We start from the raw sequence: 121,896 nt of genomic DNA, 5'->3' as shown, positions 1-121,896 counted from the left end.
TCAATTCACAGGAAAGCAAGATAAGAGAAAGTTGAGTAGGAAGGCGGAGTCAGAGAGCGAGACAGACACTGAGGGGGAGGTGAAACCGTTCAAGGCAAGGGCAGAGAGAGAGTACGGGAGGTATGAGGAGAGGAGCGAGAAGGGGAGACAACTAGGAGAGAATAAACAGGATGAGATTACAGGGGCCAGAAAGAAAAGGTCAGGCCGTACTAAAGGCAGGTTAGGTGAGGACTCAAAGTCGGGGTCGGACGATAGTGACACAGTGAGAAGGACAAAAACTAGGCAGAAAAAAGGAAATTCATATAGAGGACGGGTGGTACTCACGGGGAAAGCAGTAGGGAGATGGACTGACTCAGACAAAGACCCCGACGCAGACAGTAGTGGAGATTGGAGTAAGGGAGACGCAGATGTATACCCTCTGCCGCGTTCGCCCCCACCAGAACAAGAACTACTTGAATTGAGAGTACTAAAGAAGTACTTAAAGAGTTACATGTAAAATTGGATTTTCCTGTTTGCTTAGTAAAATTAGAAATATTTATATTAGAAAATCTTATGGCCCTTAGTAGCTAGTCACAGTGTTTGTCTAATTTGGGTTTTGGGAAACTGTTCATTTGATATAAAATCTAACATGGATATGGTTGAGTGGAATACATCTTACCATTTTGATTTGGTTTTGATAAGAAAGAACTAATTTGTTGGGGTGGATAGTGACTATGATAATGTGACTGTTCAGTCTTCTTGTTTGATATTTGATTTTAAGTAATCTTGCTAGTTCTATGTATGAGGGAATAAGTAGGTAAAAAGGAGCAGGGAGCACATGTATGTTATTCCTTACATGAGTACTAAGTTTTGATATGTTTTAATTGATACTGAGAAAGTAATTCTGAATTTCATGTTTTATGACAGGATTACAGTGTCTTTTCTATGTCAGTGCTTAGGAGAAACTGACACTATGCAACATTTGGTGGAGTAATTAAATGTTAAATAATAGATAATAGTTATGTTATTTGAGCTTCAAGATGGTATGAAATGTTTTGATTGGCAATAACGTTTTTAATCATTTGTTTTAAACAATATTTAATTTGATTGTAGTTCTCAGACAAAACAATCAGATGTATTTATGTACAGTCTATATGAAACCTATAATGTGAACAATTCAATTGAGAAACCAACTGAAATCTTTGAGGGGGAAAAATAAAAAATACAAAACTCACAATAACCTGGTTGCATAAGTGTGCACACCCTTAAACTAATACTTTGTTGAACCACCTTTTGATTTTATTACAGCACTCAGTCTTTTTGGGTAGGAGTCTGTTAGCATGGCACATCTTGACAAGGCAATATTTGCCCACTCTTCTTTGCAAAAGCTCTCCAAATCAGTCAGATTGCGAGGACATCTCCTCTTCAGATCACCCCACAGACGTTCAATTGGATTCAGGTCTGGGCTCTGCCTGGGCCCTTCCAAAACAGGAATCTTCTTCCGGTGAGGCCATGCTTTTGAGGATTTGGATCTGTGCTTTTTTCCCACGTGCTTTTGTGGATCTTGATGTTTGTTTTTTCAAACTTCAGCCAGGCTTGGATGTTTTTCTTTGTAAGAAAAGGCTTCCGTCTTGCCACTCTACCCCATAGCCCATTCATATGAAGAATATGGCAGATTGTTGTCACATGTAGCACACAGCCAGTAGTTGCCAGAAATTCCTGCAGTTCCTTGAATGTTGCTGTAGGGCTCTTGGAAGCCTCCCTGACCAGTTTTCTTCCAGTGTTTTCATCAATTTTGGAGGAACTCTGTTGTGCCATATTTTATCAACTTGATGATAACTGTCTTCAGTGTGTCCCATCGTATATTTAATGCTTGTGAAATTATTTTGTACCCTTCTCCTGACTGATATCTTTCAACATTGAGATCCCTCTGATGCTTTGGAAGCTCTCTGCGGACCATGGCTTTTGCTCTGAGATGCAACTAAGAAAATGTCAGGAAAATCCTACTAGAACAGCTTAACTTTATTTGTGATTTATTTGTCAGGCATGTAATGACTTCTATTTAACATGAATTTGAATGTGATTGGTTAATTCGGAACACAGCCACATCCCCAGTTATAAGCACACTTATGCAACCAGGTTATTGTAGGTTTTTATTTAAAATGTTTCCCCCCTTGAATATTTCAGTTTGTTTTTCAATTGAATTGTTCACATTATAGGTCACATTAAAAGTGGAAAAAGGTCTCAGTCTTTTACATCACAAGAACCTGGGATTTTAACATGGGTGTATAGACTTTTTATATCCACTGTATATCCGTTGTCAGAGCATGTTGCTATTGCTAGCTTGTTATTTTATTTGTAGAGCATGAATGAAAAGTAAACTATTTCACTGGTAATTTGCTTATTTAGAGACTCAATAAAGTATAAATAAATGTTCAGGTAGGACACCTCTGGCCAGAGTGGGGTTATTGCACCAGTTTGATGCTGGGAGACTGAATGGACTTTATTTAAAATGGACCAAATTGACATTCTCTATGTATCTTGCATGTTCTTTGGCAGGCATAGTGGCACATATCGACATGAAATAATATATTTTGGGTCTTTTATAAAGAAATGTAATTCTGGTAGTTCTCTATGTGTTTTGTTTTGTATTGCTATTTTATATGAATGTCCCTGGTGAGAACTACATATGATGCAAACACCACATATGATGCAAACACCACATATGTTGTTAGATCACCACATATGATGTTAGATCACCACATATGATGCAAACAACACATATGATGTTAGAACACCACATATGTTGCAAACAACACATATGATGTTAGATCACCACATATGATGCAAACACCACATATGATGTTAGATCACCATATATGATGCAAACACCACATATGATGTTAGATCACCATATATGATGCAAACACCACATATGATGTTAGATCACCACATGTGATACAAACACCACATATGTTGTTAGATCACCACATATGATGTTAGATCACCAAATATGATGCAAATAACATATGATGTTAGATCACCAAATATGATGCAAACAACACATATGATGTTAGATCACCACATATGATGCAAACACCTCATATGATGTTAGAACACCACATATGTTGCAAACAACACACATGATGTTAGATCACCCCACATATGATGCAAACACCACATATTATGTAGGGTTTCACCCCACATATGATGCAAACACCACATATTTTGTTAGATAACCACATATGATGCAAAGACCACATATGATGTGCAGTCGGGAGGGCACAGCCCGCTTTGCATACACCATGTCAACAAACACAGGAGGGCATTGACGGTGGCCGTAACACCCCCCCCATAAACACAAACTCCAAGTTTGAGTGATACACACAAAAATACATCATATATATATATATATATGCCAACTTTTACGGCAACCTGGACAACGCGTCAGCCACTACGTTTTCCGAACCTCTCTTGTGGCGGACATCCAAGTTGTAGTCTTGCACAATCAGCGCCCAACGCATTAAACGCTGATTGTGGTTGTACATACGGGAGAGAAAGACCAGTGGGTTATGATCAGTGTAAACAACACCCGGCAAAGAGCTAGATCCAACATACACCTCAAAGTGCTGTAAGGCCAACAACAAAGCAAGTGTTTCTTTTTCAATTGTTGAATAGTTGAGCTGGTGTTTGTCAAGTTTTCTAGAATAATAGCACACCGGGTGATCCACTCCCTCAGCATCTTCCTGCAACAGAACAGCGCCAGCACCCACTCCGCTGGCATCCACCTCCAGTTTGAGCAAAAAGCTCTGTAGTAACCTGCCATCCCAAGAAACAAACGCAGCGCTTTACGCGTGGTGGGAACAGGACAGAATGAAATGACACTGATTTTGGCTTCCACAGGGCGCACCTGTCCCTGCCCTACCTGTCTACCCAAATAGATGACGGTAGCTTTCCTTGCTTTAGGATGCGGATGTGCTTGTCCCACGTATCTGTGTACACAATTACATTATCCAAATACGCATTACAATTATTCACCCCAGATAACACAGTATTCACTAAACGCTGAAATGTAGCGGGTGCATTGCACATGCCGAATGCCATGACCTTATACTGTCCGAAGTGGTCGGGAGTAACAAATGCCGAAATAACAGCAGCACGATCAGTTAAGGGTACCTGCCAGTACCCTTTTAACAGGTCCAGTTTGCTCACAAACTTGGCACTCCCTAAATTATCAACGCAGTCTTCCATCATCGGTAACGGATACGAGTTGCGCACTGTAACAGCGTTCACCCTACGAAAATCAGTAATGAACCGAGGTGAGCCGTCTGGCTTAGTTTCAACAAGACAAGGCAAACTCCCTGGACTAGAACTGGGTTAAGCGAACCCATGCTTAAGAAGCACTTCCCCTTTCATTAACTCACGTTTAAATAGATTCGCCCGGTATGGATGTTGTTTTATTAGACGTGGATCTGTCAGCTCAATATCATGTTGAATTACTGTTGTTGTGGACGGCACATCTCTAAACACACATTTATTTTGTTCGACAAGCTTGATTACATCCTGGCGATGTTCAGCAGGTAAATGTTGTAGTAGCGATGGTAATTCTGCTATCACTTCTGAGTTTGGGAGTCGAGTGCCCAACAGGACTGGATGACGCGGCCGCAAATCATCACAGTGGGAGGCGCAGGACCAGTCACGATCAGAGCGGCACTCCTGGGAGGAGGCTCTGATTTGTCCACAGGACAGGTTTTATCACTTTCCCTGACTTGGTACAATTTAAGCATGTTAATGTGACAGACGCGCATTTTCCTCCTTCGCTCGGGAGTGTTGAGAACATAGTCTGTGTCACTGAGACTTTCACCAGGACAGAAACGGTCATAGCGACGCTTCATTACTTCTTGTGTGTATTAGCAATATGTTGCCGCTCATGGAAGTAGCTTACATAATCTAATAAGTTTTCGGTTGGTGGAGAGTGCCTGCCTCAAGTGGAGGAGTTTAAGTATATAGGTGTCTTGTTCACGAGTGAGGGAAGGATGGAACGGGAGATTGACAGACGGATCGGTGCAGCTTCTGCAGTAATGCAGTCGATGTATCGGTCTGTCGTGGTGAAGAAAGAGCTGAGCCGCAAGGCGAAGCTCTCGATTTACCGGTCAATCTACGTTCCTACTCTCACCTATGGTCATGAGCTTTGGGTCATGACCGAAAGGACAAGATCCCGGATACAGGCGGCCGAAATGAGCTTTCTCCGCAGGGTGGCCGGGCGATCCCTTAGAGATAGGGTGAGAAGCTCGGTCACCCGGGAGGAGCTCAGAGTAGAGCCGCTGCTCCTCCACATCGAGAGGGGTCAGCTAAGGTGGCTTGGGCATCTTTTTCGGATGCCTCCGGAACGCCTTCCTGGGAAGGTGTTCCGGTCCCGTCCCACCGGGAGGAGACCCCGGGGAAGACCTAGGGCACGCTGGAGGGACTATGTCTCCCGGCTGGCCTGGGAACGCCTCGGTGTCCCCCCGGAAGAGCTAGAGGAAGTGTCTGGGGAGAGGGAAGTCTGGGCATCCCTGCTTAGACTGCTGCCCCCGCGACCCGGCCCCGGATAAGCGGAAGAAGATGGTATGGTATGGTATGGTTGGGGAAGATTTGAGCGAGATAAACTGGTCATGTAAGGTTTTGAGCGGGCCACGGGGGAATGCCCAAACACGAGCTGAGCAGGACTGAAACCCAAAGACTCCTGAAAGGCTTCCTGCGCTGCAAACAAAACAAACGGAACCCCTTCATCCCAATCAAGGCCGTTTTCCAAACAGTAATTACGAAGCATGGACTTCAAGGTCTGATGCCAACGCTCCAGAGCCCCCTGAGACTCAGGATGATAGGCAGAAGAGACCACATGTTTAACATTCAGCATGTCGATTACCTATTTGAAGAGTTTTGTTTGAAAATCTGTACCCTGATCTGACAGGATTACACGAGGAAGGCCAAACATAGAAATTAATTCGGTGAGGGATTTTACCACTGTTTTGGCTGTAATGTTACGAAGTGGGATAGCTTCAGGGAAACGAGTCGCCGCGCACATAATGGTGAGGAGATATTGGTTTCTGCTTTTTGTGCGGGGTAACAGGCCAACCCAGTCAATTAACACCCGATCAAAAGGTTCTTCCATTACAGGAATAGGGTGCAGAGGAGCAAAAACAAATGTTTTGAAGCAGGCACCCAACTCTTCGCAGTTATGAATCTCAGTTTTTGTACTGTGGTCTGTTTTAATCAGGCCAATGCCTTTAGGTTGGGAGAACCGTGACAATTGTTCTTTGCGTTTTAAAGCCGGACAGGCAGCAATGAGATGACCACTGAGATGACAGTAGTAACATTCCTTTTCTTTTCCCGCGCCCGGTGTTTTGTGAACGGAGGGAGGCAAAACAGGGGCTCGACGTGACCTGTCGGGGGGGGAGCAAAAGCAGTTTAGTGAATCAACACATACTCATCAGCCAATGTTGCTGCAGCAGTTAAGGTTGTTGCCTTCTGCTCATTCAAGTAGACAACAATACGCTCTGGGAGACACTTTTTGAAATCCTCAACTAGAAGTAATTCCCTCAGGGATTTGAAGTCCTCAGCAGAACAAGCAGCGGACCACTTATCAAATAACACACCCTTCTCTCTGGCACACTCAGTATAGGTCTGGTTCTGTGCCTTTTTATGATTCCTAAATTTCTGACGATATGCCTCAGGGACTAATTCATAAATGCGCAGAATAGCAGACTTCACAGACTCATAGTTTAAACTCTCTTCTAAAGAGAGAGCTGCCATGGCTTCCTGAGCTTTTCCATGGAGCTTACACTGGAGCAAAAGAGACCAAACGTCCGCCGACCACTGTAGAGCAACTGCTATGCACTCAAATACACTAAAGTAGGAGTCAACCTCCGATTCACGGAACAAAGGCACTAAAGTAACGTGCTTGCTTATATCAAAAGCCATGGTAATCGGACCGGCAGAACTTCGAGTGAAGGGGTTGGAGTGACGTACCTGGAGCAGTAGCAGGCAGGCTTTCTGCCCCCTGGGAGCTTTCAAGCTCGAGCTTCCGTAGCCTTACGGCCGTATCAGCCTCTACTTCCAGCTTCCTCATTTCAAGCTGAAGCTGCATGTGCTGTTTGCGTTCCCGTTCCTGAGCCTCAAGCTGGAGACGAGCCAGGCGAACCTTTACACGGGCCTCGTCTCTGGAATGAGCACTGCTTTCTGGGGATGGATCATAACGTGGCAGTATGACGTGTGTTTTTAGCCCTCCACCTACCTCGCCGTCCACCCTGGAGACTGCTGGTGGCTTAAGGGTTTGCACACCCTCTGTCTCTGCTGAGACAGCCACAGGAAGCGCCTTCCTCTATGCTAACACCGGTAACTCCACCACCCAGCTCTCCACCAGGTTAGCAATAATTAACGGTTTAAGATCTTTTTCAGCATAGTTTTGGTTACCAGAATCTGAAAGTGACTCGCTACAACAACTAGCTCATCTTTCTTACACATATTAAGTTGCTCAACAGTCGGATTGGTTAAGAATGCATGCAGGACAAAGCGCTTGGAAGCCATGACACCTAAACACCTAGATACCCAGACAGCTGCGCCAGACCAGACCGCTACTTATCGTTATCACCTACCCTCTTCCAATAAACGTCCTTTCAGCAGGATTCAAGTTTAGAATCCTGGACAAGCCCCCATCTTATGTTACGCCCCGTAGCTAGGGGGTATCAAAGCATAACATAAAACCAGTTGGAATGAGGTAATAGAAAGGATATTTATTATGGAATCAGGCAAATAATGACAAACAGCGCTCAGCAAAGGATAAGATCAAAAACAGAATATAACAAAAAGGAGAACTTCAAAAGGAAGAATGTTTCTAAAGCTAAAAGGAAACAAAAGATTAAACAAAACACCTACTTAACTGGAACACTTGGTAAAAACACAAAAATACAGGTCTCACAGCACCCCTGAACCTGATGAGACTAACACACCACAAAGTGACTAACTGCAAGAAGGGTATCAGTTTTTAATGCTTACTCCTAGGCCCACATCCTCGCAGTCACAAACAAGTCTGGTTTGGCCACCCTCTTCAGCTGCAAACGAGTGGCCTCTTTAAGCTGGAAGCAGACACCTGACTCCTCCTGATTGGCCGGCCAGTGGGGAGCACGGCACACCAATCAGCAGCTTCTTCCTCTAGGTACTAGGCGGGTCCTTCCTGGTCCATCCAATCACCAGCAGTCGGGAGGGCACAGCCCGCTTTGCATACACCATGTCAACAAACACAGGAGGGCATTGACGGCGGCCGTAACAATGTTAGATCACCACATATGATGCAAACACCACATATGATGTTATAAATTCATAATCATTTTTCAACAAAAAAATACTAATGTTTTAACTAAGGAAGAGTTCAGACATAATTTTTTGGTGGAATAACCCTGATGTTTTCATACGTCTTGGCATGCTCTCTACCAGTCTGTCACATTGCTGTTGGGTGAATTTATGCCACTCCTGGTGCAAAAATTCAAATAGCTCGCCTTTGTTTGATGGCTTATGACCATCCATCTTTCTCTTGATCAAATTCCAGAGGTTTTCAATGGGGTTCAGGTCTGGAGATTGGGCTGGCCATGACAGGGTCTTGATCTGGTGGTCTGTCATCCACACCTTGATTGACCTGGCTGTGTGGCATGTAGCATTGTCCTGCTGGAAAAAAACATTTCTCAGAGTTGGGGAACATTGTCAGAGCAGAAGGAAGCAGGTGTTCGTCCAGGATAACCTTGTACTTGGCTTGATTCATGTGTCCTTCACAAAGACAAATCTACTCGATTCCAGCCTTGCTGAAGCATCCCCAGATCATCACTGATCCTCCACCACATTTCACAGTAGGTGCAAAACACTGTGGCTTGTAGGCCTCTCCAGGTCTCTGTCTAACCATTAAACAACCAGGTGTTGGGCAAAGCTAAAATTTGACTAATCAGAGAAGATGACCTTACTCTATTCCTCTGCCGTCCAATCCTTGTGATCTTCTCGCAAACATCAGCCTGGCTCTTCATTGCTTCTCATTGATAAAGGGCTTTTTTCTAGCTTTGCATGACTTCAGCCCTGCCCATAGGGGTCTGTTTCGAACAGTCCTCGCTGTGCACTTCAGTTTCCCATTCTTTTTGTAGGTCACTTGATGTCCTACGGTTGTTGAGTGAGTTGTCAAATTAGTTCACTGTCATCTCGGTCAGTGGACAGTCGTTTCTGCTTTCTACCAGTCTGTAGCTTTGTTTTCCCCAATATCTCTAGCTTGACTTTGTTCTTATGTCTTACATTTTCAGGCTGGAAGCAACCTGACGCTCACTGTATCCCTCTGCAAGTAAAGCCAGAATTGAACCTTTCATTTCCTCACTCAAAGCTTTTTTTTTAACTCTGGAATGGAATGGTTGCCATACATGTAGAGATGCTGATTTAAGAAAAATTATGAGTGGTCTCTTAATTTTTTCAGAGCTGTATATTACCAATTCTCCAAGGGTATGCAAACTTCTGAGCACAAATGTAGGTTCTGAACTCTGCAGACCGGGAACACCCCACAGGGGCGGCAATTTTGGAGATGCTCTGACTTTCAGTGATGGTTTTATTTAGAAAAAGAAAATCAGTTAGCGCTGCTAGCGTAATATCCTGCTGCTAGAAGAATGGTAATTAAGCCTGGTATGGCCATCACTAATGCCATTGTTTGCCAATGACAGTTTGATATAGTGACTGAACGTCAAAGAAGGATTGACAAAACTGAGTTTATTGCTTTATTTGGAAGAAAAGTTGATACTTAGTGCAGAAATCATAATGGACTGGACCCCAGATATCAACAACACAGAACACCACAGTGTGGTGTTGAAGACACAGAGGAAACTCAAGTCACTCCAGTACTGCAGTTTATGGTTTAAGTAGGATTTCTTCCATCCTCTGGTTGAAATATCACTGAATAGTGTCAGCGAGAGGTTCACACAGGTGGACCAATTTGTTTGTTTGAATTTTCATTGTTTGAGGAACTTGGAACAGATGCTGGGGGACATTGAGAGCCAGGACTTGGTCCTTGAAGTGAGGGCATCTGTTGTTGTTTTTCCAGTTCACATTTCTTCTCCAGCAGAAATGTTGGACTACGCTGTCCATAGCAGGAACACAAACTGAGTGTGAAACTACTTGGGGTGCCACCCTGTGACACCTTTTCAACAAAATGCCCATGCGTCTTATTCACACGATTCTAGCTATGTTAATGTTGGCCCCAAAAAAACTCTCATGGAGGGATACATTTCATTTTTTTTGCTGCTGACTGGCACATGGGACCCCAGAACCAGTACGCTAATGCAGAAGACATGCTAACTTTAGACTTGGAAAATGTCAAGGTTTAGATTCAAAGAGTGCATACTGTAAAGTATTAAATTATAATAAAAAGCAATTTTATGATTATTTCATTTTATATTTTAAGTATATTTCTTCTTAGCCTGGAACTAGATATGTTTGAGCTTTTGCCCACTCCATTGCTCCATTAGGAGTTGACAAAAGAGAAGACAAATACTGCTTTTGTTGGCAGTCAGGCTAACAAAAGTCCTTAAATTTGAAAACAACAATGAAGATTCATCAAAACCAATTGCTTGCCAGACTTGATGCTTTATTACAGAATTTATGACAGAACTATTAAGCAGCAAAGCAAAGTTTACGCAGGGTTAACTTAGGATGTTGCTGATTCAAATCACATCCTTCTTACACTGTGCCTAACCAAACCAAGGTGAACTGTGCTGGCCTGGTTCTTCGTCCATCATTGCAAGAAACCTGTTGGGAAGGGTTAAAATATGTGGACAAGCACAGCAAGGTTTAGGTTAGCTCAAGTGTGCAAATAATATAATTGTTATTTTAGGTTGAAAGGGCGGTGTTCATTAGACTTAAAACGTTTTGAAATTGAATGTTTTTTCATTAAAAAGATTTGTTCCATTTTGGACAAAACATGTTTTAGTCTAGTTTAGCACTTAATGAAATCTACCCAACTTTCTATAACATTCCATACCATTTACAAGGCCTGGAATTTTCTGACTACACAAAAGGTTCTTACATTAATAACAATAATTATCTGCCCAAAATGAAAACACAAACAAAAAGGGAACTCCTCGTTAAATACTCTCATCTTGTTTTTCTTTAAATAGAAAATGTCAATTTTTTCTCTTCTCTCATAATACTAAAAAAAGTATAAAGAAGATACACTGTAAAAAAAAAGCACTTGGGAATCCACTTTTAAAATCCACAAAAAGCTTATATTCATTGGGGTGGTCTCAAATCCACCCATTTCTCTCCCATAGCCATCACCACTCTGAAGGAGATAATAGAGAAGAGAAAAATCCAGCCCCTTCATCTTTTAGAATAATGTTTCACATTCCATCACAACCATTTTACCTTTTATGTGAAGCATGGAAATACTTGCATGTATATTGTAGTCACTTTCTTTCTGAATTGAGACTTTTATAGGTGTTGTCCACTGAGAGGCAGCAGAGTTCTAGCGATCAGAATAATTTTTGTCTTTCCACACAAGCTTCCGGAGCCATGGAGAAAGATGAGACGAAACATGACAAGAACACACAGAGACAGACCGTCCTGTTCACTATTCCACCAATCCATTATATAACTAATGTAAATGCCAACTAGCTAAGTACTGAAGGTGCAGCACCAGATTATGTCCGTGTAGCAAAATTTATTATCAAGCAGTCATGGTATCCCTACTCTCTCCTGTCCCTCTTCAAAGAAGCCCCTAGACAATGACCCAAGGTCAGTTCCAGAGTATTTTTTCCAGTCAGGATAACGGTCACGATCGCATGTTGGCAATCTGATCTGAGATCTAAGGGCAACCTCTCCCCAGACGCTTGAGACATACTCCTAATCCGCCCATAATCGCTGAAGTACTCGTCGTTCATTTCCTCTCATCGTTATCCACTTCCTGAATTCAGACGCGGGAGCTGATGTAGAGAGAGCGTAGTCGGCGAGCCAGGGTTGTCTCCAGTTCCTCCAGCGGTGAATCTATCCTGGGGGCATACTTCTTGGGCCCCGATCCAGTCCCAGTCGCCCAGCGGGTCACTGGGTTCCCCAGGAGCAGGGAGCGGAAGGACTCTCTCTCCAGGAGACATGCCATGTGCTGCAGGAAAAAGCTTTCGCAGAACAAACTTAGTTCTGACGCACCGTGGGCCTGACAGAGAAAGAGAGAGAGAGAGGGAGAGAGAGAGAGAGAGAGAGGGAGAGAGAGAGGGAGAGAGAGAGAGAGAGGGAGAGACACACACACACAATATGGTTCGATTCACTCAAAACAATTATTTTACAATTTGCAGGAGCTATTTTTCCCAAGGTACTTTTTAAAAAACCACATGCAAATATTATAGAATCACTGTTATTTCCCTAAATAGAGGGTTAGTGTAAGAGATACTTGTCATGTGAGACTCCAAAAACATAACGGCCCCTGATCTCTCTAATCTCTAATCTCTAATCCTCACCTTGGCCATCCTGTAGATGCTGACCGCATTGTCCAAGTTGATGCTCTGGGAGCAGATAATCTCACAGTGTCTCTGTAGCGCCCCCAGCTGGAAGGTGCTGGCCGCTGACAGCAGCTGAGGAACACCAACCACAGCAGATTAGTGAAAGCTATATGTCAAGTTTTTAGGGTTGCAATCCTTTCAGTATTTTTTGTCTGACAAAACAAGCATGCTGGAATGTTTTAGGCAAGAAAATAACAGAATAATTAAAATGAACGAGTCTTACTATAATGGTGAACTAGGTCTATATACTTGAACGTGAAAACCGTCTCAGAGAATTATTTAGGGTTTCATCATTGGAGGAAACCTTGCAAGGTCTTCAAGTCAACTCTTTTCAATTGTTCCTCAAACTGATATTAATAAAATCCAAAAGTTGGTTTGATCTGTGTCAATCCAGAACTCTGGATTTTGCTACATAATCCCACTCTTCCTTGAAAATGTGAGGTGACAGCAGATGACATTAACATGATTTGGAATGTGATTGGTTAAATATAAACCTACATACTGTAATATCAACATTATAATGACTGTGCACAATGATGCCTGCAAGTATTTATACATTTGCAGACAGAAGATCAGTTTGTTTATCACTTAAATATTGTTACAAGATATTTTTAGATGTGAAAACAGGTCTGACATGATTTGTCTTTATTTCAGCCTTTACATACAGTACAGGCCAAATGTTTGGACACACCTTCTCATTCAATGCATTTATTTTCATGACTATTTACATTGTAGATTCTCACTGAAGGCATCAAAACTATGAATGAGCACGTGGAATTATGTACTAATACACAAAAAAGTGTGAAATAACTGAAAACATGTCTTATATTCTAGTTTCTTCAAAGTAGCCACCCTTTGCTCTGCTTACTGCTTTGCACACTCTTGGCATTCTCTTGATGAGCTTCAAGAGGTGGTCACCTGAAATGGTTTTACAGCAGTCTTGAAGGAGTTCCCAGAGATGCTTAGCACTTGTTGGCCCTTTAGCCTTCACTCTGGGGTCCAGCTCACCCCAAACCTTCTCAATTGGGTTCAGGTCCGGTGACTGTGGAGGCCAGGCCATCTGGCGCAGCACTCCATCACTCTCCTTCTTGGTCAAATAGCCCTTACACAGCCTGGAGGTGTGTTTGGGATCATTGTCCTGTTGAAAAATAAATGATGGTCCAACTAAACGCAAACCGGATGGGATGGCATGTCGCTACAGGATGCTGTGGTAGCCATGCTGGTTCAGCATGCCTTCAATTTTGAATAAATCCCGAACAGTGTCACCAGCAAAGCACCCCCACACCATCACACCTCCTCCTCCATTCTTCACGGTGGGAACCAGGCATGTAGAATCCAGTGGCGGCTGCTGGTCTTTCAAAGAGGGGAAGCTCATTTTCGGCCTACATTATAACCCTCTGATGGTCTTCATTTGTAGTGACACTCAGGGTCTTTGGGGTCTTTTGGACCCCAGACAATAATGTTTAATTTTGTAACAGAACAATATATATATTTTTTTTAACATTTTTTTTTCGCCAAACAAATATCAAGAAATATTGAAGTCAATGGACGCTCGGCTTGAAACAGGGAAATGCACTGTGACGCTGCGGGATTGTATGAGAATAAAATCGAGTCAGCCGACCTGTAGCATTTTTTGTCAATACATTTTTTACACAATAGTACATATTTGACCATAGTTTTTTGACATTATAGGGGAAGCCGAGCTTCCCTTGCAGTCTTAAAGAAATCCCCACTGGTAGAATCCATCTGTTCACCTTTTCTGCATCACACAAAGACACAGCGGTTGGAACCAAAGATCTCAAATTTAGACTCATCAGACCAAAGCACATATTTCCATTGGTCTAATGTCCATTCCTTGTGTTTCTTGGCCCAAACAAATCTCTTCTGCTTGTTGCCTCTTCTTAGCAGTGGTTTCCTAGCAGCTACTTGACCATGAAGGCCTGATTTGCACAGTCTCCTCTTAACAGTTGTTCTAGAGATGTGTCTGCTGCTAGAACTCTGCGTGGCATTCAGCTGATCTCTAATCTGAGCTGCTGTTAACCTGCGATTTCTGAGGCTGGTGACTCGCATTAACTTATCCTCAGCAGCAGAGGTGACTCTTGGTCTTACTTTCCTGGGGCGGTCCTCATGTGAGTCAGTTTCGTTGTAGCGCTTGATGGTTTTTGCGACTGCACTTGGGGACACATTCAAAGTTTTCACAATTTTCCGGACTGACTGACCTTCATTTGTTAAAGTAATGATGGCCACTCGTTTCTCTTTACCTAGCTGATTGGTTCTTGCCATAATATGAATTCTAACAGTTGTTCAATAGGGCTGTCGGCAGTGTATCAACCTGAGTTCTGCACAACACAACTGATGGTCCCAACCCCATTAATAAGGGGAAAAAATTCCACTAATTAACCCTGACACTGTAACGAGGACGCGAGTGGAGGACACCCGCCATCCCCCCCGACGTGGTATTCGGCGTGCGTTGTCGCCGGTCTTCTAGCCACGCCGCTCCTCCTCCCACGGCACTGTCATGTCTTGTTATTGCACACACCTGGTGTTCATTCCCTCATTAAGTTGCCTATATTAGTTCCTGTGTTTCTGGGTGTCTTTGTGTGGTATTGTTCTATGTCTTTCTATTGTGGAGAGAGGCACGTTCGTTTGAGCGTTTTGATCGCCGTATTATAGCGTGCCTTTGTGTTTGATTTATTTGAAAATACAGTTTGTTTATCGCCTCCCTGCGTTTGGCTCCAAGTTTTTCTACACACTCCACTACACCTGCTCCGTGACAGACACACCTGTGAAGTGAAACCCATTTCAGGTGACTACCTCATGAAGTTCATTGAGAGAACACCAAGGGTTTGCAGCGCTATCAAAAAAGCAAAGGGTGGCTACTTTTGCTTTTTTGATAGCATCTAAGAATCTAAAATATAAGACATGTTTTCACACTTTTTGTTAAGTACATAATTCCATATGTGTTCATTCATAGTTTTGATGCCTTCAGTGAGAATCTACAATGTAAATAGTCATGAAAATAAAGAAAACGCATTGAATGAGAAGGTGTGTCCAAACGTTTGGCCTGTACTGTATATAAAAGCAGAATTTTCTAAAAGGGTGTGTAGACAATTGATATTCGCTGTACCTTTGAATAAGTTAGAAATATGACTGGGATGAGTGAAAAGGTATGTGCAATGGAAAGGACGCATGCAGGACCAATTAGTGTTTGAATTCTTACCTCCAACAAGTCAGACAAATTGGTCTTCAGTGACTCAGTCCCTCCGCAATACAGGTATGACATCATCATCTGGAGAATGACAAAAATGTTTTGTCAGATCATCCAAAATGCAATATTGCACATACCGCAGTATTATCATATATGATTCAAAATTATTTGTTCATGGATAGGGGAGGGAATAAAGATAGGGAAAAACATTCGTTGCTTGAGCTCCTGTCCAATATTATCTTAGAACCATTGCAGAGTTCCTGCACTAAATGTAGTACCTGCAGGCAAAATTTGTACTCTCACCCCTTTCTGTTAAAGCCAAGCACTTAAAAGCAAGTTTCAAATATATCAGGTCCTGGCTTTGAGGATGTCCCTAGCCATCTCTGCACTGGTCTCGGGGTCATAGTCAGGACCGGACAGAGAATGGATGCCTCTAGGCATCTCTGTGTTTTGTGTCAGGTGTCCCCAATTACAGGCATCTGGCCTGCGTTGCCTCTAATTGGGGATCCTATTTAGGTTGCTGTTTTTTTGTTCCTTGGGATGTGGGTTATTGCAGGCCTTTTTACTTGCCTATCTATTGTTGTTGAGGCAGTATACATACCCCCAGATGCTAATGCTAAGCTAGCAATGAAAGAATAGCAGGCAGCCATTAGCAGACAGAACACCCAGATGGTGTTTTGGTGATTGCAGGGTATTTCAAATATTCAAATCTGAAAAAGTTTTTTCCCAAATTCCAGAATATCTCCTGCCCTACCAAAGGAGACAATACACTAGACCATATGTATTAAACAAGGTGTACACAAACATTCCCGGATGCTTACAAAGTCATTCCCCTCCCCCACCTGGGTCAATCTGGCCACCTTTCAATACTTCTCTCCAAGTATTTACCCCTCATCAAACATGTGAAACCATCAGTGAGGACAGTCAAAGTGCGGCCAGAAGGGTCAGACTCACTTCTATAGCATCAGCTTCAACACACACCCTGGAGTTTGTTTGCCACTCAAGCCACCCTTGACTCCCATACAGACATTGAAAAATATGCTTCCTCTGTTCTGGATTACATCAACATCTACACCAACAATGTCACCACCCATAAACTAATAAAGAGTTTCCTAAACCAGAAGCCGTGGATGAACAGAGAGATCCGACAACTGCTTAAGTCATGCAACGCTGCTTTCATTCCCGACAATATGTAGAGGTCTACAACTTATCCAACGCCAATCTAAAAAGGGGCATCAAGATGGCTAAAAATGACCACAAACTGCAGATTGAGGAACACTTCCACAGCAACTCCAAAACCTGACGCATGAGTTGAACAGGTTCCACGCACACTTCGACAGGGACAACAAAGAGCCAGCCATTATGCAGCATTTAACATTTAAAATATCTGATAATAACCGTTACATCCCATCAGTTAACGTTAAAAAACAGTCTCTGGCAGAGTGTCAGGACTGACACTTTCCCCAGTGCCATAGCTGCAAGTAAAATGTAGAAGGCCGGGATGTTTATAGGCGTTTACTTCCTTGAAGGTGTGTGAGGTGAAGGCCAATGACAAGTTTGGTTTGGCTTCATGTTGCCTACACTGAACGGTCCAGAAACGAAAATATACGCAAGGAACTTGAGCATAAGACAAAAGAGGGTACATTCAGCATTTGATGGCGAGAGCTGAAGTTTGTGTGAACATTGATGCAGAGTTGGCTACCTTTCGATGTAAGTAGGTTACATCGCCTCATTCAGCTACCTGGCTAGATAGTCAAGGAAATCTATCGCATCGCATCATCTTCCGCTTAATCCGGGGCCGGGTCGCGGGGGCAGCAGTCTAAGCAGGGATGCCCAGACTTCCCTCTCCCCAGACACTTCCTCCAGCTCTTCCGGGGGGACACCGAGGCGTTCCCAGGCCAGCTGGGAGACATAGTCCCTCCAGCGTGTCCTAGGTCTTCCCCGGGGTCTCTTCCCGGTGGGACGGGACCGGAACACCTTCCCAGGAAGGCGTTCCGGACGCATCCGAAACAGATGCCCAAGCCACCTCAGCTGACCCCTCTCGATGTGGAGGAGCAGCGGCTCTACTCTGAGCTCCTCCCGGGTGACCGAGCTTCTCACCCTATCTCTAAGGGATCGCCCAGCCACCCTGCGGAGAAAGCTCATTTCGGCCGCCTGTATCCGGGATCTTGTCCTTTCGGTCATGACCCAAAGCTCATGACCATAGGTGAGAGTAGGAATGTAGATTGACCGGTAAATCGAGAGCTTCGCCTTACGGCTCAGCTCTTTCTTCACCACGACAGACCGATACATCGACCGCATTACTGCAGAAGCTGCACCGATCCGTCTGTCAATCTCCCGTTCCATCCTTCCCTCACTCGTGAACAGGACCCCTAGATACTTAAACTCCTCCACTTGAGGCAGGCACTCTCCACCAACCTGAAGTGGGCAAGCCACCCTTTTCCGACTGATGACCATGGCCTCGGATTTGGAGGTACTGATTTTCATCCCCACCGCTTCACACTCGGCTGCAAACCGTCCAAGTGCATGCCGAAGGTCCTGGCTTGAAGGGGCCAACACGACAACATCATCCGCAAAGAGCAGAGACGAAATCGTGTGGTCCCCAAACCTGACACCCTCCGGCCCCTGGCTGCGCCTAGAAATTCTGTCCATAAAAATTACGAACAGAACCGGTGACAAAGGGCAGCCCTGCCGGAGTCCAACATGCACAGGGAACAAGTCTGACTTACTGCCGGCAATGCGGACCAAGCTCCTGCTTCGGTCGTACAGGGACCTGACAGCCCTTAGCAAAGGACCCAGGACCCCATATTCCCGAAGCACTCTCCACAGGATGCCACGAGGGACACAGTCGAATGCCTTCTCCAAATCCACAAAACACATGTGGACTGGTTGGGCAAACTCCCATGAACCCTCCATCACCCTGTAGAGGGTATAGAGCTGGTCCAGTGTTCCGCGGCCTGGACGAAAACCACACTGTTCCTCCTGAATCCGAGGTTCTACTATCGGCCGTATTCTCCTCTCCAGAACCCTGGCATAGACTTTCCCGGGGAGGCTGAGAAGTGTGATCCCCCTATAGTTGGAACACACCCTCCGGTCCCCCTTCTTATAAAGAGGGACCACCACCCCGGTCTGCCATCCCAGAGGCACTGTCCCCGACTGCCACGCGATGTTGCACAGGCGTGTCAGCCAAGACAGCCCCACAACATCCAGAGTCTTGAGGTACTCAGGGCGGATCTCATCCACCCCCGGTGCCTTGCCACCGAGGAGTTTCTTAACCACCTCGGTGACTTCAGCCCGGGTGATGGACGAGTCCACCTCTGAGCCCTCATCCTCTGCTTCCTCAATGGAAGACGTGACGGCGGGATTGAGGAGATCCTCGAAGTATTCCTTCCACCGCCCGACGACATCCTCAGTTGAGGTCAACAGCTGCCCACCTCTACTGTAAACAGCGTTGGTAGGGCACTGTTTCCCTCTCCTGAGGCGCCGGATGGTTTGCCAGAATCTCTTCGAGGCCAGCCGATAGTCCTTCTCCATGGCCTCACCGAACTCCTCCCAGGCCCGAGTTTTTGCCTCCACAACCACCCGGGCTGCAGCCCGCTTGGCCTGTCGGTACCCGTCAGCTGCGTCAGGAGTTCCACAAGCCAACCAGGCCTGATAGGACTCCTTCTTCAGCTTGACGGCATCCCTTACTTCCGGTGTCCACCACCGGGTTCGGGGATTGCCGCCTCGACAGGCACCGGAGACCTTACGGCCACAGCTCCGAGCGGCCGCTTCGACAATGGCGGTGGAGAACATGGTCCACTCGGACTCAATATCTCCAACCTCCCTCGGGATCCAGTCGAAGCTCTGCCGGAGGTGGGAGTTAAAGATCTCTCTGACAGGAGACTCGGCCAGACGTTCCCAGCAGACCCTTACAGTACGCTTGGGCCTGCCAAGTCTGTCCAGCTTTCTCCCCCGCCATCGGATCCAACTCACCACCAGGTGGTGATCAGTTGACAGCTCCGCCCCTCTCTTCACCCGAGTGTCCAAGACATACGGCCGCAGGTCAGATGAGACGACAACAAAGTCGATCATCGACCTGCGGCCTAGGGTGTCCTGGTGCCACGTACACTGATGGACACCCTTATGCTTGAACATGGTGTTCGTTATGGACAAACTGTGACTAGCACAGAAGTCCAATAACTGAACACCACTCGGGTTCAGATCAGGGGGGCCGTTCCTCCCAATCACGCCCCTCCAGGTGTCACTGTCGTTGCCCACGTGGGCGTTGAAGTCCCCCAGTAGAACAATAGAGTCCCCAGTCGGAGCACTTTCCAGCACCCCTTCCAGCACCCCTCCCAGAGACTCCAAGAAGGTCGGGTACTCTGCACTGCCGTAGGCACAAACAACAGTGAGAGACCTATCCCCGACCCGTAGGCGCAGGGAAACGACCCTCTCGTTCACCGGGGTAAACTCCAACACATGGCGGCAGATCTGGGGAGCTATAAGCAAACCCACACCAGCCCGCCGCCTCTCACCATGGGCAACTCCAGAGTGGTGAAGAGTCCATCCTCTCTCAAGGAGTGTGGTTCCAGAGCCCAAGCCGTGCGTAGAGGTGATCCCGACTACCTCTAATCGGAACCTCTCAACCTCACGCACTAGCTCAGGCTCCTTCCCCGCCAGCGAGGTGACATTCCACGTCCCTAGAGCTAGTTTCCGTGTCCAGAGATCGGGTTGTCTAGGCCCCTGCCTTCGACTGCCGCTCGATCCTCTTCGCACCGGCCCCTTATGGTCCCTCCTGTGGGTGGTGAGCCCACGGGAGGGCGGCCCCACGTCCTATGTGCAAGTTATTTGATGATCACGGGAAAACAACAATACCTCCTGTTCTCCACTCATTACCTGTATTAACTGCACCTGTTTGAACTTGTTACCTGTATAAAAGACACCTGCCACACACTCAATCAAACAGACTCCAACCTCTCCACAATGGCCAAGACCAGAGAGCTGTGTAAGGACATCTGCCTCCACTCGCAGTGTTTGGAGGAAGAAGAAGGATGAGTACAACCCCAAGAACACCATCCCAACTGTGACGCATGGAAGTGGAAACATCATTCTTTGGGGATGCTTTTCTGCAAAGGGGACAGGGCGACTGCACCGTATTGAGGGGAGGATGTATGGGGCCAAGTATCGCAAGAACTTGGCAGACAACCTCCTTCCCTCAGTAAGAGCATTGAAGATGGGTCGTGGCTGGGTCTTCCAGCATGACGACCCGAAACACACAGCCAGGGCAACTAAGGAGTGGCTCCTTAAGAAGCATCTCAAGGTCCTGGAATCTCCAGACCAAGTCTCCAGACCTGAACCCAATAGAAAATCTTTGGAGGGAGCTGAAAGTCCGTATTATCCCAGCGACAGACCCAAAACCTGAAGGAGTCTGTATGGAGGAGTGGGCGAAAATCCCTGCTGCGGTGTGTGCAAACCTGGTCAAGAACTACAGGAAACGTATGATCTTTGTAATTGCAAACAAAGGTTTCTGTATCAAATATTATGTTCTGCTTTTCTGATGTATCAAATACTTATGTCATGCAATAAAATGCAAATTAATTACTTAAAAATCATACAATGAGATTCTCTGGATTTTTGTTTTAGATACCGTCACTCACAGTTGAAAAGTACCTATGATAAAAATTACAGACTTCTACATGCTTTATAAGTGGGAAAACCTGCAAAATTGGCAGTGTATCAAATACTTGTTCTCCCCACTTTATCTGCTTCTCTCTCTGCTCATTGTCCTTTGCCTCATACATCTCCATACATCTCTTCATCCTGCCTGCGACTACTTCCACCATCTGTCACAACCGTTACAAAATTGCTCAATCTAAATGCAGGCTGAGATAAAGATAGTTTCTAGTCAATCTGGGTCTATGGGGAAATAACTAAACATATAACTAAATCTCTACATGATACAAAACAGAGAGTTGGGAATTAAAGCAAGATCTCTGTGGTGTAAGCTCATTGAGATACCTGGAAGACGTTGTACTTGAAGTCACTGATCTCAATGTCTTTTTTTCCATCTTGACCTGATGAAGCCAGCAAAGACTTGAACCTGAGCATCACAGAGAAAGTTTAGACAATGGTCATCAATGTGAACACCCTGGTTGTCATTCATTTTATCGGTATCCCCCCCCTTCACCCCATATTCAGTATGAACGCTACACTCATTTCTGAGAATACTATTGAGGGTTGCAAGGCCACAATCATCAATTCATCTATATGAGGCAGTTATTGGTAGGACTTTTTCAAACAAAAATGTATTTGAGTATATACACAGTAGCAGTTTATTTTTATTTATTTTTTAATATAAGAGTGGGCCTTAATAAATATTGTAAACTGAAACAAAAAAAGTATTATAGCAGATTGAGTTAATTTTGTTCTGTGTGCACTGGCATTTTTGTCCCTCTGTCCAGAACATTACTTTCAAACCTCAGCTCTGTACACCCATTACTCCACTCACTTGTCAGAAGCAGTGATCAGCAGAACTCTGTGGGCATAGAAAGGTTTCCCCTCCACCATAAACGTCACATCTGACATCTCCCGATTATTTAGAAAGTGAGGGTCTGGGGAATCAAGGAAAAACAAATCAATTTCCACTGGAGTTGTCGGAAGTTTTGAACTAAATTCCATTACATATCTATTTAATTAATTACAATGATATGACAAGGACAAAACACATTAACAAATACTCTTAGTGTCAAATGACAGAGTTGCTAAAACCTAAAAAATAAAACAGATATTTAATCAGATAAAAAGTGATTGAAGTGACTACATTCAGAGGACATTTCTGGTGGAGCTAAGAGTGATGGCCATTCGAGGCTTCATTACCGTACTTCTAGCAGCAGGATATTATGCTAGCAGTGCTAACTCAGATTGTCTTTTTACTAATAAAAGCCATCATTGAAATATACAGCTCTGGAAAAAGTTAAGAGACCACTCCAAATTTTCCTTAAATCAGCATCTCTACATGTATGGCAGCCATTCCATCCAGTGTCTGTTAAATTCCAACACAGGCACACCTAATTTTAATGAATGAGGTACTGATTAGGTGATTACCTGAACCAAATCTAATTTAATGAGGAAAAGAATAAAAACCACTGCTGTGGTCATCACTATCCTGAAAAGGAGTGATATGCGACATACGCCCTGAATTGTAATAGGACCAGCTGGATGGCAAAAACAGTGCAAGTAGTACCTCAAAGGTAATTTGAATTAAACAATTACTATTCAGCATGACAAACGGGTTGAAAAGAAAAGCTTTGAGTGAGGAAAAGAAGGGTTCAATTTTGTCTTTACTGGCAGAGGGATATAGTGAGCTTCAGGTTGCTTCCATCCAGAAAAGAGTATGCAAAAGACCATAAGAATTGGACCGTAGAGGAATGGAGTAAGGTCATCTTCTTTGACGAGTCAAATTTTCAGCTTTGCCCAACATCTGGTCGTCTAATGGTTAGAAGGAAACCTGGAGAGGCCACAATGTCTCGCACCCACTGTGAAATTTGGTGGAGGATCTGTGATGATCTGGGGATGGTTCAGCAAGGCTGGAATCGGGCAGATTTGTCTTTGTGAAGGACACATGAATCAAGCCAAGTACAAGGTTATCTTGGAAGGACACCTGCTTCCATCTGCTCTGACAATGTTCCCCAACTCTGAGAATTGTTTTTTCCAGCAGGACAATGCTCCATGCCACACAGCCAGGTCAATCAAGGTGTGGATGGATGACCACCAGATCAAGACCCTGTCATGGCCAGCCCAATCTCCAGACCTGAACCCCATTGAAAACCTCTGGAATTTGATCAAGAGGAAGATGGATGGTCACAAGCCATCAAACAAAGCTGAGCTACTTGAATTTTTGCGCCAGGAGTGGTATAAAGTCACCCAACAGCAATGTCACAGACTGGTGGAGAGCATACCAAGACGCATGAAAGCTGTAATTAGAAATCAGGGTTATTCCACCAAATATTGATTTCTGAACTCTTCTTAAGTTAAAACATTAGTATTTTGTTGTTGAAAATGAATATGAATTTGTTTTCTTTGCATTATTTGAGGTCTGAAAACAATGCATTTATTTTGGTTATTTTGACCAGTTGTTGTTTTCTACAAATAAATACTCTAAATGACAATATTTTTATTTGGAATTTGGGTGTAATGTTGTCAGTAGTTTATAGAATAAAACAAAAATGTTCATTTTACTTAAACTCATACCTATGGATAGTAAAACCAGAGAAACTAATAATTTTGCAGTGGTCTCCTAATTTTTCCAGAGCTGTATAAAGCAATATATTTAACAATTTAATCGGTCACCAATTTGACATTTGGTCACCAATGTCTAAATTTTATGTTTAATGTCCGTTCCAATGTTGTTCTTATATGTTCTTTTTTACAGACTAGATTGTTAACTATATTGCCTTGTAAAAGATCAATGATTGCTTTTATTTTGAAAAAGAAAATCTGAGTGCTGCCAGCATAATATCCTGCTGCTAAAATAACGTTAATGAAGCCTCATTTGGCACTCACTAGGAGATAATATCCCTACACGGTGAGGCCTGTGCGAACAAATATAATTGTGACAGAATTCAGGGCGTATGTCGCATATCACTCCTTTTCAGGAGAGCCGTTTGTAAGAAGAAAAACGTTCTGGGACATTTAGCCTTTTTGCAGAAATGCCTTCTTGAAGATGTGAACTTTAATGAGACTTAATAACAAACTAGTATGCGAAGTGTAGATATGAATACAAATTTTAACTCAAACCCTTGTTTTACCAGTGGAAAATAAGGGGCTGGACATGCTGAGATACTGAGTTCTGATTGGTCTGACAAATCACCAGTTTCTGTCATAACGCCCATAGTTGTTCAGTAGAATTGAAAACCGGGGTTTTTCAAAAGTTGACAACTGAGATTGTGTTGCTACAGCTGTGAACCACATTGCTGCCCTTAATTTAGCTGGTGTTATCAACAAATCTCAGTGGGAAAAAGTTGTGAGATACTACTTTCTGCAGGACAATGATGCCTTGATTCAGAAGATGAATCGGACGACAGTGAGGAAATCCCAGACTTGGATGCTGTTTGAAACATTCAGGCAAAATTGAAGCAATGGTGTAGTGTGGTGCTGGGACGAAAACTTACAATGTGGTCTATACGCAAACCTTTGCATACAATAACCTCACAGCCGACTTCTGACTACTGACCTGCACTGCGCAGGCTAGATACCGAGCCATGGGGAGCTGAAAATAACTGTCAAAAGACCTGCGTAACAATGTAATAAAGTCTTGCAAATGCCAATATAACACCTTGACACACCTCACAGCATCTGGCATACTTGCAATTTGGAGTGACGAGACCAAAATAGAATTCAGGGCCTCATAGACAACTATTACAAAAGACTGCACACAGTCATTGATGCTAAATGGGGCAATACACAGTATTAAGAACTAAGGGTATGCAGAATTTTTTCATTGTTGCCATGTTTTGTTTTATGATTGTGCCATTCTGTTATGACCTCTTATGGGAATGTGAATCCCATAAGAAATAAAAGTGTGTTTTGCCTGCTCACTCGTGTTTTCTTTACAAATGGTACATACAGCTCAGGAAAAAATTAAGAGACCACTGCACCTTTTTCTTTCCTTTCCAAAAAAGTTGAAAAGGAAAGTTTTGAGCGAGGAACAAAAGCATTACATTTGCAGTGGTCTCTTAACGGAATCGATGATTAATGGAATCAACAGTATGATTCTGTTCCTCACTCAAAACCTTCCTTGTTGACTTTTTTGGAAAGGAAAGAAAGAAAGAATGAAAGAAAGAAAAAGCTGCATGGTCTCTTTATTTTTTCCAGAGCTGTATATTATCAATTCTCCAAGAGTATGCAAACTTTTGAGCACAACTGTATCTCCCCATAACTTTATCAAAACTGTAGTGTATTATATACTATTACAATACTCTGAGTCTTGACCTATATAAAATGCAATAAAAAGCCAAACTCAAATGTTGTGATAGGACACCGCTCCTAAATTCTGTCAAAATTAAAAAAAGAATAAATCTATTACCCAGCTGTGCTGAGAGGGTTGCCTTCATCTCCGGAATGACCGGTAATGGCGCCAAACCGAAGCAGTGACTAAAGATGGCCGCCAGCTGCTGGGTGATGGCCTCGTTCTGAGAGGGGAAAGAAAGGAAACTGGTAAGAATAGATTCAAAGTCTAGGTTTGGTCTTTCAGTATTTACCCATCTGGATTTCGCCTGTTAGATTGGGGGAGAAAGCATAGGAATAGAAGGAGCTGACAAATAGATTGTTTGAATGGGGACTCATGTTCTATTCATTTTATTTCAATGCACATTATCCCAGTTGAAAGGTACTGTATATTTCCCCAGTTTGCCTCGAGTGTCAGATGGACTGGGTTTACTGTTTTCAATCAAGTACTATGGAACCAAATTGGAGTGGTATCTAAACCCACGTCTTGGAGGTATATGAAGTGAGGTAGGACACCCTTACCTTGGTGGTGCGTAGGATGGTGAACATGAGGGGTAGACCCACAGAGACCAGCTCCTGGCAGTAGTCCTCCTCCCGGATGGAGGTGAACTCTCGGAGGAGCGACAGAGTGACTGAGGACCTGGACTGCTGCTGGGCCATGCGCAGGGACTCCAGCCACACATGCAGCTTCCATGGGACGCCTGGACAAATTAGATAACACTTTCCGTCATCCAGTTTCACTCCAAACCCATTCAGTGTAGGGTGAAACATCCTCACTCTTAAAAGCATAATGGCTTGCTGGCTGTGTTTTTTTTCCTATTTATATTTTTTTTCCTATTTTCCTATTTTCCTATTCAATCCCTCAGCAGCAAAGCATAATGTGATTTGCATACAGAAATATTGAGCATATTTTTGATTGATTTAATGTACAGTTTAGTCATTTTGCAGTTAATGTCAGCCAGAGCGATAGATTTGTTTTAACCGGTCGGCTCCGGAATTAGAACCAGCGACTTTTCATTACTGACGCAATATTTTGCTTTAGCTACCATTATGTTCCCATTTCATATCACTACATACCCAGTGCCCGTAGTTCCATGGTGACGTCCAGGTAGCCATGCTCAGCACTGTAATAGCTAGCCTCCTGCAGGGCCTTCATTCTGGCCTTGCACATCCGTGGAATGCCACCCTCGGACAAGCCCCCCGGGGCCAAGGGAGGCAGGCTGGGGAGAGGGGGAAGAGGGCAGGCATCCTCCTCTTCCACGCCCTCGGCCAAGATCTCTGCTAGGGAAAGGACGTCCCCCTTGACCTGCTGGCGCTGGGTGAGCAGCTTGCGCAACACGTTCCTGCGAAATAGAGAGGGGGAGGGAGAGAGATTTAGAGTGTGGGAGGCAGGTGTGGGCAAAGAGGGAGGGTGAGTGAAAAGGAACTGAAAAGATGTGATATTAGAAGGCTCTCAGGTTTAGATCCACTAACCTCAAAGTTTCATGAATAGCTCACATCAGGTCACATCATCTTTCACACGTATACAGACATCTGTAAATTAAGTCTGTATCCCGACCCCTTAAACACACAACCACGAGGAACTGGCGGAGTGCTCTTCTCAACATTTGGCCTCTGGCAGATGCTATGAATGGAATGTCCCTTACTCCCTAACACTCAAACTCCCTAACACACTTCCTCAGCCCCTAACTCAGTTAACCCTGTTAGTCCGGCGCAGGTCAACAAGACCCATATACTAACGTGCTAGTTTGATTAAAATCGGCTTCATCCAACTACCCACAAGCGCTTCCTTCCTGTACTTAAGGTGGTCAGAGCAACGTGATACGAGATTCCAAATCCACAGTGTCGCTTTGGTCATTCCTGGCCTGGTTATGCGCTATCCGCGGGTGCTGTTAAAGAGAACCTGCTTGGTTGGGGCCGCCATACCTGTGTCCGTGCGCAGCCGCGTGACTGAAGCAGTTCATGTCCTCGTAGAGGGATGATGTTAGAGCGTTGCCGCCATGGGCCTTGGACAGAGGGTCCGCCCCCCTGGCGAGGAGTAGGCTCACCATTTCGTAGTTCCCTGAGTTGAGGGATAGAAACGGTTAACACGGCGATAAGGACTCATGGAACTATGACCCTGGCGAAAGCAGCGAAAACGCTATTGAAATCCAACCAGGGCTAACAGAAGGTCCCACTTATGACAATTCGCAGACTGGTTCATGTATGCACAGAAATTTAAACACACACACACATCCTTGGATGGAGACTACAGACTGTCAGCAGCTGTGTGGTGTGTGGCGTGTTTGTCATTCTCCCTGTAGCTTATCATATATCTGTTTGTTTTCTCAGATATCTCACACAGGAATGTGAGGCCAGGGGCTTTAGACAAAATGCACATGTACAAACACACACAGACACAAACACACACAAAGCTAATGACTGTCGGTGGAGGGCTCACTCATAAACCCTGGCTCCTCCCAACCTAACGTCTTTCATTCTTTATTAATTCTCTGAATAAAGCAAAATTCATCCTCTTCACCAATGTTTCTGTAATTGTTGAGTAATAGGCCTAAAGAAATGTAACCAGTGGGATATTTATATAACAGCCATGACATCCATATTACCACCCTGTTTCCAAAAAAGCTGGGATGCTGCATAAAATGCAAATAAAAACAGAAAGCAATGATGGTGTAAATCAAGCATGCCTATAAGTTCTGATTTGGTATGAGTGTTGAACTAAGTTCAAGTGAAATGTATATGTTATATTCTTGAAAATATATATTTAATGTAGGAACCCCACATCAATAGGTTCAAAAATGAATTAAGCAACAACCACTTTACATTTTCACAACATCCCTCCCATTGTCAATGTCACAGTTCTCCTTTCATATTCCTACACCAATGTCTTTAAAGGCAGTCTGACATACAGTGCAGGCTGTAAGTACAGTAGGGAGAACAAGTATTTGATACACTGCCAATTTTGCAGGTTTTCCTACTTACAAAACATGTACAAGTCAAATTTTTTATCATAGGTACTCTTCAACTGTGAGTGACGGAATCTAAAACAAAAATCCAGAAATTCACATTGTATGATTTTTAAATAATTAATTTGCATTTTATTGCATGACATAAGCATTTGATACATCAGAAAAGCAGAACTTAATATTTGGTACAGAAACCTTTGTTTGCAATTACAGAGATCATACGTTTCCTGTAGTTCTTGACCAGGTTTGCAAACATTACAGCAGGGATTTTCGCCCACTCCTCCATACAGACCTAATCCAGATCCTTCAGGTTTCAGGGCTGTCGCTGGGCGATATATGGACTTTCAGCTCCCTCCAAAGATTTTCTATTGGGTTCAGGTCTGGAGACCTGGTCTGGAGACTCCAGGACCTTGAGATGCTTCTTAAGGAGCCACTCCTTAGTTGCCCTGGCTGTGTGTTTCGGGTCGTCATGCTGGAAGACCCAGCCACGACCCATCTTCAATGCTCTTACTGAGGGAAGGAGGTTGTCTGCCAAGATCTCGCGATACTTGGCCCCATACATCCTTGGCCCCAGTGCAGTCGTCCTGTCCCCTTTGCAGAAAAGCATTCCCAAAGAATGATGTTTCCACCTCCATGCTTCACGGTTCTTGGGGTTGTTCTCATCCTTCTTCTGCCTCAAAACACTGCAAGTGGAGGAAGATATCCTTACACAGCTCTCTGGTCTTGGCCATTGTGGAGAGGTTGGAGTCTGTTTGATTGAGTGTGTGGACAGGTGTCTTTTATACAGGTAACGAGTTCAAACAGGTGCATTTAATACAGGTAATGAGTGGAGAACAGGAGGGCTTCTTAAAGAAAACTAAGATAACTAAGATGCTAAAGTGTATGCTAAGCACTTTCATTTGAGGATATTTACATCCATAAACTGTGAACCGTGTTGGAATTATAGACTTTTTGTTATAAATTGCCATTCATTAAAATGTTTTAAATAACCATAAATAAAGCTGTCAAATGTAATACTTAGTTGCAAATCCTTTTCCATTCGATAACTGCCTGAATCCTGTGACTCACAGACAACCCCAGACCCGGGAATCTTCCCTGGTGATTCTCTGCCTGTACCGCAGCCATTTTCAGTTCCTGTTTGTTTTAGGGCATTTGTGCCTTCAGTCTTCTTTTCAGCAGGGAGAAACGCATAGTCAGTTGGAACATGGGTTATAACTTCTGTGTACAAGAATGTGTCTGTGTGTCAGCTGTGTGAATTGTTTGTGTAATTTTTTTTCTTGAAAATAAGTAAATCTGACATAGTGTGGACATTTTCAAAATATTAGTTTTTTAGGCATAGAGTTAGGTTTAGTTCTAGATTTATGGTTTTAGGTTTACGGTTTGGGTTTCATTTTAGGGTTAGGGTTATGTTTTGCAGGCTTTTACTGACAGTTTTATTTTTAATGGTACTTAATTTTTGATCCTCACAAAGACTGTTGAACCAAGTGTCGGCTATTCCCTCTCCTGACTGTGTGATGCTCACCTGCAGCGGAGGCCAGCTGGAGAGGTGTGTCAGCTGTGCTCCCCTGCCCGTTTCGCATGGCTGCCCCTTCCACGTTAGCGCCTGCATCCAACAGGAGCTGCCACCACAAACACACACACACTGTTAGACACAATGCTTCAGTGTACAGGTGGAGCACAAGGTCAAGAAAATGCCAATGCAGTTGATGGTATGTATTTCAGTGAAAATTCTGATAATCAGTTCATCTCATCTCATGATTACTAAAGAAAGGCAATTTCTGTGACAAATTAGGTGAAGGTGAGAAACAGGATTTGTGCTTGTCCTGATATCTGATTTGTCTACTTGGTAAACAAAATACAGCTCCGGAAAAAATTAAGAGACCACTGTACCTTTTTTTTCCTTTCCAAAAAAGTTGAAAAGGAAAGTTTTGAGGGAGGAACAGAAGCTTTCAATTTGCAGTGGTCTCTTCATTTTAACTATTCTGTTCCTCACTCAAAACTTTCCTTTCCAAATTTTTTGGAAAGGAAAGAAAAAGGTGCAGTGGTCTCTTAATTTTTTCCTGAGCTGTATTTTGTTTTTCTCAGGTTGACAATCTGCACCGGACTGTTCGACTGGAAGTATATACGCTGTGCAAGTTAACGACCGCCTATATTTTGTCATTCTTACCTGTGTCACAGAAATGTGTCCATGTAACACAGCGAAGGTAAGGGCTGCCCAGTGACGACTGTCTGGGTGGACAGAGGGGCACTTGGAAGAGCAGGGAGGCACCTGGGTGGAATAGAGATGAAGGGTTTAGGTATCCATGTCCCTTCATAGATTTTTACTGTGTTTCATACAAAAAAAGTATTCAGTGAGACCTCCAATTGTAGCATTCAGGTCGAGACAAATGCGTAATACAATCACTGCAACCTCTTTAAATCACAAGAGACCTTCTATAAAATAGAAGCTATTCATGCCCACTGCGTCCGGTGCATGTGTACTGATGCAGCATGGGTTCAAATCTGGCCCACTGCTCTTTTAGCAAAAACCCATGTCTGTATTATCTATAACGCATACAAATTTGAGATTGTATGTTGTTGTTTATCAACACAGGAAATAAAAAAGTAAGCTACGCTTTTATGTGCTCTTAGTGCTTTTATAAAATGTGTGTGAAAAGATTTAGTGCTGTGCTTGAGTGTGGTGTTAGGAGAAAAAAATCTAAGCTCTTTAGGAAAAGGACTTGAGAGTCCAATGGTCTCAACAGAAGAGAAAATGCCTTACTGCTACATCTAGGTTTGCCCCGGCGTCAATCAACATCTGGACCAGAGCCTCGTCTCCTGCTGAGCATGCATACATCAGAGGGGTCATACCCTGGAGAGGGGGTGGGGGGAGAGACAGATTAGAAATATAGTGTCAAAGTGTAGACCATTATTTAATGTCTCTATAACCTTTCCGGTTATTTTTGGGGGAGGATTCATAGAGCTGTAGAATGGCAGCACACTAGGTTTCTGGCTGCTATATTATGATGGACAGTAGGCGTTTCTCAATGTCAAGGAAGGATCCTTCGAAGCCAGAATTTGAAGGATGCTACGTCATCGACGTCCGTCGAAGGACCGTTCCAATGTCGAGGATCCTCCGAATCCTACCAAGGACTGAGTCCTTCGTTCGGAGAATTTCCCATAGACGGCGAAGGATGCATAAGTGCATCTTTCGCGGCCCCAAATCACCCACAATCCAATGCGCACAGCTTTTGCCTTGTAAAAATTAATTAAATGGCGGAACTAAGCGGGGAGTTGGAGCGGCATCGCTGACTGCGAAATAATAATTTAAATGTAAGTATCTTTAGTGTTTGCCGTACATTTGTTATCACCGTTAATGTGTTAAATCAATGTAAAGCTTAACGCTTTAATGCTGGTACAAATAGCTATCATAATTAGGTAGATATATATAACGTTAGCTAACTGAACCTATCTTTTAACATTAGTCTGTTAGCTCGCTTGCCGTCTTTTTTACCATTTGTGTTTGTAAAGTTTAATGTCTGGTGGCATTTTCATCGCTTTTTATAAGCCGTTAATGTCACGGCACGTCACGTTAGCAGATATTTTGAAAATGATGTGTTTATCAGTTGTAGCTTCAGGATGGTAGGTAACGCTGCACCTTGTTAACTTCACTAGCAACGTTAAATGAAAGCTAAAATGTATGTGTAGTGTCCCATGTTACAAGTATAATGTTCTGTAACGTTTCGTTATAGCATTCATAACTGTAAACATTTTTATTGTGTTTGATCTCTGTTAACAGGGACTAAGGAACAAACGTAGACTGTCACTGGGGATGGGAAAGCCAAAGACAAGCAGGGAGACAGATGTTGAATAGATTATTTGCTATATTTGAGATTGACATTCTAAAAATAAATGCATTAAATTAACTGGTTTGTCTGTGTAATTAATTTTTTGGGTGTGTATATTATATAAACTGTTGTTCAATGTGTATTTTTCCATCAAATTGTGATCTGCACATAGGAAACTTGTAGCTGAATAATTATTAAGATTGTACCTGTTTTAATAACTCTAAGTATACAAGCTCTAAAAAGACATTAACGAAACATATCTTTATTATAACATTTATTCAAACATGGCTATAAGCTGTACACAAGTATATTTAACATGAAGCGGCGATCAGACTCAGCTGCCGATGATGGGGATGCTTCCAGACTGTAGACAGAAGGAGAAAGCTTTAGGTTAGTCTAATTATCCAACCTGTTCTGGTAAGAAAACAATTGTATAAAGTATATTTACACATGCTGTAACATAATGGTAATTTCTTCATCATGGTCTTCTCTGACAACTGCTGACCATTTGACACACTTACACCTACCTTTACAGTGTTAGTGGGTGTTTATCAATGGTGTTATTATGACTTTTCCTATGTTGGTTGTAGCTTGTGCGTTTACAGTACTATTTAACCTTTCTCACTTGCAGTTTACTGCTTATCATACTGCCTATGGCAACCTTTATTAGCAGGTAGCGTTTACCTTGTTGTTCATGTTTTGCACCTCATTTGTCTGAAAGCTAGAAGCTACTGGACAATGAGCTAATGTTACATACATGCAGTAAACTACAAGTTAATGTAAACGGTTAGCTACTGAAAGTTTAATGTAAATAAGATTAATTAATGCAATTCTCCTTACCGGTAAGTGTTATGAAAACTACAAACATTAACTCCCACGAGTGTTTACTTTATTGACATGAAATTAATAACACAAAACGACCATAGCTTATATTATAGCTTATTAGTGTCGGTAACGTTACCTACCTTCGCACGTTGCGGGCAAAGTTGTCGACAGAGTATTCTCCTCCTGCAAGCAGACTGACGCTGATTCACCTCCTCCATCGCAACAAAAAATTGAACAGCACCGTTTACAGTTCCAACTCGATTTCGTCCAGTGTTTTGAAATGTAGCGCGGAAAAGAGGGCGAAACATTTTCAATGACGCAAGCACGCAATGACGTGCACTTGCTAGCCTATTGCATTGTACGTGTTCTTCGAATGCTAAGGAGGAGCCTGTCCTAGCCTCTGAAGGATCCTTCCTTGGAAGGACTAGTCCTACCAAGGAAGGATCCTTGACATTGAGAAACAGCTACTGTCTCCTGGACCAACAAACCTGTGTCATGCCATTGTTCATGTTTCCTTCTTTTGACTATTGCTGGGCTTATTCACATGTTTACAATCTTTAATGATACAGAATGGCGAATGTATAATTATTACCCCAAGGAATAGCAATATGTGCATTGCTACAATGTGTTGAGGAAAAATATTTACCAACTGTGGCACACTCAGTGGTTTAGCAACTGAAGCAGGAGGCAGTACCTGCAGCCCATTCAATTTGCACAGGTAGTCCAGCCCCCCCCCCCCCCCCAGTGACTTAAGCTCCATACCTGGTCGTCCATGCTGTTAACTCCATCAGGGCCCAGCAGTTCGATGGCCTGGCCAATCAGATCAGTGCGTCCGCAGTTGAGCATGCGGAAGCCAAGGTCCAGGTGAAACTTGTCTATAGCAGCCTTGGAGTCCAGACGTCTGAACGAACTGAAACAGCACTCTGGCCTGGGGGAGAAGAGGGGGGAGGGTGGAACAGAGGGAGGAGGGTGCAAAGAGAGTAAGGGAAAGAGAGAAGAAAGATGTAGGTGTTAAGTTAGTCAGAAGTCATCAAACCGCAAAATGCAACAGGGTGGAGCAGTTTCATTCTGGTACACAGTAAGCGTTTTTCTAGCGTAGACATATGGTGCCGATCTAACCGACGGTTTTAATGGGACAAAAGTAACAAAAAACTGATAATGCCAAATATAAGTGAGGGACATCACTTATAGCTTCTCTCCTCAGTCTGTTATCTACCTATCCCCCTCTGTGGAGTCTGAAGCAACCGAAAGCATCCGGTTTTCAGGGGAACAGCCATCTTTAACCCAGCGTGTTGTGCGTGTTGTGGCTTCACAAATGCTTTGCTGCATACTTCGGTTGTAACAAGTGGTTATTTCAGTCAAAGTTGCTCTTCTATCAGCTTGAATCAGTCGGCCCATTCTCCTCTGACCTTCGCCCACAGGACTGCTGTATACTGGATGTTTTTCCCTTTTCACCCCATTCTTTGTAAACCCTAGAAATGGTTGTGCGTGAAAATCCCAGTAACTGAGCAGATTGTGAAATACTCAGACCGGCCCGTCTGGCACCAACAACCATGCCACGCTCTTTCCCATTCTGACATTCAGTTTGGAGTTCAGGAGATTGTCTTGACCAGGACCAAACCCCTAAATGCATTGAAGCAACTGCCATGTGATTGGTTGATTAGATAATTGCATTAATGAGAAATTGAACAAGTGTTTCCAATAATCCTTTAGGTGAGTTTATGTGTTGGTTTATAGTGAAGCTGGCAGGAGTTCTGCTCTGGGATTAGGTCCATGTTATTGTTTGATTATAATCCAAAAGGAAAAACAGATTGTTTCAGAGCACTATCTCTGAGACACTTGGGACAGTCCACAGCTGCCCATTACCTTCTGGTGCAGCGCTCAGTAACTCCCTTTATTGCCACAACCAATCAAATTAGCAGGTCAGGAGTCATCTAGGAGGAAATGCGGACTATTGTGGACATGGAGGAGTCTGTTTCCAGAAGCAAACTTGTTGGAATTGTGGGAGAGAGAGTAAGGTGTGTGGCATCATTTGAGGCATGTTTATGATGTGATATGATATTATGTGGTTTAGCAGGTCCAAAATCACAGGCTGCTATCAACCTCTCCATGTTTTGCCCAATGGAAAGGCAACAGTGAGTAAGACTGCAAAGCAGGAGATTTCAGTATCAATGTATTTTTTCCAACCTATGTGGGTGTCCTGCAGGTCCCCTTTAGGCATAAGCAACATAAGCAGTCGTTTAGGGCCCCTAACACCTAGGCAGCCCCATACCGCTAGGGGAGGGGCCCTCAAATAAAATTTTGCTTAGGCCCCCCAAAAGGCTTGAGCCGGCCCTGATGCTCTGTCTTACTTCAGCTGCCTGGGTTCACAGTCCAGTCCTGGGAGGAGCTGTCTTGCTGTCTGCCTGACATCATCGCTGTCCACCAGTAGGCTGCGGCGGTGCTCGGCATGCACAATAGCCACTCGCATCCATTCCATCAGTGGTGGAAGCAGTAGAAAGGGCCTGAAAAGAAAGAAAACATTGTCATTAGTGCTTTATTCATTTGAAGTTGTTTTAATAGGATCCCACCAGCGTAAGGTCTGAGGATTTCATCCCAGGATCTAACAGCAGTCAGGGTACAGTTGGCTAGCACATAGAGGTCTGTGCCACCCTCCAAGGATAAGCCTCCCCAGACCATCACTGACCACTGCCAAACTGGTCATGCTTGGTGCATAACGTTCACCATGGTGTCCCATTGCTGGGCTGTGGGCACAAGTCCCACTAGAGGACGCTGGGCACTCGTGCCACCCTCATGCCGTAACGGCCCATCTCCTGGCATCTCCCTCATGCTCTTGAGACTGTACTGAGAGACACAGCAAACCTTCTTGCGACTGTACATATAGATGTGCCATCCTGGAGAAGCTGGACTACCTGTGCAAATTGAATGGGCTGCAGATACTGCCTCATGCTTCAGTTGTGACAAAGACACTTGCAAAATGCCAAATTAGAGAAGAATCAGTCAGGAAGGATGAAGTGAGAGCAACTGTCTGTGGCCACCACCTGTAATGCCATTCCCTTTCTGGGGTTGTGTTGCTGTTCCGTCTCCAGTGCACCTGTTGTCACTTTCATTTGCACCGAAACAGGTGACATTGATGCACAATTGCTTATGCTTTCTAACTGAACAGATTGATATCCCAGAAGTTTAATTGACTTGGTGCTATACTGTGAGGATTACATGTCTCCTTAATTGTTTTGAGCAGTGTATATAGCCTTATATGCTGAAACAAACCCCATAATGAGATATGTACTATATAACAATAAAATACATAATAATAAAGTACATAAGGTAGTTTGTGCATCATTTTACATCACAACTCCCCTATATCCTATTTAATGCATTTTGCTGCACCAAAAGGTACATCTTCTACCAAATATTTCGATGCATATCTGTTACATCCCCAAAGACAGACCAGACTGGGTGTGCTGATGTACATGGGCTTGCGCCAATTTTTTTGGACCAGCCCACTCCAGCGTTCAACCTGGAAAATGCGCCTATGCATGCAGTTTATAATCATTTATAGTGGATAGTATACTGGTTAGTATACTGTTTATAAAGAACTCCCGGTATATTTGTTTGTTTTCCAAAAACCAGAGCAAAAAATTATAATTAAAAGACAGAGCATCAGTGCAGACTTGTTAACTTGCCATATAGCCAGGCCAGATGCAGGATGCTAACATCAACATCCGTAGCGGGATTTCCAATGTGGAAAACAGAGTTCTGTCCTAAACACGAAGCGCAATACTTTATGCCAGAGCCCTAAGAGGATTAAGATGCTGTTTGGAAAACAAAATGGAACTAGATGGGAAACCAATCTGTCCCAAGCAATTTCCTGTTACGTGGTGTAGTTGTAAGGGAAAGAATTGGTGGTTTAACTCCAGTCGCCGGGGTTGTCAAAAAAAGTGAAGCTACCCAGACAGTTCAATGCATCTTACTCAACAAAGGGATGGTAAACTATCAAGCAAAACAAAAAAGGTAGGTAAATATAGTTATTATATAAAGTAATATTTTTTCCATTCCTCTGTCTTAGGCCTGATGTGTGCGTTTGTAGGTTTAGCAGGAGGAGTCCTACATGAGGGTGTGTGTTCGTTCCTGTGTATGTTCTGCTTGTCAGCAGTGTTATAAAAAGCCTAAGTGTCATTTCTAAACCCCAGAGAAATACACAAAGCCCCTTTCCACCCAACTTCACTTTAAACCTGTGTCCCAGTGCCCCCAAAACCCAACTCACCCCCAACATTTAAAATGATCTTACACTCTGTTCCTGTTCCACCTCCCATCATTAGCTCGCACCTATCAAGCACACACTCTCCACAACACCAACATTGATCACACCCCCTGTCCCTCCACATAATGTGAACACACTGGGCTTTTCTTCTCCCCCCCGTTTTCATCCTCCGCTACTCTATATTTTTGCTCTCTTTTCACTCTCTCCCTTTCCTCAATCTTTTCTATTTTCTCTCTTTTCTGTCTTCTTTTCTCTCCCTCTTTTCAGCCTCCTTTCTTTATTTTTATTTCTCTTTTCTATGTCTGACAAAAGAGGGAAAGGCGATGACAGAACCTAGTTAACATTACTAACAATGAAATGACAGAAGCTAACTAGCAATGCTAACAATGTTTTAGCACTCTAATGAGGCAAATGGGTGCCTCAGTCAGTCCAGGGAGGGCTCGTGACTAACACCACAGGTGTTCAGGTGCTCATTAGGCCTAATCACGCTCAACATGCAGTGCAAAGCCAGTGTTTGTGTGCACTTTCACGGTTGACGGTGTGTCTCTCTACAGTGCAAGCGCTTTATCTCTGAGGCGCTGCTTGGAGGAACATCACAGCAGGAGTGTTTGAGTCAATGCAGCCATTCCAGATAAGGAGGCCTCTGTTCAAACACTCATTAGTGACAATCGCCTTTCGGAGACGATGATACAACTGCTCCTCTATACTTCCCATTGTAAAGTAGCGCTCTGTGATTACTTGCAAAAACACAATGAGTCAAGCAACAATAAAATCGATCGTGAAATAGATGTGCTATTAGATAAAAGTGCTGCTGTGTTCATAAGGGACGGAGGAAATCAGGGGGAGGGGGCATAGAAACAGAGGTGAAACTGAGATACACAAATACAGTTTTTATAAAAAGTCTACACACCCCTGTTAAAATGCCAGGTTCTTGTGATGTAAAGAATGAGACAAAGATAAGTCATGTCAGAACTTTTTTCCACTTTTAATGTGACCTATAATGAGAACAATTCAATTGAAAAACAAACTGAAATCTACCAGGGGGAAAAATTTAAAATAAAAACCTTACAATAACCTGGTTGCATAAGTGTGCACACCCTCTAATAACTGGGGATGTGGCTGTGTTCAGAATTAACCAATCACATTCAAACTCATGTTAAATAGAAATCATTACACACCTGCCATCATTTAAAGTGACTCTGATTAATCACAAATGAAGTTCAGCTGTTCTAGTAGGATTTTCCTGACATTTTCTTAGTTGCATCTCAGAGCAAAAGCCATGGTCCGCAGAGAGCTTCCAAAGCATCAGAGGGATCTCATTGTTGAACGATATCAGTCAGGAGAAGGGTACAAAATAATTTACAAAGCATTAGATATTCCATGGAACACAGTGAAGACAGTCATCATCAAGTAGAGAAAATATGGCACAACAGAGACATTATCAAGAACTGGACGTCCCTCCAAATTTGATGAGAAGAAAACTGGTCAAGGAGGCTTCCAAGAGGCCTACAGGAACATTAAAGGAACTGCAGGAATTTCTGGCAAGTACTGGGTGTGTGCTACATGTGACAACAATCTCCCATATTCTTCATATGAATGGGCTATGCGGTAGGGTGGCAAGACGGAAGCCGTTTCTTACAAAAAAAACCATCCAAGCCTGGCTGAAGTTTGCAAAAACAAACATCAAGTCCCCCAAAAGCACATGGGAAAATGTGTTATGGTCTGATGAAACCAAGGTTGAACTTTTTGGCCCTAATTCCAAAAGGTATGTTTGCGCAAAAACAACACTGCACATCACCATACCCACAGTGAAGTATGGGGGTGGCATCATCATGCTTTGGGGCTGTTTTTCTTCAGCTGGAACCGGGGCCTTTGTCAGGTTGGAGGGAATTATGAACAGTTCCAAATACCAGGCCATTTTGGCACAAAACCTTCAGGCGTCCGTTAGAAAGATGAAGAGGAAGTTCACCTTTCAGCATGACAACGACCCAAAGCACACATCCAAATCCACAAAAGCATGGGTTCACCAGAAGAAGATTAATATTTTGGAATGGCCTAGCCAGAGCCCAGACCTGAATCCAATTGAACATCTGTGGGGTGATCTGAAGAGGGCTGTGCACAGGAGATGTCCTCGCAATCTAACAGATTTGAAGCTCTTTTGCAAAGAAGAGTGGGCAAATATTGCAATGTCAAGATGTGCCATGCTAATAGACTGCTACCCAAAAAGACTGAGTGTTGTAATAAAATAAAAAGGTGCTTCAACAAAGTATTAGTTTAAGGGTGTGCACACAAATGCAACCAGGTTATTGTGAGTTTTGTGAGTTTGTGAGTTTTCCCCCTCAAAGATTTTAGTTTGTTTCTCAATTGAATTGTTCACATTATAGGTTTCATATAGACTGTACATAAATACATCTGATTGTTTTGTCTCAGAACTACAATCAAATTAAATTTGTTTAACACAAATTATTAAAAACGTTATTGCCAATCAAAACATTTCATACCATCTTGAAGCTCAAATAACATAACTATTAACATTTAATTACTCCACCAAATGTAGCATGTTGCATACGTTATAGGTCACATTAAAGGTGGATAAAGTTCTGACATGATTTATCTTTGTCTCGTTCTTTTACATGACAAGAACCTGGCATTTTAACAGGGGTGTGTAGACTTTTTCTATCCACTCTAGGTCCCATTTATAGATTACGGTTTTTATGCTTAATTTCACAGTAAAGTGTTTTCCAATATAGCTGAGTTTTTCCTCAAGAGCATTGGGACAGATTCAAACCCATGCTACAGCAGTCGTGCACACAGAAGCAACCCTGTAATATGTAGAAGACCCACACACACAGCTAAAAACCAAGCCCATGCTGGTAATGTTCACATTTTACTAGCCTGCTGGGGTCCAAAAAGACCAACAAGGATTGTAAGACAAACTAAATATGACCTTCTGGGAGCCTTTCGTGATCTCAACAAGGAAAAAAGCTATTTCTGGCTAAGGCAAAGAAAAAAGTTTCATGATTACAGGTCTGGTTAGGGCTTAGTGGGTAGGTTTAGGTTTTAGGATAAAGTTAAGGTTAGGTGTTAGGGTTGATACGGTTTCAAATAGGAATAACTGTGTCTCTGCAAGGACAGAAATTCTTAAAATGTGTGTATAACTGTGCATGTGTTTCTATCACTAATTGCCACCAGACTAACTCTACTCAAGGCCACTTGAGTGCATACACTATAAAAGCACAGACGCACACCCCCCCGGCTCTCAGCCCAGTGCCTTTTCAATCAAGCATCCATCTCCAATACCAAACACTTTAATTGTTGACCCAAAAAGCTGTTACACCAATCAGAAGCAAGTCATACATTTCCAAGGGTGCTGTGTGAAAAGACCAGGGCCATGTTTTCCAAAGCACTAAGATGAACGTAAGATGCATGGAAGTGCCTCATTATTTTATCCGTTCGTTTCCCGAAAGCATTGTTACTTAAGTGGCACGTAACATCGCTCGTTCATTTACGAGTGCTCCAGACCACTCGTTAGTCCATCTTAACCGATCAGGCACTTCACTGTTTTTGTGAAATAGCCTCAACATGAGAGGAGGCGCTATATTAAAATGTATTCATGGCATAATTCCATTCCAAGCCACAAAGATGGCCTTCCACAGTTTATGACAAGAATTGTGTGGATGTGTTTCAGTGTGTGCTTATGCTTTTGTGTGTTTACACACCCTTCTCAGTGACTCAACTAAAAATTAATTGGAGCATGTATGTCTACAGGTTTGTTTACATCACGATACATTTTCCAAAATGTATCGAAGAAGACTTGATTATTTCGTTGTGTCAACTTGCAGATATCGATGGCTCGAGACAACACATTCCTGAGGTAGCGCACACCCCTTTTTCAATAGAGCCCCACTGGAGTCTTGCAAGTGTAAATACAATTGTGTCAGAAATGTATCAGAAATTCTCCCTGCGATTGACGGCCCAAATCATATGTGATACTTCGCAAACTGGCTGGTACAAATACAAAAGCTGTGAAATGATCAAGCAAACCAACAATACTCAATCTAGCATGTTATTCTTTCTCTCATAATGTAAATGAGACCTAGTGGGTAGTTGAAGTGCCTCAGGTTTTCTTTCCACCCCAATTTGTCAAAAACATGAGTAGTCTAATTTAAAATGGGAATATGTCCCATAAAACTAAGGTATACAACAGTGGACATGTCAGAGTTGTGGGTTCAGTTCCTTTGAGGGGGGCCAGTGTGTGCATTAATTTGTTGCAGAAAGAAGTGCCAGCTACATACGGTTAAAGGTCCCATGACATGCTACTTTTTGTAGGCTTTAATATAGGCCATAGTGGTCCCTAGTACTGTATCTGAAATCTTTTTTCAAAAATTCAGCCTTGCTGCAGAATTATAGCCACTACAATACAGTCACAGAATGAGCTTCCTTCAAACGGCCCGTATTGGTGTCTGTGACTTTAAATTTTAATGAGGATGAAAAAGGCGGGGCAAGGTGGTGGGTGGGCGGGGCATGGTGGTGGGTGGGCGTGGCCTTTACTATCTTGCGGCAAAGGTAACGTGCATGTTTACCGGTATGTCTGGATCATATTGCAATGGCACGAAGACACATTGAAGCATTTCAGTTTGACCCAGAATCCGATCCAGATGGAGAAGCAATGGATGAAGAAGTTGCAACTCAGCGCCTCCAGAAGGATGTTTCCGAATTTGTTAGTTAAAAATATTATGTCTATATGATACTTTGTTAGGATGTCTTATTATCAAGTAAGTTAAAGCTAAAGCTAATCTGCTTTTGCCTTTTCATGTTTCTCTGATTTGTGATGATTTTAAAGCTGTGTTAGCATCTATATCAGTAAATATTCTAGTTTAGAGAAGAGGATTTTTTTAAATGTAAAAATTCTCCCTTCATATCATGAAGTCACGTTACACAAGATATATAAAGCCTATATATTTATGTGCGTGCAGGAGTAAATAATTTTGTTGTGTAACATTATGTACATAGTCGTCGGTGAAATGTTTGCCACAGACATGCAAAACTTTGGGAAGCTGTGTCGGCGCTTTTCCGGAGAAAATGAAATCATTCCACTGGTTCTTCTGTGGCATGTACGAAGGAAGTAAAAAAAGGCTTCGTTGCTCATCTCTACATCCTATTACTGAGCAATTATTGTGTTTCCTTCGCTCAAAAGCCATGATGCCCCTCCTCGTCGCGTAGACAAATTGAAGTCGCGCTCACACACATGTGTGCCTCACACCTGGCTCTATTTAAATTCTTTCTCTGGGCGGGCAAAGCAGAAAAAGGGGAGTTACCATGGGAGTTAACAATTTCTCCTTGCGACGTCACAAAGAGACGGGTCCAGATCAGCCTGTTTGATTCTCCGTTTTCTCCAAGTCAGAGAAAGATAGAAAATGCTCAATTTACACCGAATGGAATTTTTAGAAAATTTGGGACCATATATAGGCTAGGTGAACTCATATTAAGGTTAAAAAACCTCACAAAATGAACATTTCATGTCAGGGGACCATTAAGAACACATTATTTCTTGGGATCATCTGCAAAACACATGTTCAATTATTTTCAGCTAAATGGGTAAAGTGTTCTACGGTGTGACCAAGTAAGTTAAATTAAATTTACACTCACCTAAAGGATTATTAGGAACACCATACTAATACTGTGTTTGACCCCCTTTCGCCTTCAGAACTGCCTTAATTCTACGTGACATTGATTCAACAAGGTGCTGAAAGCATTCTTTAGAAATGTTGGCCCATATTGATAGGATAGCATCTTGCAGCTGATGGAGATTGGTGGGATGCACATCCAGGGCACGAAGCTCCCGTTCCACCACATCCCAAAGATGCTCTGTTGGGTTGAGATCTGGTGACTGTGGGGGCCATTTCAGTACAGTGAACTCATTGTCATGTTCAAGAAACCAATTTGAAATGATTCGAGCTTTGTGACATGGTGCATTATCCAGCTGGAAGTAGCCATCGGAAGATGGGTACATGGTGGCCATAAAGGGATGGACATGGTCAGAAATAATGCTCAGGTAGGCCGTGGCATTTAAACGATGCCCAATTGGCACTAAGGGGCCTAAAGTGTGCCAAGAAAACATCCCCCACACCATTACACCACCACCAGCCTGCACAGTGGTAACAAGGCATGATGGATCCATGTTCTCATTCTGTTTACGCCAAATTCTGACTCTACCATCTGAAATCGAGACTCTTCAGACCAGGCAACATTCTTCCAGTCTTCAACTGTCCAATTTTGATGAGCTTGTGCAAATTGTAGCCTCTTTTTCCTATTTGTAGTGGAGATGAGTGGTACCCCGTGGGGTCTTCTGCTGTTGTAGCCCATCCGCCTCAAGGTTGTGCGTGTTGTGGCTTCACAAATGCTTTGCTGCATCCCTCGGTTGTAACAAGTGGTTATTTCAGTCAAAGTTGCTCTTCTATCAGCTTGAATCAGTCGGCCCATTCTCCTCTGACCTCTAGCATCAACAAGGCATTTTCGCCCACAGGACTGCCGCATACTGGATGTTTTTCCCTTTTCACACCATTCTTTGTAAACCCTAGAAATGGTTGTGCGTGAAAATCCCAGTAACTGAGCAGATTGTGAAATACTTAGACTGACCCGTCTGGCACCAACAACCATGCCACGCTCAAAATTGCTTAAATCACCTTTCTTTCCCATTCTGACATTCAGTTTGGAGTTCAGGAGTTTGTCTTGACCAGGACCACACCCCAAAATGCATTGAAGCAACTGCCATGTGATTGGTTGATTAGATATAATTGCATTAATGAGAAATTGAACAGGTGTTCCTAATAATCCTTTAGGTGAGTGTATATTTAAAAACAATGAGCATAAATCCTGTCTTCAATCTGTTAACAGATGTTTACATACTATTTCCCAAGTTTCTACATAATCTATTTTACAGCATAATCACATATATTTGTTTAGAGAAGAGTTATGTCCACAAAGGCAAAATTGTGAAAGACGTGAAGCACATTAAATGTGTCATTATCTGGATACCAGATGGAGGGTCGTTGCTAGACCAAGAAGTGAAGGAGCACATAACAATATCAGAGGGCGAGCAGATTTCTTTTTTTGTAAATAGTGGACTTCTTTCACCACTACAACATTAGTAAAAACCTATATATTTTTTTATTAATTAATATAATGTGAACACATTAGTGGAATTTTAGCTAATAGAAAATGCTGCACTAAAAGAAAATACTCTCTGCCGGACAGGATTTATATTTGTGAGATTTCCCATTGCCAAAAGACCAAAATTGTGCTTGTCATCTTCTGAGTTATTCTTAAACAGTTTTTTAAATATTTTCCTTTTAAGTTATTCAAAATGTTTTGCCACCATCATAAAATGTAAAAAACATGGTCAAGCACTACACATGTGCACACCAGAGACCGATACTTCATACAGATGAGCGGCTACTGCAGTTTGTTACCTGTGCATCAGATAGGGGCTTAAAGTCAAGCACCTACACGACCCCAGGCCCTACATCAAAGTCAGGCGCTCCACTCACGACAGTAACTAAATATTGTGAAGGCTACTCCACTTCACTGACCCGCTCTCCACCAAAACGGAAACCTCTCGTTCCTGAGGGCAGTGTAATAACCAGTGACAGATTTAGACCATGGGCTAACCATTGGTTTGTTGCCCTCTATCACAGACCTAGGTTCAGATTACCGTTACCCACACACACATATAACAATTAGCCTACCCGAATGACAACTATTTCAAACTGTATCAGTGCTGAGAGGCATTTTTTTTTTTTGCCAGAGCCAGTGTGTGTGTGTGTGTGTGTGTGTGTTTAGGGCTGGTCTGGAAAGCTCATTCTTCAAGATTGTGAGAGGAATCAGCGGTAAAAAATATTCCCCACCCATGTTTTGCTAAAAAGCTGATGAGTAAGGCAAAATAAATATAATTACTCTGAAATTCATAGTGCTATGGATGGAAGGATGAGGCTATAGGATGTTCACATGCAATTGCTTAAAATTGTTGAAGTAAACCAAGATCATATTTTGGGTTCTGAATGTTTACAACTGTTGAACTACACTCAGATGATATATGTCCAAAAATATACTGTTGCAACTTCAGATTGACTCTTTAAACTCTCATTGGCTGGTTGGCCTTAAAGACATTTAGTGGGATAACTTAGCAGTACTACCATATTAGTGAAAAGCTTTGGTGTGCCCGTGTATTCATACACGGGCACACCAAAGCTTTCACTCTGTTCCTCTCATAAGATGTGCTCAGCAGAGTTGGGGTCGACTCAGATGATTAATGTCTTTGGCCACACAGCTCCGGTCAGAGTGCAAGACAAAGGTTTTGTGGAGGTCCTTGGAAGAGGGGGACGAGGGAGAGAAAGAACCAGGGTAAGGGAGAATGAGAGAGAGAACACTGAGTGAGAATGAGAAAAAGAGCATTAGAGAGAGAATGAGAGACAGAGACAACAACAGAGAGAAAATGACTGAGTGAATCAAAAGGGGGGTCAGAGTATAATTATCACCAGATTTCACCTGTTTCATCCAGATCGTGATTGAGCGCGCGTGCACACACCTCGTGTCTGTTAACGTGTCTGTTCACCATTAACACACACACGCACATGTATGGTATGGCAGAAAGCTGGAGAAGTTGTGTCTCAGGATGCAACACAGACCCACAACTACACACCGCTCCTACTATTCCTATCATTGCAAAACACAAACACTCCCAGGCATGCATATAATCACTAGCATATGTCTCTGAAAAGAAACAAACGATAAACCCACCCAGATTGATAGACCTAAAACACTCTCAATGCAGAAGTGTGAGGCTACCAGGATGCCGGGCATTGCTCTTTAGTGGGTCATTAACCCTTGCACATGAGAAAGCAATTTCTGCTAACAGTTTAGATGCCCACACACACAGACACCCCAAAAACAGATATGTAACAGATTACAAAAACATTGTCTTTCAATTAATCAAATTTATTTATAAAGCCCTTTTTACATCAGCAGTTGTCACAAAGTGCTTTTACAAAACACCCAGCCTTAAACCCCAAGGAGCAAAAAACAGTAGTGTTGAATTTGTCCTGACCAGGGCCAACTTTAGCCTTTTGGGGGACCTAAGCAACATTTTACATGGGGCCCCTTCCCCTAGTGTCCATTGCGGTAGAGGGCCCCCTAGCTGTCAGGGTCCCTAAGTGACCACTTATTTCGCTTATGCCTAGAACGAGCCCTTTCCCCGGCACAGGGTAAATTTGACACTTCGCAGCCATTGACATTAAACTACTGTAGGCATTGAATTATAGGTAACCCTGCAATTGAGCAAAGTTGTCCACTTGTCTCCTCCAGTTAAATCAAGGGTGAAAAGAGCACCCTTTGTGAATTGGACTGGCACGTAAGATTACAGCCAAACAATCTGGTTTCAGTGGGTATTCTCTGAGGGAAAGTGGTGAGGGCTTATGTGATAAAAACTATTTTCATTGGACTGTATCCCATTAACCTGGTAGAAACCACTTTAAAGCGAACAACACACATCGCATCGCATCATCTTCCGCTTATCCGGGGCCGGGTCGCGGGGGCAGCAGTCTAAGCAGGGATGCCCAGACTTCCCTCTCCCCAGACACTTCCTCCAGCTCTTCCGGGGGGACACCGAGGCGTTCCCAGGCCAGCTGGGAGACATAGTCCCTCCAGCGTGTCCTAGGTCTTCCCCGGGGTCTCTTCCCGGTGGGACGGGACCGGAACACCTTCCCAGGAAGGCGTTGCGGAGGCATCCGAAACAGATGCCCAAGCCACCTCAGCTGACCCCTCTCGATGTGGAGGAGCAGCGGCTCTACTCTGAGCTCCTCCCGGGTGACCGAGCTTCTCACCCTATCTCTAAGGGATCGCCCAGCCACCCTGCGGAGAAAGCTCATTTCGGCCGCCTGTATCCGGGATCTTGTCCTTTCGGTCATGACCCAAAGCTCATGACCATAGGGGAGAGTAGGAACGTAGATTGACCGGTAAATCGAGAGCTTCGCCTTGCGGCTCAGCTCTTTCTTCACCACGACAGACCGATACATCGACCGCATTACTGCAGAAGCTGCACCGATCCGTCTGTCAATCTCCCGTTCCATCCTTCCCTCACTCGTGAACAGGACCCCTAGATACTTAAACTCCTCCACTTGAGGCAGGCACTCTCCACCAACCTGAAGTGGGCAAGCCACCCTTTTCCGACTGAGGACCATGGCCTCGGATTTGGAGGTACTGATTTTCATCCCCACCGCTTCACACTCGGCTGCAAACCGTCCAAGTGCATGCTGAAGGTCCTGGCTTGAAGGGGCCAACACGACAACATCATCCGCAAATAGCAGAGACGAAATCGTGTGGTCCCCAAACCGTACACCCTCCGGCCCCTGGCTGCGCCTAGAAATTCTGTCCGTAAAAATTACGAACAGAACCGGTGACAAAGGGCAGCCCTGCCGGAGTCCAACATGCACAGGGAACAAGTCTGACTTACTGCCGGCAATGCGGACCAAGCTCCTGCTTCGGTCGTACAGGGACCTGACAGCCCTTAGCAAAGGACCCAGGACCCCATATTCCCGAAGCACTCTCCACAGGATGCCGCGAGGGACACAGTCGAATGCCTTCTCCAAATCCACAAAACACATGTGGACTGGTTGGGCAAACTCCCATGAACCCTCCATCACCCTGTAGAGGGTATAGAGTTGGTCCAGTGTTCCACGGCCTGGACGAAAACCACACTGTTCCTCCTGAATCCGAGGTTCTACTATCGGCCGTATTCTCCTCTCCAGAACCCTGGTATAGACTTTCCCGGGGAGGCTGAGAAGTGTGATCCCCCTATAGTTGGAACACACCCTCCGGTCCCCCTTCTTATAAAGAGGGACCACCACCCCGGTCTGCCATCCCAGAGGCACTGTCCCCGACTGCCACGCGATGTTGCACAGGCGTGTCAACCAAGACAGCCCCACAACATCCAGAGACTTGAGGTACTCAGGGCGGATGTCATCCACCCCCGGTGCCTTGCCACCGAGGAGTTTCTTAACCACCTCGGTGACTTCAGCCTGGGTGATGGACGAGTCCACCTCTGAGCCCTCATCCTCTGCTTCCTCAATGGAAGACGTGACGGCGGGATTGAGGAGATCCTCGAAGTACTCCTTCCACCGCCCGACGACATCCCCAGTTGAGGTCAACAGCTGCCCACCTCTACTGTAAACAGCGTTGGTAGGGCACTGTTTCCCTCTCCTGAGGCGCCGGATGGTTTGCCAGAATCTCTTCGAGGCCAGCCGATAGTCCTTCTCCATGGCCTCACCGAACTCCTCCCAGGCCCGAGTTTTTGCCTCCACAACCACCCGGGCTGCAGCCCGCTTGGCCTGTCGGTACCCGTCAGCTGCCTCTGGAGTCCCACAAGCCAACCAGGCCTGATAGGACTCCTTCTTCAGCTTGACAGCATCCCTTACTTCCGGTGTCCACCACCGGGTTCGGGGATTGCCGCCTCGACAGGCACCGGAGACCTTACGGCCACAGCTCCGAGCGGCCGCTTCGACAATGGCGGTGGAGAACATGGTCCACTCGGACTCAATATCTCCAGCCCCCCTCGGGATCCAGTCAAAGCTCTGCCGGAGGTGGGAGTTAAAGATCTGTCTGACAGGAGACTCGGCCAGACGTTCCCAGCAGACCCTTACAGTACGCTTGGGCCTGCCGAGTCTGTCCAGCTTCCTCCCCCGCCATCGGATCCAACTCACAACCAGGTGGTGATCAGTTGACAGCTCCGCCCCTCTCTTCACCCGAGTGTCCAAGACATGTGGCCGCAAGTCAGATGAAACGACAACAAAGTCGATCATCGACCTGCGGCCTAGGGTGTCCTGGTGCCACGTGCACTGATGGACACCCTTATGCTTGAACATGGTGTTCGTTATGGACAAACTGTGACTAGCACAGAAGTCCAATAACTGAACACCACTCGGGTTCAGATCAGGGGGGCCGTTCCTCCCAATCACGCCCCTCCAGGTGTCACTGTCGTTGCCCACGTGGGCGTTGAAGTCCCCCAGTAGAACAATAGAGTCCCCAGTCGGAGCACTTTCCAGCACCCCTCCCAGAGACTCCAAGAAGGTCGGGTACTCTGCACTGCCGTTCGGCCCGTAGGCACAAACAACAGTGAGAGACCTATCCCCGACCCGTAGGCGCAGGGAAACGACCCTCTCGTTCACCGGGGTAAACTCCAACACATGGCGGCAGAGCTGGGGAGCTATAAGCAAACCCACACCAGCCCGCCGCCTCTCACCATGGGCAACTCCAGAGTGGTGAAGAGTCCATCCTCTCTCAAGGAGTGTGGTTCCAGAGCCCAAGCCGTGCGTAGAGGTGATCCCGACTATCTCTAGTCGGAACCTCTCAACCTCACGCACCATCTCAGGCTCCTTCCCCGCCAGCGAGGTGACATTCCACGTCCCTAGAGCTAGTTTCCGTGTCCGGGGATCGGGTTGTCTAGGCCCCCGCCTTCGACTGCTGCCCGATCCTCTCTGCACCGGCCCCTTATGGTCCCTCCTGTGGGTGGTGAGCCCACGGGAGGGCGGCCCCATGTCGCTCGTTCGGGCTGGGCCCGGCCGGGCCCCATGGGGAAAGGCCCGGCCACCAGGCGCTCGCGAACGAGCCCCAACCCCGGGCCTGGCTCCAGGGTGGGGCCCCGGCTGCGCCATGCCGGGCGACGTCACAGGACACAAATTATTTATCATCATTAAGGGGTTTTTGAACCGCTCTTAGTCTGACCCGTCGCCTAGGACCTGTTTGCCTTGGGAGACCCTACCAGGGGCATATAGCCCCAGACAACATAGCTCCTAGGGTCACTCGGGTACTCAAACCCCTCCACCACGTTAAGGTGGCAGTTCAAGGAGAGGCGAACAACACACATCCACCTGAAATTCACTTCCATTTGATTGGTCCCAACTCACAGACAAATCATTGGTTTAGAAGACAATAGAAGTGAGAAACCATTCCTGACAATTCAAACTGAGAAATGAGTGTGTCGTCCCCTGCTCCCCAACAACGGCCTCCTGCACACCTGAACCTCATTTTTTCTTGGGACTGGTAATGATTTCTTGGATATGGTGAAATCACTTCTACAAAAATTAAGATTACTTATTGAGAACAGTGTGTTTTCATGAGCTACTGGCCATTTAAATGGGGTGATCATGTGACAATTACTCCCCCTTAAGGGAAATTATGTTGTTTCACAATGACCACATGTCTAACATTAGTAGAAATGGAAGCAGCATTTTATCATGTTTTACCGGAAGGCAGGAAATACCAGAGTCAGTGGTGAGTCAGTTCTAGTTGACGCCCTGTTTTCAGTGGCAAATATACAACCTAAGCAGTCACCTTTAGTGATCTGCTGTTTAACAGAGCCAATCAAAGTCTGTCCTGTATGCACTAAATATTCAGCTCTGCTCAGCTCCATGGTCATAAAACCACTAAGCTCCCACAAATTAGGTAGAGGCCGTCTGTTCAGACACTGCTAAAGAGACAACTCTCAACAGTTGTCTTGACTTTAACTTCAAAGCCAATAAGTCAGACATTTTGAGATGGGGTAATATTCATTAGTGTCTCCTAAATACATTATCACTTCCACTAATTAGCAACTTCAAAGTAGTTCACAGTTCCTCCAGACTAACATTCCCACCTGAAACAAATACTTGTCCCCATTACCTAGGATTAGCGCCTGACTGAGAGCATCGAAGACCTGTGAGCAGCTAGCGGAGTCAGACTAGTTCTCTATAATGAAGTGCTATACTGTGATTGGCAGTTGTCTGGGAGAGAACAGTAGAGCCTTTTGTCATCTAGATAGCTCTGTTTGGAAATGTCCCAAACTTTTGTCATTGTGTGTCTGAGAGAGTTTGTGCATAAAATGTGGGTGTCTGTGCAGATTAACTGTGCAATTTAACTAATGAAAAAGGTGCATCTACATCTTAATGACATCTCAACTGAAAATTGTTTAGCTTTTTATGGTAAGATATTTTTTTCCTGGACGTTCATGCTTTAGTTTTGTTATTTTGTCTCTTCACAAAAATATATTTATATATAATATAAATAAATATATATATATATATAAGTTATAATAAAATAATGAATATGGGCTTGAAGTGCAGTATCTCAGCTTTAAGTTGAGTGTATTCACATCCAATTTGGAGGAAGTGTTTAGGAACAACATGTCTTTAATATGTAGCCCCTTCTTTTTCAAGGGACCAAAAGTAATTGGAAAATTGACCCAAAAGCTGTTTCATGGACAGGTGTGGGCTGTTCCTTTGTTATTTCTTCATCAATTAAGCAGGTAAAATGTCTGGAGTTGATTCCAGGTGTGGCATTCGCATTTGGAAGCTGTTGCTGTGAACCCACAACATGCAGTCAAAGAATCTCTCAATGCATGTGAAACAGGCCATCCATAGGCTGCAAAATAAATCCATCAGAGATATAGCTAACTTTAGGAGTGGCCAAATCAACAGTTTGGTACATTCTAAGAAAAAAGAACGCACTGGTGAGTTCTGCAACACAAAAAAGCCACGGAAGACAACAGTGGTGGATGATTGTAGGATCCTTTCCATGGTAAAGAAAAACCCCTTCACAACATCCAACCAAGTGAAGAACACCCTCCAGGAGTTAGGCTTATCATTATTCAAGTCTACCATAAAGAGAAGACTTCACAAGAGCAAATACAGTGGGTTCACCACAAAGTGCTATACAGAAGCCTCAAGAATAGAAAGGCCAGATTAGACTTTTGGCACTTTTCCACTGCATGGTACCTGCTCGACTCGGCTCTACACGGCTCACCTCGGTTGGTTTTCCACTGCATAGTACTCTGTACTCACCCAAAGTGACATCACAGGAAAACTGACTCCACCTCCAACTCGACACACACGGGAAAAACAATGGAGATATCATACACCTAATACCAGCGAAAAGCCAACATATGCCAACTAACGTAAACCCTGCAGTGAACAAAAAATTCTATTGAATTGAATGAACTCCATAAATTGTATTTTAAATTGACAAGCTTTGAACGTGGCAAATCAAAAGTAAACAAAATCTGGATAACATGGTTACAGATGCTTTTTGAAAAACAGTGAAAAAGTAGAATAGAATTATTGCCCTGCAGTATTAAAGATGACGTAACTCCAATGTCCTGTTAGATTTAAGCGTATACAGCTAACATTTCAAAGACAACACACTGAAACCAACCTACATAACTCCTCCATCTTGATTAAAAGGTATAAATGAATGCCTTATTAATTGCCAGCTATAATACCACGCCGACTGACTCAAGAGTTGCCTACTGTACACAAGGCAGCGTTTATACCGGTAGTAGTGAGGAAGCCCGTGTGAGCAGTAACTGTGGTCTTAATACATTGCAGACTGCAAAAATGGTTAGAAAGCTTGGTAGGCTGCTTCTGTTTGGCTTGAAATTACTAATTCGACCAGTGCAAAGTATGCCAAATAGGCGAGTTGAGTCGAGCCGGTATCATGCAGTGGAAAAGCGCCATTTGCCAAAAAACATCTAAAAAACAGCCCAGTTCTGGAACAGCATTCTTTGGACAGATGTAACTAAGATCAACCTGTATCAGAATGATGGGAAGAAAAAAGTATGGAGAAGGCATGGAACAACTCATGATCCGAAGCATACCACATCATCTGTAAAATACGGTTAAGGCAGTAAAACTAGTGTTTATTGATGATGTGACAAAAGACAGAAGCAGCCAGATGAATTCTGAAGTATACAGGGATATATGGTCTGCTCAGATTCAGCCAAATTGATTAGTCGTTGCTTCACTTTGCAGATGGACAATGACCTAAAACATACGTCAAAGAAGCGGAATATTCTGCAATGGCTGAGTCAGTCACCTGATCTCAATCTGATCAAGCATGCATTTCACTTGCTGAAGACAAAACTTAAGGAAGAAAGACCCATGAACAACTTAAGACAGCTACAATAAATGCCAGGCAAAGCATTACAAAGGAGGAAGCCCAGCATTTTGGGATGTCCACGCCTTCCAGACTTCAATGAGTCATTGCCTGCAAAGGATTCTCGACAATGTATTAAAAATTCAAATGTTATTCATTAATGTGTTAATTTGTCCAATTACATTGGAGCCCCTGAAATAAGGAGAATGTGTTTGAAAATGGTTGTAATTCCAAAATGCTTCATACAAGAGTTTTGTTCAACTCCTTGAATTAAAGCTGAAAGTCTGCATTTCAGTTGTCGTGGTTTCATTTCTAAACCATTGTGGAGGTGTACAGAGACAAAATTATGACAATTGTGTCAGTGTCCAAATATTTCTGGACCTAACTGTAGTTCTTGCTGAATGTGAAGTAGGTTGGATTCAAACCCAGTGCACTGGCACCAGAGGCAGCCGCAAGACAACCGTAGGCAACAATTCAAACACTTTCCTTAACAGACTGCCTCCTGTTAGAACTTAGCACTCTGGTGTTTGTTCGTCTTCCATGGACCAGGGCCTACCTCTCCTTGTTGAGGGCCATCCTAGGCGGCTCTAGGTTGGGATTTTCCATGGACTCCATCTGCGGGCAGCGGAGGAAGTAGTAGAGGGTGTGCAGGGCATCAGGCGACCAGGACACGGTCTGCTGGGGCCGGGTGAGGCGGGCTGGGCTGAGTCCCAGTCGTACAGAGCTCAGGCGCTGCATGTGGTGCATGGCTCTGGACACCAGGTCACCTAGGAAAGGGATACGCAGAGGGACATGGTGAGAGGTCAAGATATATGTTCACACGCACCCACACATGGCGGAGATACCAATACAACCAAGCTTAGAATTGGCCCCCAAGGCCCCTTGATCCGGCAGGAAATCCCCTCTATTCCTTCCTGGACCCATTAGTAGTGTAATTAACAGTAAGCCCAGTCAGACTAAAATGACCCTTTATCTCTAATGGCCTATGCACTTAATGGACTAGTCAGACTGAACGGCTTGCTAACTGGAGTGATTTTCACAATACCTGGCTGAATTGAAGGGGAAAAAACGACATTGCACAGGTCTGGCCTGGTTATGAGGTTTGTAGAATAGATACAAACAGGGCAATGTAAAAAGGAAAATGTCCAAGCATGCAAGGTTTGGTAGAGGAGTGCCCAGTGCAGCGAGGCAATGACGGTAACCAGGGTCAGTTTAATCACTGAGTCACTTCCTGGTGTTCAGATATAATATATATATATTTTTTAAAGTTACAAAAAAAATTCAGGAGAACATACAAAGACCTATATCAATACACCGTGGCCTTCCTATTTTGGAAAACCAAATGTATAATAATTTTGCATGTTATATCCGTTACCCCATTCACTTTCATTGTAGCTGGGAGAGGCTCTCAAAACTGAACTCTCAAAACTGTATTAATAACAAAAAAATAATGTCTCCACAGTCCAGGATTAGGCTAGATAATCTGAAAAAATGCCCCAGGATCAAAAATAGCGAACCTTTGCTTTAAATTATCTGCCGCCCCTGGAATGAAGCTAGATTAAGGTGAGCAATTTGGGTTTGGATCTTTTGGCATCAAAAGGGTATTTTGGGAAGTAGCCTCAGATCTTTTTAGCATTTCATGTTTTTTAAAGATAATGTGGTTTGCCAAAAGACAAAAGTTGTGTAAAAACTTAAAAAGGTCGGAATTTTGCCGCCTGTGTAAAACGCACAAAGGCAGTGCAGTACAGCTATAAATGCATATGGAAGTGCAGTAGTAGGCCATCTGTGAATACAATTTGTACACCCACATGATCGGATCTGAGCAGGCCTAAACCAACAGATGGAGATAACATCAGCTGGGTTGGAAGGCTGCATCTTTCAGCAGCTCGTTTCCCTGAGTATTTACACTTTGAATCACAGAGACACAAAGGCAGGGGTGTAAGAGTGAGCATGACATCAGAGTACCCCCCTCTAAATACTTTTTCAACCTAGCTAAAGTAAATAAATAGAGCATTGAAGCATCATCGTCACTTGTTGTGGTATTCAGACATACATGAGCTAAAGTAGCAGCCAGTGGAAGCGTGGACAAGACACTTTCCTCTCTACAACAAATGTTCATATATTAATTTGGTGAGTAGTTCTTTTTCCAAAATAAAATTACTGTGCTTGTGATGAGGATTAATTTATGAATTTAATTTGTATTATTATTGTATTACCAAAATAACCTGCAACATTGGCAGTGTATCAAATACTTGTTCTCCCCACTGTATATAATATACATTAGGGAGACTTGCCCCTCCTGTCCTACCTTGCTCCTACGCCCTTTCCCAAAGGCACACAGACACACACACACTCGAAATACCCTTCCCAGTAATTCTACCAGGAGGAGGGGAACAAGATAACATTCTAGTGCATGGCCAAGGAGGGAGTGTGTGTAAGGAAAGGGGGCCTGAGAACATCACCCCGCACCAGTCAGTAGCACAGGCGTTGTGGGGGAGGGAGGGGCCCGGGTTAGGCTAGCAGGGGCGGGGTCATACTTTGGAAGCATGTAGCACTCATTAAACATTATAACCCATACAGGTTAATCTGTAACCTGATTACTGTTGAGTGGGATGGTGCCTGGAGGCAGGATCGGGTTGGAGGGGGTATGGCTGGGGTTGAGGGTACCAAAAGGAGGCAAGATCTCTAAAAAGCCAGAGGCCATGTGTAGGTGAAAGATTTCATTGTGTTCCCAACAACCAGCCAACCTTTAGGGGGTCTCAGGGGAATTCTACCCCCGGACAGGAGAGCCTGTCCTTGGCTTTTTAGCCCTGATCGATCCCCTGGGGTTCTAGGGTTCAGCTCCAGAACTCTGGAGGATATGAAATGCAGCATTTTTGGATTCCAAGTCTTATTGGATGGATTCCTGACTGGGAGCGTGGGAGCCAATTAAATATTATTGCAGGCTGTTTCTGTTCAAAACATGTCAACAACTCCACCCACCCAGGAGCAGAAAGGAAAATTGAGGTTTCCTTTATGTAGTTGTGTACCCACCTTTTCCTGTCCAATCAGTTTAACTTAAGTTATTTTTTTCCAACATATTTTCAAATGATTTGTCAGTGGGAGGGACTTACATGATTAATTAGGTTTATGTGTCATGCTCAAATGGCACACCCACATACTTAACACCTTGTCAGGTTGGAGACTTGACTCCAATCAAACCTTTTGATTACCGGCACATACTTCTACCAGCCACCCTTAATTCCAACCCAACCAATTCCTTATAACAACTTTAACGTTTGCCTGTGTCAAGCTCACAATGTTCTACTACCTTGTCATACTCACAAGCACCAGTGTTTCCAAAAGGGTGAATCATTTATCCCCAGCTAAATCCCCTTGGGTTGACTGGGCTTACGACTGGGATTCTGGGAGAACCAATCACTTATGTTTGTTTACTCAGTGGCTCACGAAAATATTCTAGAAGATTTAGGGTGATTATGAGCTAAGCAATACCTCATTACGCTGTTCACATTTTTGGCACTCTGTTTATGCCCCTGTCTGCTATGTTGTCAGGTTCATACCTCTCCTCTTTGGTGAAGCCCTGAATTTAAATCAAGGGCTTGATTGTCAATTGACAAGTTGACTTATGTAGTCTAGCGGTCAGAGCATTAAACCAAAGCATCTGAGCGGAGTGTAATGAAGAGTGGATTGTGCGTTATTTAGCTTGAACATGGAGCATGGTTCCAAAATGTGGATTGGCGGCGATCTGTCCCAATTACATTTTGCTCTGGTACTGCTCAGCCATGGTTTTTGCCAAGAACCAGTATTGAGCTTGCAGGGGCCCAAACTACCACAAGGAATCAATGGGTGCTACAAGACAGCAACCCTGTTTTCCCCAAAAAAACATCCATATTTTAACATGAACAAATCTACATTTTGGAAACTTCAGAAGCTACTTTGAAATGTTTAGAGTACATTGGGGGGAGTGTTTGATTTCAATGCATGTAAACATTGTAAATTGGCCAAAATGGAGTTACGAGGTTTTCATCAGACCGCACCAACATTTAAATTCAACCATTTCCCCAATCCACCAGCCAGCACACAATTTGCAGAAAAAGAAATACTTCCATCCATGTGCCCCCATATTTAGTTTGTGTTTGTGCCCGCTCGGTCCGCCAAGTCCAAGGCTCCAGGAGGACTGCCTGCCTCCATATAGATGCCCCTGTGTCTGCACTGTCTCCTGGGGAAAATTAGCCTTGCCAACCCCATGTGTGTGAGGAGGTGTGGAGAGTGCCAGCCGAGAGCTTGGAGCAGCACCGTAGCACTGGAGAGCCATTACACAAAGGGTTCACTCAGAAAGAGAGGGAAAGTGTGTATTTTCTTGAACACCCCGCTAATGGCCAGTGTGTGTGTACATTTCTCCAAATGTCCTGCTAGCAGTCAGCACGTGTATGAACGTATGGCCTTGTGTGCTGTGCGGACAAACGGCAGTGTTCAGTCATTTGGAAGAGGAAGCCTATCCCTCCTGGTGGTGCCTCCCGCCACCCGCAACCTCTCCACCCTTGTGCCTTTCCATCATCCTCACAACATCCAGTCTTTAGTCTGAACGAACCCCATCCCGTCAACTACTTTTAAACCACAACGTTCCATCGCCTCTCCACTCTGTCATTAGCCCCTCCATCTCCTCCTCCCCCCAGCTCCCAGCAGACTCTTTTGAACTGCCCCCCCACGCCCCGCTAGGAGCCCCCAAGTCTAAACAAACTTCTGTAGGTACAGTGAAGTATAAGTGTGTGTGGGCACGTGTGTGCGTGTGTTAGGTAATGCCAACATAGAGAACCTTTCACGCGATGTATCCTGCTTTCCACGTGACAGAAGAGCCTTGAAACTGCCAACGCCTGGAAAAAACCCAACTCAATGTCCACAGTTTCAATCTTAACTGTAGTCAATGGTTCTTCTACAGTTCCTTCAACAACTCACACTGGTTCCATAGATTCATCTGCTTTTCATCTGACGCCGGCTATGTGAGAAAGGGGCTGTTCCAAAATGGCACCCTAATGCTTTCGTAGTTCATTACCTTTTACCAGATACTGTAGTGCCCTTCACAGGGAATAAGCACCATTTGGAAAGCAGACATGGTTTCATTTTCGGGCACATCCCAGTCTGAATAATTTCTACATGGTTTGTTTGGTTGGGACTTACAGTATGTTGTTATCATTAAATATAACATGTTTGTCGTCATAGTGGAGTAGACATTGACTATTACTGGGGCCTCGCCCTTTCTTCCATTTTGGATAAGGGGAATGCAAAGCGCAAGGGTTAAAATCAATTTAATTCTTGTCTTCAACAAGGAGCTTTGATTTGACTCAGACAAAGACTGAGAAAGACAGACAGACAAAGACTAACTGATTGACAGACAAGCAGGCAGGCAAACCCAGAGACTGTCTTGTCTGGCTGGCTGAGTGACTGACAGGGCTGAGATGGACGGATAGTTAAGTTCGACAGGGCTTGCAATGAGGTCTCGATAAGAGTGACGTATTGGGACCTGCGTGCTTTCCTCCTCTCATTAATCACACATGAATAGACATGACAAAGAGAACAGGCAACTTTCAAAACCTTTCAATGTTTGATTGTGCCAGATTGGCTGAGTTTGCACCTTTGACACTGTTCCATTGGATTTATGTTGTGACAAACAGACACTTCTTACAATATGAGGCTATGCCCCTACCCAGTCCCACACAATCCATAACATGACAGGATCAAATCCACGGTCACTTGATAATGTGTTTTTAATATCACTGCTCTCCGTTTGCCACACATAGACACTGGCTTACAATAACAGTCATTTTGACCTGAGGAATGTCCAATCACAGGAATTGGGTGAGAGGAGCTCACAGTATTGGCCGGAATGGAAAGGTATCAAACCATGTGAGTGATCTTTTCCACTCCGTTCCGTTCTAGCTATTATGATGAGCCTGCCCCAATAAAGGTATCACCAGCCATTTGTGAATTCCATATCTGGTTACTGTTCTTAATGGTTAGGTTTAAGTCAAGAAGCGAAGAAGAGGAGGTATAAGCAAATATTATGGATGTCTGGGATTTAGTTTGATTATATTTAGGTCAATCTCATTAGATTTTTTCTCTTTAAGTGGCAGAATAATTTGAGTGTGTATAACTGTTTTGGAGAGAAATATATTTGCCAGTAGTTAGACGGCAAACTTTGTGTGATAAGGTTCATGGGGGAAAAAGATGGAAAAATTAAGTCATTACAGAATCCATTATAAAATGTAAAAGATAATATTATATGAACACACAAGAAGGCATGTATTTCCCCAACACTCACTAAGCTCAGAGATGCTGCCTACGCAGGTAGCCAAGAGAGACTGTTCCAGGGTGCGGAGCTCCAGTTGGGCGTAGGCGTCCTCTCTGCTTTCTTCCCCGGTCATGCCCTGACCCGGCTGGCTCTCCGTGTAGGGACTGAAATGGGCTGGGAGAGACAGAACACCTATGCGGAAGCAAGCGGAAAGAAGAGAGAGAGAGAAAGAAAAAAAAGAAAAAGAGAGAAGGAAGGAAAGAAAGAAATGGGATTAGGCTTATGATCAGAACACAAAGGAATTGATCAAATGCTGATAGACTACAAACTGAAATTCGAAAAGTGTTTGACTCTGGAAATGAAGTCCTGTATCTCTGCTGTAGCCCAGAAGATAAATAAACACACACCAACAAACACAAGGAAGAAAGCCTCATAGCAAAAACCAGGTCAAAAAACTTGCTGTTGAATCTAGAAACTCAGCAACACAAAGCTTATACAAGGGACATATGAGGTTCACAGGTCGTTTTTAAGAATTTGTTTTTCTTAGCAACTTGGCATGCAGAGCAAGTCTGATTCCCAGCACCAAACCACTTGCCACTAACAGATAATGTGATTGTGGTGACACAAATGGCACCCTCTTTGCTACATAGAGCATCATTTTTTACAGAACCCTATGGGTAGTAGTGCACTACAGGCATAGAGAGGAGGGTATAGTTTTGGATGCATGCCATGTGATATACTGAATGAGGAACTTGAGCGAAAAGATGAGGTAATGGGGAATACCAGCTCTATAGCAGGCTTTGTGGTTGTTTAAATGACTGTTTGGGAAGTTTCTTGAAATAATGTTATTTTCTACATCTGTCTGTCATTTCTTACCGAGTGCTTACCGATGCTTAGACAAGGCTTGACAATAACAATGACCAGTAAAATGTCAAATCGGGAAATAAAACAAGCGACTATCCCAAAAATGTGTGATTGAAAAAAATAATAATGACATTACAAAACAACTGAAGGATGTTGAGCTACTTTCGCGCACTGTTGACCAGTTAAAGAGTTGAGCAGTGATGTGACACGTGGCTGTCTGGTATTGTTTTTCAATAAAACATTTAAAAACTCATGCGGGTCACTCAACTGAAGAAGGTAGCAAAGGATAACTACGAGCTCAAATGAAAGCAAATATTTTTCACTGTGTCGTCTGTTGTAAGTTCCCGGCTAGAGCGGACAAATGTGGGTCTTTTTACAAAGGCACTGACAACTTTCGCAAACAGTCCCTAACTGCACTGCAAACAGCACCTGGTCTGCATGACTGCCAAGCGGGTGGCTGACAATCCGTCCTCAGGGCCCTTGGTCGTACTGATCAGGAATTTAAATGCAGATGCCTGTTAGGTGATTGCACGACTTATAACATCCGCATACCTAGTAACTAAGACAGACTCGCCGGTTGCCTTGTTCCCTGGGGATGAATGAGTTAGTGTTTTGTATAAAAGACAAATGTTTTGTTGACTGTTATCTTTTTATTCATATTTATAATTTTTTATGGTTCATATATACAGAATGCATTTCATAAAAGATTAAATATGTTAAGTAACAAAAGAATTTGGTTATATGTTGTAACACTGATAAATTGAAACTTTTGTAAGGAGGAACAATAAAAATGTTTTTTGGGCCAGTAAGTTCCAAAACCTTTTTATTTTTACATTGAGCCCTGCTTAGTAGTAGTAAGCAGGAGTTATGAAGTAATATTGTCGTTTGTGATGATAGTTCATGCTAATATACAGAGAAGGATAGTTGGCTGTGGCTTGGTAGCATAGTGGTTAGATGACACAGTGTCTTAGATATGAATGTGCATCTCTACAAGATATTATGGACCACCAATTATGTATTCTGGCGCACTAAAGACTACACAAACGTTGTACATTCAGATTCACAGAACCAAGCGCGCAGCTTGTGAACAGGTAAGGCAGGTAACTGGTTGGAGCCCCAGGCCGTTAGGGGGTTCCCGAGGGCTGACAAATTTTACTCCACAGCAATGTCTCAAAAGTGGCAATCGCTGTGACCACTACCCCCTCCCCCTTAAAAGGTGTTCATTTCATCAACAAAAATTGTGATGGAACTATTCATTAAAAACCTATTTTTCAGTGGCAGTTGACAAGAAGATAGCTGACTAAATAGGAACAGAAAAACAAAACGAAATAAAACAAAACCAGAAAGTGTTCTTGAGCCTGGTGCAGGAATGAAGAGACCTGTACCACCTGCCTGATGGAAGGAGGGCAGTTTGTGGCATGGATGTGAAGGGTCCCTGATGATGCCGCACACCCTGTGCAGACACCGCTTGTGCTGGAGGTCTACGATGGCCGGGAGCTGGGTACCAGTGATGTGCTGGGCAGTTTCCACCGCCCGTTGCAGGGCCTTGGCTATGGAGCAACCACCAAACTATGCTGTGGCGCAGTTAGTCAGAAACATAACCTATCCTAAACATGTCATAGCAGGCCTGATTATCAAACTTGAAAATACTATTTAGCTTTATGTGTTAGCATTAAATACAACTGTCATATGTGGTTGGTTTTTACACTGGTTGTCAAGAGACCATTATAATTGTGTCATGAATACAGTGGTACAATTTGGACTTGTCATAAAGATGTCATGACGTGTTATAACACTGTCAAATGCATTCATAACAGTGTCATGAATATTTTTCTTGACCTCAAGTACAGTGGTACAATTTGGACTTGTCATAAAGAAATACCTTAACAAAAGCAAGACATTTCCTTTATTGTTTTTGCACAACAAATGTTTCCCAAAAAAAAGACATATATACTTTCAACAATCCTAGTATGGTAACACTATGCGATAAGTGTACATGAACAACCATTAATAAATGCAGTAGTTACCTTGAATGAACATTGATGAACAATGATGAACAAGACATGAACAAACAGTTAACAATGATATCCCTTACTTTATTAATGGTTTACAAATGTAATTTGTTCATAAGCTCATGTCCTTTTTTGCAAGAACATGACAGGTTATGTTGTCTTGGTTACTGTCATGTTGTCATAAAAAAGACACTGACAGGTTATGTTGTCTCAGTTAATGTCAAGTTGTCATAACAAAGACAGTGACAGGTGATGTTGTCTCAGTTAATGTCAAGTTGTCATAACAAAGACATTGACAGGTTATGTTGTCTCAGTTAATGTCAAGTTAACATAACAAAGACATCCCAAACAATGTCAACCTTGCATAAAAAAATGACATATTCAACCGAATGACACCTAATGACAAAATTCATAAACATTCAAAATGATTCCTTAATGTGGGATGTCATGTTATGACAGTATCATGACAGTGTCATGTCATTCTTATGCACACCCCTTCAAATAAAGTGTGACCAAAGTTTCTCCCTATGCTGCACATTTCCTTATCTGTCCACTGGGAGAGCCCCATATACCTGGATCATACATTACATTCTGTGTCACTAAACTGTCATAGCTTTCTTGGGGTGCCAGGGGAAAGTAAAAGTTAACATCACAAATTTGTGATCAGTAGCAATGTCGTTATCACCACCATAATCAATATTGGCGTCATTGTAATCAAAATGTGTGATGTTAGAAGAACGACATGATGGAATTTAATCAATGTCTCCTTAACATCTGTCTAGTGGCCATTCATGACGGTCCAAGCCAGGGATATCGCATTCTAAGATGACTGTCAAACTGTCATATTCAGTAATAACTGCAGCCACTAAGATATTCACATTTATGGCACAAGTAGTAGCAACTAAGCTCGCACTATTTACCTCTTTCCTTCGGTTTTTACAGGGCCCTAGGCCTTCTGGGGCCATAGGTGGTTGCCTACCTTGCCTAATGGTAGCGACCGCATCTAAAGTTACCTCAAGGGTAGGGAACTCCGGTGAAGGAGGGCCAAAACACTTCTGTTTTTTTGTTTCTACTTGCTACTTAACTGAACTCACCTGGTCCCTGGTCTGAATCAGTCCCTGATTAGAATGAGATAACCGGAGTGGGCTATCTCTGCTTAACAACTTATTATATTGAACCTTAAGATCTTAGGGGTCATAGATGTGTACACACACACGCACGCACACAATCTCACACAAGCCCACACAGGATCTTACCTGCACATACATTCAATGCAAACAATAATGCCGACTTCAGTGCCTGAGACAGCTTACTTAGTGATTTGACTGGCACCTTCTCCCAGGAATGACCCTCTATGTACCCTGTCTGCTCCACTTTTCCAATGTGTATGAATGTGTTTGTGGGGAAGAGGAAAGCACCTTTGGCATGTAAATACAACACTTCCTTAGTGTAAACCCTTCTTTTTGGCAGATTAGGCCAAGGAATGCAAAAACCCGCCACACCCATTAAGAAATGTCCAACCGACAGAGAAAGACAGAAACAAACAGACACAGACAGAAAGAGACAGCGAGAAAGACAGAGAGAAAGTCCTGTTCAATCCAATTTACCAGAAGTCAGAGAAGTAGTTATGATGAGCGAGTGGGGTAATTACATAATATACTACACAAAATGTGTCAGGCCAATCACGGCTGACATGATAATATCCTGTTCGCGCAATGTTGAATTGTCCTCCTAGGCTTTCTAAAGGCTACCCTATTCTCTACATAGTGCACTACTCTTAACCAGAACCCTACTGTGATGCAGAATCTATTTTTCCCTCTGCTAAGGAGGAGTGACAAATAGAGGTGCTGGCTGAAGCTGAACACATTGTCCATCTGCAAGGCAGGCAGCGAGTTTGTAGTTGCTTTTCAAGGTTCCTTGGTTTGAGTTAGATCCTGGATTTGTTCCAGAGGCTTGTATTATTTAGGCATTTCTTAGGATGGCTGCTAAAGCTGAACTTTGCCAGGGATTTCATTGCATTGCATTGCATCATCTTCCGCTTATCCGGGGCCGGGTCGCGGGGGCAGCAGTCTAAGCAGGGATGCCCAGACTTCCCTCTCCCCAGACACTTCCTCCAGCTCTTCCGGGGGGACACCGAGGCGTTCCCAGGCCAGCCGGAAGACATAGTCCCTCCAGCGTGTCCTAGGTCTTCCCCGGGGTCTCTTCCCGGTGGGACGGGACCGGAACACCTTCCCAGGAAGGCGTTCCGGAGGCATCCGAAACAGATGCCCAAGCCACCTCAGCTGACCCCTCTCGATGTGGAGGAGCAGCGGCTCTCCTCTGAGCTCCTCCCGGGTGACCGAGCTTCTCACCCTATCTCTAAGGGATCGCCCAGCCACCCTGCGGAGAAAGCTCATTTCGGCCGCCTGTATCCGGGATCTTGTCCTTTCGGTCATGACCCAAAGCTCATGACCATAGGGGAGAGTAGGAACGTAGATTGACCGGTAAATCGAGAGCTTCGCCTTGCGGCTCAGCTCTTTCTTCACCACGACAGACCGATACATCGACCGCATTACTGCAGAAGCTGCACCGATCCGCCAGGGATTTCATGATTCAATATTTTCAATAAGTCCTGATATGATATTTCTCAGGATTCTATATACAGTGGGGAGAACAAGTATTTGATACACTGCCGATTTTTCCGGTTTTCCTACTTACAAAGCATGCAGTGGTCTGACATTTTTATCATATGTACACTTCGACTGTGAGAGATGGAATCTAAAACAAAAATCCAGAAAATCACATTGTATGATTTTTTAATTATGAATTAGCATTTTATTGCATGATATTAGTATTTGATCACGTACCAACCAGTAAGAATTCCGGCTCTCACAGACCTGTTAGTTTTTATTCAAGAAGCCCTCCTGTTCTCCACAAATTACCTGTATTAACTGCACCTGTTTGAACTCATTACCTGTATAATACAATAGGCAAGCAGCTTGGTGAGAAGGCAACAACTGTTGGCGCTATTATTAGAAAATGGAAGAAGTTCAAGATGACGGTCAATCTCCCTCGGTCTGGGGCTGCATGCAAGATCTCACCTTGTGGAGCATCAATGATCATGAGGAAGGTGAGGGATCAGCCCAGAACTACACGGCAGGACCTGGTCAATGACCTGAAGAAAGCTGGGACCACTGTCTCAAAGAAAACCATTAGTAACACACTACGCCGTCATGGATTAAAATCCTGCAGTGCACGCAAGGTCCCCCTGCTCAAGCCTGCGCATGTCCAGGCCTGTCTGAAGTTTGCCAATGACCATCTGGATTATCCAGAGGAGGTATGGGAGACAATCATGTGTTCTGATGAGACAAAAATAGAGCTTTTTGGTCTAAATTCCACTCACTGTGTTTGGAGGAAGAAGAAGGATGAGTACAACCCCAAGTACACCATCCCAACCGTGAAACATAGAGGTGGAAACATCATTCTTTGGGAATGCTTTGCTGCAAAGGGGACAGGACGACTGCACCGTATTGAGGGGAGGATGGAAGGGGCCATGCATGGCGAGATCTTGGCCAACAACCTCCTTCCCTCAGTAAGAGCATTGAAGATGGGTTGTAGCTGGGTCTTCCAGCATGACAACGACCCGAAACACACAGCCAGGGCAACTAAGGAGTGGCTCCGTAAGAGGCATCTCAAGGTCCTGGAGTGGCCTAGCCAGTCTCCAGACCTGAACCCAATAGAAAATCTTTGGACAGAGCTGAAAGTCTGTATTGCCCAGCAACAGCCCCGAAACCTGAAGGATCTGGAGAAGGTCTGTATGGAAGAGTGGGCCAAAATCCCTGCTGCAGTGTGTGCAAACCTGGTCAAGAACTACAGGAAATGTATGATCTCTGTAATTGCAAACAAAGATTTCTGTACCAAATATTAAGTTCTGCTTTTCTGGTGTATCAAATACTTATGTCATGCAATAAAATGCTAATTAATTATTTAAAAATCATACAATGTGATTTTCTGGGTTTTTGTTTTAGATTCCGTCACTCACAGTTGAAGAGTACCTATGATAAAAATGACAGACTTCTACATGCTTTGTAAGTGGGAAAACCTGCAAAATCGGCAGTGTATCAAATACTTGTTCTCCCCTCTGTATATATTTATTTTTTACCATTTGTTTAATATGGGAACATAAATGTGCAACCATCATTAAGAATATCCTCAATCAGGTTTAGACCACCTTAGAGGGACCAAATTCCATAAGGAAAGGGAGGTTAATTGGGACACACCCAAATACATTTCAGTCATCATAAAATGGAAGTCGTCTTGCAGTATAAACTTAATTTTGAAAAGCCCAGTTAAACAGTCATACCATTGAGAGAGGTGCTTCGGGAGTATGGGGTCCTGGGTCCTTTGCTAAGAGGTGTCAGGTCCCTGTACGACCGAAGCAGGAGCTTGGTTCGCATTGCCGGCAGTAAGTCTGACTTGTTCCCTGTGCATGTTGGACTCCAGCAGGGCTGCCCTTTGTCGCCGGTTCTGTTCGTAATTTTTATGGACAGAATTTCGAGGTGCAGCCAGTGGCCGGAGGGTGTCAGGTTTGGGGACCACACGATTTCGTCTCTGCTCTTTGCGGATGATGTTGTCGTGTTGGCCCCTTCAAACCAGGACCTTCAGCATGCACTGGGACGGTTTGCAGCCAAGTGTGAAGCATTTGGGATGAAAATCAGTCCAAAATCCGAGGCCATGGTCCTCAGTCGGAAAAGGTTGGAGGATAGTTCTTGCCTCAAGTGGAGGAGTTTAAGTATCTAGGGGTCTTGTTCATGAGTGAGGGAAGGATGGAACGGGAGATTGACAGACGGATCGGTGCAGCTTCTGCAGTAATGCGGTCGATGTATCAGTCTGTCGTAGTGAAGAAAGAGCTGAGCCGCAAGGCGATTTACCGGTCAATCTACATTCCTACTCTCACCTATGGTCATGAGCTTTGGGTCATGACCGAAAGGACAAGATCCCGGATACAGACGGCCGAAATGAGCTTTCTCCGCAGGGTGGCTGGGCGATCCCTTAGAGATAGGGTGAGAAGCTCGGTCACCCGGGAGGAGCTCAGAGTAAAGCTGAGGTGGCTTGGGCATCTGTTCCGGATGCCTCCTGAACGCCTTCCCGGGAAGGTGTTCCGGGCACGTCCCACCAGGAGGAGACCCCGGGGAAGACCTAGGACACGCTGGAGGGACTATGTCTCCCGGCTGGCCTGGGAACGCCTCGGTGTCCCCCCGGAAGAGCTAGAGGAAGTGTCTAGGGAGAGGGAAGTCTGGGCATCTCTGCTTAGACTGCTGCCCCCGCAACCCGTCCCCGGATAAGCGGAAGAAGATGAATGAATGAAGTTGTCTCTCAGGCTGGTAAGTATAACAACCCAGTTATACAGGCAATCAGTAAGTGTTATTTTATCATAAGTTAGTCTGTATAAGATGTTTTTTTCACATGTTTACCTTTTTGATGTGCTACTCTCAGTCAAAATACTGCTAGCTTAAATGTACTAGCAAGCCTCTACCTTTTTCCAGAAGATAATTAGCAAATGAGATTTGCTCATCTATCTGTCAACCAGGGAAAACCATGTTTTACCATTCTAGTGTTTTCTAGGTTATAATGATGTTTTCTTTTTTCAGGGTTTTTGGATGTCTAGTCCTTACCTTTTTCTCAGGGTGACTGGAAAGAAAAGGGATGTTCATTCTGGGGTAGGCTCGCTTGCATGACAGGACATTTGTTGGGTGATACGTACCAATGGTCAGACTTCCTTAAACATCAGCCTAGGAAACTGTACTGGGGCAATAATTATCCCATAAACAAGCACAACCATACACATATACACACACAGCTAAACAGTGTTGTCAACACTACAAAAAGTATTTTGAAAAAAGGTAGAAGATAACTCCCTGAAAGTGAATCATTCCACCAGGTGTAAAAATCTGATTTGAAGAGAAGTTGTGGCCAAGACGATCTGTAAAGAGTAGTGTAACTGATATGTGCTGAATCTCTGACATACCTAGTCGCTGATATGGGATCTTATGTTCAATTCCTCAAAGCAAGCAGTGGTGGAGATAAAATAATGCTGAAATGCCTAGCAGAGTGTGTGTCTGTGTAAATGGAAAACACACTTTTGAATTAACACATTCAGCAGGGAAACATTGGTTTCCCACAGGGAAAACAATCTTATGTAAAATGTGTGTATTAAAGTGGCTACTGCCAGACATTTTCAAGTTTCTGTGTGAGAGAGATGGGCTGTACGTTTATTTTGTGGGTGTAAGATTATTGTAAATGTCCAATAGCCTTTGTCCAAGTTTTATTTGTTTTAAATGGATTTGTTTTACATACACATTTCCCATGTCATTACAGCACTTTTGAAATCAATGAAGAGCAATCGGGCTGCCAATGAGGAAAGAAATCCACATTATCAACTGCAGAAAATGTCTACAGTACATCCTGTACACACTCTGTCCCTGTCCTCTACCTTTGTTCCTCTGTCTGTCTGTCTGTCTCTCTCTCAGCCTTGTATAATATGTGCTGACTCTCTCCATTCAACACAATAGAAATGGCTGCCTCTGACAGAGTGTTCTAGGCTGTTTACAGGACTGATAAATCGGACAAAGCTCTATCACACGTTCACTTTCACCAGTCAATCCAGGCAATTTAACACTAGAACCACCAAATGCTTATGTCAATTTGTGTTTGAGATTGTAATTAAAATAAAACTGCCATTTTGAAAGCTACACCCTCCTCCTTCCATGACTTTTCCTACATAGGCATATATTAAATGTTTCTGTTGTCAGAAATCTAAACAGACAAACAGAAAAGTATTTAGAGTATATTTACCAGTTTTTTTTACCCCATTTTCCGACTTAATCCACTAACATCCCACGGCACTTAGCGTTGGTACCCAAAGTCCAAATCCCAATGTCCACACTCACAGACTCGCTAAGTCTGTGAGGGCTTTGGGCTGTCCCACTGTCAAATCGTCAAGTGCGCAGGGTCTCTTTCGCAGAAATGTTTAGCCCTTTATGCACCCTTTCTGCAGACTTTGCCTGAGTGAATTGCTCACAGTTCAAAACGGTTTGTGACGTGAAACACGGGGGTCACCAGGGGAAGACCGGACGAGAGAGAAAAATCCCGGCAAACCCACTTTATAAGAGATGAACGGCGCACTACATTAACAAGGACTTAAGATGGCACATAGAACACATGAAATCAGAGGAATGTAATCACCTTATTACACACCTAGTATATTCAATTCTTTTTTTTTTGCTTAACGGTGCTGTTTTGAACAAAAATAGTACATTGATTATTGTCAATTATAGATTGTTATTGACAATTACCTCTTGTCCACTCTGTAGGGCAAGAGCCTCCAAGAAATATAAATCAGGCAGTCGATTGATTACGTGCCATGGCTGCGAATAAAGTAAAAACTTAAAATTAAAAGTTCCAAACCCACAATAGTGTGCAACATGTTTCAGCGTTGTCGAGGTAACATCATAAAGTCACTGTCCCTTAGTGTTTAGTGAAGACATTGGGACTGGGCCAAATAGTACCCAGGCGCTGATCACTGCTCACTGAATGCATGATATCAATGGATGAATGCGCTATACTCACAGATTAATCATCAGAGACTTATAATAGTAAATTCATTAAAATAATATTTGAATGAACTTAAAAATGAAATACAAGATTTCCATAACCATTCAAAAGCTTAATTAGGCTACTCTTGAAACATAATACAAACCTACTTATCACACGTTACCATTTTTCAATAGGAGATTCAGCGTATTGTGTAGGCTAATTAATCAAATGTAAATCTAAAATGTAAATCTACAAATGTATTATTCTAAGTAATTATTCACTAAACGAAATACCAAAGATATTTTTTACCAGTCACAAATTACCAATTCAACAAATTCATTACAAGTTACTGTTTTTATTTTAGGAGAGAAAGATAAACTAAAATTGTGTACACATCCTATCGTCTCTCACTGAACTCTGTCTGCTTATTTTACTGAAGATTAATATTCTACAAATGTATTAGGATAAATAATTAATCACGAAACACCAACGATATGCTTTACCACTAGAGCTATGCATTGGGTTAAAAATCAACTTGATAGCCCGACTACAACCCCCGGGAGAGACCTGCAAAGACGCACCGTTCACATAGCCTATTCATTTTGGACCTTGACTTTTTCTAATAGCTCCTCTTGGTTTTCCTGTAACTTATTCATGTCACCTATAGACAGGGTTGAGTTGGTTACTTTTTAAATGTAATCTGTTACAGTTACAAGTTACCTGTCCACATTTGTAATCAGTAAAGCAACATTTACTCAAATTCAGTAACTTAATCTGAATTACGTTTAAATTACTTTCATATTAGGAGGGGTTAGAAAACAATAAGGAATAGGCTATACCCAGTTGAACACCTTTTGTGGGATCAATCAATAAGTTTACATAGCTGGCCAAAAACGAAATTAGTATTTTACTACACCTTTGGAAAGGGTTTCTAAACCATTACTTTCTACTCCGATATGATTGGGCTACATCTCACCATAACACACTAAAGGTCTGTCAGATATTCAGTCGTTCCAATGAATCCAATAACCCTCGATCTTCTAGAATCTGGCTGTTTATCTGAACATAACCCAAAATCAAAGGATGTTTTAGCCTTTTCTGTTATTTGTTTTATGCATGTTTTTAATTGCTTCAAAACATTGTTGAAAAATAAATGGCAAATTCTCAAAAAGGGTATTGACATTGTTGTATATAAAAATCAAGATATCCGTAGCTTTTCACGCATACACTAAATCTGCAGTAGTCATGTTTTGCTTCACAACTACAAACATGCACTCTTAGCTTAAAAGTCAATGTCGTCAGCAGCCAATGTTAACCAATGGACCTTGACAATATTCTGAGATGCAAAGCAAGCAGAATCACATTAACTATTTGTATGGACAGAGTTGAGGTGGTTGCGTCAAATGCAAATCATCATCCTTCGGCAGAGTGCTTCCCAACACACATTTTCTCCCTAAATATTGTGATTAATTACATATAATCTGAACAGGTGGTAACAATGACTTCAGTAAACTCTGAGTTAAGCTTGAGTAAAGCATGTGCACGAGGAAATAAAAAGCCTCATCAGTGGAACGCAGATAACGTGATTCACCAAAGCAACAGGAGAAAAAGGTCTCAAACCCCATACTTCTCCCAGTGGAGATATATTAATGAATGCACATGCAGAATATGAGTATACGGCTCTGGAAAAATTTTGGAGACGACTGCACCTTTTTCTTTCCTTTCCAAAAAAGTCGAAAAGGAAGGTTTTGTGCGAGGAACAGAAGGGTTAAAATTAAGAAATACATTTTTTCCAGAGCTGTATATTCAAGAAAAATTTAATACAGTATCAGCTGCATAAGGACGTGAGCTAGCGTGTCAGAAAATTTTGACAGAGACAACGCGTGAGCATTAATAAAAAAAATTATAGAAAAGTCACATGTCGAGTGTTCCACTCATTAAACATTTATATAATGGGGGTGTAATTATAATTCTGGGGGTGTAATATCAAGTTCAGAGTTTATTTATCAAATGGACCGAATAATGCGGCGTCATTCTGAACAGTGACATTCGTGACATGGCATAGTAAGAATTAAGAAATACATAAAGCAAAATATAACAATAATATACATAAAAATGTAAACCAGTAGCAATTGTAAGAGAGTAGGATGGGAAGTATGAACAATATGGGTGAAAGTATTGAATATTATACATTTTATATGAGTGTAATATGCCTAGGAATGGTACATACAAAAGAATATTCTAATGTACATTACATACAAAGACATCAGAGCATTTGGAATGTTCGTGTGTGATCAGTATGATTATAGATCATTGTTGCTGGTTGAGGAGCCTCATGGCCTGGGGGAAAAAACCTGTGAGTCTGGAAATGCGTGCCCCGATGCTCCGGTAGTGTCAACCAGACAACAGCAGATTTCAACACATTCTGGAGGGACTTGTTATCAGAGCAGCTGCTGTGCTAGGCAGTAATGCAGCCTGAGAGGATGCTCTCAATGGTGCACCTGTAGATGTTGAGTGTTTTTACAGACATGCCAAACTTCTTTAGGCTCCTCAGGAAGTATAGCTGCTTTTGGGCAGTTTTCACTGTCGACTTTGCATGCCTGTACTATGTGGGATCAATCATTTATGCAGGTGAAACCCAACAGGCACAAAACGTACTTGGCAGCAACTGAAAAAATATAATTCAAACAGGACAGTTTAATAAAAGCAACTGTGATGCTATTTAGTCTCCCCTACCTAATTCAACACCTTTCAGTGGATTCATTAAACATATATTTATGTAGTAAGTGCAATTTAAGCAAAAAATTAAATACAAAAAAGGGTGGCGGAAAAGGGTGGCTTGCCCACTTCAGGTTGGTGGAGAGTTCTTGCCTCAAGTGGAGGAGTTTAAGTATCTAGGGGTCTTGTTCACGAGTGAGGGAAGGATGGAACGGGAGATTGACAGACGGATCGGTGCAGCTTCTGCAGTAATGCGGTCGATGTATCGGTCTGTTGTGGTGAAGAAAGAGCTGAGCCGCAAGGCGAAGCTCTCGATTTACCGGTCAATCTACGTTCCTACTCTCACCTATGGTCATGAGCTTTGGGTCATGACCGAAAGGACAAGATCCCGGATACAGGCGGCCGAAATGAGCTTTCTCCGCAGGGTGGCTGGGCGATCCCTTAGAGATAGGGTGAGAAGCTTGGTCACCCGGGAGGAGCTCAGAGTAGATCCGCTGCTCCTCCACATCGAGAGGGGTAAGCTGAGGTGGCTTGGGCATCTGTTTCGGATGCCTCCGGAACACCTTCCTGGGAAGGTGTTTCCGGTCCCGTCCCACCGGGAGGAGACCCCGGGGAAGACCTAGGACACGCTGGAGGGACTATGTCTCCCGGCTGGCCTGGGAACGCCTCGGTGTCCCCCCGGAAGAGCTGGAGGAAGTGTCTGGGGAGAGGGAAGTCTGGGCATCTCTGCTTAGACTGCTGCCCCCGCGACCCGGGCCACGGATGAAGCGGAAGAACATGTATGTACAATTCTCAAAAGAATTACATTTCTTTGCTGGCCTATCTGCAAATGAATGCTGTGGAAAGACTTCATATTCACATGACCTCTTTCATTTACTGAAGGACCTGTGATAGATGTATGAGTACCATCTATGCAGCCAATCCCTGGACACCCTAAAATATGGATTGATTAGTGCTTCAAGTCTCAAAGCTTTATACTAAATAAATGGATTACTGCTTAGACTGATACCTGCAATTCGGTGGAATTCATTTTTGATGAGTCTCGTGGGTCTGTGACTTGGGAACACTACAAAAGTGTAGATAAAACATTTATGTACAGAGACGGATGCTTTGGACATAATGCTCAGCATCACCGATGTTATACAGAAAACTGCAACACTAACAATAATTTGTTCCAAACTGAGAGAACGTCCACGATGTATCATAGGAACGATATGGTTCATATGAATGATCGCTTGTGAAGAAAAACGGTAATTCTCAAACAAATAATCATTAGGGAATGACAAAAAACATCCAAGCGGGATCACTCCTAATGGAGATATCTGCAGAGTATTTGTGCTTAAAGTGGCTCTTTGAGAAAAGGACACACCCTGTCTGACACGTTCAGTTACAGGGTAGAACAGACTCAGAGTTAGTTGGATAAAACCTGCCAGTGAGCAGGTTAGCTTCATGGAGTGTGTTGCCATAGTAATTGACTCAGAGTAACGCTGAACTGGCTCTTTGAAAGCGTAAACCGTCAACTAACTCTGAGTTTTCACTAAACCTGCTTTCTGAAATACCACCATTATCATAGATAAACTCTGTTTTGACCAATTAAACTAGCGCTTCATCAGTCACTAAACTGGTTATGCGCGTCTACCTTTGCACGCATGATGATCTCACACACACCAACTGAGCCGCTCAATTGTTATTTTGTTTTAAAAACATAATTTTTCGCATCATAATGCGCCAAATGTTTTCAATGGGTGACAGGTCTGGACTGCAGGCAGGCCATTTTAGCTCCTAGGCCCTTTCACTACAGAGCTATGTCAGAATGTGGTTTGGCATTGTCTTGCTGAAAATAGCAAGGCCTTCCATGAAAAACACGTTGTCTGGATGAAACCTGTATATATTGTTCAGCATTAATGGTGCTTTCACAGATGTGCAAGTCACCCATGCCATGTGCACTAAGGCATCCCCATTCCATCATGGATGCGGTCTTTAAACGGTGCGCAAATAAGAAGCCGGAGGGTCCCTCCCCTGTTTAGTCCGGAGGACACGGCGTCCATGATTCCCAAAAACAATTAAACATTTTGATTCGGCACGGTACAGTTTTCCACTTCACCTCAGCCCATTTTAAATGAGCTCGAGCCCAGAGAAGGCAGCGGCAGTTCTGGATCTTGTTTATGTATGGTTTATTCTTTGCATAGTAGAGTTTTAACTTTGTGGATTCAGCGACATACTGCGTTCATAGACAATGTTTTTCGGAAGCATTCCTAAGCCCATGTAATGATTTCCACAACAGAATCGTGCCTGAGGGCCCGAAGATTTTTTCCGGATTTTCTGATGCTTTTAATGATGTTATGTACCGTAGATGATGAGATCCCCAAATTCTTTGAAATCTTACATTAAGAAACATTATTCTTCTATTTTAAAACTATTTGCCCACACAGTCTTTCAGAGAGGTGAACCCCTCCCCATCCTCACTTCTGACAGACCCATCCCCTGGAATGATCTTTTAATACCCAATCGTGTTACTGACCTGTTGGTAACTGACTTAATGTGTTGTTTGATATTCCACCAGGTTTAGTTTTTTAGCATTACACAACTTTTCCAGTCTTTTGTTGCCTCTGTCACAACTTTTTTGAAATGTGTTGCTGGCATCAAATTCAAAGAAACAATAAAATGTCTCAGTTTCAACATTTGATTTGTTGTCTTTGTACTGTTTTCTATTGAATATAGTTTAAATGATTTGCAGATCATTGCATTCGTTTTTTTTTTTTTTTTTTAAATGGGCTATTTAGCCAACTCCTAATAATGGTTATTGTGAGTAAACAGATGCAAAATCAGGCTAGGATGAAGTTGCTTTTAGATGCTAATTATGTTTTTGTGACCCAGGCCACTGATGTGGTAATGTTAAGATCGGGATAGTGGAAGTAGAACACAGAACTTCCACTGCTTAGTTTTTTTCGGCATGTCTTAAGAGGTTTGCCAGATGTGACATCCATTCTGAGATGAGACATCTTTCTAGAGTGCAGTGTGTTTGCGCGCACGCGCATCCACACATTTGTTCTCTGGCATGTTATAATGTGAGTTATTCTCACTATATGACTCACAGCTGTATACCATCACATCTCACACTCAGGTTTAGGACAAAATCTTACAGTACTTGCAATACCATGCAAATAAAGGGATAATCCTGGATTTCGGCTATTGGTCCCTTTATCTACTTCTCCAGAGCAGGAAATGACCGTCTGGATAACATTGTTATGCCTCTGTGTGCAGTTTGAAGGAAGTTGCTAAATAGCACTAGCGCAATTGCTAACTACTATTGGCACAATAAATGGAAGTCTGGTATTTGCAGTAATGCTAAATGTTCACTTTTAAAAGTTATAACATTCTGAAAACTTTCTCTTTGTATCTTGACACATTGTAATAACCCTAAACTGATATCAGACATCTGTGAAACAAAATGTTCTGTTTTTTATAAAACAACATATCAGTCTAGAAAAGACACATTTTGTTTTATTATTATTAATTGAATCCTTTCCATGAATAACACTGTAGATGTTTTCTATTTTTGTCTTGCTGATACGTATTCTATTTGTAACAAACTTGATAGTGTTAATGAAAAAAAAAATGTGGGCTCTGGGACTATTTAGAATTATTTTGCTCTCTTAATTTCCCTCAAACTTACATTGAAATGTGAGGTAACACATGGGACTGCACTGGACCAGCGTTTCCCTACCGTTCCCATTCTGGGGACCCACAAGTCAGACACAAAATGGCATAAATGTTTTTGCATGAGTGAACGATACATACCTATTATTATTACAAAACAAAGTCCATAGTTAAAAAGCATTTAAAAAGCTTTAGATAACGTCATTAATCTTCTATTAGTAAACTGTCATAATTTTTTGAAGAATACAAAAAATTAAATTTTGCATAATAATACAATAGTACCTGTGTGGACCACCAAGGGTCTGCAGACCACAGGTTGAAAACCACAGATCAAGAATGTGAGAATATTGTGTTTTGGTTCATATAGAGAAAAGTTTGTGTTCTCTCTTTGCAAAGTGGGAGGCTCCCAGTTGCACATGTGCACACAAAAACACACACACCACACTTCTGGGCTTTCCCATATCCCACCCCAGGGTGCATTCACCGCTGAACCCAAGCTTGCGTCATCCCTGCCTGGGTTAGGCTCTCACCGAGCCAGGCCCTCTACCAAAACCACCAACATCACCATCATCATCACAACAAGAACAATTTCATACTGGGAATACAGATTGTGTGTATGTGTGTGTCAGGCACGCACACAAATTATTACTTGATAGAGAATATGCAGATCATGTAGAGGAGTTATGGATCACTCTGTACTCCAGCTGCCGCTGTGGCTGCATATTGAGGTTACCCTGCGAACGTCAAATGGGGATCACAGCTACCAATTACAGCTGAACATCACCGCAGTGCCTGAGAAAACTCCACAAATTCAGCCCACTCCTCAAAGCTGGGCGGGGAGCTTGGCTAGAGGATTAGAGATATACCAATATGTCTTTTAACGTGGGTTGCAGAATTCCTGGAACTTTCTAATACATTTTCCAGAAATTCCGGTTTGAGGATCTTTGGAATCAGAAGGGGAAAAGCCAGAAATAAAAAATCTGGGATTTGTGGAAAACCATGGTATTAATTGAATGGTTCTGGAATTTTTGCAACCCTACTTTTAACCCTTTTGGAGTTATGGGATGGGATATGGAATATGGTATCATAATAAAGAGCCAGGAATTTTCCAGGTCAAAACAAGGTCCCAATTGTATGAATCTTGAGATTGATGTCATACCCTTTTCCTTTGAGTTTCACAATGGTTCAGAAAATCCAAATGATTGATGACATCACAATGGGTCAAAAAGCTCAACGTGGCGCTCTAAAAAGTCCCTCCTGAAGTGGTTTCAAGGACCAGACAGCTTTATCTGTCTTACTATTGTTGAAGATGGGGGAAGGGGGCTTTTTAAAATGAAGTGGCAGCAGTTCCCATCACCTCTCAGCCCCAGCCCTGATAAAAACACATTCCTGGAGAGTAATTGGTCTGTGTTTGCTGAACTGTTTGGTCTACCGTGTATCACAGTACCAAGCCATATATGGACAAAGGCTTCAGAGAAGTTCTCTATCACATACACAGACGCCCATACTGCATCGGACACCTGCCTCGCCCTGTGACAACCTATTCATTCAGTGCAGAGGGATCAGAGATCCAGGGAGTGGAGGCTTCAAAGCCACTTCCCCTCCCCAGAAAGGAGCTCTGATTCTGGGTCAGAGGGCTGGGTCTTTTCCCTCTGCAGAGGCCTAAGAACCACACAATGACAATCTGTCTGACTCACCAATATTTTGAGTGATTCCTTCCTTCACACTCAAGGACATGCATGCATGCACGTGCACACGCACGCACACATACACACACACACACGCACACAGTCTGCTTATAACCTGCCTTCAAAGCTTTGATACCACACCTGTTACACTCAAACACGCACAAGCTGCACACGCACACACGCACACAAACGTTCGCACACACACACAAATGTGCGCACACACACACACACACACCTGGAAACTGCTGTTATATAGGGAGACAAGACAGATGAAAAGAGCTCTAAAAAGTCTGGTACAGAAGCTAAATAGTCTTTTAAGACCACTGAGATAAAGCTAAGGGAATTTGGATGTGTGAGCGCTTCCATTTTCCCATCCAATACCTCTACAAAAGAGCATTTAGAAAGATCGAGAGTGACCTAGGAACATTTAGCTTTAAATAAAAAAATAGCCACGTACAGTATATGCCCCTACCATGTTAGTAGTTGTGTGTTATTGTTGTGTGTGTGTGGGTGTTATCCGGTCAAGCTACCCCGACACCGGATCGCAGTTCTCATGGCACATACAGAGGAGCATTAAAAAATCTTAGGAGAACACACAGCAATGTTTGCCATATAGAGGATATAATTTGCATTTATGCTATTCAAATTGCCATTCACTTTCCCTGTTCCCCAAGTTACCCTAAACAAGGATGATATTTACTAATAAAACCAGCCTATGGCTAAATCTCAAATTGCATACTTGCATACTATATACACTGCTCAAACAAATTAAGGGAACACGTAGTCATCAAAGTATAACACCAAGTCAATTTAACTTCAGGGATATCAATTTGTCCAGTAAGGAAGCATAAGCGATTATGAATCAAAGTCACCTGCCTTGGTGCAAATGAAAGTGACATCAGGTGCACTAGAGAGGCAAAAGCGAGACAACCCCCAAAAAGGGAATGGTTTTACAGGTGGTGGCCACAGACAATTGCTCTCCCCTTATCCTTCCTGACACATTTCTCTATAGTTTTGTGTTTTGCTAGTGTCCTTGTCACTACTGGTAGCATGAGGCAGTACCTCCAGCCCATTCAGGTTGCACTGGCAGTCCAGCTCCTTCAGGATAGCACATCCATACGGATCATAGCAAGAAAGTTTGCTGTGTCTACCAGTACAGTCTTAAGAGCATAGAGGAGATACCAGGAGTCGGGCCATTACACGTGGAAGGCTGGACAGGGTCGTAGAAGGGCAACCCCCCAGCAGCAGGACCTCCTTTGTGCAAGGAGGAAAAGGAGTATCACTACCAGAGCCCTACAAAATGACCTCCAACGGGCTACTGGTGTGCCTGTTTTCCGACCAAACTATCAGACTCCATGAGGGTGGCATGAATGCCCGGCGTCCTCTAGTGGGACCTGTGCCTCCCCAGACCATCAGTGACCCACCGCAAAACCGGTCATGCCGGATGATGCTGCAGGCAACATAACGTTCACCACAGTGTCTCCAGACTCTTTCACGTCTGTCGCATGTGGATAGTGTGAACCTGCTCTCATCTGTGAATAGAACGGTTCGCCAGCATGCTAGCTTACTATATACTAAACAATAAGTACATCACAATAATCTGTAAAGTAAGTACTTGTAAATGAATGTACTATGTAGTATGTGATTCGGAAGTCACACTATGACCTTTCATGTTTGAGGGGTGCATGTTGCTTAAAATAAAAGGGACCAGTCTGAACACTACCGAAAGTGGTTCTGGATATGAGAATCTGCTAAATGACTAATATGTTAATGCAAACTTGCCATTCACTTAGGTTGTTAGATGTCACTGGAGAAAATGTTGCTTTTAGGCTAAAACTTATAGAGGTTAGAGGTCAGGGTTAGAGGTGAGATTAGGTGTGGGCTAAAAGAGGACATTATCTTATAAACTGTGATAATGGATATGCCTAACAGACACACAAACACACAAGCTAATCAGCATTAGACTACACTATGGATGGGGAAGTGGAGGAGTAGTTTATAATGAAGGCTAAATGTATTCTGTTTCACAAGCGTTTATGAACATAATCAGAATCTGAAAAACTTGGGCCAAGAATCACAGGTTTTAACAATTGTGAAAGAGTGTGTTAGGCATTGTAGGAAACAGTTTATTCATTACAGAGACGTGAGCACAAACACACACACATGAATACATTCAGGGCCAGCTCCAGGCATAAGCGACGTAAGCAAACAACTGCTAGGGGGCCTCCAACTGCTAGGGAGCCTATTATAGAAATTTACTGAGCTGATTATTGATTTATTATGCCATTGTATAGAAGAATAAAACATCACTAGCTACCTCTGTGTTGATAGTAAAGTACTGACTCTACACACTAGGAAAACATAAGATGTGTTAATACAGAGCTAAATTAATCAAAGGAACAAGACTAGACTGACTGAGACCATATAGGTGGGATATATTAGGCAGCAAGTGAACATTCTGTCCTCAAAGTTGATGTGTTAGAAGCAGGAAAAATGGACAAGCGTAAGGATCTGAGTGACTTTTACCATGGCCAAATTGTGATGGCTAGACGACAGGGTCAGAGCATCTCCAAAACTGCAGGCCTTGTGGGGTGTTCCCGGTCTGTAGTGGTCAGTACCTATCAAAAGTGGTCCAAGGAAGGAATAGTGGTGAACCGGCAACAGGTTCATGGGCAGCTAATGCTCTGTCACGGTTGAGATAAAGGACGTGAGGCGCAGAGTGGGTTGAGGTAGCCATTACTTTAATAAACTTCACCCTTCTTTAAGGACAGAATAACAAAGCAGAAAACAATTGTGAACTGACGCGTCAAACACAAACACAAACAATGACCGACAAACAAAACCCAAACTAGAGCAACTTAAATAGGATACCCAACCAGAGGCAATAGGGACCCGCTGCCTCTGATTGGGGATAATAAAACATAAGTCCAGAGATGCCCTGACTGTGGCACATAGTGGTGCTTAGAGGCACCCCAGCCAGGACCTGACAGGCTCATTTGTGCCCTGCCACAAAGTTCAGAAATGGTTTGAGGAACACAACAACGAGTTCAAGTGTTGACTTGGCCTCCAAGTTCCACAGATCTCAATCCAATCGAGCATCTGTTGGATGTGCAGGACAAACAGATCCGATCCATGGAGGCCCCACCCCACAACATACAGGACTTAAAGGATCTGCTGCCAACATGGTGCCAGATAACACAACACACCTTCAGAGGTGTAGTGGAGTCCATGCCACGACCTGTCAGGGCCCGTTTTGGTGGCAAAAGGGGGACCTACACAATATTAGGCAGGTGGTCATAATGTTATGGCTGATCAGTGTACACACACACACACCTTGCAGATGTTGCTTCACTGTCATTCATATGTGTGTATGTCAGCATGTTTGTCTGTTTGCACCATAATGGAAAGAATTAGAGCGGTTGAGAGTGTGCAGTCCTTCATCTCCCCTCCCCTTTTATATCCCCAGCCCTCCACCCCCCTCATGCCTCTCTCTCCCTCTCTCTGTCTCACTTTAATGTTTAATATTCTTCACATCACACACAAAGAGCTCCCCTCTTGGCCACGAGGGTGGATACAGGTCGAAAAGGCAATTGGAAAGCAGGCTTTTATATTTTCAGTGTTCCTGAAATATTGCACTGGTGACTGGAGTAGGTGTGGAGTCACAGTACACTGTTTTTGTTTTCCCCCAATGATATACAGATACAATACAGATACAATCATACGGATTCAATTGAATGGCCGCACTGAGCACGTAACACACACACACACAGCTAAACATTCCAGTCATCTACACGTAAAATATAAATAATTTTGTCCAACCTTAACAGATGGATGACGACTAATGCACTAGGATAAGTAGCTAATGAACTCTAGCGCCAACAAACTACCTTAAACAGACAGCCATCGTGAAAAACCGCCATGATGACACCTAGCATAGAATCTAGTAGGAAAGAGTAAAAGACTCGTGGTGCCACCTCTGGATTCTGGAATGACCTGGGCAAGCCATTTCTTTTCAACCAATAATAACATTGCAACGTTGGAACGAGAAAGTGTATGTTTTGATTTAACAAAACAGAAACACTTAAAAGCTTGCTTTCCAAAATCTGTCAGTTATCGTCTTGTCGACTGCAATTTTAAAATAGGGGTTCCACAAATTATTTTGTCACTATTTTTGTTTAAAAAATGAACACTGGTTCAATACAATGATGAGGGTATGAACACGTAAACAAAGTACAGTCTGCAAGCATTGCTTTTCCACTGTCAGCTACTCGAGTGGAAACACTTCTAACATGATGACGTCATTCATACTGAAACCAAACCATTTACCGTGACCCACAAACTGCGGTATATACCGAACCGTGGGCCCACTGTACCAATGCATCCCTAGTGTGCGTGTACTAGTTGCTTTTGCTCAATCTGTGTGACAAGCTATTAGTCCCTGAGCTGAAGCATGCCTTGAAGAACAGTGGGTCTACTCGACCCCAGAGGAGCGAACAACACCCCGAAACTACTTGACCTCTGCTCTCTTCTCTCTCTCACTCTTGCTCTCATCCTCTTGACTCTGGCACTCCCCCATCCCAGCATTCAGTAATGTTCTCTCTAACCCTCTACTCACCAGTTCTCGCAACCTACATTTCTGTGGAGAAAGACAGAAATAGTTTGAAAAGACAGCTCAGTCCACGGGTTGGCTGGGAGGTATGTTTCATTATCACTTCAACTATGTGTCTTCTTCCCACTAGTACATGACTCACCAATGACTTCTACACACACATACACACACGCACACACAACCAACTGGAGACTCTGGAATGAAATAAGCAACAAACACCAATTTGCAGTCTATAGTCAGCCTCCTACCAACAAGAACTTGCAAGTTGGAATCAGCAAACGTCACAGGTTCTTTACAGAGAGAAACCAGAGGACGCAGGATCAAACAGAAGCAGAGCACTCAAAACCCCCTCTGTTGTTGAGTGGGACGGTTTTCTCACAGCAGAAGCGCCAAGTGTTGTAGAGGACTTACAATTGGGGTAAATCACGTACAATACCCCACCACCCCCGCTTCAAAGTGAAAGTGGCTTTATCATGATTAACATTCCGCCAGGTCTTTCTGGGCAACGCCTACTGTAAATGATAACGCAGTACAAAGGTGTGAGGGAATAACAAGGAAGGAATTATCATTGTGATGCACATCTTTCCTTCTTTTCTAGCATCCAGCCAACTCACTCACACTTTCACATTCTCTCTAACAGTTTGTATCCGTCTCTGTTCTGTTCTCTCCCTCTCTCTCTCTCTCTCTCTCTCTCTCTCTCTCTCTCTCTCTCTCTCTCTCTCTCTCTCTCTCTCTCTCTCTCTCTCTCTCTCTCTCTCTCTGACCCAACTGCTTTAGCTTGTGGAGTGATGTCACAGTGGAAAGCAGGTTTGGTATCAGGAAGGAAAAGCTAAAACCACTTCTGGCTGCGTCTCTCATTGACACTGGCCCAGTGTTCGACTTGTTCACTGTATGGCCCTTTAATTAAAAGCTAGTTCTCTTTCTTGTTTCTAGCCTAAACTCGTATGCATATAAAAACTGATGTATTCTACACCAGAAAACAGTGGATCCTTTTGGTTCAGTGTGAATGCCACAGTGAAGGTCAGCCTTGGCAAAGATAGAAGCTAGAAAAGTAAATAGCGAATATCCACTGAAAATGGCCAGTTTAGTTTGGGATTTGGCTTCACTGTAACCCTCTGTAAGGTAGAAAGTGTACAGTATCTTAGAAAAGTGAGTACACCCCACACATTTTGGCTAATATTTGATTATATCTTTTCATGTGACAACACTGAAGCAGTTTAATAGGACAGGTTCCACTCAGAACAGACCTCGCCACGGTCGACCAAAGACCGTGGCAACCTCTGGATATATGTCATATCCAGAGGTTGTCTTTGGGAAACAGATGTATGAGTGCTGCCAGCATTGCTGCAGAGGTAGAAGGGGTGAGGGGTCAGCCTCTCAGTGCTCAGACCATATGGCGCACACTCCATCAAATTGGTCTGCATGGCTGTCGTCCCAGAAGGAACCTCTTCTAAAGATGATGCACAAGAAAGCCTGCAAACAGTTTGTTGAAGACAAGGACTAAGGACATGGATAACTGGAACCATGTTGTGTGGTCTGATGAGACCAGGATAAACGTATTTGGTTTAGATAGCATCAAACGTGGGTGGCAGCAACCAGGTGAGGAGTACAAAGACAAGTGTGTCTTGCCTACAGTCAAGCATGGTGGTGGGAGTGTCATGGTCTGGGGCTGCATGAGTGCTGCCGTCACTGGGGAGCTACAGTTCATTCAGGGAACCATGAATGCCAACATGTATTGTGACATACTGACGCAGAGAATTATTCCCTCCCTTCGGAGACTGGGCCGCAGGGCAGTATTCCAACATGATAACGACCCCAAACACACCTCCAAGACGACCACTGCCTTGCTAATGAAGCTGAGGGTAAAGGTGATGGACTGGCCAAGCATGTCTCCAGACCTAAACCCTATTGAGCATCTGTGGGGCATCCTCAAACGGAGGGTGGAGGAGCGCAAGGTCTTTAACATCCACCAGCTCCATGACGTCGTCATGGAGGAGTGGAAGAGGACTCCAGTGGCAACCTGTGAAGCTCTGGTGAACTCCATGCCCAAGAGGGTTAAGGCAGTGCTGGAAAATGATGGTGGCCACACAAAATATTGACACTATGGGCCCAATTTAGACATTTTCACTTAGCGGTGTACTCACTTTTATTGCCAGTGGTTTTGAAAATATATAATCAAATATTTGCAAAAATGTGAGGGGTGTACTCACTTTTGTGAGATACTGTATATGTATACCATGAAGGAGGACCATGTAATCCTAATATGTAGCCCCATTTGTTAAGGGTGAAGGACAGCAATTCAAACTTTGCTCTCTGTCTGTGATCAATGAAACTCTCTGTGTACACAGTCCACACTCTATTACATCGAACTTGACACTTCTGAAGGGACAGAGATGTGAAAAGGATATTGGGTTGGCCCATTAATGCCAATTATGTTTGCTTTGCAATGAAAAAGCGGTGGTACGGTACTATCAATTTCCTTATTGAGTTGTTAGCCTTTCATGTGTTTCAAAGACCACCCACCCTCATCCAAAAAATAATAGCGCACAGACACACTTAAACCTGTGATATATATGCCCATACACACACAAAAATATAAATAATACAATGCTGGTTGCTATGACACAATGTTGCCCTGAAATGGACTTTCCCGTTGTCACACATTCTCAAAACCAACACTATCCAGCTAGCTGGATGACCCATCTGACAATTTAGAGTTCCACCCCCCTTCCCCAAAGAAACACAGTGGGCGGGGGAGTGTCTAGCTCTTAAGAGGATGGCAGTGAACTACAGCTAATCAGGTCCAGCCTTCCATTCTGTCAGCAACTATATAACCCTTCTGACACGCCATGTTCACACACACAAACATAAGGTGCATCCCTCATAAAGAGTCTGCACTAAAACCAGCACATAACAGGCCCATCCTTGTATTCCTATATACGCACACCCACACTCACTCACACTCCCTGTGACATGTCCGGCCGTGGGTTACAAAGCTGTCTGTGTTGTCTCCATTATGTCACTCTGATAAAACATGGATGCAATTATTACCCACGCCTCTATTTCCGTTGGAAAGTTAAAAAGGCTGATTCAGAATGCAGCAAGTGAGTCTGTGTGTGGAAGAACACTAGCCACTGTCTACAAGGAACTGTGTCTTCCTGTGTCAGTCTACTGTGTGAAGAAGCAGTATAGTGTGTGTGTGTGTGTGTGTGTCTGTACATGTGTCTGTTATAAAATCGTTAGCCTTTCTGAAGCTCTCAGGCTCTAGGCTGAGTTGAATGTAAAATCAGCTGCTAGTAACCAATGTTTACCAGAGGGTCCAAAGGCATCATTGTTTAGATGTTTGGCCTTAGCACTACCCAGGTGCCTTCTGACAGGAAATATAAACTTGCAAACACATTGTGCGTGTGTCTGCCTATCTCTCCGGGGGGCACCTGTTCAGACATTCCTGAGCCAACGACACAAAGACCAAGGGGGAAGAGCATGCGTTTAGAGGGTGATATCTGCATCACTAAGACTAAAGACTGTGTGGACCCAGCTGTTACTGTTCAGTGTGTATGACGCATCTATGGCATCCTAAAACAGACAACCTCACAGTGCTGTGCCAGCAATTAGAACTTTTAAAATGAAAGACAAAGTCAAAAACTCAAAAAAGGTCCAACAACAGACATGCAAAAAAACAGTTTGTGTGATATGACAACCTTGGTGTTAAGATTGGTATTTTTGTGTCAAATATCTGCCCAATGAGAGAAAGACATTTCTGACTAATATGAAACCATTAGTAGGAATGGAAACGAAAGTATTCACTTTGCTTTGATTCACTTTGCTTTTGAAAAATATCTTAGTAGTACTAGAATTGTATCGGTCAAAGTCCATTTGCCTTTTTACTGTTCCAAGGAAGGTGTGCGTGTGCTTGCTGTGTCAGATAAGGCTTGCCCCAATTGTAACCAAACATGCAAAAGTACCATATACTGAAATAGACTTGATGCACACTAGAAAGGAAAAGAGGAAGGAAGGAAGAAAGGAAGGAAAGGTTCTTGAGGAGTAGAGGGTGCTGAAGCGAGGAGCACCTCTCGAAACATTCACTTACTGGCTGGAATACATGCAGGCTAACAGATTTGTCAGCCATTTCGGTCTCTGTTCTAAATAGCAACCAAACCCCTTTAAAGTGCACTACTTTTTAATGAGGACTACCGTCATATGTAGTGCAGTAAATATAGGAAGTCATTTGAGACAAGTTGGTTATTTGCATAGAGGGGTGTGTGTAAGAATAACCACCTAGCCACCCCCCAGCCACTCTCCCCCCTCTTCTCCCCCCTCCCTTGGGACTCTTTTTAGGGCTTGGGTGGGTGGAGGCTGTGCAAAAGTTTAGCCCGATCCATCACATTTCAGTTTTTGCCTGTTTAGTAAAGGAAACCTGATTTGTCCGAACACAGTGCCGCTTGTGGTAGTAATGTACACAATGTAAAAATGTGACTAAAAATCATCTGCCCCCTTAAAGTAATGTGGAAACCTGTGGTGGAAACCAAGCTGTTCTGTCTGTTATCAAATTGTAGCCTTGAGACTGTGCCTACATCAATGGGATTTAATATAATGTAGCCAAAGAGGATAAACAGCTTGATTTTTATTGTTTATTGCTTAGGTGCAAATTGGGTTTAGGAAAATCGTATACCAATAGCCTGCAGTCTGGAACACACACCAAAACTGTTGGGAACAGCTTGACACCAAAACAGCCCTTTTGCTACATTTGGAATACAGCCTCGGGAATACTGTTTGTGAAGCAAAGGACTAACAAACATACTTTTTAGGACAATAATGTCTCAACATATTGAAGACCAGGATGTTTTGGTTGATCTCTCATTGTTAATGTGTGAAAGCTCATGTTGGTTTGATAATTAGCTGTAAAAGGATGCAGTATAGCTTGAAAAGCATTTCTAAAAAGAAAGATTTTCCTCAGACTATAGGCAAAAAAAGTCTCTCTCACTTTTTTCCATATATTTCGGTTCCTCGGAACCCCCAGGCCCCACCCCTCTTTTGTTATGGCACCTCCTGACATCCAAATTAATCAGTGGGTGGAGGGCCTGGGTGATGTTTTGGAAACACCATTTGTGTGGTCAGGATGTGGCTAGCACCTTTCAGAAGAGTCTCCATTCTTGATTTACTAAACCCAGAGTGAAGCCTGGAACACATAGCTCTCAGTGTCCACAAGGGTGTGTTCATTTGTCCTAAGGAGGAAAAACGGGTACTGATCCAGAGGGCAGAATTACAAATGGCAAATGTTCATTTTCGTGCTCCATTGCAAAATGTTTGGAAATCATGTTGTACAGTGTGCCCAAATGAACACAATCCATGTTGAGCCCCTCTTAGCGGTTGAAGCTTGTTATCCTCACATTTTCTCACCGTGTTGCGACCGAAACGCATCTGTGCCAACCTGGCCACTGTTTTTCTTCTCGCCCTCTCACCCCACATCTCTGGGGGAACCCCAGGATTGCTGAGTGCTACACAAAAGCTGAAGCTCTTGGGAAGTTTCTCTCAGCTACACAGCAAGTGGTTTGGGTTTGGGTTTGGCTTGCCCAGTTTCCCAGCCCAGTTTCCCATTCCTATTTCAGTACGGGATTTCTTCAAGTATTCTTCCAGAGGCCTAGTTTTAGCAGGCATAGGATACAGTAATCACAAAGGAACGGAGTGTGTAGGTGTATGTGCGCACGTGAGCATGTGAAAGAGTGTGTGCTGAGGTGAATATCGGAACCCTTAATTGACAGACGATCTGCCTCAACAAACACAAACACACTTTAACAATATATTCGCCATAGCAGCACAGTGAAAGCCCAAGTCTAAGCCCCTTTCTTCGCCTCAGTATTTTCCCACGAGTAGGAAAGCAGTGCTGTTGGCCAGTGTGGTTACACCTGGCAGAAAAAGATAGGTAGAGTGAGAGGGAGCAAGAGAAAGAGACAGTGTGCAGCATGTGTGAAATAGCTAGAAAGAAACATACACAGACCCACAGGTTAGTTAGACCCAACTATAAGCACCATGCTGAGGAGGAGAACAAATTCCTCTCCACCTCTCTGTCTGTCTATAAATGTCTCAGTCTCTCTGTCTGTCTGTCTGTCCATACGTCTGTCTACTGTGTTCACTGACCACAAAGCTAAATCCAGCTAGCATCCTGCTGGCGGACCAAATGAGGCCTAATGACCACAGCCAACTCAAAGCAGGTTAATGCAAGAGCTGACCTGAGTTCAGAGTTTTCCTTGATATTGCTCCCTCTTTCACATTTTAGCGCTACAACTACACAAAAACGTGAACACACACACACAGGCAAAGAAACATAAGCAAACAGAAAAATGTCAAACTCATTAAAAACACTAGTGAGTGGCTGGTGTCATAAGAGGTCGAATCAACTAGACTGGACAAGCTGCACCAGAATTTCTACCAACACACCCCAAAACATTAAACATTCCGACTGGCCCATGCAGCAACCTGCCTTAACCCAGTGAGACACAGACACACCACATGGTGGTAAATGTATTGCAACTCTCCCACTTTGCTCTAATCAAAGAACTATAAGCACCATGCTGAGGAGGAGAACCAATCTACCTCTACCTCTCTATCTATAAGTGTCTCTGTCTTTTTGTCTGTCTGTCCTTCTGTCTGTTTGTCTCTGCCTACAATGTGTCTATGTCTGTCTGTCTCTTTGTCTGTCTGTCTGTCTGTCTCTGTCTGTCTGTCTGTGTCTGTCTCTTTGTCTGTCTGTCTGTCTGTCTCTGTCTGTCTGTCTGTGTCTGACTCTTTGTCTGTCTGTCTCTATCTGGCTACAAGTGTCTCTGTCTTTGTCTTTCTGTCTCTTTGTTTCTGTCTGTTAGTCAGATATCAGTCTGAGTCCCTGTCCCTGTGCGTATGTATCCACCATGGAGGTCTCCTCTATAGGCCGTCATGAAGACCCCGAGGAGATTGATGGCTGTCTTTGTCTCTGATAATGACACTGTACTCACTCACCGCCTGAACAGACATAGACAACACACTGAAAGATAACACCCACATCAATATTGTTCTTAAGGGGAAATGGCCCAATGCAGTCTACAGAAGCTCCTTGCCACTGGCCTGGGATTATGAAACACAGCTAAGGAATGTGTGCAGGTTTCCACCTTGGCTCCTAGCCTGTCCACTGTGTGTCTTTCGAGGGCTACACTACCAAACTTTACCGGTGACTCGTTGGTTGTCACTCAACTATTTACGATCGACCACTGGTCTTGAAGCTTCCAGGCATACTGTGACCCTACCACTCCCCCCCCGACCCCGTCGCGTACACCCTCCCGAATGGTTCCGAGGCTGCTGAAAGGATGACTCTGTAGGTTAACTTCACTTAAGCGTTTCCCTGGTAAATCCGGGTCCATAAATCCTCCATAGACAGAAGCGGAGGCTTGTCGGGTCACTCGGCTAACCATAAAAAAGGAATTGCATAACCTTCATAACCCGTCTTGGCGAGTGTGCGGCGGCACTTACTACACGCATTTTACTATGCTTCTGTTCCAAATGACACCATACTCTAACCGGGTGGCCTTTGAAGCTCGTTTTAAAGCACTGTAAAAAATAAGGGGATTTGTCAGTCGAGGTGTGACGGCCATTGGTGGTGTGTCTCGATGTAAAACATGCAAGGAATAATTAAAAGACTTGTTCAAATAGGCAGAAATCAGCCACAAATTATGGACTGTGTAAACAACCTCCCAAATTGCATTCTACTCCCTATGCGGCACAGTACATTTCACCAGGGCGCGTAGGGGATGTGGTGACATTTATGGCACACTTTGGAACTTGTGTGGCGCAGTGAAACGGCAAGTGTGGGACTACGTGAACAATTTAAGAACTCCAAGCACCCTGTTTTGTATTTGGACCTGCTTCCTATAAAGACATTATAGGTGGAAACACTTACTTTGTTAGGTGTGACCGCCAAAGGCCTGTTTATCACGCATGTAGGTCAGGTGACAAAACGTCATTAGAAATATTAGCTTGCATGTGTTTGGACTTGAAATTCTCTAGAAAGTGTGTCTATTACTACACGGCGTTAAGACTTAAAGCTTCACATTTCTTCGCACCTCATTTTCTGGAACAGTATTTAGAATACTTTATAGTTAGATGTATTGGGGCTTTTCTGAGAATTCAGAATATTGTCTAAAGAACACTGCTGAATAATGGGATGGTTTTTCATGATTGTTTTGTATAGTTGTAATGTAGTGTAGAGTCAACACGCCCAAGCTACACAAAAAGAGCACCAATCTACACAAAAATGGGCAAACTTTCCTTCCAGAGAATAGAGGAAAATGGGCTGCTGTGGTGGTGTTGGCTCTTTGGATAGTTGGAACATTGCAATGGCCCAGCACGGTGACACAGATGGCCCATATAACAGACAGACAGAGGTGGATAACGTGAATGCACAATGAGAAAAGACCACAAAGCCGCAAAACGCATTCTAACAGGTCAGACACACTCCTGTGAACATGGGCACTTGAAAAGTCACACAAATGTACATTTCTTATCAACCCAGCCTCAAGTGTGTGCAACCAAGCAACATGTATCCAAACCTTGGCACACCTCACACACACACACACACACACAGACACACACAGTGTTTTGGAGCGGAAACAGGGTGATTATGAGTCATCTGAGTCTACACAGGAAACAGTGGGGGGAGGGGCCATCAGCCCTGCTGGCTGATTGGGGGTTAATGGCCATGATAATTGTCCATGTCTAACTAATGACAGCAAGAGGTTTATTTTACCATTATGTGACAAATGGTCAATTTTCCTTCAAATGGATTATATTTTTTATTGGTTTTCCATTAAAACAATTTAAAGAAAATATTGTGAGTCTGTGTGAATTGGCTTAGGATATTGCAACTCAGCTACTATGTCATCAGAGAATATGATGAATAATCATCAATAACTGATTTTTACAGGCCAGCGTGAGGACACTTTAGTGCTTTGTCAAAGTCTTTTATTTATCAAATGCACTTAATAACATACTGTCATTCTGAACAATGATATTCTTGTGACATCTACGCAGTAAGCATTGAGAAATTTATAAAGCAAAAATATAAATGACAATGTAAACTAGAAGCAAATAGAAAGAGTATAGAATGGTGTACATTGAAAATATGGATAGAAATATTAAATATTATAAATGTGTAATATGCCTATGAATGTAACATTAAAATATGCTAATATACATTGAATGTAGATAGAAATTCACTTTCTATGTACATTTTATGTACATACACCCCCATCAACCCTGCATGCCTTCTTTCTCTCTGCTGTCTCCGACATCCTCTGTTCCACTCTGGTCTACTCCTCTTCCATGTCCCCTGTTGGCTCTCTACTCTTCTGTCCCTCACTATCAAGACTCTTTGCCTACTAAAGTAATACATACACTTATAAAAAAAAACACAAAGCATAACCTTTAAGAGATGGTAATAATAATTTCCTTCTAATTAATAAGGCTTTTCAGGTTCAAGTAAATACATCACTTAATTCAACTTTTAAAGCTACCTGACACTCTTGTCCCCGTTCCCCCTTTCTCTTTTGTTGCAACAGCATAAACTATTTAGTCATCAGAAGAAAAACCACATTGAAAATCGCTGCATTAAATATTGGAGCTAGCATGGCAAAGTAGTACTATTGGTGTTAGCTAGCCAAACTTACTTTATCTGTTCCTCAATACATCTCAATATAACTGGGGAAACAATCGTGGAAGCAATATTGATAGCTACATCTAGACGATGTGAGAATCATGTGTTTCAACTGAGTAGTTAGCTAAGTAACTTAGCCATGCAAACAAACGGTTGGTACGTGTAAAATAAACGCAACAGAATCATTCAGATGCATTCAGTTTCTCCAACAACGTGACAACATATTTTGTTTCCTCCCAGTCTATAGGAATGACTCTCTATTGAGAAAAATGTCAACTAAGTTTTGTTTTAGTTTCCTGTGTTGCTAATACAAATCTTTCATCTTTACTGCCCAGTTAGACAACTATGTAGTAGAAGTAATCAACACTGAATTTGTGTCCTACCCAAAAATGGAGTCGGTTTCACAGTGTTTATGTGCCCAGACTGCCAAGAAAGCATTATATAAAACTGAGGTACTTATTTCCCTCCTGCATCACCACTTTCCATCCTCAGTTACTTCTTTACTCTTACATATTTGTCCCTCATCAGCTTCCACCTTTTCTGAATTACAGGATTTCACCTTTATTAATAGTAATTATATTACTGTCCAAAAAACAGGTCATAAAAATTGTATTGTTTGATGTTTTAATTCATAACTATGCCACATTCAAATCCCTTTGTTTTCAACACAGGTAATTATGTCACATATTTTCAATATATAACCTACTCAGTCCCAATCAGCCATTACTGCTACGCATATATAGACGTTCTCTTTAAGATCTTTCCATTTCTGTGCTCCAAGTTTTGGTTGCATTGTGGCAATGTTTTAGCCAGTTACATTACTGTAGTTAGACAAATGTATTGGTTAAATTAGATTATTTTTTAAGATGCATTATGTTAGAAATTTCCGTTTCGTATAGTGTTTGAAATAATGAACCGTGTACCCGGTTGTCAAGGGAGAGAATAATTAAATAATTTATTGCAGCATTAGTCTTATTCATGAGGTTACGGAGCCGGTCTTCCTTGTCATGCTTTGAATGAACGTGACTTCCTGTGTACAGATCAACAGATGGTCTTTTGCTATCTAAACATAACAAGCATACACTCCGACAATTATGTAGAAACTGAAAGCAGTTCCACACCATAATCACATTCCGAATAAAAATACGAAAAAATGTAATGACCTGTTCCCAAATACATTTTGGCAGGGGATTTCGTAAGATATATTACGTGCGGTTGACAAACGCATAGCTATGCGCTTTTAGATTTTTGAGCCAGTGTGCGTAGTCTATGCAGCCTTGGCGGATCTGCACGGTGTCCGCGGATCCTACGCAGACACGTTTGACATTGAAGCATAAATTGGCCCTTAGAGATACATCTAATTAAGCAGATGCAAAAACAGTATTATTTTTTTATGATGAAAACGGTATTACATTTGACATTTTGTGAAAGAAATAGAAAAAGTTTTTTGGGTTTCTCTTAACGTTAAGGATCTCAATTTCATTTAAACTTTAAACCAAAATTATATATCCAAGTGGTAACAAAACTATCTAGTATTAAACAACTGGTAATTTCTGAGAAATACGGTTGTCCAGTTCTGTGCCCTTGTGCTGTACAGCTTAATTACAATTTGACTGTGGTTCAAATGGCTAATAATTGTAAATGTTGGTTAAAAACAATGTATTCCATTACCCGTTCACTGTCCCCAGCCTCTGTGCAAGCCTAGACTAGCAATGTCAACAACTAGGACCCAACCCTGTGCTTTTGTGCATTATGGGGCTAGGCTGGCTTTTAAAGTGCACTGTGGAAAAACCACCGACAAACAAAAAAAGCATTATTTATGTTCCATCCATTATAAGGAGTGTGTAGTCATTTGTACTTCACATGACTAAACTATAATTTTGTCATTTTTGTAACGAGTCGTTGGGGGTGGAGTAAAGTAGAATAATCATACCCAGCACGCTTTGCAATTGCTTACTTTTAACATATACATTAGCATTTTTGTTATTTGGTATCCAATGCAATACACATTCAGCAAAATCAACTAAGGTAGATAAACTAACTACAATTCAACTTTTACATTTGTGTTAGGTGGAAATTATTGTAGCGATACATGTAGCTTTAGCACTACATGTGCGTTTTCTATGCCCAGGGTTTCAAAAAGCCTTTTCCCATTGCTCTAACTACTGGGAAATGTTAGCTATATTTGCTGCCCTGTTGCTGTCCCCCTGCTATTTACCCCAGTATTCTGTGGTTGTTTTAGTCCCTCAAACCACCAACACACAGCAGTTATTTTTTCAGTTGATCCAGATAGTATTAGGCATCAAACGGAAAACGACTGAGAGCAAGAGAGCTACCTGTATGATGAAATGACTACAGAAATGACCACACAGAATTACCACACAAAAAAACATTCAAACTACTCAAACTCTTTTAGAGATACCATCTACAACAAACCAGGAGAAGAGAAAGACAGATAAGAATACATCAAAGCAAAGGAATGCAGAGAGAACCAGACTTTCATGCCCTACATACAATTCCTGTAATTGTTCTCGCAGGCACACACACGCACGCACACACGCACAGTGACACTACTTGCTCAAATACAAACATCAAGTTTATAACGTCATACGACTTTGCATTTCTCTCAATGGTATTACTTCTGTCAGTGTGTTACCATTTTACCATTCACCACTTCTGTTTATCACATTACTGGATAGAAAAGTCAGAAAAGCTCTCTCTCTCTTTTCTTACAGTAAATCTAGTGGAGAGCAGGCACAGGCTGGTGTTTATGGTCTGCAAGAAGGAGCTGGGAAGACATTCCTACTTCATCATCTCTGCTTGCCATACCGCCAACTTTCCTAACTGGCGAGGAGGGCGGGGTCAGCCAAGTGTCAGGTTATTAGGTGTGTGTGTGTGTGTTTCCTGTGTATTATACGGTATATCTGGGCTGGACAATGCAGTTTACCCAGTATTTTTTGGACTTCAACCAACAAAGAGGTCCCTGATACTGTCACAAAGGCACACTAATTTCGTTTATAAAAAAAGACATGGCTTCAAATTTAAAGGAGAGAAAAACAGGCTTAAAAGCAAAGAGAAACCATGAAACTCCATGGTTTCCATGGTACAGGAAAGAGATTGTCTGCCTTTACACACACACAGCGAGAGGGTTTATCTAGGGGGTGGGATGACCGCAACTCTATCCTTCTTACCCTCCAAACTGCTCTTTTGACTATCTCTTCATCCATACCGGGTCTGTCTGAAACAGGCTAAGAGATTTCATCAGAGAGCACAGAGAAGGGCAATTAGTGTCAATCCCCTGGACACAAAGATCTTTTTCCATTCATCCTCTCTGTCTCTCCCATAGAGCACATCCTCCATCACTATCTCCCACTTAAGTCCATACTGATTCTCTAGAACAATATCACATCTCTCCTCCTCTTTGTATTTCTTCATTTACTCAATTACAGAAAATAGTTAAGCAACAATAGATTCTGTTATTCAGTTTACTAAAACAACACATTGCCCCCCCCCTCGCTCTGTCTCTCTCTTGCAGAAAACAAAACTGTCTATCTTTCTCTCTCCTTTCACGTAAAGAACACATACCCCCCTCCACCCCCCCATCAAAACGTATGATCTGATCCAAGTTATAAAAATAATAGAACTATACTGTCATGCCGCCCATAAAATCGGCCTCTACTGACGGTAGTAACTGGCTGGGGTTTGGTTTGGGCACACACTTGCAAGAATATACACACACACAAGTTTTGTTAGGTCAGACCATTTGAATGAAAAAAAAAGTACAACAAAAAATGTACAACCTCCTTGCTCTATTTTCTGCAACAACAGGATGATCAGATTAAGATTAGAAAATATCTGTGTGGGTTAAATTCCAATAAATATTCGGTTTTATCCCAAATTAGTGGCAATAGTAAATATCTGCACAGGAGCTGGACTTGAGGTCCTGATGTGAGGAAAACCTGTTAGGTGCTCTCAGACTCAGATCCCTCTGCAAAAAAACTGAACATATTTTTCTTTAACACAACCCTCAGAATTCCCTGAAGGTTTCATGCATTACTTAATGGCTGGTTTGACAGGAAGGGCTGAGCAGGAGAAATGAGAAATGGGGCCTGTTAAGGCTTTGACCTGAAAGGTACCCCATTAATTACATTGATCCTTATGGGCTATGGGCCATGTTCAGAAATAGTGCGCTACTTTGTATACCATTTGGGAGTTAGCAGTATTCATATCCAGGACACAAGGGGGACTGGTAAATGATGATCCACCTGTTTAATGTAAGGATTTTGTTTTGCCTTCATTCTCCTTCTCTTTTCCCTGTCCATCTCTTCATCCTTCCCTATTTCTTGCCTCCATCTTCAAAATGTCCAACCTAGGGTTGTGTCATTGTTAGCCACCTTCCCAACCTACCTATAATTTCCTGTCTGGTAAGCGTTGTCGTGGTGATCAGTGGCGGATGAGAATGAACAGGTCTTGCCTGGTAGCTTTGCGTAATGTCTGGTCACGGCTGAATGGCGAAGGTAACGTGACAATGGGCCACACGGCACTGAAGGTCCGAAGATGACCCTTCACACTAGAGCGCTCTACATCATATCCTACATAAACAGGACAAGCTCAGGGAGGAAAAATTATGCACTTGGATGTGAGTCGTGAAGCCCAATGAAAACATCTACTTAAATTCAGGGTCCCTCTATGCCAGGCCCTCTTTTGACATACATGCTCTTTCATTTGCTGTTGACCCCTCTGGTTCCTTCTATCACTCATCCTCTTGGTAACATGTCAGTCTTTAAGAGATACTTATCCAGAGCAACATATGGAAGAAATTAGGGTTCTTCACCTTGCCAGCACCAGTTTTGGTTCTGGTTAGATGGTGTAACTACTACGCCGTCTGTCTTTCTCTCTCTCCCTCTCAACACAGGTGGTACTGTGGCAGCCCTGTCTACTGGCCAACCTGCACACCAAGGTTATGGGATACCTAGTACCAAAGTCTCAGTTGAACACAACTGCCATTTAAGAGAAATCCATCCGGCCAGCAAGATTCTGAACCAAACCCTCTGCTTTTCCCATTAGCCATGAGTGTGTGTGATTTGTGTGTGTGTGTGTGTGTGTAGAACCTATCTGCTCTGCTGCAGAGGACTCATTAACTGAGACAAAATGCCTTCCAGTTTTCCATTTACAAAAAGTCTCTCTGTCCATCTCTCTCTCTCGTTCCTTAGCGTCAGAAGTCCTGTAGTGTAAACAGAGTTCAGCGTGGTGAGTCATGGAGTCATTATTCGATGGGAACAAGGCTGGCAGTAGATGAATCTGAACTGCAGGAGAGCATCAGAGGAAACTAAGAAATGGTCTGCTTCCTAATGCTTCCCTACACCTGCGGACCCTGGGAGAAATGTGTGTACTATACAGAAAACGAGGTGGCCAATTGGAACACACCCTGACTATCATCTGAGGGCAACAGGAGGGTTTAGCAAGAGTGCGGAACATGAGAGGATTTACACGTTTATTTAATGAGGTCTTAAATAGAAAGTTTGAGATTTTGGCAATGTGGTTTCTATTTTTGTCTCTGGTTGAAGAGAAATACTGTTGGGGAAGACCTCTATTCATTGTGCTAATGCAAAACCCTCTCTAACTCTTTAGTACGAAACTGTGCTGCTAGATGAAAAGATAAAAAGGCTAAGGACGTCATGATACAGTGTTATTACAATACTTAGGTTCCGGTGTGATGTGTATTGTAATTCTCCTGATTTTCAAGATTCTGCATGCATTATGAGTTGATACTGTGTTTTTGGGCAGAATTTCATTAATAAACACAAAACCATGACGCGAAAAAGTATCTACATTCTCCCCATCACTAAAAAACAAGATTTTTTGTCAAAATCCCCAACTATCCCTTTAATAACAATGAACTATCCTTTTAAAAACATTTCATTTTCAGGATTTGAGAATGGGGGATGGGAATTGGTTCTGAAATGATAGATTCGGATGGACAGCAGTTAAGATTGTTTTTGAATTAGAATTCCCCTCTGAACTGAAACTTTGTGGCTTTCAGATAATACCTTGGTTATACAGATACACACGCACACATACACACATACACGGAAAGACACACACAGACACAAACAGGGTCTTCCTAATCCTTCGGGCCAGTGTTTTTCCAGCTGGGTTCATACAGGAAGCATGAAATTAAATAGTGACATTGACTGTGTGACGTCTCCAGACAAAAACAAGGACCCCATAAAAGGACACACACCCTTGCAGAACAACAGGATTAATCCCTATAACCCACAAAGCTGGGTGACTTACAAGCATAACTCTGATCACACTAGTCCTGTGACACAGTTTATAAAAAACTTAAATACATTTATACAAATATTGGCTCTGGGCTGAGGTTTCCCTCTAGGTACAGATCTAAGATCAGCTTTCCCCTCCCAAATCCTACCATCAACCATTAGTTGTGGAAATGTTAAACGTACTCAAAAATCTGGGACTGGGTGCAACTTTCACCCTAAATATTGAGGTCATACTAAAAGCCTTGTTAATGTCAGGACAGAAAAACTATACCTCTCAGGAATTAAGATTATTTTGTAAACCCTGATTACATTCAGTATGAACATAAATCGGTGCAATTATGTTCGATATCAACATATTCCTAATGCTATTTATCCTTAAGGACACGCTATTATGTTGCTCCTCAACATTTCGCTATTATGTTTGTCCTTTAATGTAATCGAATCTATAGGGAAAAAACCCTAGTTACGATTAACATAATAGCTTAAGGTTAACTAAGGGTTAAGGTTAAGTATTACAGTATTGGAGTTAGGATTAAGGTTAAGGTTACAAAAAAAGAAAACACCTGCTTAAACAAAACAACTCCCCAATAAAACAATTTGTTGTCCCTCCATGGAATTGAACTTGCAACCATTGGGCTAAAAGTCGGTTGCAGAAACGGCCGCACACCATTCCCTGCAAATAGCCACTCTATTTAATTATGAATACGTTCAGAACTGCCTCTAGTGCAGGGGTGTCAAATCAGTTCCACGGAGGGCAGAGTGTATGCTGGTTTTTGGTTTTTCCTTTCAATTGGTGCCCGACTGAGACCAAATAGAACCAGGTGAAGGAAGATCTTAACTAACTAGTGACCTCGTTAACAAATCAAGCACAAGAGCAAAATCCTGCAGAAACTCTGCCCTCTCTGGAACCAGTTTGACACCTCTGCTCTAGTGGATGGGTTCTGAAGGTAAACAGTCATTAATGACCAATAGCACTGCTGATATGTTATTAATGAACCTAATCTGGTTAAATATGAATGTAATTCCTTTAATGATGAGTTGGGACAAATATGCATGGTGTGCACTGTATGTTTTCACCGGGCATATGTTTATCTGATTCTATCTTGACCCAACTGTATGTGTCCTTGTGCAAGTCTGTGGTGTTTGGGAGGGCATGAGTGTTTCTGTGTTTCGGTACCTCTGGTTTTTCCATCTGTGATCACTGAGCCAGACCCTATCTCCTTGCCTCTCTTTTCTGTACCATTCACATGCCACTCTCAACACAGACAGCACAACAGAACCAATTCGTACAGTGCCATGGAAATCATTTTCTCCAAAAACACGAAGAAACTGTTTTTTATGTACAGATTTTATTTCTCCAAGGATTTTTTTTGGCACCTTAGGACTCAGAGGGAGAGAGGGGAAGTGGAGACACACGTGGGGGTGGGCATTGAACTCACCTGGTCTCTGGTGAGGAGGAGCCGCCTATGTGCATGGAGCTGGAGTTTTCCACACACTCAGGCATGCAAATGTGAGAATATCCTAATTGGTGGCTAAAACTTTCTAGTGGCAGATGTGGCACTGTGTAGAGCAGCAAGAAATAACATCCAGTTTCAATTGCACACTTCTAAATTTAAAAACGAAACAGGGGTCACTATACACCTGAATTGCTTCATATGTTTATTGGTGGAGTGTACAAACAGCAGGAAATAGGTGTGCGGAAGACAAAGATGAAAGGACTTGACCCCTGGTCTCGGGTCGGAAGCCAATGTTACCACACTACAGCAGCTCAGCAATAATTTTCTTGTCATTTTTTAGCACTTAACTTTTAGCACTTTTGGTCACTATTTGAAGCACTTAACGCGTACAACCAATTTTACAAATCAAAGGCGCTAGTTTTAGGAAAAGATAAAATACATGATGTGGCTGGTGGTCCCTGGGGACAGGTTTAAAAGACACTTTGTGCCTGGACAGCTATCTTCCTACAGGTCTTCATTCCAAACCATGTTGCCACTGACCTGTTTCAGTTTATGAACCAACCAATGAGTAGAATCTGGTGGGCTGGATTAGGGTATCAGGGAAAACCTATACAAGGATTTCTCAGAAGGAATACTGCTGGAGAGTCCTAGCTTTGGGTGATTTCAGACTTTTTTAGCCTTATTTTGTTAGCCCAGGTAAGTATGACCTAGAACAAATTCTAATTTACTGCAAGGACCTGGGAGAAATTAGGGTTAACCGCCGTGGTCAGGGTCAGAACAACAGATTTGGTATAACCATCAATAAATCCATTCATCTCCACACACAGTCAAAGCACCACATAAATTAGGATAACAATTAACTCTTACTCATTTTGTGTGTTTTTCATTTCATCGCAACAGGATACCATATTGTCTAGTAGTGGAATTAAATGCAAGTGCAAGTAATGTGGTAAAATATCACAGAGCTGCCAAGTCACAAATCAATAGTGAGCTTACGCATATACCGGTCAGGCACGTCAAAGCCACTGAAGGCCAGAGTGATGTTTAGCAAGCACTGCTCCAATAGGATGGAGGGAACGAGCAAAATGAATAAATAAAAGAAAGTATGAACAGGCATGTTTGAACCGTCAGTGAATTAGCACTCTCATACACTGATGGACTCCTGATGAGCATGACACAGGAAAATTAGACAACTGATCAATAAAAGCAAGGCTGCTTGCCCGAAAGAGAAGATAGGAGAGCAGGGTTTTGGGGGATTGTTATGTGGAGTTGTAGAACTCAATGCTGTCTTAAAGAGTTCCAGATGTTGGACTCAAAGAGAATGAGAGGTGGAAAAGGAGGGGGGAGTACAGAAAAAAAACATGGTAGAGAGAAAATCAGAGAAAGATGGAGAGAAAGAGCGTGAGGGAGAGAAAAACAGAAAGAGGGTGAGAGTGAAAGAAACACAGACAGAGGACATATGGACATTCAATGAATCAGCATTCACTATCCCAAGTCCCTCCCCCCAGTAATCCAACCATCCCTACCAGTTGACTTCTGCTAACACAGAGAAACTGGCCTTGTTTTCTCTCCTGCTTTCCTAAAGACCGTTATGACAGTATAGTAGAAGGTGCATTGGGTTTGTAGGGTGTGTGTGTGTGTGTGTGTGGAACAGGCTCTGCCAGGCCTATAAAGAAGTGAGGTGGTCAGGAGAAATGGCTGTTCTTATTACACATACTGCTCCTTCTTAAACAAATGACTTCAGTTCCAGAAATAGGCTACATTCACTGTCCAACTGCCAGACATCTGTTCGATACACCAAAGCTAGAGCTGCATTCAACACAACAGCTTAAAGTTGTATTTAATTGTCTTTTCAGTCATGCTGCAAGGTTGATAGATATTTTTTAGACTGTGAATATGTTCCCATATTCATCAGCAGCCGTTGATTAAGTCACACCACCTGGGAGGGAAAGGACTCAATCTAAAGCAGGCCTCAATATCCAGACCTCAATCTCATACAATAAATGTAAATGATAGGTCCCAATAATGTGTTAACAAATAGTCACTTTTAACACCTGTTGTAGCAACTTCATGGCAGATAGTCTAGCAGTTAGCGCACCTGAAAGGTTGTTGGATCGAATCCCCGTTTTTGTTTTTGCACTAGCACTCACACACCTGATTCAAATGTTGCCCTACCACTTACACACTTGATTGACATAATCAACCTATTGTACCTATAACTTTTTAATTTGAACCAGGTGCTAGGGCAAAAACAAACATGTATACCCCGTTGGGTCCCCAGGACCAGGACTGGGAACAACTGTGAGTAGAGGAATGTTTCCATGTCAGGAGCACTGGGATGTCGTAATGATCAGAGCTTAAACCACGACTGCTGCTGTTGGTGTCAGCCTAACCCTTGACCTGCTTTTGTTGATAGGCTAAAAGTCAGTGTTCGCATTGAGCGTCTGTGAGCAAGCAAATTGTGTGCCTGTCCGTTTGTGTTTGTTTTCTCTCCCTTCGCATTGGGCTAAGCTGTGGAGGCTTTCGAAGACAAAGGACAATTGTGTGGTCATGAAAAGAGTTGTGCTCTGGAGAGCTGGCCGAGAGCCACAACCAAAACCTCATTACAATGTCCCAACACTGGTATGATATTGGCAAGTAAAAATAGGTTGTTAAACGCTCACCCAACTACACTTGTCCGATAGTGGTGATCAAATGCTGGTCAAAAACTGGACCGGCATTTTGAAACAGAAGGATGATGGAGAGAGAGAGACAAAGAGAGAGAATGATGGCAAAGAAAACCAACGGATGACAAAGAGCGGGGTGAGGGATGACAAAAGGTGAAGGATGACAGAGAGAGGATAGGGATGACAAAGAGAGAGAAGAGGGATGACAGAAAGACAGCATGGAGTAGAGAAGAATGTAAGAGCAGAGGGAGAAAGGGGTGAGAGTAAAAGCTGACAGCAGCACAAATGCCAAAACCAAGGGAAGACCACCATTGCACACTTCTCACATCCATTCTCTTTCAGACCCTTTTTAAAACCCCATTGGGTGATAATGCCGCAGGTACTTCCCCTCTGAACTTTTTGTCCAATGCATGAATTTTGAAATCCAAATTACTCCAGGTTAACAAACAACTGTCTGCCACCTACACAAGGCCAGGTTTCCAATGAGACTACGAGTCAACACTGATCCCCCATAAGATCTTCAAATATTTAAAAAAATAAATGGGATATGGCTGCTCATTCAAATACTGATCTCTAATCAGATCTAAACCAAATTAATTAATCAAGTCTTAGGGAGAAAAGGCCTAGACAGACATAATTTGAGATTTGAAAGACAGGGGACACTTTAGTGAAATGAGTAGGCAGCATGCAGAATCAAGTCTAACTGTGATTTGGAATGGACGAATGTATGCTGATTCACCAATTCATAAACATTAAAGACATTTCCTTCATATAACTACAACAATACTTTCCCAATTATTTCTGATTAAAAGTTTCTTGTCCAGCCAGGAAAATTGTTTCTTTGTTTCTTTTTTAAGGCCTTCTGCATTTTCCACCTGAAAATACCCTGGGCCATCTCAAGCCTTCCCACACAAAGGAGACCCATTGTATCCTTCCACTGGTCGGACACGTTACACCTTTTCCATCACATCTAGACAGGAGTGAGTGGAAAGAGGAGTTTGACTTTTGCTCTACGCTGGGGTGGGAGTTTGACAGACAAAACGAAATGCTAAGAGTCAATGTAAATCCTATACTATATGTTCCACTTAGATCCGCATATACATGCACACAGCACAAAAACAAACACATAACTTTAATTGGGGACTTCTTACCATTTGCGTTCTTGCCGCAGATGAGATGCTCATAGTGCTGCAGGAACCCCCACAGCTCCGCGTCGTTGTTCACTACCCCATCTAGAGCTTCAGCCGACACAGGGGCACAGGCTGACCCCGTCTCCACCCCGGAGTGACCTCGCTCAGCCATCAGTACCCGGGCACCGACCTCCTCCACAAGCGCCTCCATGCAAGCCGTCAGACAGATAGCCGCGTACTCGTGGATGCGCACGGAGATGCGGGTGTCAACCATCCATCGGAAGAACCTACCCACGGAAAAGGAGAGGCCGCAGCGGGCAGACTTGCCCTTCCTTAGGAGTTCCCCAGCGCTCATACTGTACATGGAGATGGCTTTGACCGTGGCCGAGACACAGTGGTCTGCAAGTGCCCAGCTTAACACCAGCCTCATGGCGCTCTGTACCTCAAAACGCGTGCAGCGGCAGTGCATGACGCTCAGACGCTGAGCCTCCCTCGAAATTCGGATGAGGGCTCGCCGAAGAAGCGTGGATAACCTCCGGGCTGCTTCGATGGAAAATGTCGATACAGGAGATCCTTTGACTCCGTTGACGTTCTCGGCTACTTTACACAGTAACTTTCCAACGTCATCTTCGGTCCAAGGAAAGTCTTCCAGCTCGGGTAACCGGGGACACTTGGAGAAGATGTCTTCTGGATCCTCGGGCAGCACCGTGTTGACCGTGTCCCAGCTGTTGTTGCGACTGTTCATGGACCCGGAGTAGTACCTCCAGTTTCCCCGGTGCGGGGCCGTCATAAACGGCTGTGAATTGGACTTTGAGGACGAAAGGCTGAGAGACTTGCAGGAGTCCCCGGCTCCATAGCCCGAGTCAAGAGTCAGGTCCTCCAGGGTCTTCATGTGGCCATTGCTTATCCCCGCCATGGTTAGACAGGTAGGCCTATATTATACACCAAAGATAACGTTTGGATAACTCCACTCGAAACTCACTTAAGCTACAGGCTGGTTCTACTGGTCTATGCGGAACTCCGTTCATGCATATTCATTTCAGCCAAGTGTAACGATAAACATGGCATGTTAAAAGGCGTAATCAGTATTTTTTTACACACACACACACACACACACACACACACACACACACACACACACACACATATACATATATAATACTTTAATGTGACTGTAGGCTATCGGGTAGGATATAGAGAATTATACCATACTTCGCTCTCACCTCTTCTCCCCGTTTAGTGAATGAAGCACAGGGATTTAAACTTTCCTTTCAGAGACTCCACTGCGCCGGACTTCCACTCAATGTTAAATAAATGAATTCGGTAGTCCATCAACGAAAAATAGAATCTGGAAGTCCGTTTAGAAAAGGGAAATTGTTTCTATGTGGTTTGAAAAGGAGAAAATAGTCTCCAACTACCATCGCTCGCTGCGATCCTCCTGCCCCAACAGAAACAGATTACAGACACACCGACGTGCACAAGAGGCTTGGATACAAACCTGGGAACTTACTAACGACCAATCAGAATCTGGTTTAATACTGCGAGCCAATCAGCAGTTGTTACAATTCACCCCAAAGTTGGGATAAATAATGTGTAAACCTTTTATTTTATTTGGCCCATGTAACAAAAAAACAATTTAAAAGCCTTGCCCTATCATCACCTGATAGTTTTTACGTTTTTACAACATTATATTTCCGAATACGATTGTGCATCCCAGCGTTTGGATAGTATATGGCATGTTATTAATTTACCAAATCCACATTTTACCTAACATTTTACGCAGCCTACGAATATAAACACCAAATCACATAAAACGAAGTGCAACAAATATCGTTCATTTTAATCGGATGTAATGTAATATCTAGGTTACATAATTGTATTGTATGTTGACGTTAGCCTTAAAATCACAGCCATTTTTGAAGCGTTAATGTGTAACATTACTCTCGAAACCGATTTACGACATCCCACTCCGCGGACTTCTGCGGTGTTGGCTGCTTGCCCAACTACATTAGAAGTTCCTTCAGCCAATCGAAGAAATCCCATTTTAAGAATACTGCTGCCCCATCGAGGAGGGTCTATTTACAGACCGAAAGTCTGGGGCATTATTTAAAATGTGGGTTCCTATGGCAAGTCGTTTTATCATATATTAAATGAATTTGTGATATCAACAATTCGACTTTTTGACGTCAAGAATATAATTTTTGATATCAAATAGTTTTACATTGGTCTGGTGTTTGTGATTAAGTGCGTGCTTTTATAAAGGAAAAATTATAGGGTCAGTTAAAAAGATTTCTGTAAACGCTTCCATATGACTAACTATAGCTATACATTTAGGGATAGGTAATTAACGTTTTCACGAAGATCGATTATGTACTAAATTATTTGAATCTAAGATTCCAATTGCTTGCTACAGAACACAGAAAACACGACACCCTTTTATAGCTACGTTTTAAGATAGCTAGCTACGCGTCGAGGTAGGCTACATGTTAGCCAGCTCTTGTCAATTAGGGTATGTGTTGTAACTAGATTAAGTTCCTAAATGGAAAATAGATATATATTTTTGCAATGCAAAATGTATATAGAATATATGATGAATATGTCGAATAACTTTAACTTAATTCAAAATAAATTTCAGGTATCAAAATGTATTTCAGCTTTTATTACCAAATGTTTTTAAAAATGTATAAATACATTTCAGTTTTGTCCAAATGTATGATATGTAATTACTGATGTATTGATTATATATAGGTGTTGAAACACATTTTATATATAAACATTACCAAAATGCATTTCATCTTATGGTTGTACATGTATTTTCTAACTTACTATAGTAAACTTGGTAAGACCACTACTTGCACCTCCAAATGAAATAATTCTGTTTGGAGTAGTGGTTAGTGTGCCTGACTGTGATACATAAGGTTGCAGGTTTGAAAGACAGCCTGCCCAATGCTACAGTATATTAAAATGTGTGTTTTAAAAATGTATTAAATATATTTTTTATAAATATATTTAAGCGGCCAATTTCAAAAATGTTGATATATATTTACCAAATGTATTCAGGAATATATTTTCCAAATGTATTCAAAAATCTATTTAAAATAAATGTATTTTCTATATGGGTTTCATGATGATGCTGATCTACCTGTTACTATATGCAATCAGGCAACATCCATTTATTTTGTAGCTTCATATAAACCATGTTGTCGTTATTTAGAGGTGTAAACAAAATAATAATTTTGTCATGTCCATCTGCTACAGTATGTGATTGTTGTGACCTTTCATTTCAGGGGCCAACATGCGTTGTTGACCTGGGGATGCTGTTGCCTGGTTAAATGCCAACTTGGGCCTCTTCGGAGACCGGCTACAAGTCCTCCCCCCTGAAGGATGAGGAAATAGAGGTTGCTGTCCAGATGCATAGAAAGGCCTTCGCTCTAAAGAAAGAACAAGAAGCTCTCTCCCCATTCATGTTTTTGTTTAATGATTTTGAAGACACTGAAACATTAAAAGGACTTTCTGTTAATTTTGAGCATCTCTGTTAATCATTTTTGTTGATGAGGATACATATTAGCTTTCTTTAAACAATCAGCTAATGCGGGGTTCCACACAACAAAAATACAACATCCAGAAAACACAATAGATGGACGAGACAAAAGTTCTGTGTTTCTCTGAATCAGTTACTATGGCAACAAAATATGTGAAGCTAACCTGCTCACTAGCAGGTTTTATCCAACTAACCGAGTTTGTTCTGCTCTTAATTGAAACCTGCCATCTAAATGTGTCAGACAGTGCATGTCCTTTTCTTGAAATGCCAGTTGATATTGAAGCACAAATACTCAGCAGAAATCTGTAGTGGAGATGAGTGGTACCCGGTGGGATCTTCTGCTGTTGTAGCCCATCCGCCTCAAGGTTGTGCGTGTTGTGGCTTCACAAATGCTTTGCTGCATACCTCGGTTGTAACGAGTGGTTATTTCAGTCAAAGTTGCTCTTCTATCAGCTTGAATCAGTCGGCCCATTCTCCTCTGACCTCTAGCATCAACAAGGCATTTTCGCCCACAGGACTATCGCATACTGGATGTTTTTCCCTTGTCACACCATTCTTTGTAAACCCTAGAAATGGTTGTGCGTGAAAATCCCAGTAACTGAGCAGATTGTGAAATACTCAGACCGGCCCGTCTGGCACCAACAACCATGCCATGCTCAAAATTGCTTAAATCACCTTTCTTTCCTATTCTGACATTCAGTTTGGAGTTCAGGAGATTGTCTTGACCAGGACCACACCCCTAAATGCATTGGAGCAACTGCCATGTGATTGGTTGATTAGATAATTGCATTAATGAGAAATTGAACAGGTGTTCCTAATAATCCTTTAGGTGAGTGTATATTTGCTGGAAGTCAGTATAGCCTCTTGTCTCTATCCTGAACAAATCCTCTGTTGCCACTGGCTGTTTTAATAGTTAAATGGCCAATCGTGACATTGATACAGTTAAACTGACTAACGTTTACCTCCACCACAAATAACGTCTATGTATGGCGTTTGCCACTGGCCACTTTAACAGCGTATTAGCCAGTAATAAGCTTTACCGGTATCCACTAACTTACATTCACACAGTCATAAGAATTGAGTAATTGCTAGCAAGTCTGCCAAAGCTATTTCATTTTATGGCATAAGAACGTATTTTTTTATACGACGATAGGCGACGATAATTTACTTTTTCATCAAGTGAAATGACGAGAGAATCGTGGAATCTACCAGAAATAATTAATAAATGTTATTGCTCTCAAGAGATTCAAACTAAGGTCTTCCATGTGAGAGGCACTGTCTTTAACCACTACACCACAACATTACTTATTTCAGCAGTAGCTAAACTCCATTGATGATTGTGTTAAACTGACTAACGTTTCTTATTAAGTTTCCATCCACCATAGCGTCTGTGAACTCTATTGCTTTTTCCCCTGGCTGTTTTAACTGCTTATTAACCAGTAATAGGCTTACTAGTATCTACTAACTTCCTAGGAATAATCATAAGAATTGAGCAATTGCTAGCGAGACTGAAGATGAACTTCTCCATGCTAGAAACAGTCGCAATATAACCGTATACAGTTTCAGTTAAGGCTTACTATAACATAACTACTGTATGTGAAGCCAACAAATGGGTTTATCTATCCTGACCCAAAACGCATGCACGGATGTGTACTTCGAAAATCCACCAGAAGCAGTCGCAATATAACCATAAATTGTTTTATTTCAGGCTTACTATAATGTAGATACTAACAGTTTTAACCAGCGAAGTCTTTGTATATACAGAATAATTCATAATGTGCACATCGCTTCGCCTGCGAGGAGATACAGACTCGGGACCGATAGTTCACAAGTCCGCTTCTCTAACCACAATGCTATTTAACAAGGTGTAGTCAGCCAGTCACTCACTCACTCACTGCTTACGCGGTCTGGCAAAAGAAATTGCACAGAATTGAAGATATAAATCTAAGTAATCAGTTAATTTAGTATGAAGCTTTGAGTCTTGCACTAATCAATGAATATTTTAGGGTTTCCAGGAATGATTGGCAACATAGATGGCACTCATTATCCTAGCACAGCTCATTAAATGAAGGAGATTATATGAATATGAAGTCTTTGCAAAGCATTAATGTGCAGGTAGGCCAACAAAGAATTCTACTTTTTTCTGGAATTTGTACTTTTTTCTGCTTAGACATTTTCACTTATTACTTAAATCTATCACATGCTGAATGTAGCCACTGAAAGGTGTTTAATTAGGTAGGGGGAGCTAAACAACATCACAATTACTTGTACTGGAATTATACTTCCTATTTGAAGTATATTTTTATTTTTCATCTTCAGTTGCTACCAAGTACGTTTTGTGCCTGTTGGGTTGCACCTGCATAAATAGATGACCTCAAGAAGGAGACTTGAAGAGGAGACTCAAGAAGTGTGGCAGGTCTGTAAAAACTCAACAACTTCTACTGGTGGACCATTGAGATCATCTTCTCAGGCTCCTTTACTGCCTGGTACGGCAGTAGCTCCGCTGTGGATGGCAAGTCCATCCAGAGGGTGGTAAAGTCAGCGGAGAATGCCATCGGCTGCCGTCCCCCCACTGTGCAAGGCATCTACCCCATGATGCCTTAGGAAAGCACGGAACATCATCAAAGACTACAGCCACCCAGGCTATGGTCTGTTCAGACTGCTGTTGTATGGTTGACACTACTGGAGCATTGGGGCACACACTTCCAGTTTTATTCGGTGTATTTGATAAATAAACTCTGAAATTGATATTACAACCACAAACACACATTATATAAATGTTTAATGAGTGGAACACTCGAGATGAGATGTTTATTTTTCCAATTAATACTAACGCATTGTCTCGGTCAGCACATTTTCTGCCACGCTAGCTCACGTTCTTTTGCTGCTACTATTGTATAGCGTTTAAAATATATATATACTCATATTCTGCATATGCATTCATTAATATTTCTAACTCCACTGGGGAGAAATACAGGGTTCGAGACCTTTCCCTCTTGTTGCCACGATCATGTTATCTGCGTTCCATTGATGAGGACTTTTTATCTCCTCATGTTCATGCTTCACTCAGGGTTAACTCAACTCAGAGTTGACAGAACTAATTGTTACCACCTGTTCTGAAACCCATCAACTCTGAGTTGGACAGCTCAGAGTCAGTCAACCCAGAGTTGTGGTTTAAACTCAGAGTATATTGACCCTGCTTTCTGAAATACCCCCAATGAGACAAGAAACAGCAGTTGTTTAGCAAGAGTAAACAGGAAGTGTTCACCTTGGGGATATTAGAGAAACGCTGAACTGGCTTTTTGAAACCATAAACCCAGAGATTCCATCAACTCTGAACCAACTAACTCTAGGTTTTCACTAAACCTGCTTTCTGAAATACCCCCCTGGCCATAAAACTTGATAGGATGAAACCAAAGTCTACAGAGTCTGGGCAAAGCTGAATACACAGTACCTAAAGAAACAATTTAATTATATCAGTGTTGGAATGTAATTTTTTAAATATTTGATATAGTGATTTCATATTTAATTGTCTAACTGGTAAATCATTTAACTGTGTATTTTTAGGTTATGCCATTAACTTAAAGCTTTTGAACTATATTAATTGACTAATGTCTGTTGTGCTCTTTTGGACTTTATGGTATTGAATCAACTTTTAGGATAAGGGTTAAATTAGACCTCAAATAATCTCAAGACATAAAGTGGGGAGAACAAGTATTTGATACACTGCCGATTTTGCAGGTTTTCCCACTTACAAAGCATGTAGAAATCTGTAATTTTTATCACAGGTACTCTTCAACTGTTCAAAAATCCAGAAAATCACATTGTATGATTTTTAAGTAAATAATTTGCATTTTATTGCATGGCATAAGTATTTGATACATCAGAAAAGCATAACTTAACATTTGGTACAGAAACCTTTGTTTGCAATTACAGAGATCATACGTTTCCTGTAGTTCTTGACCAGGTTTGCAAACACTGCAGCAGGGATTTCGGCCTACTCTTCCATAAAGAGCTTCTCCAGATCCTTCAGGTTTCGGGGCTGTCGCAGGGCAATACGGACTTTCAGCTCCCTCCAAAGATTTTCTATTGGGTTCAGGTCTGGAGACTGGCTAGGCCACTCCAGGACTTTAATGGTTGGTAGGTGATCAAATATTTATGTCATGCAATAAAATGCTAATTAGTTATTTAAAAATCATACTATGTGATTTTCTGGATTCCGTCTCTCATAGTTGAAATGTACCTTTGATAAAAATGACAGACCTCTACATGCTTTATAAGTAGGAAAACCTGCAAAATTGGCAGTGTATCAAATACTTGTTCTCCGCCCCTGTAGCATGGTAAAATAGTACTGTTAAGCTAGCCAAGCCTTTACCTAATGTCTGTGTTTCTCAATACATCTCAATACAATTGTGGCAGCAGTATTGATAGCTACATCTAGACATGATGAGAGTATTTTTTTCGTCCAAGAACAGCGAATGTCTCTTACTGAGTGACTGACTAACCCTTGTTCAATCAAATCAATCAAATGTATTTATAAAGCCCTTTTTACAACAGCAGCTGTCACAAAGTGCTTTACGGAGACACCCGGCCTTAAACCCCAAGGAGCAAACAACAGTAGTGTTGAATTTCAGTGGCTGGGAAAAACTCCCTAAGGTCGAATTTTAGGAAGAAACCTAGAGAGGACCCAGGCTCAGAGGGGTGACCAGTCCTCTTCTGGCTGTGCCGGGTGAGATATTCCAATTGGAATAATAAATACATTTCTAAGTCCAGAGTCTATTTGATTTTAGACTAGGTCAGAAGTATGACCAGGTGGACAAGGACAGGGACAGCAACGAGTCCCCCAAACCAGGTAATCCACAGGTGTGGATCAGGACCTCATCTCCTCCTAAAATTTAAAACTGGAGGAGACTGAGAAAAGTTAGTAGTACACCCCTCATATCCCCCAGCACAATAATATAGCAGCGTAACACCTTGGAACTGAGACGGGGGGGTCCCCGTATATTGTTAAATAGTGTAGTGGTTAGAGAAGCGGACCTGTAAACTATCAGACCTGTAAACTTCGCTGGCTAAAACCTTCAGTATCTACATTATAATTAGTGTAACGAGGACGCGCGCCACCCATCCCGACGTGGTGTTCGGCGCGCATCATTGCCGGCCTTCTAGCCACGCCGCTCCTCCTCCCACGGCACTGTCATGTCTTGTTATTGCACAAACCTGGTGTCCATTCCCTTATTATGTTGCCTGTATTAGTTCCTGTGTTTCTGGGTGTCTTTGTGTGGTATTGTTCTATGTCTTACATTACTGGAGATAGATTTTGTATATTGAAAATACAATAAATAGTTACGTTTATCGCCTCCCTGCGTTTGACTCGAGTTTCTCTTCTACACACTCCACTACACCTGCATCGTGACAGAATACCACACCAGAATGGAGTCAGCGGGGAGTGACCTACTCCACCAACACGGTAACATGATTTCATCCCTGGGGGAGGACATGACCGAGATGGTCCAGGCTATGCGGCAGTTGGAGGCGAGGCTGCCACCTGAGCAGCAACCACCAACACTCAAGCCGGCCGAAGTGCCCCTGCCATCGTCTCCACCGTCGCAGAGGAGGACCATTCAACTGAGCCTTCCTCAGGGATTCAACTTAGACGCAGCCCAGTGCTCTGGGTTTTTGCTGCAGTTGGAGCTATATTTCGCCTCCCTCAGCCCTCGGGGATAGGGAGAAGGTCTCAGCCCTTGTCTCCTGCCTGAGGGACAATGCGTTGGACTGGGCCAACTCCGTTTGGTCGGCTAACGGGCCGGAGTTGGCCCATTATGTGGCGTTCGACATGGTGATCCAGCTGGACAACCTGCTAGCCACCCGCGGACGCACCGGGAATGATCTGCCCCCTCCGGCACATCCCGTCGTCAGACCTGAACCCATGGAAGTGGGAGGCGCCGCACAAAGGGAGACAGTGCGGTCTAGGGAGTGTTCCTTTTGTGGGAGGAAGGGACACTCTGCCTCCTACTGTTTCCAGCAGAAAAGGGTTGAGCGGAGGAAGCCTGACACCCCTACACAGAGTCAGGTGTGTAGACCACACACACTGTCGGGTCTCTCTGCGACTCACATGACACTTTTGGTGGCCTTCCCTGATTTTCCTGCTAACTCTCAGTGTAAGGCGCTCGTAGACTCAGGCGCAGCTGGGAATTTTATGGACAGCGGTTACGGGCATTCCGCTGGTGCCGTTGTCTAGACCTAGGTCCATTACGGGCTTAGACAGCAAACCACTAGGCACTGGTCTAGTTGAGAACATCACGGTGCCCCTCACTATGACTGTACAGCACGCCCATACTGAACAGATTGAATTTCATGTTATTCACTCTCCTGCTTTCCCTGTGGTGCTGGGTCTTCCGTGGTTGTCGGGACACAACCCAACTATTTCCTGGTCGCTGAGAGTGTTGACAGGGTGGTCTCAGGGGTGTCAGGAGAGATGTCTAGGTGTTTCCGTTGGTGCGACCTCGGTGGAAAGTCCAGACAATGTCTCTGCAGTGCGCATTCCCCCGGAATATGCCGATTTAGCGCTGGTCTTTTCTAAGACCATGGCTAGTCGTTTGCCACCACATCGGTCCGGGGATTGTGCTATAAACCTAAAGGGAGATGCTGTGCCGCCTTATTTTCATGTGTATCCCCTGTCGCAGGCAGAAACAGCAGCGATGGAGACCTATGTGGCCGAATCCCTGTGGCGGGGCAGATCCGCCATTCCACCTCGCCCGCCTCCTCAAGTTACTTTTTTGTGAAAAAGAAGGATGGGGGTTTGCGTCCCATCCCCCTTATTTCCCACTACATTGAGTCAATGCATGGGGCGCGCATCTTCACGAAACTGGACCTCAGGAGCGTGTACAACTTGGTCAGAATCCGAGAGGGAGAGGAGTGGTTGACGGCCTTCAGCACCACCACGGGGAACTACGAATACCTGGTGATGCCGTATGGGTTGATGAATGCTCCGGCTGTGTTTCAGTCCTTTGTGAACAATGTGTTTAGGGACATGCTGGGGTGCGGAGTTGTGGTTTACATCGACGACATCCTTGTGTATTCCGTTACGCGTGCTGAGCATGTGTCTCTCGTTCGCAGGTTGCTGAAGCGGCTGTTGGAGCATGGCCTGTACGCTAAAGCGTGTTCTTCCAGCGAGCCATCTCTTTCCTCGGGTTTCGGATTTCCGCCGATGGGGTGGAAATGGAGGTCGATCATATGTCAGCCGTGCGTAATTGGCCCGTCCCTACCACGGTTAAGGCGGTACAGCGGTTTATTGGGTTTGCCAATTTCTACCATAGGTTTATACGGGGCTTTCGGCAAGGTAGCAGCTCCTATCACTTCCTTACTGAAGGGTGGGCCGAGCCAGATCACCTTACCGGCCGAGGCAGACGAGGCATTTCGCACCCTTAAGAGAATGTTCACCTCTGCCCCGGTTTTGGCTCACCCCGACCCGTCACTGCCGTTCATAGTGGAGGTGGATGCCTCAGAGGTAGGGATAGGTGCTGTGTTATCCCAACTATCAGGTACCCCTCCTAAGCGTTGCCCCTGCGCTTTTTACTTGCGGAAGCTCAGTGAGGCAGAGTGCAACTATGGCTTCGGTGATAGGGAGCTGTTGGCTGTGTTTAGCGCCTTGACTGTTTGGAGACATTGGCTGGAAGGAGTGAGACACCCGTTTAAAGTCTGGACCGACCACCGAAACCTGGAGTATATCTGGGCGGCGAAGAGACTGAACCCTCGTCAGGCCAAGTAGCCGTTGTTTTTTGCCCGGTTTGATTTCACGCTGTCATATGTGCCGGGTACGAAAATCACCAAGGCAGACGCGCTGTCTCGGTTATGCGACGCGGGTGTAAGGCGGGTAGATGAGACAACGATTCTGCCCGCCTCGTGCATTGTGGCGCCGGTTCTGTGGGACGTGGATGTGGACATTCAGCGGGCGTTGCGCGGAGATCATGGGCCTTCTGGGTGTCCTGCGAATCGTCAGTACGTCCTGCTGGATGTTCGTGACCGTCTCATTTACTGGGCCCACACATCCCCTTCCATGGGTCACCCGGGCATAGACCGTACTGTGCGCTGCTTTACCGACAAGTACTGGTGGCCTGGCCTGGCCAAGGATGTGAAAGTGTACGTGTCCTCCTGTTCGGTATGCGCCCAGTGTAAGGCACCTAGACACCTTCTGGCAGGTAAGCTACAACGACCATGGTCTCACCTGTCCATTGATTTTTTAACCGATCTACCCCCCTCACTAGGCAACACCACGATCCTTGTTGTTGTGGACCGGTTGTGTTGTGGAAATTTCTTTAATAATGTATTCTAACTGATTAGACAACTGACCAACTGTTTAAATGAGAAAAGGAATGTTGTTTGTGCTGTGGGAAAGGAAGTATGAGGTGTTGAGGTAAACATGAAGCTCCAGCAGGATGGGGGTGGATGCAGATCAATGGGTTTTAGGACAGGATAGGAGAAGATACATAACAGGGGGCAGTAAGGTCAGTTGGCCCCTTTGGGTAAACACAACAGTAAACATTATGGCGGGAAGGATAAAGTGGGGGAAAATAGCATTTGACTTGTGTGATAGAACAAAGGGAATGTGTTTGATTGACATGAGACAGATGGCAGCATCTTACCACACCCCTTTTTTTATGTAATAAATACTATCGAAATGATGTTTTAGTTAGAGACTATTCACTGTTACTTTGTAACCTGCGTACTCTCTCCTTGCAAGTATATTAAAACCGTTTATTGCGCAATTGATTTCTCCTGTCTTCCCTACCATTTTCATAGAACTGTTTTGCACTTTAGAAATTGCCATCAGATTTTGGGGGCTCGTCCGGGATCCTAATCCTGATCGGTTCGAGTCCCTTTCCTAACAGGTTAACCGTGCACGGCCAGAGATAGCTCTGGAATTCTAGTATTGTCCAGAAAATCCATTGACGGGCTGAGAAAGAGTGCCTGACGGGAGCTGTGACTCGTGCCTGATCAGTACAGGTTTCCTGCAGAAATAGAATTTGGAGGTAAGAACGCAATACGGTTAACGGTTAGACCACGGTTTAAAAACTTAAAGTTGGACTTTATAGTTAAAATCTGCAGTAAAAGGTTGGACCTTTTATAATATATCATTTATGGGCTGACGAGCTCATCAACGCATGCTGGTGCCCAGCATGCGTTGATGAGCTCGTCAGCCCATAAATGATTTAGGTAATCTAGATTTACTGGGTAAATCTGGAACATGGGGAAGTGCGACAATAAATCTTTGCCGGTCTCTCGTGTTTACGCTGGACCGGCAAGGATTATCTCTGACGTTTATGGTGTTTGGACATGTGAACAATGTTTTTTGAGTGTTATTAGGTTTTTCTGGCGACTGGCGTTTTTGTTCGGTGATGCGCGGCCTGTCGGGCTGATTGGAGGTAGTTGGACGTGGTAACGTATGGAAGTTGCAGGAGGCATGATGTGAAGTTGTTTGGAAGGCGTAGGCTACGGTGTGTAGACAGTGTGGAGTGATGGAAGCTTTGGAAAAGTTTGTGTGGAGTGTATTGATCTGTGTTGTATTTTTTTTTTGCTCAGGTTAGATGGCTCGTTCTCCTCTGATCTGTCTTACCTACCATTTTCATAGAACTGTTTTGCACTTTAGAAATTGCCATCACAGTTGTCAAAGGCCTGCCGCTTCCTTCCCCTCCCCGGTCTCCCGAAGGCTCTGCAGACCGCGGAGGCTCTATTCACCCATGTCTTCCGGCACTATGGGGTGCCGGAGGACATTGTTTCTGACCGGGGCCCCCAGTTCACGTCTCGGGTCTGGAAGGCCTTTATGGGCCAATTGGGGGTCTCGGTCAGCCTCACCTCCGGGTTCCACCCCGAAGCTAATGGGCATGTGGAGCGTGTGAACCAAGACCGGCGGAGGTTCCTGTGGTCCTATTGCCAGTACTGGCCAGGGGAGTGGTCGGAGTTCCTTCCCTGGGCAGAATATGCCCAGAATTCACTCCGCCACTCCTCCACTTCTTTGACCCACTTTCAGTGTGTCCTGGGGTACCAGCCGGTCTTGGCACCCTGGCAGAGCCAGCCTGAGACCGGGGCTCCGGCGGTGGACGAGCGCACCGAGGACACCTGGTCCGTAGCTTATCGGCACATCCGCCGCGCCGGGGCTCGCCAGAAGTCCGCTGCCGACCGCCGGCGTAGCGACGCCCTGGTCTACGCTGTGGGCAACCGGGTCTGGCTCTCGACCCGGAACCTCCCTCTCCGCATGCCCTGCCGGAAGCTGGGCCCACGGTTTGTGGGGCCGTTCAAAGTCCTGGGGAGAGTGAACGAGGTAACCTATAAGTTACAACTTCCCCCTGATTACAGGATTAATGCCTCGTTCCATGTGTCTCTCCTCAGGCCGGTGGTGGCTGGTCCCCTCCAGCGATCTGAGGTGCGGGAGGTCCCTCCGCCCCCTATGGACATCGAGGGGGGCCCAGCGTACTTGGTCCGTTCCATCCTGGACTTGAGGCGCCGGAGGGGGGCCTGCAGTACCTGGTGGAGTGGGAGGGGTATGGCCCAGAGGAGCATTGCTGGGTGCCGGCGGTGGATGTTCTTGATCCGGAGCTCCTCGCCGACTTCCATCGTTGGCGCCCTGATTGTCCTGCGCGGCGTCCTCCGGGTCGGCCTCCGGGTCGAGGGGCACTGTAAAGAGGACGCGCGTGGAGGACTTCAAATCTTGAGAGGGCAACACTTTCTATTGCAGGCCAGCTGAACTAGGCTTGCCTGGTTTCTTTTTTATTGAGTACAGCAGTTAGTTAATGAACGCTGCCACTCAAACAGACGACTGGTAGCTGTTATGTGTGTTCCTCTAGTGACTGGCCTGCAAGAAAAGAAAAGCATAACTGACATACAGCTCCGATTTTTTATTTAAGACCACTGCAACTTTTTCTTTCCTTTCCAAAAAAGTTGAAAAGGAAGGTTTTAAGTGAGGAACAGAAGGGTTAAAATTAAGATGCCACTGCAAATTTAATGCTTCTGTTCCTCACTCAAAACTTTCATTTTCAACTTTTTTGAAAAAGGTCAATTTTTTTTCCAGACCTATTTTTTTTTTTTATAGTTTAATAGTTGAAGCAGAGTGTCCATTGACTTCAATATTTCTTGATATTTGTTTGGCGAAATTTCTAGCCGATCTGCATCATACATTTCACACAATTATAGGCAACACCACAATCCTTGTTTCAGTTTTACAAAGTTTAATATATATTTTGTAGATCATTCATTCATTCATATACAGTAGTAGGCTAGGCTAGCGTCGTACGCGGGTGAAACTGCACGATGGCAGACAGTGCTAATATTGTCCACCTGATTTTAGCGAAGCCATTAATAAACAGTAAAATTAGATTTGTAAAAAAAAAATATATATATTGTTCTGTTACAAAATTAAATGTTTTTGTCTGGGGTCCAAAAGACCCCAAAGACCCTGAGTGTCACTACAAATGAAGACCATCAGAGGGTTATAATGTAGGCCGAAAATTAGCTTCCCCTCTTTGAAAGACCAGCAGCCGCCACTGATGTAATTGTATGAAAAAACTAAATTCAGTCGTATGACATTTTTTTATTCAAATGTGGTAGAGGTGTATGCTAAAAACATTAAATGGATTTTCGCGTCCAATCTTAAAATGTCTTCATTCAAACACGCTTTTTTCACATTCGCTTCTTGCAATTGCAATTTCTTTCCACCTTCGTTCAAAGTCATCTTTATACTGCACAAGCCAGTCAATCTTTCTACTTTTACAGCCCATCAGTGTTTAGATCACCTCACAAAACATGAAAAACAAAGGTATACAAACACACTGCAAGTCTGTTTCGGTCAGACCATTCTAGTTTGTTGCAAATGTTAATTTTGGCCTACTGAAAGGAGATTAAAATATGACAGATTTGTTTTCCCTACAGTTCAGACAGGTTTGCAGTAAGATATAACAAGCGCATTACAGGTGCAGAGTTCAGTATACATTTAGGTCCAGAAATAATTTGAAAATGACACAAGTTTTGTTATCTTTGCTTTTTACTTAAATATATTCAGGTTACAGTTAAATAATGAATATGGGCTTAAAGTGCAGTATGGTAGCTTTAATTTGAGGGTATTCTCATCCATATTGGAGCAAGGTTTTATGAATTACAGCTCTTTGTATCCCCCTCTTCTTCAAGGGACCAAAAGTAATTGGACAATTGACTCAAAAGCTTTTTCATGGACAGGTGTGGGCTGTTCCTTTGTTATTTCTTCATTAATTAAGCCGGAAAAAGGTCTGGAGTTTATTCCAGGTGTGGCATTTGCATTTGGAAGCTGTTGCTGTGAACCCACAACATTTGGTCAATGGATTTCTCAATGCAAGTGAAACAGGGCATTCTTAGGCTGCAAAAAACAATCCATCGGTCAGATAGCAGGAACATTAGGAGTAGCAAAATCAACAGTTCGGTATAATCAGAGAAAAAAAAACACCCTGGTGAGCTCTGGAACACAAAAAGGCTTGGATATCCACGGAAGACAACTGTGGTGGATGATCGTGGGATCTTTTCCATGGTAAAGAAAAACCCCTTCACAACATCCAGCCAAGTGAAGAACACTCTCCAGGAGGTAGGCATATCATTACCTAAGTCTAGCATATAGAGTAGACACGAGAGCAAATACAGAGGGTTCACCACAAGATGACATTCATGCGTCACAGACTTCAAGCAATCATTGCCTGCAAAAGATTCTCAACAATGTATTAAAAATTAAAATTTTATTTATGATTTTGTTATTTTGTCCAATTACATTTGAGCCCCTGAAATAAAGGGATTTCCTAAACGTTTCCTACAAAATTTTTGTTCAACCCCTTGAATTAAAGCTGAAAGTCTGCACTTCAATTGCATTTCGGTTGTTTCATTTATAATCCATTGTGGTGGCGTTCAGAGTCAAAATTATGAAAATTGTGTCAGTGTCCAAATATTTCTGGACCGGACCAAACTGTATGTGCATTTTCTTTACCATTGTCAGAATCATAAATTCCACTGTTTGAAATGTGCTCAAATTTACACAAAAGTGTATAGAAGACCAAAATGAAATGATTAAATATTTAAATAATTAATGGAAAGATTCACTAACTTAAATTTTTTCAGGTGATCTAGCATTTTCCTGGATGGTAGAGACATTCTCTTTTGGATTTAAGACAGTTTTGAGTTTTTTCGATTTATTAAAGGAAGCCTATCTCCGGGTAAATGGAAGTGAACAGAGCAACCGATATAGTGTTCTGAAATATGATACATTAAAACTGGAAGGCTAGGGTATATTGATATAGGTTTCTGTATATTCTCCGAAAAAATTTGTGCCAAAACGAGCATTGAATCAATGGTTATGTTCTACGTGAAAGCAAACAATTCTTTTTCGGGAACGATGCACTACCTCAAAACATCTGTAAACTTCCGACCCCGAGCTAACAGCGTTGTTTTTGGGAGCGGTGCTTTTTCAAAACACATCTGAATTACAGTGCTGACTAGAGGACTTCCTGTGTCCAAAAAGTTGGATCCGTTCCAAAATTAACCAACATCTTTCCCACCCGACCTGATTTGCATAAATTAAAATAAAAAACTTTAGACCCATTCCGAATGGATCTGAAGAAAAACAGATCTGTTCCGAAAAGTACCATAGAAAAAAACTAAAAACAGACCCATGCCTGTCTGGATCCGAAAGATCCGTTCAGTACTGACGGTAGAAATAGAAAGAAGCTTCAAAATGGTGCAGCAGCCAGCCGGAGCCATCAATAACTCAAGTAAAATTGGCAAAATTAGCTCATTGTGGTAAAACAAATGACATAACCTACAAGTACAAAACCTTTTATTTATTTATATTTATTCATTTGTCTAAAACAATGTGTCCAACTCTGCTCAGTTGTGAATATTTGGCGTTTAAGGCTTTGCGGTCTTGCCTGCACACATTGCATAATAAAGGTCTAAGTCTAAACATTCACTCACTGCATGCAAGTCCATTAATATATTTTTTAAATATCTTTAAATTACAAAGCCAAGCATGTACTTATAGAGATAGATATCCTGCCAGCATTTTTTTCCTATAGGCCTATCCAAAGCTGACATTAAATTCCGATATTCTTGCCGTCATGTCGGTTTATTCCTACATATTGGCCATGTCTT

General features: G+C 43.2%; 1 protein-coding gene and 1 long non-coding RNA gene across 5 annotated transcripts; one reads left to right on the top strand and one right to left on the bottom strand.

Annotated features, from left to right (window-relative positions):
• Positions 1-10,461: 10,461 nt before the first annotated feature.
• On the bottom strand, positions 10,462-105,646 carry abtb2b (ankyrin repeat and BTB (POZ) domain containing 2b). 4 transcript variants are annotated; one of them, XM_020044138.3, is made up of 18 exons: positions 105,406-105,646; positions 104,220-105,130; positions 59,887-60,048; positions 54,124-54,334; positions 35,695-35,847; positions 34,106-34,271; positions 31,453-31,542; positions 30,859-30,960; positions 30,214-30,310; positions 27,652-27,787; positions 26,803-27,068; positions 26,248-26,426; positions 25,805-25,910; positions 22,229-22,331; positions 21,739-21,820; positions 15,751-15,819; positions 12,489-12,602; positions 10,462-12,187 (listed from the first exon to the last, which is right to left on the bottom strand). In XM_020044138.3, exons 2-18 carry the CDS (start codon positions 105,112-105,114, stop codon positions 11,948-11,950), a joined length of 3,171 nt encoding a protein of 1,056 aa, XP_019899697.3. In that variant the 5' UTR covers positions 105,115-105,130; positions 105,406-105,646; the 3' UTR covers positions 10,462-11,947. The 4 variants fall into 4 exon arrangements, with proteins under 4 accessions (XP_019899697.3, XP_019899696.3, XP_012986848.3 ...); XM_020044137.3 differs by having other exon boundaries at positions 105,411-105,646; XM_013131394.4 differs by having other exon boundaries at positions 105,422-105,646.
• On the top strand, positions 31,957-32,596 carry LOC114829587. The gene is made up of 2 exons (XR_003777479.2): positions 31,957-32,003; positions 32,470-32,596. It is a non-coding gene; the product is annotated as an uncharacterized LOC114829587 (long non-coding RNA).
• Positions 105,647-121,896: the final 16,250 nt, after the last annotated feature.

Source organism: Esox lucius, chromosome 19 (assembly GCF_011004845.1).
Source record: "Esox lucius isolate fEsoLuc1 chromosome 19, fEsoLuc1.pri, whole genome shotgun sequence".
Taxonomy (NCBI): Eukaryota; Metazoa; Chordata; class Actinopteri; order Esociformes; family Esocidae; genus Esox; species Esox lucius.
The sequence above is the reverse complement of the archived record's forward strand: the minus strand, read 5'-3'. Positions and strand labels throughout refer to the sequence as shown.

Excerpts from the sequence above, each read along its gene's own strand:
- abtb2b (XM_020044138.3), bottom strand. The coding sequence starts at position 105,114 with ATGGCGGGGATAAGCAATGGCCACATGAAGACCCTGGAGGACCTGACT. Across the intron at positions 15,820-21,738 it reads TCAAGTACAACGTCTTCCAG|ATGATGATGTCATACCTGTA; the intron begins GTATCTCAATGA and ends GTCATTCTCCAG. Across the intron at positions 12,188-12,488 it reads GCATCTACAGGATGGCCAAG|GCCCACGGTGCGTCAGAACT; the intron begins GTGAGGATTAGA and ends TTTCTCTGTCAG.